Source organism: Vipera berus (genome assembly GCF_964194415.1).
Source record: "Vipera berus genome assembly, chromosome: 1".
NCBI lineage: Eukaryota > Metazoa > Chordata > Lepidosauria > Squamata > Viperidae > Vipera > Vipera berus.
The window spans coordinates 252,139,383-252,283,561 of record NC_138202.1 but is presented as its reverse complement, the minus strand read 5'-3'; the positions used below and the strand labels follow the sequence as shown (position 1 = coordinate 252,283,561).

Genomic DNA, 144,179 nt, shown 5'->3' with positions numbered 1-144,179 from the left:
CTTTACAATACCTTGGTAAGAACATCCAGTTTTGGTCACCACAATATAAAAAAGATGTTGAGACTCTAGAAAGAGTGCAGAGAAGAGCAACAAAGTTGATTAGGGGACTGGAGGCTGAAACATAGAAAGAATGCTGGAATGGAATATGACTAATTTAATGAAAAGAAGTGTTTCAATATCTCATGAGTTGCCACAAAGAAGAGGGGGTCAAGCTATTCTCCAAAGCGCCTGAAGGCAGGACAAGAAGCAATGGATGGAAACTAATCAAGGAGAGAAGCAACCTAGAACTAAGGAGAAATTTTCTGTTAGAACAATTAATCAGTGGAACAGCTTGCCTCCAGAAGTTGTGAATGCTCCAACACTGGAAGTTTTTAAGAAGAGATTGGACACCCATTTGTCTGAAATGGTATAGGGTTTCCTGCCTGAGCATGGGGTTGGACTAGAAGACCTCCAAGGTCCCTTCCAACTCTGTTATTCTGTTATTACATAGGATAATTGTGAGGATAAGAGAAGGGGGGGAGAAAAAGATGAATATTGTTCATTGCCTTGAACTTTTTGAAGGTCAAAATATATTTTTATATGTAAATTTTCCTGTGGCCCTTTTATGAATTTCTTTCCTATCCCTATTATCAAGTGTTCACTGCATTTTGATGCCGCAATGGAGGACTATATCAGAATGGTAAAGTAATTATATGTCACATCAATTTCATTAAAAAAATCATATCCAGCCAAAGAAGAAGCTTTTACATTACAATGAAAAAATCAGTTCGTGCAGTTGGAAACATAAATATTTGAAAGGTCAGAAGTGCACCAAAACTGAACGTAGTAATATTCTATTTTAATATCTGTCTTGGCAGGCAAGTATAATGTCTTTCTTACACAATATGCTTCCAAATTAGAAGGAAGTAGGTCATAAATAGATTATTCAGGAAGTTCACGAAGTGAGGAATGAGTATGAGAATTGGAATCAGTTGATTTATAGGATAATGATGTTTATTATTTTGTAGGAGACTAACCTAGCAGTTCGAAAGCACGTAAAAATGCAAGTAGAAAAATAGGGACCACTACGGCGGGAAGGTAACAGCGTTCCGTGCGCCTTTGGCATCTAGTCATGCCGGCCACATGACTACAGAGACGTCCTCGGACAAGCGCTGGCTCTTCGGCTTTGAAACGGAGATGAGCACCGGCCCCTAGAGTTGGAAATGACTAGCACACATGTGCAGGGGAACCTTTACCTTTACTAAAAGCAGATTATGACAGATATTTGTGATTTTGTGAAATATTCAGTCTCTATGATGGATGAATAGTCAATCTCCTTGTTTGTTTTCTACTATTCTCAATTTTTTGTAAGCACAAACACATTCTGCCTCATTTTTAAATTGGTCTGCAGGCTTTCTGTTTTGTTTTGCTTTATATACATTTCTCTTAATGCACATGTTCTATTCAAGTTTCACTAATGAAGATACATTCTACAAATAATTTCCTTTAATTTTTCCTAATGTGTGCATTTTTCTATATATTTTTTGATGGGTAATTGTTGAACATAATTTGGAGGGGTGTAAAACTCAAAAGATAAGTTTTTATTGTATTGCTTTGTATTGATGTTGCTTTGTATTGATCTGTGACATAAGCATCTTCTCTATCCTGAACATACTCAAATCAAATCAAATCAAATCATTACTAGTACCAGCATAGCTGAACACACTTCTCTAGGTACTTCCAGGTAAACATAGATGGGGTTACTCTGGTAATTACTGAAACATGATTTTTCAAAAATCATTTCATTGACAGATTTCCTCTGAAAATAGGGCTGGCCTTTTGAGTGTGATTCGTTTTATCCATATCCCCGGAGCGGATGGGGAAAGAGATACTGGAGTCTTTCTGGTGATGGCAGGAAAAGCAAAGAATAGGAGAAAGAAAGTTGATGAAGGATATGCACCAGAGACAGAATGGAGCACAAGACAAAATGGGGAGACCAGCCTAAAGAGATGAAGGAACCTGGAAATGACTGTTATTTTAAGAGATGGGTCTGATAGGCATAGAAAAGGCCAGAAGGTTGACCTTTAGCCCTACTCATATTACATGAACTGTCGATCCAAAACAACTTCCTCCACCAAGACACAGATTTGCAAAATGCATCTTTGACATGTTATTACCAATCAAACTTGGAGCTGAAGAATGAATTGAAAAATGTTTCCCATGCCACAGGCTTACACCATTCTGTCCTTATTGGTGTCTTGTGGCTCTCTGCATTTCAAAGACAATATCTGACACCAATAGTGTCAAATGGAGGAAAGAATTTCTTACAGGAGCCCCAGTCTAAAATAGAGAGATATGTGGAAACCGCCAAAGAATTATTGCCGCCTATATTTTTCTCACTTTGTCCAGCTTGGTTGGACAAAAGTAAAGTATTTTCCTCTTTTTTTTCATTTTAGGAGGAAAATGGAAAAATTGTCCTGCAGCCACATCCATCACCGCTACCCTACAAAAACTCCTCCTATGTCTAGCATGAGGTCACCGAGCCTTGGTAAGGTCAGATAAAATGCAGCAATTCAGAAGAACGAAAAACATAACCTAAATAGCAACATCACATTCTGGGAATATCTGGTCAATATACTGTCTATTTATCAACTGTTAAAATTATAAAAATAAGTTGTTATATTTCTAAGTGGAAATTCATCTGTATTAAGATCTAGATGCAGGAGTGTGAAGGGGTGTATCTCGTTGGTAGGCACAAGCCGGAGATGTACTATCAGAATTATTTTTTTGGATGGGGACGTGCAGGGGGAGGGGACTATGAAAGATACCAGTTTAAAAAGTAGGGCTTTGCTTTTAGCAGAAGTAGAAATTTGGGGAGTAAGGGTGCTTCTATGCCTTTAATACTTTGATCATAAGAAGAAATCCAGCAAGGAATAATCCCTGAAAAAGCATTGTGTGCTAGATTTCTGCTTGCTATGAGGCTGGATAAGCCCCAACAGTGAAAAACAAGTTAGGAGAGTTTTCCTGAAAATTCTTTCCCCTAATGCCAAGACAGATTTCTCTTTACATCAATCCTGCCGTCAATCAACTGCCCAGCCAGTCAATTACAGAGAGCTGCATCAAACTAGGAGCCCTGCATTCCCTCAGATACATTAAAGAATTGGCCTAAACTGCAGCCTACAAAAACAAGATTTTTTTCTTGCAGTTTGTTTTTCCTGTAACTCCTCTTAGCTGGGGATGCAAATTTAGAAGTGCACCATTGGTTATTCCTGACATAGGGACATTTTTCCAGTATGATTTCTAACCTATTCTTTAGTAGAATTGGATGTTAATTATGGTTAAAGCCCTATGAGGTCTGTAACATTCTGGTAGACAATCTCTTCCAGTATCCAATTAACATAACTGGTTATGTTATTCTGAAGCTATCTGGAAAATGATGCATTAAGGAAATATTAAGATTAAACTACCTTACACGATTGTAGCTGTGGTCTGCTTCAACCCCACTCCCCTCTCCCTGTGTGTATAAAATACTAAGGAGTGCTACTGAACGATCTGAGCTGGATTCATTTTCACTGGCCTCATTCCAAGCACTATAATTCAACTAATTTCTGGATTAAAGCCAATGAGAGAAAGTGGGTAGCTATATAATTGTCACTGGATGAGAAAAAGTACATGATGAAGTAGGAAGATAATGATTTATTAACATACTTTATGTACATTAGATAACATTTTCAAAAGGCAGCGAAACTTTTCTAGGCAGTAAAGCTAAAAATTCTCCTCTGCATGGAACTGAACTATGGTAATGTAAACTTTTCAGAAGCCTTTTAAAATATTTGATCTCATTGACTGCAGTTCCTCTATTATGCTTGCTATGGGTTCCCCCTGCCCCATCAAGGCAGCAATATATGCAGTTTCCACTTCATTTCTTCAGGCATGACTGCATAGTTTTCACTAATATATATCTGACCAATTTTATTGTTAGCATTCTGACAACAGTATTTTGCCCTTGTGCACGATACTATTTTGCAAAAATAGCCGCTATATATGAACATGCAGTCACAAGGCATTAAAAAAAATAGATGGCTCTTGGAATTGTCTGTTGTGGTGAGTTGCTTTGCTAGTTACCTAACCTGCAATTACTAGTTTCAGCAGAGTTGTTGCCTGGATCTTAAGCAGAAAAGATAAAAACTCTGCTTTGTGGTCCCGTATTTCAAAAATAGTTGGAGTTTAGCATGATTTGTGGCTTGTGGGAAAACTATGAGCAACGATAGTTATGCTTTGGGCACCAGTAGTTACGCTTTGACAACTTATGCGAATCATTTTATGACACAGCAAGTATAGGAAAGTACAGTTAAGCAAGTATTGCAGAAAGATTTTTTTAAAAGAATCTTAAAGTGTTTCAGTGTATTGTTAAACCTGCATGCAGAGCCTGCTTCAGGTAATGTATGAAGATTTAAGCAAGAAAACAGAATTGTATACATTGGATCAGGAAGTTGTTAATTTAATCTGAGTTGAATACAGCAACTCTGTATTTATGGTGAATATAAACATAAGGCCCTTGCATGTTAATCTTATCTTGCTGAAAAAGGAGCACATGGATTCATTAAAAATATTAGCTATTTCATTACATTGCAAAGTCAGAGTCACTGTTTATATTAATTAATCTGTATTGAAATAGATAGTTCAGACAAATTTCCTTTAAAAAAAAGAAGTTATAACTTTAATATCATTTCTCCCCCCTCCCCCCATTTTCTTGTTGCCATGAATTGATTTTTTGCATAGACCTTCGTACGCTGACTAAAATTCTGTGAAAGGAGTCGCAATATGTTAAATACAGATGTGCCTTCTGTTTGTTTTGGGGGCCACTTTGATCAATCTCCTGTGTCGGAACTGTCTTCTGAGCTATGTGATAAGGTATAGACTCCCAGTAACTCTCTTTTTGTGAGAGTAAGACAGGTTAATTGGGCCTGATGATACTGATGACCCTTTCAAGTCAGGTAAAATGAGACTGTAGGGCTTATCACAGGTAGCTAACCATTAATATTCCTTGTGCAGTCCTATGGGAAAAGAAAGGGAATTGTTTGTTTTAAGTGTTCCCAAAGCTATCCAACAAAGGACACAATAAGAAACCATCTGCACTTAGAGGACAGAGCAGCCTTACAAATAGTTTACATGGAATGAAAAGACAGCTTCCTTCTCTCCTAACTGATCATTTGGATGAAAGATTGGGAATCGGCACCTTGCTCCACAATAGGATGAAACTGTTCCACTGATGCACAATGGGAAGTGGGTTTTTTTAAAAAAAAAATAAATTTAAAAAAATAGAGAACTTCGGAGTCTATTTCTTGGCAAGAGGATCTTCTTGGGGGGAAAAGAAAAAAAAGGCAAAAGTTCCTTTCTGCTGCCTCACAGGGTTTATTTAGTCAAGGAGTCCAAACTGGAATGGATGTGCTATATTACAATTACATTAAGATTTTTCTTCAGTTAATCCCAAATATGAAAAAAGGTAACTAAAACTATTTAGGATATGCCTGTCATTCCATTGCATTTTTTTCTTATACAGTATAAGTCCCAAGAAATACTCTTGTCTAAGTATAGAAGACAAGTAGGAGCTATCAATACTTTCAAACTAAAATTGCCAATATCATTTCAACAGAGCAAACACAATGCGAATCTGTAATGCAAATATGCTGCATGAGCAATCTCCCCCTGGCTAATTCTTGATTGTTGAATGGCTTCCCTGTTACACCATTAGGTAATCGGAAACCTTCCAGATATTTTAGAAAACAACTCTCACCATCTCTTTGTGTGTATTATGCTATTTGAGCACTCATCAGAACTGAGCACTAAAACATCTAGGGCAGCGGTCCCCAACCTTTACAACTTGGTGGCTCAACCGGGGTGGGGGGGGAAAGAGAGAGAGGAAAACTGTATGCACATGCTGGCTCTCCACTCATGCATGTGCCAGCCAGCCACTCATGCAGCCCAGTTCCAAATGGGCCACAGCCCGGGGGGGGGTTGGGGACCCCTGATCTAGGGGTTATCAGTTTGCCCAATCCTGTTGCTTTATGTGATAAATATTTTCTTACTTTTTTATTTGTAAGATTAGTATGGCTGCTTGTATTAACATAAAGCAACTCTGGGCAGCTACTGTATCAACATATAAACAAACCAAAATACAAAAAGAAATGAAAAACTCTGCCATTCCACCAAATGTCATAACAGTCCAATCCCAAAACTACAACTGCAGGGCTCACTTTTTTGCCTGACCCAGTGCTTTGGGGAAAAGACAGGTATAATAATAATAATAATAATAATAATAATAATAATAATAATAATAATAATAATAATAATAATAATGATGATGATGATGATGATGATGATGATGATGATGATGATGATGATGATGTTGGAAGGGACCTTGGAGGTCATCTAGTTCAACCCCCTGCTCAGGCAGGAAACCCTATACCAGGGGTAGGCAACCTCGGCTCTTTTATGACTCATGGACTTCAACTCCCAGAATTCCTGAGTCAGCATAGCTGACTCAGGAATTCTGGGAGTTGAAGTCCATGTGTCATAAAAGAGCCGAGGTTGCCTACCCTTGCCCTATACCATTTCAAACAAATGGCTGTCCAGTCTCTTCTTAAAAACTTCCAGCGTTGGAGCATTCACCATTTCTGGAGGCAAGTTGTTCCACTGGTTAATTGTTCTAACTGTCAGGAAGTTTCTCCTTAGTTCTAGGTTGCTTCTCTCCTTGATTAGTTTCCATCCATTGCTTCTTCACGGCCTTCTTGAAAGCAAGGAGGATAAGTGCCTTCCAATGTGCTCATGAGTATTTTGAAACACATGCATAGATTGTGAAAATAGAACCAGAAAAAAAACAAACACACGAGAAAATATTTTGCGTGCTCTAGAAGAAAAGCTGTTGCACAGCCCATCCAGTGATCCCATTCAATAAAAAAAGTTTTAGACAGTTAAATTGATGTATAAGTTACAGCAAACTGATTTATGAGAAACCTAACCACACATTTAACAAGAAAGGCAAATTTGTTATGTTCTGGTCAACAAATTATACCCAATGTTGTCTCCAGTTCCCTATCACACAAGGTAATTTTCCTCCATGAATATCACTTATGGGCAAAAAACCCACACATATATCGTAATATGATAAATGTGCATTGTCTTTTTACTTAATACATTTGTGGTTGGAAGCCACAATTAGTGGTGGGTTTGGTTGTCGTAATTCTCCCCCTATCTGTTCCACCCCTCAAATTCTCGGCATTTTTTAAAACATATTATTTCCTGCTGAAGAATTATAAAGTATATCCAGATAGCCCTTAACTTAGAACCATCTATTAAAGATCATTCAAAGTTACAACAGCACTGAAAAAAGTTATGAGTTATGACCAGTTCTTACATTTATAAACATTGCGGCATCCCACAGCCCCATGATCAAACTTTTAATGCTTGGCAATCAGCATGTATTTACAATGGCTGGAGATTCCTGACGTCCTGGGAGCTTCTGACAAGCTAAGTCAACGGGAGAAGCCAGATTTGCTTAATGACTGCACGATTCACTTAATAACTGTAGCAATTCACTTAACAACCATGATAAAAAAAGGTTGTAAATTGGGGGACAACTTACTTAACAAATGCCTTGCTTAGCAATGGAAATTTTGGACTTAGATGTGGGTGTAAGTCTAGGACTATTGGTATACTGTAAATGTTTTTTGAATGAGAGAGAGAATTGTTTGAAGGCCTAATTCTGTACTTTTAACCAATATGTAAACTGAAATGACAGTTGTCTTTCAAAACCTGTACTTCTCTGCATGTTTATTGAACTTCCACAAACAAACAAAAAATGCAATAAAAACATGGCAGCTGAAGGTGTTGAGGTTGTCAAATGGAAAGCTGGCAGCCTGGGTTCAAGAACTGAGAGCTGTGTGACAGAATGAGCTCCCATTTACTTGGCCCAGCTCCTGCCCACCTAGCAGTTCGAAAACATGCAAATGCAAATAGATAAATAGGTACCACTTTGGTGGGAAGTTAAAAGCAGTCCATGCACCTTTGGCATATATTCATGCTGGCCACAGTAGTCTCTTCAGACAACACTGGTTCCCTTGGCTGAGAAACGGAGATGAGCATCGCCCCTTAGAGTCGGACACAACTGGACGGAGGAAAGCTTTACTTTATATGAGCAAAAATACACACAGGCACACACACACTCATAACACGCACAAAGATATCACATTAGGTGAAACCTGCCTGGAAAAAAAACATTAAAAACATTGTATACCACCCTTAGTCAAGGCAGTATACAAAATACATATTTTGGGGAAAAACATTCATGTCAGTATGAAGGGGTTTGGGTGAACTTTTAAAAGTGATGAAACTGATGCATACTGAATATTTAATAGAGGATATTGGAAAATAAAGAGCAGAAAATCATAACTGATGTATTCATCTCTATTTTATTATGTAAGCATGTGCAAAGCTTTTCAGCTTCACTTTGATGAGGCGTTTTGCTCTAGGGAGACACAATGATGACATGATTTGTCTCTCTGAAGCTTCTCTGGCTTCTTCTAGTTCTGAGCAGATGCAGAAATCTCTTCTATTTAATGTACATACTGGGACAAAAAAACTTCAGATGCAATGTGAACTATAGCAATCAGAAAGTTAGGGTGAAAGTAGATTGCTTCATGAAATGTCTTCATCAGGCCATTTTAAAGCATTTTCAAAACAAAACATTCCTTTCAGCTTTATATTATGTATGCTCTTCTTTAGCAGAATACATGACATTTTTATTTAAATAGAATTTTTATATTTTAATAACATGTAGAGGTTTCCGGTTTAATGTTTGGAATGTTAATACTATCTTAATTTGATGTTATTATTGGAAGGCCCCCAAGTGCCATGAGCTGGGTGGAGACTGTATGATCTCGAGCAGTAATGAGGGAGACGATGGCTTCAGTTCAAACGTTTATTTCGCTCAGCCTGGACAGCTGAAACAGTACAACGAGCCTTTATATAGGCAACTGTCAAACTAATCAACAAATCAGGGACGAGTGTTTTCCCGCCGATGGGACCGTGCCCAATGATCAGCTGGCAGCTTTTGGCATTCCCCTAGTGATAGCGCATGCGCCGCTGAGCCGGGGGACCCCGTCAGCTGGCTGGCGCTTCAGCTGGGAACCCGGGTAATCCTAGCCGGTGTTTGACAGCAAGCGGCTGTCAGTTGGCTGGTGGATCTGCGCTTGCGCGACTTTGACAGCTCGCGGCTGCTGCCACTTTGACAGCTCGCGGCTGCTACTACGCATGCGCGGCTTTTGACAGCTGTCAGTGTCAACGGCGGGGTGCGCATGCGTGATGGGGCTAACGGCCGTCTGACAGCTGTCAGTGCGGCCCCGTGGAGCGGCCTTTGACAGCTGTCATTCCTGCGAGGAATACACTACACCCCTTTCCCCCCCCTTGATGGAACAGTGGAACTGGAACATGTTTAACTACGACTGTTTGTTTGACGGCGTGCCTCCGGCCCACTCGAAGTCCGTCAGGTATGCAGGGGGTCGTCGGGTCCTTTTGGAGCGACGGAGTGGTGGCTCTTCGTCTGCCGCGAAAGTTTCCTCTGGGGGCAGGTTTTGTGGATCGGGGGGTGTTTGGGGGTTAACGGGGTGATCACTTCCAGGTTGGTCGGGTTCTTCTGATATTGGCTTTGGAGGGGTGTTGAGAGGTGCCCTGGGTCGCAGCTGATCTGTGTGTCTGCGAAGGGTGAGTCCCCCCACCGATATTTATGGTGTATGAGAGAGGGCCGGTTTGTTCTAGGATAACCCCCTGAGTCCATTTGTCCCTTCCCCCATAGTTGCGGGCCCAGACATTTTGTCCCTGAGTGAAAGTCCTTGAAGGTGGATTGAAGGTTTTTTTGGCTGCAGGTCTGTCAGGGTGGAGCCTGTCGAGTCGTGTCACCAGCCGGCGACCCCAGCGGAGTTCGGTGGGGGATTTACCAGTGGAAGATACGGCTGTGGTGTGGTGGGCGAGGAGAAAATGGGAGAGTCGGTGGTGCCAGTCTCCGGAGATGAGTCTTCGGAGGGAGTCCTTGGTGGTCTTCACCATGACCTCTGCAAGGCCATTGGTCGACGGGTGGAAGGGGGCCGACGTGGCGTGTCTAATACAATTGTTCATCGTGAAGATCTGAAATTCACGGGAGGTAAATTGAGGCCCGTTGTCAGTGATTATCACGTCGGGAAGACCGTGTGTAGTGAAAAACCCCCTTAGAGCCTGGATGGTGGCACTTGTTGTGGTGCTAGAAATCGGGAGAACCTCCAACCACTTAGAGAAACTGTCTACAATAATGAGAAAGACTTGCCCCTGGAAGGGGCCAGCGAAGTCGACGTGGATGCGGGACCAGGGGTTTTTTGTAGTTTCCTATTTATGAATAGGGGCATGGGGAGGCACTGGTTTGGTTTGCTGGCACAGGTAGCAGCCAGCTACGTGTGACTCGATGTCTTTGTCAATTGATGGCCACCAAACGTAGCTACATGCTAAGGCTTTCATTTTTATGATGCCAGGGTGTACGTCGTGCAACGTTTGGAGGACCTTGGGTCTGTGACATGGAGGCACTATCACCCTGCAGCCCCATAGTATACAGCCTAAATGGGTGGTAAGTTCGTGACGTTTTACGAAATAAGGTTGGAAGGTGGACCCGGGGCACAGATTGCCAGCCTGACGATGCCCACGCTAGAATTCTGCTGAGTATCGGGTCCCTGCCAGTGGCGGACGCGATGTCCTTAGCTGTCACTGGGCATTCTGCGAGTTCCTGAATGGCTAGGATTTGACCTGCTGGGGCTGGGTCTGGGTCTATTTGGGGCAGGGGCAGTCTGCTGAGGCCGTCTGCATTGCACATCTCCTTGCCCAGTTTGTAGATCAATTGGTAGGAGTATGCGGAGAGGAAGGTCGTCCATCGCAGCATGCAAGGGGACAAAATTTGGGGAGTTTGGCGGTCCTACGTGAACAGCCCGAGGAGAGGCTTGTGGTCCGTGTATATGGTGAAAGGTCTGCCATAGAGATAATCATGGAATTTTTTAATTCCGGCTACTATGGCCAGTGCCTCTTTATGTATTTGGGCATAGTTGCGTTCTGCCTTCGAGAGGGTCCTTGAGTAATATGCTACTGGGGCTTGTGTACCGTCATTAAATATGTGGCTTAGAACCACTCCGATTCCGTATGGGGATGCATCGCAAGCGATGCATAGGGGTTTGTCCTCATTGTAGTGCGAAATGGTGGTGTTGCTTGACAGTAACTGTTTAAGTTTTGTAAAGCTGTCATTGTGAGCAGCGGTCCACTGCCAGGGTGCTCCCTTATCCAGCAATCTATGGAGGGGCTCAGTGATCGTCGCTTTTCCGGGCAGGAAAGCGTGATAAAGGTTCAGGAGCCCCAGGAATGCCTGGAGCTCTGTTTTATTCTTGGGTGCGGGGGCGGCCCTGATGGCTTGGATTTTCGAATTTGTAGGGTGAATGCCTTTGCAGTCTATCCTATATCCTAAAAATTCAGTAGAGGGGACCCCAATAGAGCATTTTTCCCGTTTTAGCTTTAATCCGGCTGCACGGAACCTACTCAGAACTTCGTGCAGCCTGGCTGACAGCATACATTCGGAGTCTCCTGCGATGAGCACGTCATTGAAGTATGGGCATACTCCGGGAATCCCTTTTAAGGTTCGTTCCATGACCTCCTGGAAAATTCCAGGTGCCACAGATATACCAAATTGGAGGCGGTTCACTCTGAACGCCCCACGATGGGTGACTATAGTTTGGGCGTCTGCAGTCTCTCTGCTGACAGGGAGCTGCAGGAATGCATGCGCTAGGTCTAATTTCGCGAAAATGGAGCCCGATCCAATTTCTGACAGGACGTCCCTGACAGCAGGGACAGGGTACGCGTGGGGGTTCAGTGCGCGGTTGAGGGTAGCCTTATAATCCGCGCAAATCCTCACATCCCCGTTTGGCTTGACAGGCGTCACTATGGGAGTCTCCCAAGTTCCGCTGTCAGTGGGTTCTAGGACTCCTAGGGCGACTAAGCGATCTAATTCTTTATCTATTTTTTGCTTTAGCACGAAGGGGACCCTTCTAGCCTTAATTCTGATTGGTCCGACCTCTGGTTTGAGTTTGAGGTCGACAGGCGGGCCAGTGTATCTGCCTAAAGTTCCATCAAAAACATCTGCAAAGATTTTGCAGACGCTCTCTAACGACTGGGGTTGAATGCGGTTTGTCCCCTCTAGGCGGATGTCTAATGCTTCAAACCAGTCCAAACCGATAAGGCTGGTCCGGGGGTGCTCGGTTATCTGGGCTAAAAGGTTGCCTTTGAATTTCTTGAATTCAATTTTTAGGTTGGCCTGTCCCTTTAATTCTATAGGAGCGCCCTGGAAATCTGCTAGCAGGACCTTGGATGGTCGCAAGGGAATGCGGCGTTTGCTTTTAGATGCTATTTTTTGGAGCGTGTCCCATGACAGGATGGAGACGGAAGACCCTGAGTCGACCTCCATCTCGCAGGGGACCCCCTGAATTTTGACCCAGGCCCTGACCTTGGCACGAATGAGGTGTGTGGCAGTGGGTTTGGTTTGGGAAAGTACGGACCCTACAAATCCTTGGGGATGGCGGGGGGACTTGGTCCTACCTGCGGGGATCTCGTCAAGCTCGTGGAGGGTCTCCCGGTTTTGACTGCGGCATGCTGAACGGATGTGGCCGGTCTTCCCACAGCCATGGCACTTCGCGTTCCTGAACCGACAGGTGGCTCTCGCGTGGCTCCCGCCACAGCTTGCGCATCTGGCCTTGTTGCCTGCCGGGGGGTTTTTCGTGCTGGGACCCACTGGTCTGTTCTGCCCGTGGTTTCCTTCCCGACCGGTGGCCATCCGATTGAATCGGGATAGGATTGCGTCTATTCCGGAGCTGGTCTCTGGGGGTTCTTGGTCAGCTTCCCAGGCTTGAAGGACCGAGGCGCCGGGGTTGTCGCTGAAGGCCGGGGGGTCTTCTCGGTGGCTGTCCTCATAGGCCATTATCTCGAGCGTGAGCTCCGCGAGGTCCATTGTGGGTCTTGCCACAGGTTTCCTCTGGAGGCATTCGTTCTGGAGGCCGGCGATGACCTGATCCTGGATGCGGTCCTCCAGGTCCGGAAAATGGCATTTTCGAGCGGCGTGCCAGACCCCAGCGATGAACGCAGTGGAAGGTTCACCCGGTTGCTGGCGACGGCGGGCGAAATGGAGTCGCCAATACAGCTCTGATCGCCTGGGCATGAAATGTTTGCTGAGGCGATCTGTGAGCTCGGCGTACGGCACTGTGGCGATTGAGTCCGGGCTGCAGAGTCCCACAGCGATATCATACACTGCCGGCCCGCTGAGGCATAGGAGCGCGGCGGCCTTGTGGTGGTCCTCGGTGATTTTATTCACAACGAGGTACCCCTCAACTTGGCCCCAATGCGACTCCCAGCCTTCAGGGTGGCGGACGTCGAATTCTCTAACATGCCCGAGATTTGCCATGTTGGATCAGCGGTACCGTGGCCCAAAGAAAGTTGTCCAGCCCTCAGCCAGTGACTTAGCCAGTGACTTCAGCGATATCGAGCGGCTGGGACGGAGTTCCTTCTTGGCCGTGACTTCAGCTCAGTTGTACCGCGATCCCATCCTCATCGCCAGGTGTATGATCTCGAGCAGTAATGAGGGAGACGATGGCTTCAGTTCAAACGTTTATTTCGCTCAGCCTGGACAGCTGAAACGGTACAACGAGCCTTTATATAGGCAACTGTCAAACTAATCAACAAATCAGGGACGAGTGTTTTCCTGGCGATGGGACCGTGCCCAATGATCAGCTGGCAGGTTTTGGCATTCCCCTAGTGATAGCGCATGCGCCGCTGAGCCGGGGGACCCCGTCAGCTGGCTGGCGCTTCAGCTGGGAACCCGGGTAATCCTAGCCGGTGTTTGACAGCAAGCAGCTGTCAGTTGGCTGGTGGATCTGCGCTTGCGCAACTTTGACAGCTCACGGCTGCTGCCGCTTTGACAGCTCGCAGCTGCTGCCGCTTTGACAGCTCGCGGCTGCTACTATGCATGTGCGGCTTTTGACAGCTGTCAGTGTCAACGGCAGGGTGTGCATGCGTGATGGGGCTAACGGCCGTCTGACAGCTGTCAGTGCGGCCACGTGGAGCGGCCTTTGACAGCTGTCATTGCTGCGAGGAATACACTACAACTGGGACAAAAAAACTTCAGATGCAATGTGAACTATAGCAATCGGAAACTTAGGGTGAAAGTAGATTGCTTCATGAAATGTCTTCATCAGGCCATTTTAAAGCATTTTCAAAACAAAACATTCCTTTCAGCTTTATATTATGTATGCTCTTCTTTAGCAGAATACATGACATTTTTATTTAAATAGAATTTTTATATTTTAATAACATGTAGAGGTTTCCGGTTTAATGTTTGGAATGTTAATACTATCTTAATTTGATGTTATTATTGGAAGGCCCCCAAGTGCCATGAGCTGGGTGGAGACGGTCCAGATTTAAATTCAAGCAATTAGTGAATATGTGATGAAAGAGGTATAAACTATGGTAGTAACTTTCCCTTCAGCCCCATTTTGAACCAGAAGGAAAATACCCCCATAGCTGCAGTGTATTCTGCTTTGATTGTCAAAAATAAGGATTGTGACTGATGCTGGAAGCAGCAGTATAATTCAAGTATCTAATGGGAATCAGGGTGAGTGTGATGAGCAATTCATCTTTAAAAGTTTCCTGAAGTCTGGAAAAGGAAAAACATCTTATTCCTTTAAACTTTAATTTTTTAAAAACTCTCATAGGTTGCATCTTACCCTATTTGGTACTCTGTTCTGTTATGACTGTGGGCACACTGCTGCATGCTGGCATTTTTGACATCCTTGGGAGATAGACTTGCAACTTACCATCCGTTGCAAGCATTATGAAACAGCACTTCACACGTGTTTGGCTGCTACCATGCTCCCTAGTGGATATTTGTGTCATATAAATCAAGGGTTGTGTCTTTTTTTAGCCTCTGCAGTCATAAAGGACAAAGGTTTAAGAGATAGATGATCAGGTGCCTTTCAGGCTGCCTGCCTCACCTGACTTTTTAATTTATTTTAAAGCTGAAATAGATAAAAATGGGAAGCTGAGACATCTTCAGCTGCGACCTCTTTATTTACTGGAAAGCTTCTGAGCCCACATGCACCTTGGTGACCTTATTAGAAAATGAAAAGAGTGGGTGACTGCAGCCTAGTGCTTTATTAGTTTATTTGCCCAGAATAAGAGGCTGATGAACCAGAGCAGTACAGAGCAACCTGCTATGCAAAAGGAAAGAACAGGAAGTGAATTGTTTAGTCTTTCTTGTGATCTGTGGGCAGCCATTTTGTTTTAAGAAGAACATTTCTGAGTACTTATAACTTATAACTGCATCCCCTTTTCAAAAAACAAGGCATCACTCTGGTTTATGAGTATCTATGATAAAATAAATTTCTCCTCCAGCCCTGCTGAAGATATGGAAGATTCCCTTGGATAACTTTCTTGGATAACGTGAAGAAAAGTATACTAATGTAAGGTGAATATCTCTTAAGAAAAAACTGAATGTGGTGGAGACTTCAACAGACTCAGAACAAACAATGAGCAATAAATACAGGTAGACCTTAACTTACAACATTTCATTTAGTGACTATTGAAAATTACAACGGCAGTGAAAAAAGTGACTTGTGACCATTTTTCACACATATGATGATTGCAGCATCCCCATGGTCACATAGTCCATTCGGATGCTTGACAACTGGGTTCATATTTATGATGACTGCAGTGTCCCGGGGTCATGTGATCACCTTTTGTGATTTTCTTACAAGCAAAGTCAATGGGGAAACCAGATTCACTTAACAACCAGGTTACTAATTTAACAACTGCAGTGATTTGCTTAACAAATGTGGCAAGAAAAGTTGTAAAATGGGGCAAACCTCATTTACCAAATTTCTCACTTAGCAACAAAAATTCTGGGCTCAGTTGTGGTCAATTAAGTCGAGGACTACCTATAATAGAACAAATGTCAAAAAAACTGGGGAGAGCCACATAGGACACGGTCTGCTATTATGTCTGCATGGTTACTATGTGGCAGAAGATTTGTAGATTAGTGGGTTAAAGGTAGAAGAGAACAAGCAGTGTCAATTAGAATGTTTCCACTGTTTGCTAAAAGATAAGGAGTCTGTGGTCAGAGTCAAAGGCTCTTGATTTCAACAGATTTTTTTCCCTTAGTTTTTGTAATATCAGGTTGTGAACTCTTGATGGGGAAAGAAATATCCCATTTTCTCCCAAATCTTTCAAGGCATGCAAGGAGGTATAAAATGATCTAGATGAAGCACTCAAGACTGAAGCAGCAGGAAGAAATTTCAAAATCTAATTGCTTCTTCATTTATCTCTGGATTTCTGCCAGACCTTTTCTCATGTGGATCTCACTGCTGCTAATATTAGGCCTGTGCTGAGCAGTGGAAACCATTACACGTTTTGCAGGCTTGCACAGCTGCTTCGAGAGTTTCAAGGTTTTTCAGATGCCTGATCCAAAGAATTAAGTTTTCCTTGCCTGTTTCCAGAGCTGCCAGATTTCTAACAGCTCACCTCTGCACACAGTAAAAATTACTTGTTTTTGTTTTTGGTTTCTGGTATCAAGGAACAGGAATTCAACATATACTTTTCTTGATCCCTGGCTGCATTTTCAGGGTGGTTGTTGATCACACATCAAACTCTGGTGGCAGAGATAGATACAAGTGACACCTCATTAGGAAGCAATGCATGCTGGGACCAGAACCAAAAGAAAACTGAAGCCACCAATCAAAATGGAGGAAGCTTCTGTGGCTTCCGTTTAGTCACTCCTCCCACAAGGTGACCGACATAACTATTAGGTTCATTACAGTCATAACTCAGTCACCATGCCAAATTCCTCTGCTCAAGCACTGCTCAATCAACCTGACCATTCTCTTCCCTTGACTTAGCTTGCTGTGTTTTATCAATATATGAACCAACACATTAGGACTTATTAAACTATCTAAGGATAAAAACAATATGCATACTGGCATTATGTGTAACTTTAGCCATGTTTATCATAGAAGAATAAACCAGATAGCTCTATGAAAGCAGAAAAGGAGCCTGAATGTGGTAAAAAAAATCCTTTCAGGATGTCAGATTGCTAAAATTAAGGGAGAGGAAGATTGTCCATATGGGATTTTTTTTTCTGAAATGGAAAAACACTAAAGAGATGTTTATCAAATGTAAAAGATAAAAATACTCTTGTTTACTTTGAAGTAAATCTCATGGCAATAGCCAGGGCCACTTTAAATTAAAATGAGTTCAAGATACATACTCTCACTAGGTATTCTTACTAGGGCTGCACAAATATAAATGACTGGCAACAAAGAAATAGAAGTCACCTGCAAGTCTTTGCTGCAGTCTAGTGGTTGTCCAGACTTTGCATCCCACACTTTTTTTTTGAAGTGGCAAAGCTTTATCAGTTAAAATGAACAAAACGGCCTCTACAACGGTCATGTCACACAGTCCACAAAAATGTAAAGTGATTCAAATTAAAACTGGCTAATGACACATATTGCAACCAGAGTTGGGGGCAAGGATTATCACTTTTGAATAGCTTCCATTTATATAGCACTTCTCAGTGTAATTCATTGTTATCAGTGATATTAAGAATGAGTAATAACCAGAAACCTAGGCTGTAGTTGAAAACATGTTTGTGCTTGTTTGTCCTATAGTATAGTATTTGCATCTACTACAATACCACCCAAAGCTGCATGCTTATACAAAATTTCCTTTCTTTATGTAGCTTAGGTCTGACAAGATCAGATTGCAATTTATCATTAGCTAAACTTGACTTTTTGACAGTTCACTGTTAGCCTGCTTAAATCAAGTTTTGAAAACTTTTCAAGAGACAAAACAGGTCAAAATAAGACTAATAAACAAAGCAATCATCAAGATGTTCTGATCTTGATCTAAAATCCTGCAATCCAGCATTTACACAAGCACTAAAGTTCCCTTGACTTTTGAGAGAATCACAGTCACAATCAAAAAGCAAGCTTTGTATGAATACTTAATATTCATTGCCAAAATAAGGAAATGAAAAGAGGAATGGAGAAACAGGATGCATTATACTGCTGATCTTTTTGGCAATTTCAGCTTTCTGTATTTTTTTTTTAAAAATACCAAAGAAATAATGGGGGGAAAGGAATTCTTTAAAGCCTAATCCACCCATTTTCAGTCTGATGTCAGTCAGATATATTGGCTTGCTTGCACCCCAGTACAATGTTAGACCAAACACATCAGAGAGCCAGTGTAACAATCAAGGAGAGAAGCGACCTGGAACTAAGGAGAAACTTCCTGACTGTTAGAACAATTAATCAGTGGAACAACCTGCCTCCAGAATCGGTGAATGCTCCAACACTGGAAGTTTTTAAGAGACTGGACAGCCATTTGTCTGAAATGGTATAGGGTTTCTTACCTGAGCAGGGGGTTGGACTAGATGACCTCCAAGGTCCCTTCCAACTTATTATTTATTATTAATAATAATACACTAACCAAATGTTACACTATCTCTGTACTTAATGTCTTTAATATTTTTACGTTTATGGTTTTAATTGTAAGCGGCCCAGAGTTCCTTTACAGAGTGGGATAGGCAGGATATAAATTAAAAAAACAAGTAAGTAGGTCCTTATGCAATTACAGAACTCACTGGGTGACATTGGGCCACCTAATCCTTACAAGCCACCCTATATTTAGAAGAATGTTTGCGGGGCAATAAAAGAAGGTAAGGGACCCCAGGTATGTCATTTTGAATTCCCAAAGGAAAAAGACAGGATATAAATGCAATGTAAAAATAAACACATTCATCAGTTAAGAAATAATAGGAATCAATGGAAGCACTGTTAAGCTGGTGGAAGTTATATTACATGCATCTGACAGAAATAGCAATAAATTATCCACTGGATCAAGTTGCTGTCAGAAGATGTCTGTAGCTATCCTTGAGTTTCCCTGAATAGGACTTCACTCCTGGAAATACAGTTGCAAGAAAAAGTTTGTGAACCCTTTGGGATTACGTGGAGTTTTGCATGAATTGGCCATAAAATGCGCTCTAAACGTCATGTAAGTCACAACAATAGAAAAACACAGTCTGCTTAAAATAATACTACACAAACATTAGCTGTTGTCATGTTTTAATTAAACATAAGATGGAAACATTCACAGTGCAGGGTGGAAAAAGTATGTGAACCTTTGGACTTAATAACTGGTTGACCCTCCTTTGGCAGCAATAACCTCAACCAAACGTTTCCTGTAGTTGCAGATCAGACCTGCACAACGATCTGGAGTAATTTTGGACTACTCCTCTTCACAAAGTGTAGCAATATTCTTGGGATGTCTGGTGTGAATCACTCTCTTAAGGTCATGCCACAGCATTTCAATCAGGTTGAGGTCAGGACTCTGACTGGGCCACTCCAGAAGGCGTATTCTGTTCTGTTGAAGCCTTTGTTTTGTTGAATTACTTGTATGCTTTGGGTCATTGTCCTGCTGCATCACCCATCCTCTGCGGAGCTTCAGTTGGCAGACAGATGGTCGTACGTTTTCCTGCAAAATGTCCTGATAAACTCTGGAATTCATTTTCCCATCAATGACAATCCGGCCAGGCCGAGGCAGCAAAGCAGCCCCAAACCATGATGCTCCCTCCGCCATGTTTTACAGTGGGGATGAGGTTTTGATGTTGGTGTGCTGTGCCTTTTTTTCTCCACACAGAGTGTTGTGTGTTTTTCCCAAACAACTCAATTTTGGTTTCATCTGTCCACAGTATATTTTGCCAGTAGTGCTGTGGAACATCCAGGTGCTCTTTTGCAAACTTCAAACGTGCTGCAATATTTTTTTTGGACAGCAATGGCTTCCTCCATGGTGTCTTCCCATGTACTCCATTCTTGTTTAATGTTTTCCTTATTGTAGATGTGTCAACAAAAATGTTAGCATGTGCCAGAGATTTCTGTAGGTCTTTAGCTGACACTCTAGGATTCTTCTTTACCTCATTAAGCATTATGTGCTGTGCTCTTGCAGTCGTTTTTACAGGACGACCACACTTAGGGAGAGTAGCAACAGTGCTAAACTTTCTCCATTTGTAGACAGTCTGTCTTACCGTGGACACATGAACATCAAGGCTTTTGGAGATACTTTTGTAACCCTTTCCAGCTTCATGCAAGTCAACAATTCTTGATCGTAGGTCTTCTGAGAGCTCTTTTCTGCGAGGCATGGTTCACATCAGACAGTGCTTCTTGAGACCAGTAAACCCAAAACAGGTGTGTGTTTTTAAAGGGCAGGACAGCTGTCAGCAACACATCCAATATCATCACACTGATTGGAGTCAAGGTTGGCTCACTCCTGGCTCCAATTAGCTCTTGAAGAAGTCATTAGGCTAGGGGTTCACATACTTGTTCCACCCTGCACTGTGAATGTTTACATGTTATGTTCAATTAAAACATGACAACAGCTAATGTTTGTGTAGTATTATTTTAAGCAGACTGTGTTTTTCTATTGTTGTGACTTACATGACATTTAGAGCGCATTTTATGGCCAATTCATGCAAAACTCCATGTAATCCCAAAGGGTTCACATACTTTTTCTTGCAACTGTAGATGTTCTACTCTTCTTTCCCTTTTGAGTGTAGAGCTCATAACCCTGTGATTATAAAAAGCAAAAAGATAACTCTTTGCACAGTGGGTACAAAAACAGGCAATATTGTGCTTTATTAAAAGTGCTCTGATAATTTTAAATTCTAATAAAAATTAAATTATAGTAGGTAATGCAGGCAGTTCTATATGATCCTAAAGTCAGAATACAAACAACAATAATAATAATAAAAAAATAGATGAGAAAACTCCATGCAATAAAAATGCTTTGATTGCCTTTGGTGAAATGAAACATGAATGTGATTTTGCTGCCACCTAGTGATATATTTGAGAAGCACAGGTTTCAATCTTAAAATAATAAAGCAACATAAAATGAAGAAATGAGAAAATGGTTAAAAGTACATTTCTATCTGGTGCCATATCTCCCCCTCCCCAAAAAATCAGATTAAAGGAATATTACCTTCATACATCATGCTAAGTTATGGTTTCTTTTATCTTGGTTCAATTAATTGTGTTGACTGAGATCATGCATAAGTCATAAGTAATGGTTACCATTTACAATTCTGAGATTTACACAAGATGCTAAGCTACAAATCAAAACAATATTATGGATTGCCACTTTGGGTTACTATGACAATGACAGCTCTTTTTTAGAACTACTGTAATGAAACATGTATCATTAATTCCGTGATTATATTTTTACAGGATACGAACATTTTTCCTCCTTTTCCTCCTAGTCCCCATATATATTTAATTTAAAAAGTTACAAGAAGTATAATAGTAGAATTACTATCACTATGCATTGTGCCTCAATATGAAGAGGAAAAGGTGATTTGAATTGCATGTGCACATCATGCCTTTTGGCATCTTCTAAGATGCAACCCAACTTTCTTCTTCCTGGTATCTTGTAGCAGCAACTGTATAAGCCCTAGAAAAAGATATAACTTTTTAAATAAAAAGCCTTGTGTGAGCACATCTATATGCTTCAAATTACCATTTTTCTTTAAAGTTGGATGGCTGCACAACCATATTGCTGCAAAATATCTTTGCAAGGTTTATTTTTAAAAAAATAGATTATGACATATGAGCTAGTATGGTTAAAAACAAAGCAGCCTACTACTAGATCTGGCTATTACTAAACAAGTAACAGAGAAAAAGTGAGCGTTACTTCTAAACTTCTAAATAGACTGCGCAAGAAAAAGAAGCCCATTCTTTTGTAATGGCTTCCCAACTTTTTTTACAACAAAGAAAATATTTGTATTCCAGTGGGTGCCTGTTTAGACGTTCCAGTCGTTTGATAGGGGAAAGCCTGATAGATTAAGAAAAGCAATGCTAATGCACCAGCCTTAGGCGGAAGTTGACTATACACCAACCATACACTATCTAATCCAGAGCCGGTCCTACCATTAGGCACGGTGAAACAATCAATTTAGGCAGCTCACCCACAATTCTCCAATGAGGTTGAAGATAGCGGCCCATGACCAATGTTAAAATTAGATTCAACTGCCAATCTCGGTTGGCTTTTGTGGGTGGGATTTCAGGAAAGGACAATCTTATCCTTCATCTGAGGCAGCAAATACCTTGAGCTGGCTGGCCCTGGTCCAATTGAAATAACTAAACTGTGGTTAAAAGATAAAAGTGGTTGTTTCCTTTCCCCTCCTTCTAAATTTAAGATTGGTATAATCTTTTGCTGGGTACAGAAAAGGAAGTAAATAACAATTTGCTTAATTTGACCCAAGGCTCAACAATGCCTCCCAGGAAACTGCTGTCATTATAATTACTTTTATTACCAACACAAGTAATACTATTGTTTTTTCTGCTATGAAGAAATCCAATATGGGTATTATTCCACATGCTGTTTACATCTGCATTTAACTCGGATTAATTTTGGTCTATTGTACACCTAGGAAAGGTAAAAAAAAACCTATAATAACTGAAGGAAATGAAACCACTTCTTCCATATGTTACAGACATAACAAAACAGACCCTGCTTTGTGCGTACACAAAGTTTTACATTAAGTACACCCATCCACCCCACTTCCCTACCAAAAATGCCATTTCACTATTGTTATATTTATTGTCAGCTTTATTTAAAAAGGAAAAATATGTTACAGCAGGCCAAAATAAAATGGATTCGTACATGCAGAAACAGCCCTTATACAGTTATGGAAAACTACACAGATTTCTGTAGCATAATGAATGTAAGTTTATTTATGGCATAAGCTCTCTTGGGCATCATCAAATTAATAGGTTGGCGAAAGAAAAATAAATTACATAAGCAGTTGTTGGTAGACTCAGTTACACCCAGAATTCTACAAAGAAAAAAATCGCATCACTTTGCCCAGATAGAGCAGAGGGAGGTAATCTGATAATGTTCTGGATTTTACTTCCATATTTTCCACTGCCATGCTGTGATTTTTTCAAGATGATGTTGGGAAAAAAAAATCCTGATGGCACCATGTCAACATTCCCTGTTGTAAACCTTTGGAGGTTTAATTAATTTATTAGTAGGGCTTATAGGCTGCTGCAATCATTCTGTACACAGCGCACCACACAGGGATTGATAACAGCAGTCATATTAGATATACCACCCTATGCAAAATACTCCAGGCGTCAGTCAGCTCTTCCATAAAGTTACAAAAAATTTCATACTTGTAAAGGGCAATCTATTTTCAGAGAAGAGGGGAGGGGAGTGGGCCCTGCAGAACCGTAAAAGAAAGGACACTGCAAGTCTTCTCTTCTTGATCTTAACTGATAGACCAAAATCACGTGAAGGCAGTCCTGAAGATGCCTACCTCCTAAGCCACGAGAGACTTTGAGAGACAACCAGTCTCTAGAATTAAACTTGGAACCCAGCTGTCAACAAGCACAACTCTTTCAGCAGTGGTATTGCATGGTACCGTAAGCTGACTGGTAGCCATACCTGCCCAAACCCCAGCGTTCTGGGCTAGGCAATGTTTATGAGTGCTCTTCATGAGCAGAGGGCATAGTTCTAATTCAAATGAGAGATAGCATCACACTAATCCAGGTGTGAGTGGCATTGGGCAGGGCCTCCCAAATCCAGGAAAGGTAGTTTCTGACACAAGATAGACCTGGGCAGGGGATCTCCTTAGCCATACCTGCAAAGGCTCGGCAAGGAGGGGGTAAAACAGTGTTTCTCAACTTTTAAGATTTGTGGACTTCAACTTTCATGCTGGCTAGGCAATTCTGGGAGTTGAAATCTTAAATCTGCTAAAGTTGAGAAACACTGCTCTAGAAGAACCCCTAGCTGATGAACTGATTCTGCCTGAGGAAACTGTCCAGAATTAAAGCTAGAATGCTGTAGCTTTACTTTGATGTTAAATGGGAAGGAAAAAAGAAGTGAAACTTGTGACACCTCACAGTGGAAGTTTACCTAGACACTTCTCTCTCTGACAGGAATCACCTATTCAGAAAGGAGGGAAATCACTGAAGTGGGAATCTACCAATAATTTGATTGCTGCTGGCCAAAGGCCCTTGCATCACAGTAGACTTTACGCAGCATAGCTGAATGCTGAATTGTGCTGGAACATCTATGTTCCCCCTATGAAAAGTAAAGTCAAACAACCCCCCCCCCAAATTATTTACAATGTGCCCTCTAAATGCCACCTGACCACAATTTAACAATAAAAAACAAAACAGAGTTAAAATTGCCCCAAAGCTATAAAATCAATATACACTATTGTATATCATACTACCAGTGGTGGGATTCAAATATGTGAACCAACCGGTTCTCTGTGTGGATGCCGCTTCTGGAAGCCAATCTGAGCCTGGGCAACAAAAAATTAGCTACTGGTTCTGCTGAAGTGGTGCGAACTGACTGAATCCCACCACTGCATACTACATAGTAAAACAAAAAAATGACACTTTATACAATTATGAAATCCTGAACCAGGCCAACCTCCTGTTTAAAAAGGAATATTGCAGATGACAGAGCACAACAGCCTTTTTAGTCTATTCTTGGCACCTGACTAGAAATCAGGAGATTAATGAATTTCAGTTCTGTCTTGGGCATGAAAGCCAGTTGAGTAACTTTGGCCCAGTCCTTCATGTTAGTCCATGAAGCTCAGTCGGTCAATTCTTGATCCAAACACTCATCCGAAAATTGAGCGACCTTGCCTGGCCGAAGTGGTGGAAAAACACCACCACAAAAAAAACAACCCTGGGATTGCTGCAGCATTCCACTGCAAGTGTAGAAAGGGCAAACCGAGCCCGACTTCATAGTTAATGACAGTTTATTTTGCTAACCCAATTTTCCGGCTTCACTAGTCACACCAAAGCTTAAACCACAGGGGCTGGTTTGTGTAAGTAACACCCGCAGCTAACATCTAGTAAAGTACTGGGTGGATCAGGGACGGCGCGAGCCCAGCCTCGATGCAAACCCACGCATACGGCAAAGCATAACCCGGTGCAACCTGTCCAAACAAGCTTCTTTCGCCTTTGGGCCGTTTGCGGGGCTCTCCTTCGTCCTTGGCTGGGCAAATTCCTTCCCCGGCCGAGGCAGAGAGAGAGAGAGAGAGAGAGAGAGAGAGCTAAGCCTGGCTGGTGGCTTGCTGTAGGGGGAGCCATGCGGCGGCTTGAGTCTCCTCGCCTCGCTTCTCTTGCCATTTGCCGGAGGTGGAAACTCCTCGTTGGGGATGGGAGGGATCTAGCGGCTGTGGAGAGCTTGCACGCCTGTCTCCGGCTGAAGAAGCGCGGCGCTTTCCTCTGCCCTGATCTGCCTGGGTCCACCTCTTCCTTCTTCCCGCCCCTTTGCAATCACCCACCGCCGAGGCGCTTGTCGGCTTCTCCTGCTTTCCCTCAACAGCATGCAGGTTTTCCAGTATCCCGAGGTGTTTCGCGACGAGACCACCGTGAGTAGCGGCACTTCGTTTCTTTTTGCCCGGTTTTCTCTCATCTGAGCCTCTCTAACGCTCCCGGCTTCCTGCTCTTAGCGCGGCTCTCTCTCTCACTCTCTCTCGAAAGGCACATTACCGGAGGGACTGTTTGTACAGGTAGTCCTCAATTTAAGACCACAATTGAGCCCCAAATTTATGTTGCGAAGTGAGAAATTTATGAAGAGAGTTTTGCCCCGTTTTACGACTTCGATTCAGTGAATTGCTTCATATTTGTTAGGTGAACCACCAGCGCAGTTGTTGAATTACTAACACAGTTGTCAAATGAATCTTGTTTTTCCCCCATTGACCCTGCTTGTCAGAAGGTTGCTTGTCCCAGAATCACATGATCCTGGGACCCCCCTGCAAGTGTCACAAATGTGAGTCGGTTGTCAAGCATCCAAATGTAAATCACGTGACCATAGGGGATAATGCAGTGGTCATGAGTGTGAAAAATGGTTCATCAGTCACTATTTTCAGTGCCGGTGTGACTTCAAGTGGTCACTAAGTGAACTGTTGCAAGTTGGGGACTATCTGTAGTTCAAAACCGTCTGCCCCCTCCGCATTTGGATACTTGAGATCTTAAAAGAACAATTTACATTTGACCAACACCCAGACCAGTTGTGCACTTCAATAGACACCTAGATCAATTGTACACTTGAACAAACACCTAGACCAGTTGTGCAATCCTATAAAGGTTTCTGAGTTTTGGGGGACAGGGATATTTAGATAGTGGGGTCTCTATATTCTCTGGCCACACTGATTACTGAAAGCAACTAGCGCTTACTTTGATCTGGTTACTTGTTTATTGTAATTTGGAGACTGCTTATATGGGGGGGAGGTGAATTCTGTGCATGAACTTGGAAGTTTAGTGTTGGCGCATTTTCGCCAAAAGCAAGCTTAAAATTAACACAAAACCTGTTATTCAAGTAGAGAAACGTGTGTGCCAAATTAGATGGCAACTATAACCATGGGGTTGTTACTAGCAAGTGGGTTGATTTGCTTGAGGCTGTTCCTCAGGTACTTTTTCTGCGACGTGTTAGTTCTCTCTACATCATGACATACTAAGTGTAAGTGAAGATGGCTGACATTGTTTTCCAGCAGAGAGACAAATCTACACTATCTTTTGTTTCCTCCACACAACAGATGTATTCAAGGTTGATCCCTATTGGCACCTCTGTGTAAGTTTCATGGGTGAATTCTTAATTGAAAGCTGAAAAATTAAATTTGAGAATGGGGGAAATGGGCAGCTTTTTGCACCTGAGTAGGTGAGGTTAATACTAATGTATTAACCTCTGTGTTCCTGAGCAGATCTCTAACGTTTGTAATGTGACAAAAGAAATTCTGCATGAGTAACATATCCCAAGCATTAAATAAACTCTATTCTGATAAAGTGGTTGAAATAGCTTTGGAGCTTCCTCTTTCTGGTATGTTGTGAAACTATCTTTTTTTCTTCTTATGCTTTTTATACCATCTGACACGGAAGTAAATCTATTCATGCTTTAAAAATCAATTTTATATCTTCATTTTATTAACTAATGATTGGCAAAACTTCAGCTATTGGTCTTAGTTGACCCTCTCATTCATTCATTCTGTGTTGACCCATTCATTCATTCATTCATTCATTCAAAGCCATACAATATTCATATCTATGTAATATCAGGCCTATAACCAGGCCTTTACAAATGATTTGAAATAGCTGTTGATACCCCAATAATTTTAGAGATATGCAAGTTTGACACCACAAGGAAAGTCATTGGTTTCTTGAATCTATCCTCATCAGGACCTCCCTTTTCCAAGTTATCTAATTTGCTTTGCTTATTTTCTGGGATAAAGTTCTAATAGCTTCTTTGGTGCCAGTTGCATTTTTGAAGAGGGGGATGATTGTGCTAAATATGGGATGGGATGACAATTTGAAGAAGCCTGTTTAAAGAAGAAGTTGGCCTAGCCCAGGGGTCGGCAACCTGAAAAAGCAAAAGAGCCACTGGGAACCGGTTCCATCACACATAAAAAAAAGTGGGAGCCGCATGCGTGCATCCACACACGCGCATGCACAAAAAAATGTTTTGCACATGCGCAAAACATTTTGTTTCTTGCATGTGCGCAGATGCACGCGCGCGGTTGCCACTTTATGTGTGATGGAACCGGTTGCGCGGCGGCGACGGCCCGTTTACAGAGCCGACATTAATCTGGCACCCAGTCAAACGGTCAAAGCGGGACGAGATCGGGCTTTTGCCCTTCGGCTGAAGGCGCCGCTTGGAGAGGTGCACGCGCACCACTGCCCGTTCGAAGAGGTGCGCGCGCACCGGGCGGCTGGGAGCCACAGGAGCCGCGGGTTGCCGACCCGTGGCCTAGCCTTTACTTCTAGTTTCTGGCAACCCCTCCTCCCCACCCATTGTGGCAATGGGTTTGTTTAATGACTGCGGATATGCTTAGTGACCATGGTGATTCACTTAATGTTTGCTGCAAAAAATGTTGTAAAAAGAGGTTGGTCACGTGATGATCTGCTTAATGACCAGCATGACTTACAGCCGTAATGCTGGGCTTAATTGCAGTCATAAGTCAAGGACTACCTATAGTGATCATAGGTTCTCAAGGTGAGAACAGAAATCTTGGTTGTCTTTTTTTGTTAATACGCTAGTATTAACCTCACAAATCAATTAATGATCAACAATGGATCTCTGGTAGTGCCTTCCTTCATAAGTTGCTGAATGTATATGTGAGTTTGTGTCTGTGTGCAGATATACTAAGTGTCTGCGATTCAGTGCTGACTAATGTAAATGTGTTTTCCATTGAACTACATAGGCTTCCTTTCTGAATAAAATTGCTCTGAATTGAGTAGGAAAGACTGCAATCTGGTGTACCCATTGTCAGGAGACCAGCAGGTTATCTTCAATAAAGAGATGATAAGCAGAGAAAGGATAGAACCACTGATGTCATGGAAATGAATTCCAAGTCTTTGTAATTAGGTTTATTCTCTGGTCAAACAATTACTTTCACTGAGAGATCATCTTGATAAAGAGACCTGAATTCCATTGCTGAATATGTGCTAATCCTGTTTTTCTTCTTTTGGGATTACTGTGAAGGATGGCATATTCAGTCCTTCAGAAGGATGTAAATGACTTATGTAGTCTAACTTTAAATGCAAGCCAGTGAACCTGCCAGCCAGCTCTCTGCCATAATAAACTAGATTTCAGAGTATCTATTGATTGAGTGCATATATATTCATTGTACCATTTTTTTTGAAGGAAACAATGTTATGGGGAAACAGAAAAAGAGTTAAAACTGTAATCTCTCCAAAAAAAAGTAAAGATATAAAATAAAGTCGGGGGGAGGGTGGGAGAGAGAAAAACAAAGAGGCCTAGCTAAAACTACATCATCTCCTTTCGTGATATCACTTGAGGTCTTTCGATGGTTGCAAGCAATCCTTGCCTACTATGTGCTCATGCACTGCTTCATACATTATTCTTTCTCACCAATCTCTTTTTCAGAATCTCATCAAGCATGATTTTCTCCAATTTCTTCTTCATCCATTCACTCTTTCTTCATATATTTGTTTCTCAATTTTGTATTTATTCGCTGAATATGACCTCAATATACTGTACAGTGCATTCGGAAAGTATTCAGACCTCTTTCACTTTTGTCAATTTTGTTATGCTGCAGCCTGATTCTACAGTTATTGAAATTCATTTTTTTCTCATTAATCTACACTCAGTACCCCATAATGACAAAGTGAAAACAGAATTTTAGAAATGTCTGTAAATTTATTAAAAAGAAAAAAACTGAAATATCACATTGGCATAAATATTCAGACCCTTCAACTCAATACTTTGCTGAAGCACCTTTGGCAGCAGTTACAGCCTTGAGTCTTTTGGGGCATGGTGCGACAAGCTGTGCACACCTGGATCGGGAGATTTTCTGCCGTTCTTCCTTGCAAATCCTCTCAAGCTCAGTCAGGTTGGATGGCGACTGTTGGTGGACAGCCATTTTCAAATCCCTCCAGAGATGTTCAATAGAGTTCAAGTCAGGGTTCTGGCTGGGCCACTCTAGGACATTCACAGAGTTGTCCCTAAGCCACTCCTGTATTGTCTTGGCTGTTTTGCTTAGGATCGTTGTCATGTTAGAAAGTGAACCTTTGGCCCAGTCTGAGATCCTGAGCACTGTTGAACAGGTTTTCATTGAGGATATTCCTGTACTTTGCTCCATTCAGCTTTCCATCAACCCTGACAAGTCTCCCAGTCCCTACTGCTGAAAAACACCCCCAAAGCATGATGCTGCCACCACCAGGTGATGAGTGGTGCCTAGTTTCCTCCAGGCATAATGTTTAGAATTGAGGTCAAACCATTCAATCTTGGTTTCATCAAACCACAGAATCTTGTTCCTCATAGTCTGAGTGTCCTTCGGGTGCTTTTTTGCAAATTCCAAGCGGGCTTTCATGTGTTTTGCTGTGAGGAGAGGCTTCCGTCTAGCCACTCTGCCATAAAGCCCAGATCGGTGGAAAGCTGCAGTGATGGTTGTCCTTCTAGAACTCTTCCCGATGTCCACCTAGGATCTCTGGAGCTCGGTCACAGTGACCATCAGGTTCTTGGTCACCTGCTTGTCTTTATTTATTCATTTATTTTTATTATGGCTGCCCACTCCAAGAGATTTTACTTACCGGTAGTTTTGTTTCCCCCAGCCAAACACTTCTCACTTCCATATAAGAAACAAGCATGCATTTTTCCACACCCAGATTTACTTTTTTTGACAAACATTCCTTGTAGCAAACTACATGCAACTCAATATTAGCATTGGCACCATTTAAAACTTCTCTGACCATTCTCCAGCCAATATACAGGTAAATCTTGCTTTAGTCTTTTGCCATTTTTCCTATGGAATACAACTATCTGCCTCAGTGTATTAGTTCCCAGTCCATAATCCTTGTTGCATCATACTGCCTATCTATCTCTTGGTGCAAATGATTTGGGTTTTCATCCAACACAATACTATAAAATAAAAGTAAATTCATATCTCCAAGCAACATACATCCAACATCATTGGAAGCATTCCTTATTCATTTATCCATAAATAGACCAACAATAAGGGGGAAAATCACACATCCTTTATTTTCTCCCTGCTCAATATTGAATCATTAGTGAAGCTTCCGGTAGCGCTGCCGTGCCGAATGGCGGCGTTTCGAAGCCGCCCGATCCTGGGAAGCGTCAAAGCGCCCGGAGGCAGCGAAAATCAGCTGTTCCGTGGCGCTGGAGCTTCTTCCTTGGGAGAAGAGGGAGAGGCGAGCCTGCCTGGGTAGAGGTAGAGCTCCCCTGTGATTCTCCCAAGTAGTTTGGGGGATAACAGGGTGAGCCCCCTCGGAGCCCAGGCTTTCTCCGCTCTCAGGACGTTTTCGCTCCAAAAGGAGCGGAACCAGACGCGACAACTGCACCTGCTGCTTAGATGGGACTGTGAGTATTTTGTTCTTTGAGAAGCAGGCAGAGCAAAGCAGGAAGATCTGAATTTTTAAGTTGGATTATAACTTTAACTCAGCTTCATTATCTTCTTCAAGTTCCAAGTTTGAAATGGAGTAAAAATGGCGCTGGAATGTTTCTTTCCTGTTTGAAGTGAAAACTGTTATATTTTGCTATAATGCAAGAGATACAATTTGCAATTGACTTTACCCAGTATCGGATTTTGATTATTTGGAAGCCTGTTATCGAAGGTTAAGAACTTTGCGAGAATTTTTATTTTTTCTTCCCTTTTTCTTTTTTTTTTCCTTTTTCTTTCTTTTTTTTCTGAACTTTGAAAGAGGAAATCGAAACTTAAGAGATGGCTGCGAGACATGGGGGAGGGTTTCCACTCTCTAAACCTACAGTACAACCATCCTCCCCCCCACCTCCTGCATTTACACTGACAGATATTCAGCGAGTTGTGATGCAGTTTACACAAGTTTTGCAGCAGGAACTTGTTAACCAAAATAATCAGATGAGGGAAGATATAGTGCTCGCACTTCAGGGTCTGGCTGTACATATAGACCGCCTGGATGTTCGTGTGGATTCAGCTATGGAGTATGTGGAGAATTTGGAAAATAAAATCATTGATGCTGAACATAAGATTGACAGAGCAGAGGCTAAGATTGACAGAAGACGAGCTTACTATATTAGAATATAAGAATATGGAGTTTGCTTTGCGTATCAGAGGCCTCAAAGAGAATCCTAAAGAAGACTTGGAATGGGAAGTGGCACGAGCAGCGGCTCCTGTTTTGAAATGTGAACCTGAAGAATTACTTAAGGAAATGGATAAGACATTTAGGGTTAACTCCTGGATTGCTAGACAAAAAAATTTACCTAGAGATGTAGTGATTTATTTTTCCAGGAGATTGACCAGAAATTCTATTATCCAGGCTTTTTATCGGGAAAAATTTCAAATTGCAGGCCAAGATATTATGATTTTAAAGGAGATACCTCCAAAAATTCTTAGAAAACAGAAAGATTTTGCCTTTCTGTCTGATGAGCTTAAGAAGCGACAAATCCAGTTCAGATGGGAAATACCTATTGGAATTGTGGCAAATTATGCAGGGACCAGATACAGATTGGATACAATTTTAAAAGCAAAAGATTTTTATACTAAGGTCCTGAAAGCAGGCTTACCACCGTCTCCTCGAATCAAAAGAATAGAAGTAAGACAAGAAGACAAACAATTGAGTGAAGGGGCAATGTCATTGCCTCTTGAGGAGATGCGGCAGGCGGAGTCTACGGAGCAGAGTTTGGCATTAAAGAAAGACCCAAAAGAACAGAGGATGACAAGAGCTGCATATAAGCGTATGGAAAAAGAGCAAAAACAAAAGTCTCTAACTGGTCCAGTTATGCGAGATGTGGCTGTCTCAGAGCTTGTGGGGGGAGTACGTCCGAAGAGAGCAATAGCTGATTTTTAGGTCATGTTCCAAAGGCTCATGGTCATCAGAGATGGTGAAGTTCCTGACAAATTCACCACAGAAAAGAAAGAAAGTCTGAAACAACATAAAAATGACGTTGTTTGTTTATAAGAGACACATATTGTATTAAGTTCTTTTTATTGGATTATATGCTCCAAGTCAACAATAGTAAAAATTCTTTAAATTTTTACATTAGAGACTAATCGAACTGGATTATAAATTTGTTATTATGATGAGGGACTGGAATGGAGTTTTGGTGTCGTTTGAAGACAAGAAGGAATCCTCTAAAAACTTTTTTAATTTGAAATTGCCTAAAGTTTTTTTTGATTTGAAGGAAGATCTGGAATTATGGCGGTAAAGAAATAGGAGAGACAGACTTGTTTTTACAGAAAATATATGAAAGAATCTTTTGTTATAAATATGTATAGGTACCTTGATAGAAAAGGTTTGGGATGCTAGTCTTATTTTGAATCCATTGGATAATGGGGTATTATTGTAGATTGTGATGTTAAAGAAACTAATTTGAAGTTGAATACAAGATGCTCTAAATCAATAATAGCAAAAATTCTTTAAATTTTTACATCAGAGACTAATCGAACTGGATTAAAAACTTTTTTAGTTCGAAAGTGCTTAAAGCTTTTTTTGATTCGAAGGAAGATTTGTAATTATGGCGTGAAAGGAATATGAGAGATAGACTTGTTCTTACAGAAAACATATGAAAGAATTTTGTTATAAATATGCATAGGTACCTTGATAGAAAATATTTGGGATGCTAGTCTTATTCTGAATCCATTGGATAATGGGGTATTATTGTAGATTGTGATGTTAAAGAAACTAATTTGAATATAAAAAGGATAGTTTGTTTATTATAGAAGAATGGGTGTCTAAAGTTTAGAATCTTGCAGAGATGTCTAAGATTTTTTGTGTATTTGAAGGATCATTCACAGGAAAGATATATTTCAGTTTGGAGGAGATGGATAGATTATATTTAGAACAAATATGGGATTAAAAAGTTCCATTTAGCTTATGAGCAGATTTTAGTGGGATATTGTTATTGGTACTTTGATTGTAGTTATGTTAAAGGGGAGTTAAAGCACATTATGAATTTGGTTAAGTGTATACTTGCATAATTTTTATTTAGAATATGATTATTATAACTATAATCCTGTATTTAGCTCTGGGAAGTGGGGGGGGAAGTGGGTGGTTTTGGGGTGGGGGGGATTTGGGGGTAAAACTTTGTTTTTGTAAAACTTTTCAATAAAAAAAATATTGAATCATTAGTGAAGGAATCTATTTTTTTCTCCTGCATGCTTTGCTTTCATTATATAATGTTCTTGCCACTTTCAGCAACCAACTCGGGATTTGCATAAAATATATAGTTCAAAATGACTGAATTTATTATACACTTTTTCTAAATCAACAAATGTATAATAAATTACTTTTTTTTACATTTGTGTGGGTCTTAGTGACGAGCTGAAGAGCAAAAATCTGGTCCATACACACCGACTGGCATAAAGCTGCAGCAGCACTTCACAAATTTTGTTTATTGTCATTTTTCATTCACTTCTGGTTAAAATTCTGTCAATAATCTTCCAGACATATCTAACACCTTGTAGCTTTTGCACTCTCTCTTGCTACTTTTCCATTTGAAAGAATGCGGTCATCATTTCCCTATACAGTAAGGCACAGTTGAAGTCTTCAGACATATTTTAAACAAGTCACACCATCATTTCCTAGATGAACCCCATCTATATTTTAATATATCCATAGTTGAGCAAAACTGCCATATTTCAACATTTTCATAGCATTTATGACTTCCTTTTCATTTTTTTCTGGGATGCTTACATTGAGAACAGTTTCAATTCAATGTAATTTCAATTCCACAACATATCACCACTATTTTCACACAGATCTTTAAAATACCCCCCCCCAGTTTTCCCGCATTTAAGTTTCATCCTAAACCATTTCATCAGTTTTATTGTTAATTCAATTCTGTCTGCTAGAGTCTCCCTGCATAGCCAACCCTCTTTATCCACTTCCGAGACAGCTTCTAATCTGTATAGAAATTGTTCCTCATTTTCTTTTCCTATTTTAATGTCAACCTTTCCTTGCTCTCTTTGATTACATTTTTGTTATTTCTGTATATATATATATATATATATATATATATATATATATATATATATATATATATATATATATATATATATATATATATATATATATATATATATATATATATATATATATATATATATATATATATATATATATATATATATATATATATATATTTTACATGATACGTTTAATCAGTGTTGGAGGAAAAATTCTCATCTACAGCTTCTTTCACTTCCTGCACCAAGCTTCTTTTTTTTTTCAATTCACATTTTCTCATTTCATTTGAGAAATTGTAATTTCATGCCTGTTTTTACACTATTGAAAATAATATACATTTTCAGTATGATATATCCACCTCAAAATACAATGCAGTTTTAATTAGATTAGTTGAATAGGTAGGACTACAATCTAAATGTCATATACTGTATGTACAATTAAACATGGAACCAGTGCTATCTCTGAATAGACTTGTGAACATGCTGTTGAAATACCGTTCCCAAGGCATGGATATAAATTTTTCTCTAGGCATTCAGATCTTGCACTCAGGAACTAGCATCAAACAGTGAAAATAAGGTTTAGATAAGCTGCTTTTATTGCAGACAACAACAGAGATCAGCTATTGCAGGGTCTTGGAATTAAGTTGTATTTATATCCAAGCATGGGTTTAAATCCTACCTTTACTTCTTCCTTATTTGGTCATGGATTTTATTTAAATTCTGAACTTGGTTATAGAATGCGTGAGGTCTATCTAGTCTCAGTGACTTGCCAGCTTCAGCATTCTTACCTAAAGGTAAAGGTAAAGGTTCCCCCGCACATGCGTGCTAGTCGTTTCCAACTCTAGGGGCCGGTGCTCATCTCCGTTTCAAAGCCGAAGAGCCAGCGCTTGTCTGAGGACGTCTCCGTGGTCATGTGGCCGGCATGACTAGACGCCAAAGGCGCACGGAGCGCTGTTACCTTCCCACCGTAGTGGTCCCTATTTTTCTACTTGCATTTTTACGTGCTCTCGAACTGCTAGGTTGGCAGAAGCTGGGATGAGTAACAGGCGCTCACTCTGTTACATGGCACTCGGGATTCGACCTGCCAAAGTGCCGACCTTCTGATCGACAAGCTCAGCGTCCTAACCCACTTACCTACCTTGGTTAAAAAGGGAGTGTGAATAAGAAACATGTATTTCCTCTCCATTTCTTTAGAAATGTGCAATTTTGTGATGCTACTGATCCATTATAAAAAATACCGTACATATCTTATCTACGCGTTATTTATTAGTAGTAATAAATTACTAAAATAAATTATATCCACTGTACACTAGTATCAGAGTCTGCAAGGTACTTTCTTGCAATGATGTTGTAGCTTTTTATTGAAAAGTCTTTCTTGAAATTTTACACAGAACAAGTTATATAAATGGAATTCCTATTACAATTTAGGCAACTTACTATTAGAACATTGCTAGCCTTTTGGTTTCTATGTGTGTGAACTGATATTGATCCTATGAAAAATTGGTTATATTCCTGGCCACTGAAATGAGTAGGATTAAGAATCTTAAACTATAGAATCATGCAATTAAAGTAATAAATGATTCTATCTTTTGATAATAGGCATGTCAGCACATCCCAAGTCAGTATTTCATATGGAGAACATAGTCACTGTTAGGCAGGTGGAGAAAGAAGTCCCTGCATGTAACCATCTTATTGAATGCAGGAATTGCAAAAGTTATATCTTTGGTAATAAAACATAATGACCTATATTTTTGGAGGACATCCATCCTGTATGTCATTTCTTCCTATCACTGTGCAGTTGAGACAGATGGCATTATATCCACACATTTCTGTGATAGGGTTACAAATGGCTACATGTGATCCTTAATATTGGACCATAAGTTATAATTAATTGTTTAATCAATTCTTTGGAAGAAGCTATTGCTTTGCAATCAGATAAAATTATTTACCTTCTCCACCTGCATTAATTGCTTTCCAGAAAAAAAATTTTTTAATTCTGTATAAGAAATTCTAATATTAGAGAACTGTGTTTTTTTTTAACCTATCTCTGTTTGTTTTTTTTAAAGGTAGATGACTATCATGGCTGCAAGATACATGATCCTTATAATTGGCTTGAAGATCCTGACAGTGAACAAACAAAAGTAAGCATGAACAATAACTTTGGACATCTGGAAGTTCTACGTAAACCAAAGCAATGTGTGTTTTCTATATCAAAAGCCATTTCAAAAGGTATTCTAGTCCAATCACCTGCTCAAGCAGGAGACCCTATACCAGGGGTAGGCAACCTTGGCCCTTTTATGACTTAGTGGACTTCTAACTCCCAGAATTCCTGAGTCAGCATGGCTGGCTCAGGAATTCTGGGAGTTGAAGTCCACGAGTCATAAAAGAGCCAAGGTTGCCTACTCTAGTCCTATACCATTTCAGACAAATGGCTGTCCAGTCTCTTCTTAAAAACCTCCAGTGATAAAGCACCCACAACTTCTGGAGGCAAGCTGTTCCACTGGTTAATTTTTCTCACAGTTAGGAAGTTTCTCCTTAATTCTAGGTTGCTTCTCTCCTTGATTAAATCTCCAATTTATTGTATGAAGGACCTCCCCTGTCAGGAATTGAAGGTACACACTACTTGAAGACTGATAAAAGAAATGGGAAGAACAAGCTAAATAATACACTGTTTGAGTTTCTTACAAAACCCAGCCAATATGATCAGTGGAAAGAATGGCAGAAATAGAATCCAAAATATGCGGAAGTCACTAAATTGCCTAGTTGCTGGATGTGGTTCCTTTTCTTTTCCTTTCTAGTATTTGCTGAAATAACAAAAGAAGGAAGATTTCAATATTACACTTGCCTTTTCTTTCCCAGTTGGCTGCTTTTCATTAAAGAAGCACCAAGCAGTGTTTCTTTTCCCATATTCATGTCTAGTTTCACCTTTAAACTAGCATCCAGCACAACTTCATTTGTTACTAGGCCCTTTTAAACTCAGTGAGTCTTCTCAGTAAATATTCATAGGACTCTGCTTGGAAACTCCATTGGATGCAACAAAACTTACTTTGAAATGAATTAGGCTGTCCAAAAGTTAATACATGGTTTTGCTGTCGTCATCTTCTGTATTTTTTCCTCTATAAAGAACACCTGGGTGAGATGATGCACAAAGCTTTATATGTATACATCTCTTCACAAAACCAGTAATTAATTTTTGTATTAAAAGCACTCTACGTTGCAATTAAAGTGAATTAAATTTCTCTTCTTACACAAATATGCTTAACATAGGTCAAGTATGTTGCAGCTGTTAAAGTTCAATAAAAAAAGGTATAATAAAGCTATTTGAACTCATATTTGTATTATGTCCTGTTCCAGGTTAGACATAATGTATGCAGAGAGAAAAGTAGTTTGCAAGAAGCTTTACATAAGATTAAACAAATGCAAGCAGTGGTAGGCAGTTGGTGTGTACAAGTGCACACAGGATACAGAAAAAGCCCCCAATACCTGGAGAGTTTGCATGCAATTCCTTTCAAGTGGCCAGAATCAAATGCAGCAGGTGGAGGTATAATCAGGTTGTAATCCTAAGGTCTAAGTGCCATAGGAAAATTGGCAGATGACCCATGATCAGAACTGCAGAGTTTCAAGATATCAAAGGATTATAGTTTCAAGTGTAGAGCAGGGGTAGGCAACCTTGGCTCTTTTATGAGTCGTGGACTTCAACTCCCAGAATTCCTGAGCCAGCACAGCTCAGGAATTCTGGGAGTTGAAGTCCATGACTCATAAAAGAGCCAAGGTTGCCTACCCCTGGTATAGAGTCAAGAGGTAGGTGAGGCTTGTGGTGGGTCTTACGTACACATAGTCCTCACTTAATGATTGTAATTGGGACTGGAATTTTTTTACTGCTAAGTGATGCATTCAGTATATCTCCAACAGTGAGAAAGGCAGCATATAGATTTAATAAATAAATAAAGTGTGACATCACATGACCACCCTACTCAGCAACAGAAATTCCAGACTTTCAGTTGCTTTTCTTAAGTGAATCATCACAAATTCTTAGTTGAAGATATCACATAGACACCATTTGTGACCTCCTTCTGGTTTCCCATAAAGTTAGTTTGTTGGAACCCTGCAAAGACCACAGTTGGTGATTATGTGACTGTGGGATGCTGCATTGCTATAATTGTAACACGGACGCTCATGCGAACATTGCAACAGATGTAAGTATGAGGAGTACAAGTAGCTATCACTTGTTCAGCACCCTTGTCAGTTCGAAAGGTTGCTGAATGAGTGATTGTTAAGTGAGGACCACCCCTGGAGTCAACCCACTGAAGACTAGGAATGCTCTTGCATCATTGTTCTGCTCATTGCAGCACATGGCACGTTCACACCTGGGTGGATACCCAGCTCCTGTTCTCAATCCTCTGAGTGCAGGTGCAGCTGCTACTGATGGCTGCTAGTCATATCATACTCAGGTGCTTGCATGCTCACAACTTCCTTGGGCTAAACCTGTCTGGCACTGCCAAAGCAGGCTCTTTGGTGTCAGCATTTTCTGAGTCAGGGCTGGCTTCAACCTATTAAGTTACTAATACCACTTAACACTAATTTGCTCACTCTGGGTGTGTTGATCAGCACACCCAGAAAATATAAAAGTAAATATATAAATGTAAAAATACAACCTCTTTCAAATAAAAATATGCTTGGACTCCTTTCATTGAGTCCCTTGGTGTTTAAGAAAGTTGTATGGTGTGGCACTTGAAAAAGGAACAAAATGTAGAATTGTCAGTGAAAAATAATGGGATAGTTTTTGCAATGGTCTATTCATCTTACAGCAAAAAACAGTGCCACCTTATTTTTATGCTGGAAAAAAAGCATGATAGATAATGAGAAAACTGGGTAAGTTGTTCCTGTGTACAAAAAACTAGGTGCCCAATTTAGTTTGGGTATTTAGTTTGGATACTATTAGGCTTTATGACTAGTGGAGAATGTTTGCTTTTTGATAACCTGAAATACAGTCTTCCTCAAATAATGTATGAGTTGCATTCTATTCTAGTTTTGAAGTGAAATTATACACAATCGGCACATAAAATTTCTTTCGCTATTCAAATTGACGTATATGCTTGTCTAATTGGATATATTGTGTTACTTTTTCCTTAGGCATTTGTAGAAGCCCAAAATAAAATAACGGTGCCCTTCCTTGAACAATGTAGTGTCCGAGGGTTATTTAAAGAGCGAATGACTGAACTGTATGACTATCCCAAGTATAGTTGTCACTTCAAGAAAGGGAAAAGGTATGTCAAGACTATAGGTCAGCAACCAATTGATTTGATTCATAGTCAGAATTGTTGCTGTAATGCTGAGGATTGTGGTTGAAGTGACATATGTTCACTGAGTCTCAATACAGTAATACCGTGTTCCCCAAAAATAAGACCTGGTCTTTTTTTTTGCCTCCAAAAGTGGCGCCAAGTCTTATTTTCGGGGGGGGGATGTCTTTTCTACTCACCGACAGCCCCGCTCAGCCGACCCACTTCTTCTGCAGCGTTCCCCAGCCAGCATATCGCAGTCAGAGAGAGGCCTTTCCAGAAGGCCTCTGCAGCTGAGAACTGAGCTATGGATTCAATTCATAGCTCTGTTGTTGGCTGCAGAGGCCTTCAGAAAAGGCCTCTGACTGTGAAATGCAGGCTGGGGGAGGCCACAGAAGAATTGGGCCGGCAAAGAGAGGCAGGCTGCAACGGTAAGTGGTTGCGGGGCGGGTGGGGCAGCCCCACCCCTCCATTCCCGCTCTAGCTTGATTTTTAGCTATGCGCCTTGCCCCAAAACTAGAGGTTGTTTTGGAGGTAGGGCTTATATTAGGCCCACCCCCAAAAATCAAGCCAGAGCTTATTTTCGGGATAGGTCTTACTTTCGGGAAAACACGGTAGTTATATCAATGGTGTGCTTGCTTTTGAAATTATTTACTGGGATAATGTTGGCATCTAGATTTGGCTGTATTTAAAATTAAGAACAGCATCACATGTGTCTTCTAGGTATTTTCACTTTTATAATTCTGGACTTCAGAACCAACGAGTATTATATGTGCAAGATTCTTTGGATACTGATGGCAGAGTGTTTCTTGATCCTAATAAGCTTTCAGATGATGGCACTGTGGCTTTACGAGGTTGGTATAACAGGTTTTCTGGAATGCTTCAATTGGGACATTTGTGAAAGTTCATCTCCTTTGAGTTACGAATAAAATTGTCACAAATCACAACACATACGTCTGTGGACATTCTCAAAAATGTAACTTCTGTGCATCTGAAGAACATCCAGCTTTGAGAACTTTTATCTGTTGCTTATGTATTAATGAAATAGTGTAGGTTTTAACTATGATTGTTAAGAATTCTGAGACTTGTATTACCAACACATCTGGAGAGACACCAACTTCGAAAAATTGAAACAGAACAATGATCTAAAAGAAAATATCACTCATACGATGTGTAAATAACTTGCAGGTTTTGCATTCAGTGAAGATGGTGAATATTTTGCATATGGCTTGAGTTCCAGTGGATCAGACTGGGTGACGATTAAATTTATGAAGGTGGACAGTGCTGAAGAACTTCCAGACATCTTGGAAATGGTAAAATTCAGTTGTATGGCTTGGACGCACGATGGCAAAGGCATGTTCTACAATTCCTACCCCAAAAGCGATGGCAAAAGTGATGGTGAGTGGCAGGCATTAAAATTTTTATTGGATTTGAGCTTCACCTTCAGCATCTGTGTTCTGTATCTCAGGGGTTCCCAAACCCCGGGCCACGGACTGGTACCGGTCCGTGGCTTGGTAGGAACCGGTCCGTGCAGCTAGAGGTGGGTGGCGGGTGAGTGAGCAAAGCTTCATAGGTATTTGCAACCACTCCCCAGTGCTAGCCTTAGCTCCACCTCAGATCATCAGACATTAGATTCTCATAGGAGGATGAATCCTTCTGTAAATTGCACATGTAAGGGATCTAGGTTACACACTCCCCCCCCATACACACAGTCTGTGGAAAAATTGTCTTCCATGAAACCAGTCCCTGGTGCCAAAACCTTTGGGGACCTCTGCTGTATCTAGTTCAAGACAAGTTTCTGAACTTTAGGGGTAACCTGCAGAGCCTGCTGCCTCCCTTCTTCCCTGGTCTGTCTTCTCTTCCAGTGCTTCCTTCCTTCCTTCCTTTCTTTCTTTCTTTCTTTCTTTATTTATTTATTTATTTATTTATTTATTTATTTATTTATTTATTTATTTATTTATTTATTTATTTATTTATTTTCTATACCGCCCTTCTCCCGAAGGACTCAGGGCGGTGTACAGGGCAATAAAAATACAATAAAAATACAATATACAAAAGTTAAAAAATAAGATTAAATAAAACTAGCCCATTACAATAAATAATTCAAAATTACTAATTAAAATACCCCAAACCCATTAGACCAGGCCGGCTTGTTCAAATAGGTAAGTTTTCAGATCACGGCGGAAAGAGCGTAGGTCAGGAGCCATCCGGAGCTCAACCAGTAATTGATTCCAAAGGGCTGGTGCACCCACAGAGAATGCTCTCCCCCTGGGGGCCGCCAGCCAGCACTCTCTGACCGGCGGCACCCTAAGGAGGCCCTCCCTGTGGGAGCGCACAGGATGAAGGGAAGTTGACGCCAGCAGCAGGTGCTCCCGTAAGTAATCCGGACCCATGCCATTTAGGGCTTTATAGGTCACCTATAAATCACCTTAGATTCCTTGGCTCCTGTGGTTTTTCATTCTGACTGAATATTTGCTAACACATTCCTGAAACCACTGAGGTTTTAAGTTACAACCAAAATGATGTTTCACTTCCCTAACAAGTAAATACATAAGTAAAAGAAATATGGCAACTCACCTTTAAGTCAAGCAAATAATGTGAAGATATTATACTTAGGTAGTGATATAATTATACAATGATGTAATTATTCTTGTAGACCACAGAAAAACTTTTGGCAAGTAGGGCTGGTATTTCTGGTAATTATTATGAATTACATACATTTGTTACCTTTCAAGTTAAACAGCTTTTACTCTGTAGGAGTTGCAAATTCTTATCACTGATCCTTTTGAAGGATAATTTGAATGCATGTAATCAAATATGCTGTTTCCCCCAGGGACTGAAACATCAACCAATTTGCACCAGAAACTATACTATCACGTCCTGGGAACTGACCAGTCGAAAGATGTTTTATGTGCCGAATTTCCTCATGAACCAAAATGGATGGGTGGAGTTGAGGTATGACGTAGTCTTTTAACAATTTATTTAGAATATTGGTAGATGATAAAGTAAAATAAACTGTGTTTAGAGACACAGCTATTGGGGGTCTGTTTCATCTTTCTCTTGTATTAGTCAAATATGATATGAATAATTCTTTGTTATAAGAGCTGGATGGGAGGTCATTAGTATATAGACCATTTTGATAGATTCTATATATTTTTCCTGCAACTGCCAAGCACCAGGATCTGGATAGTTCTTAAGAGCAATGCACTATCTATAGTCAACCCTCACAAAATTGTACATATTAACATTTTATTCTTGCTACATCCTAATGATGCAAGAATTCCTGGTGGCCTTAACCGACTCCTCAAATGTTTAGTGCAATACTATAGGTAAAATGAACTGTTAGTTTCAGAAGACTAATGTGAAGGCTTGGCCAAAAAAACTCTTTAAGAAGCTGACTTTATGACTTGGTTAAGAGGTCTGCATCAATTCCTTCAAAAATCACATTCAGTATTGAGAACAATCACAAACTTTATTTTATCAAGTTAGCATAATTCTTTTAGTATAATTATAGAATCTAGAGGTCCATTTTTTAAAAAAGTGAAATTGTGTTTTCTAATGAAGCTGTACAAAAGCATCTTATTGCAGCAACTGGATTGTAATGACTTTCCAGGAGAAGACAACCTCATAAATCCTTGATATTGTTGGACCGCAAGTTCCACCATGTCTTATTTTGCTAAATATATTAAATGTGATGTAATAACAGGAGCTTGCCCAGCAAGGTATATATTTATGTGAATGAATTAATAACTTTTGATTATGTATATCTGCAGCAGGTGGTTCCTATGCTTGCAGCCTTAACTGTTAATTAAAGGCACTTGCTTTGCCTTCTGTCAGATCTGATTATTTGTTCTATTCCTGACAAATTTTGACTACCAATATTGGAAAAATGATTGCTAATTCCACATAAGATGTGTGATGTTAAGCACACTCTTAAGACGTTTGAAAACCTTTGCATATTGTGTATAAGATGAGAATAAACGTTGAAATGGATGCCCATATTAATTGAAATAAATAAATTTGCCCCAAGAGCTCCTATTTTATTGGTTACGTTGAATAACACACTAGATGTAAAAGGGAAAACAAACAGAACTATGGATAAATATTATGAATTTAATAAGCATCAGGCTAGAAACCTGGAAACCATACATTTTAGTCCCATCTTGATCTAGTCATTTTGTCTTAGCCCTAGTGAGGGGGCAGTGGCAAACCACTTCTGGAAAACCCTGCCAAGAAAAATGTAGGGACTTGCCCAAGCAGTCTTGGAATCAGGCTCATTTGAAAAGAAGAGGGGGGGAAAATAACATTGCATTTCAGTAATCTCTCCTTCTTTCCAGTCTGTGCCTTTTAGATTCGCATGAAACGTAATGTTTTTTTATGTAAAATGAAAGCTTTAAAGCCATAGTTAGTTGTGAACATCATTGAATGACCCTGTGACTGTCACTGCTTTATGTATCAGCCAGGCCATATTTTGGCTTAACATGCTCCATGATGCTAACCATCATTCCTTAGCTTAGTTAGCCTAACTTCCAGGATTCTTATAGGATAGAAAGAGATTATGTTTAGGAAGAGCCACATTCATTGTCTTGATTTCCTTATAGGAAAGAATAAAATACCCAACACTTACCTTTTGTAATGCCTTTCTGTTTTAAAAAGTTTACAAAAAAGGGCAAAGATTCCTGAACAGCTATTGGCTTAGCAGCTGGGAGCACCAGAACAATCATGTTTAGCTTCAGAAGTTAAGCAGTCAGAAGTTGAATGGAGGACTACAGTATTGGAATTCCAAACGATCTGACTAGATTGGAAAATAGAAAAGAACATCCTGGAACAAGACTTTGTCAAACTATTTATGCTGCAGTCAACAAAACTATGATTAGGTGTTCATGAAGATCAGCCCAGCTGATCTTGACTTACATTTTTAACCGACCTTTTCCTCATCTATAGCAGTTCTAGCTAGAAGCAAGTGTATTTGATTGGAAATAGGAATGAGTTTGAGATACTTCCCAGAAGGTAGCGCTAGAAAATGATATGAATCAAGTGAAGGTGATTTTAAATGGACTTGTCTTATATATGCTATTGTTATAGAGAAAATCAACTTATTGGGCAAATATAATATATAAAATTGGAATAATTAGATTAGTCTATAAATATTTCTTCCTCTACCCTGGTCCCTTTTCAAGTAACTCAAGAAAAGCATCCAACTTTCAATGAGTGTGTTTTTCTTAGAAGTTTTTATTGTAAAACCCTTATTTCTTTATCTAGAAGCACTTATTGTAAAGCGCAAAGGAATAGCTTGGGTGGATCTTTCTTTTAAATACAGTAGCCCAAGACTGAGCTAATGTAATGAAATTATAAAACACTTACAAACAGTGGTGGTTGAAATCTCGAGGATGGCATTGTACAGTAACGATACGTTAGATTTTCATGAATGTTTTGAATTCTGAAGAGTAAAAACAGACAGACTGGTTATCTCCTCAGGCAGTCTTCCAGAAGAGGAAATAGAACAGTTGTGCTGGAACGTAAAACCTCACACATGCGTTCTTGGACCAGTTGAATTGTAACACTGTCAAGATAACAGGATGAATGAGAAATCACCCTAAAGAAGGCATGGAAACTAGACAGGATAGCAGCAGATAAAGGAGGTAGTCAGGATCAGTGGACCAAAATCCTTGGAAGGAAACCAAGTATTGGGAAAATTAAGACTTGAGGAAAACAAGATATGAAATATGTATTTTTAATATTTATAGGCTAACTCCATTTCACTCTCTGGGTAGAGAATAATTAAAACCAACATAATATTACATTTTTTAAAAAAACTAAATAACAGATCAAAATCCTCATTCTGGTCTTACGTTCCACTAAAGAACAATGGTCTTAAGCCCCTTTCAAAATGCCAGAAGACCAGGTGCCAAGTATATTTCTACGGGGAAGATGTTTCACAGAACAATGGCTGTGACAAAAAAAGTCCTGACTTCTGATCTACACTTAGGGCTGGAATTTTTAGCAAGCCCTCTTTAGATGATTGGATAAACCCAATCATATTTAGTAGGACTCTGCACACAGGGCTGTTTGTTTGGCACCTTAATTGTGGTATAGGCTTAAACAAAGAAAATGGGACAGTACTAAGCTTCCTTTGGTTGATCTCAAAACAATGGTAAGCAGGATTAGCTGTAGTTAGTATTTTGATGGAAAATCAATAGAAAAATCCCAGTGTCCTATTTTCCCTCAGTGTTTTTAATTTTAAAAAAATCTTATTTTCTAGAATAGGCCTAGTTTGGAAATTTGAATCTGTCTTGGAAGAAGGGGAAGAGCATTTTAATGAAAAGAACCCTGCAAATCAATAGAATAATTTTGTCTAACCTGGTGCCTCTTATGTACAGAACACTCAGCTCAGTGGTGGGATTCAACCAGTTCGCACCACTTCGGCAGAACCGGTAGCTAATTTTTTGTTGCCCAGGCCCAGAATGGACTTCCGGAAGCAGCATCCGCACAGAGAACCGGTGGTTCACATATCTGAATCCCACCACTGACTCAGCTGCTATCCTCTCTACCTGCATTTCAGAATATATAGAGAGCTGTACTTAGAAGGCATTGATATTGTGATGAGTTCATAGATCTCTGATCCCTAAATCTTGATTTGTCTCCCTCTTGATTCAGGATGATGGAATATCTTGAGGTTCGTTTTTGAGCCTATACCTTATCATCACAGATTTTGCAAAAGGACCCTATTTGCTAATTCCCTGTTTCTTTGCTTCCTCTTGGCATTCAGTGGTGCTTAAAAGTTTGTAAGCCCTTTTTTAATTTTAAATAATTCCGTATAAAAATGATGTAAAGCACAATCTCTTCTCTAAGAGAAGTTTATCTAAAACTAGATAAACTGACCAGAGTCACTCTGTGAGGGAGATGAGCCACTACTAAATATGATATGTTAAATAAATAAATAGAACCAAATGAGTTACAAATATTACATAATAAATAAATAAAACCCATTAAACAAATGAGTCATAAATGTTACATATATTCATTTATTTGCTGGGGGAAATGGTTTAAAACAAAGGGGCTCACAAACTTTTAAGCAACACTTAGACGTGTGTTGATGACAATAGAAAGGAACTTCATTAAAAATGTATCTGGGTTACGAATTTTATAACTTTGGCAGAATATATGTAGCAAGTTAGAAATAGGGAACCTTTTATTTTCCATTTAAAATTTGGCTCTGAAGACTGAAGGATGTTAAATAATGCCCTGGTATTACTGGTGGGGAAAGACTGAATATTTCAGCCTACTTTTGTTTTAACTCTTTTAAAAAAAAATAATAAAAAACAAACCCTGTGCAGTTGGAAATTAATACAGGTAGTCCTCGACTACCTGAGCCCCAAATTTCTATTGCTAAGCAGGATAGTTGTTGAATGAGTTTTGCCCCATTTTACAGTCTGTCTTGCCACAATCCTTAAGTAAAATTAGAAACATGGTTGTAATGTGAATCTGGCTTCCTCATTGACCTTGCTTGTCAGAAGGTCACAAGTGATGATCACATGACCCCGGGATTCTGCAATCGTCATAAATATGACCCCAGTTGCCAAGCGTCCAAATGGCCCATGTGACCAAGGGCATGCTGCAATGGTCATATATGTAAAAAATGGTTGTAAGCCACTTTTTTCAGTGCCATTGTAACTTCGAACAGTCACTAAATGAAAGGTGGTAAGTCAAGGACTACCTGTAATGTGCAGGAAACTTTTGGCAATGCATTCTTGGGAGGACTGCAAAAATGCATCCCATAAATGAAAGTTTTCCAAACCCCATAGGGGGAAGGGGGGAAATGCAAGAATGTGGGACAAATGCCGTTGCTTCTCACTTATTCAAATAAGTGAAGTGGAGGAGGGTATCTGCTAAAGCAGGGGTCCCCAACCCCCGATCCATGGACCAGTACCGGGCCGTGGCATGCCAGCAACCGGGCCGCACAAACGAGCAAAGCCCCATCCACAGGATGCAGGCAACACACAAAACCACACCTCCTCTGGTCCACAGAAAAGCCTCTCTCCACGTAACTGGTCCCTGGTGCCCAAAAGGTTGGGGACCTCTGTGCTAAAGCATGTGTGCATGTGGGCCAATAATGCTCATTCTTTCTTTATCTCACATGAAAAATATCTCCAGATGGGTTTTTCCACATAGAATCAACAATGTTTTCTCTTGATGCTCTTAAATTCCTTAGTACTCTCAAATGAATTGATGAAAAGTTGTCGTGGCGATAAAAAAACTTAATTGTCACTTGACCTATATTATACATTGTAGAATTATATTAAGAGGTGATTTGGGGAATCACATTAAGCAAACTGTTATCAACTCTTCCCCAGTCTAGCAGGGAACAATGAGGAATATGCTACAGGGACCCTTGAACAAAAGTGAAATGTTTCAAAGACCAATTTTGCTTTGATAAACTGAAGGCACTGTGAGCTTAGAATAAATATTCAGTATGAACAGAAAGTGAAGAAGAACTAAAGAGCCTCTTGTTGCAGGTGAAGAAGGAGAGTGCAAAACTTGGGTTGAAACTTAACATTAAGAAAACCAAGATCATGGCATCTGGCCCTCTCAATTCCTGGCAAATAGATGGGGAAGAAATGGAGGTAGTGACAGATTTTATTTTCCTGGGCTCCAAGATCACTGCAGATGGGGACTGTAGCCAAGAAATTAAAAGACGCTTGCTCCTCGGGAGGAAAGCGATGGCAAATCTAGACAGCACACTAAAAAGCAGAGACATCACCCTGTCAACAAAAGTGCGTATAGTCAAGGCTATGGTCTTCCCAGTTGCAATGTATGGCAGTGAAAGTTGGACCATAAGAAAGGCTGAGCGCCAAAGAATTGAGGCCTTTGAACTATGGTGCTGGAGAAGACTCCTGCGAGTCCCTTGGACTGCAAGGCGATCAAACCGGTCAGTCCTAGAGGAGATCAATCCTGACTGCTCTTTAGAAGGCCAGATCCTGAAGCTAAAACTCAAATACTTTGGCCACCTAATGAGAAGGAAGGACTCACTGGAGAAGAGCCTAATGCTGGGAAAGATTGGGCAATAGAAGAAGGGGACGACAGAGAATGAGGTGGCTGGATGGAGTCACTGAAGCAGTAGGCGTGAGCTTAAATGGACTCCAGAAGATGGTAGAGGACAGGAAGGCCTGGAGGAACGTTGTCCATAGGGTCGCGATGGGTCGGACACGACTTCGCAGCTAACAACAACAATGAACTTTACATTGTGGATATTAGATGCTTTCGGTGCTTTTAAAAATACTTGCGGAAGGATCCAAGTTCAGATTAGAAATTCTGGAGAGCCCAAGGCCACACAGGGACAGGAATGACATACTGCATATTATTAATAATAATAATAAAGTTGGAAGGGACCTTGGAGGTCATCTAGTCCAACCCACTACTCAGGCAGGAAACCCTATACCATATCAGACAAATGGCTGTCCAGTCTCTTCTTAAAAACTTCTAGTGTTGGAGCATTCACAGCTTCTGGAGGCAGGTTGTTCCACTGGTTAATTGTTCTAACTGTCAGGAAGTTTCTTCTTAGTTCTAGGTTGCTTCTCTCCTTGACTAGTTTCCATCCGTTGCTTCTTGTCTTGCTTTCAGGTCCTTTGGAGAATAGCTTGACTCCCAATCATATTAAGGTAAAGGTAAAGGTTCCCCCGCACATGTGTGCTAGTCGTTTCCGACTCTAGGGGCCGGTGCTCATCTCCGTTTCAAAGCCGAAGAGCCAGCGCTTGTCCGAGGACGTCTCCGTGGTCATGTGGCCGGCATGACTAGACGCCAAAGGCGCACGGAACGCTGTTACCTTCCCACCGTAGTGGTCCCTATTTTTCTACTTGCATTTTTACGTGCTTTCGAACTGCTAGGTTGGCAGAAGCTGGGACGAGTAACAGGCGCTCACTCTGTTACGCGGCACTCGGGATTCGACCCGCCAAACTGCCGACCTTCTGATCGACAAGCTCAGCGTCCTAACCCACTGAGCCACCGCGTCCCTCTAATCATATTACACATGTTTAATTTGTTGAAGAGATAGCAACTGAGTTCACACAGCACACCAACACAAATTCAGATAAACCACATTTTGGCTTAATGTCATGTGAACTCAGCCAGTCGATTTTGCTAGATTAGCTGAAATAATGGTCTTAGTGTATTTCTTCTAGCTCTCACTAGAGTCTATTTGCTACTTCGAGTCATATTTTATTCAGAGAGATAGAGTCTTATGTGGCATTGACTTCTGCAAATTAAATTGGATGTTGCCAGTTCTAATATCCATTCCCACTGCAAGTGACATTTGTTGTCAAGTATTTGTCCCAGGGCTCCAGTAAATATTGCAACCTTCTGACACAGAACGTTATCAAAGACAGGTATCGTGTTTTGACTTGTTCTTATGTCTGAAACTAGCTAGTGCTTCCAAGACCTTTTTGTTTATTATTATTATTTGCTGCTGGTATTTTTTTCTATTATTGACATTGCTTTAATTTTGGTGATGCTTAGGTATCTGATGACGGGCAATATGCTTTGCTTTCTATACGGGAGGGATGTGATCCAGTGAACCGATTGTGGTACTGTAAACTACTGAAGGAATCAAGTAATATAACAGGTAAGATCACTCCTTTTTACATTCGTCAAACCTTTGCTTAGTTGCTTGATTGCTTGAATCAGTACAAATGTAACTGACCTATAGCAACCAATTATTACATTGCAAATCAGCATTCAAGACATATTAATAACTAGAAAAACATCTTAATAACATAATTATATCTTCGTCCTTTATGTAGTAGGAATTAGAAGTAATAGACAAAGTCCATTTGCTGTTTCACTCATCCATAATGCCAATGTTATGTACTGTATGCAAAAGATCCCTTTCGCATTGAATGGACAATCAGATCTAACCTCTTCCTCCCTTCAGTCTATTAATTTGGGTTTCCTGTACAGGTAGGCCTGAACTTAGCACCGCAACTGAGCCCAAAATTTATGTTGCTAAGTGAGAAATTTGTTAAGTGAGTTTTGCCCCATTTTACAACTTTTCTTGCCACATTTGTTAAGTGAATCACTGCAGTTCTTAAATTAGCAACATGGTTGTTAAGTAAATCTGGCTTCCCCATTGACTTTGCTCATCAGAAAGTTGCAAATGGGGATCATGTGACCCCCTCCTGGGCACTGCAACTGTCATAAATGTGAGTCAGTTGTCAAGTATCCAGATGCAAATCACATGTCCATGGGGATGCTGCAACGGTCATAAGTGTGAAAATGGGCCACAAGTCACTTTTTTCACTGCCGTTGTAATTTTGAGCAGTCACTAAATGCATTGTTGTAAATTGAGGACTATGGTCAAAATTTAAGAAACAGTTTATCTCTCATTTCTTTTCCTTTTTTTAACCAGTAATAAGCTATGTTCTTGAAAATGGGATAGCAGTGGAAAATTTCTTTTGTTATACATGTCCCACCAAATCAAGACTGATGTGATGCCCGGCATTGTGAAAGAAAAAAAAATGTTCTTAGTTGACTACAACTGTGTAGGAAAATCCACACATCTACAATCATAATGCTTTCAAATGAGTTATGATTCCAAAATTGAATTTTAATCTGGATTTAAAAGATAAAAATACTATATTTACTTTCTCGTCATAGAAATTACCTGTTGTCTATTCATGGTGGTAGCATATAGAAAAAGCCTTTTCCCCTGATGACCTTCAAATATCTGTTGGAATGCAGCTTCCTTTTTCAGGCAGCATGTTGGCTGGAGATAATGGAAGAATTGCTTCGTAATTATTATTGCACTGTACTCTGCCATTTCATCTTGAGAACTTAGTTACATTCTTTGTCGAACTGATAAAACCACATGGCGACAAGTGCAGACTAATATTGAAAAGATAGACACAGTCCGTTGGTGTATGATGTTGGTGTATAATGTATGATATATGACCATCGAGCCTTAATTACATACTAGCAGTTTGGGAAGATTAATTTGCTTTCATTCCGAGTATAGTACCAACCTTAACAAATAAACTTCACAAGGGAAACAAGTGGGAAGAGGATGTAGCATAATATTCTTGTCACTTCTCAAGCTGTCTGTTTTTGAAATAGGGCTTTAAAACTCAGGCTAAACATAAGGTTCATTTCTACGTGTCATGCATTTGATTGCTTGCTAGGAAAACAGGCTCTCAAGTTTTAATTTATTTGTCCTCTTTACAGTCTTTTCCGTCTGGTGTGAAGCTGTATTCTCAAGATTCTGAAAATCTTAGTCTTGCCTGTTGTGCATGCAAACTTTGTAGGGTATCTCTTTTTTTCTTCTGGTTTTTTTTTCAAATTAAAAGAGTATAATCTTAATAGGAAGTCATGTGGCTTGGTGGACTGTGGCGAAGGAGTAGAACAGCTTAGTCATCTTTTTGTAATATTTGAATAAAAAAAATCATAGAATAAGCTATATTATAATGTTAGTCCTTAAATTGTGGAGGTTTATAGTATCATTAAAAGGGACGCGGTGGCTCAGTGGGTTAGGACGCTGAGCTTGTCGATCAGAAGGTCGGCAGTTTGGTGGGTCGAATCCCGAGTGCCGCGTAACAGAGTGAGCGCCTGTTACTCGTCCCAGCTTCTGCCAACCTAGCAGTTCGAAAGCACGTAAAAATGCAAGTAGAAAAATAGGGACCACTACAGTGGGAAGGTAACAGCGTTCCGTGCGCCTTTGGCGTCTAGTCATGCCGGCCACATGACCACGGAGATGTCCTCGGACAAGCGCTGGCTCTTCGGCTTTGAAACGGAGATGAGCACCGGCCCCTAGAGTCGGAAACGACTAGCACGCATGTGCAGGGGAACCTTTACCTTTATAGTATCATTAGATACTAAAATGCAACAAAGGATAATATCAAAATATTTGGTGCATTAATGAAGTAAAATAGCTATAATGGTTTATTCATCAGGTTCCAACGAATATTTAGTGCTGCTGTGCAGAATCTAGTTACGTGCACTAAGACTATGATCTGTTCGTCTCTAAGCAGCCACTGAAGATAAAAATGCTGTCGGAACGCCCAGGATAGCTATTAATTGTCAGAAGAGCTCTTAAAGCAAAATTAATAACTTACAGTATATAATTTATGACTTATATTTATATAACTTAATAACTTATATTTTACAAAGTAATTGCACGTTACTAATCTTAGTCTTCCATGGCAATAAATGTCTTTCAAAACCTATCATTTGGACTAAAGAAGATTTTCTTAGGACATTATTTCAAAAAAAATTATATCAGTTGAAGTAAAAAGCCTGACAGGTGATACAGGGAGTGTTTGGGGGCATATTGGTGCCCATATTGCTGCCTGTAAAGTATATCAAACAGCATCTGCTCAAGTTTTTAAAAAGTGGATATCAAGGAGAAGGGGTTGGCTGTATCAGCAGGAGCGTGGAATAATATAGTTGCGCAAATAAAAGAGAAGAGAACTGGAAGGGACCTTGGAGGTCTTCTAGTCCAGTCCCCTGCTGAAGCAGGAGAACCTATACCATCTCAGACAGGTGATTGTCTAGTCTCTTCTTAAAAATTTCCAGTGATGGAGCACCCACAATTTCTGGGGGTAAGCTGTTCCACTCATTGATTGTCCTAACTGTCAGGAAGTTTCTCCTTAATTTCAGGTTGCTTCCTCCTTGATCAGTTTCCAACCATTGTTTCTCGTCCTTCCCTCTGGTGCTCTGGTGAACAACCTGGCCCCCTCTGCCTTGTGGCAGCCCCTCAGATACTGAAACACTGCTATCATGTCTCCCCTGTTTCTTTTTTTTCTTTTAGACTAGCCAAACCCAAGTCCCGCAGCCATTCTTCCTATCTTTTAGCCTCCCGGCCTTTGATCATCTTAGTTGCTTTTCTCTGAATTTTTTCCAAACTCTCAACCTCTTTTTTTGTGACATGGTGACCAAAATTGGCTGCAGTATTCCAGGTGTGGTCTTACTAGGGCTTTACAAAGTGGTACTAGTACTTTGTGTGATCTTGATTCTATGCCAGGATTGTATTAGCTGTTTTGTCTGCTGCTGCACACTGCTGGCTCATAGTCAAGTGATCATCCACTAGGACTTCAAGGTCCTCTCACAGTTACTGTTTTAGGCATTCTGTAAATGCCCCTTTTCTACTTCCTCTGAACAAATCTGATTGCTGTATCATAACTGTTTTTTATGATATATTTTTAATAATACTTGCCTTCCTAGATTGGCAATTTCTACACCTTTGTGTTCATGTTGTATGTTGGGTAATACAATACAAGCTGTTTCCCCTCTTGTTATCCTTCCAGTGAATGCTCATTCCATTTAATTGCTGACAGTGTCTTGGATTTCTGTTCAGTCTCTACTGACACACTGATAGTGTCTTGGGTTTCTTTATCATTACATTGAAACAGAAGTATTTTGGCAAATTTCAATGATACCTGGGAAACAATTTCTGCTGTCTAATAATGCTTAATTCTGTGAAAGATTGTCCTTCTCTTTCTCCAAGATTCCCTATTGTGTTCCTTTTTGCTTAGCAGAAGCAAAAATATGTAAGGCCTATATATTCTAGTACACAAGTTCCAGCATTTTTGACCACCTACTTAACTCAAATAGAGAAGCAACCTAGAACTAAGGAGAAATTTCTTGTCACTGAGAACAATTAACCAGAACAGTTTGCCACCAGAAATTGTGGGAGTTTTAAAGAAGAGACTGGTCAGCTAATCATCTGAAATGCTATAGGGTCTCTTGGCCTGGGTGGCAGGTTGGATTGAAGGACCTCTGGATTCCTTCCAACTCTATTGTTCTGTTCTGTTATTGTTTTATTCTTTCTGTGATCATCTGTATCCATTCCATCAAGCCTAATGAAAGTCCAAAATGGTATAGGATCTCCTGCCATGGCTAGCACGCATGTGCGGGGGAACCTTTACCTTTACCTTTAACTTGCGGAAGTTTCACCACTAGGCCGTCAAGTTGCTCAATATATATTCAATATATAGGTTGAATAAATAAGGGAAGCCTTTACAGCTTTATCTTACTGCTTTGCCAGCCTGGAACCAGGCTCTTTCGCCATTTTCTGCCCATACTTTAGCTTCCTGGCTTGCATATAGGCTTCTCATGAGCACAGTTAGATGTTCTGGGTTTTCCCTTTTTTTAAGCACATGCCACAATTTATTGTGATGACAATCACAAGCCTTTCCATAATCAGAGAAGCTTTTTTCATATTCTGTGATTTTCTGAATTAGCAGTGTGCATCAGAAATAACGTCTCCTGTTCCTCAGTTTTTCTAAAGCCAACTTGAACATCTTGCATATTTTTTTCTATGTAGGGCTCCCATCTGTGTTGGATGATCTTAAGCATTATTTTGCTGGCATGTGAAATTAAGGTTATTGTACAATAACTCTGTCTTAAATCTCCTTTTTTTGTATTGGAATGTAGATTGACCTCTTCCAATCTGTTTGCTACTGTGTTATTTTCCAGATTTGCTGGCATAGCTTAGTTAGACTTTTTACTAAAGATTTTTTTTCTATAGCTTCCAATACTTCTGTAGGTTTTCCATCTAATTTCATCTTCTAGAACAGGGCTTTGCAACCTTTTCACCCATTGTACCACTTTTAGGATATGGCAATATCCAAGTACCACCAGTCACCTAACAAGGTGTCAAAAACTTGATGACAAAAAAAGGAAAAAAGTGATAAAGTATGAAGTCATCAAGTTTTTGACACCTTGCTAGGCAAATGCTGGTACTCGTATATTTTAGGATATTGCCATATCCTAAAAGTGGTACAACTTACAACAGTTCGCTTAGTGACTGTTGTAAGCACCAGGATCAGCGCCAGGCTCCAGCTGATCAGCGATTCTGCGGGGATCAGCAGAAGTGCCAGGATCAGCTGGAGCCCGGTGCTGATCCTGGCGCTTCTGCTGAACCCTGTCAGCCCTGCAGTTCCAGTCATCTCTCACTCAGGCTTGTACGATGCTGCCGCCACTTCAGCTCATTCCCCTCCCCTGCTACCACTTCTCTAAGACGGTCACGTACCACCTGCCAGGTGCCAGTGTACCACCGGTGGTACACGTACCACTGGTTGAAAAGCCCTGTTCTAGAACTAAGTACGAACTTCTTCTAAGTAAGGCTCTAAGATGTTAGATGTTGACATCTCTACTATACAGTGTTTCAGTGTATTCCTTCCTTCCTTGATCAGTCACTAACACTCTTTGGCATCTTTTAGCATACCAGTTCAAAGTTAGAACTTTCTGAGTTCAGTATGATAAACAGGGAGAAGAATATGAAGATTTCTTAATCTTCCCAAGTACAAACAGTTTTAGGGCATATTATGATAACTTTCAAATTGAAACACAAGATTTTAACAAAACTGGGATTGGACTAGGCCTCTAGGAGTTTTTCGAACAATTTTCACTGTATGAATGCTTTTGAAATAGCTCTACCATTATAGTGCAATCCATTATTTTCACATTGCTGTTGCTTTAATTGAATGGCCTGATCATTACAATGTACTGTATTTCACTTCAAATATTTCAGGCTGTCTACATAAGGACATTCTACTTCATCAGTCTAGTAATTTATCTAGGCCAGGATTTTGTTTCTAAAGAGGCTAGTTAGTCAAAAGCCAATATAAAACGAAGATCATTGGATCAGATGATTGTCCCATCTAGTCCAGTATTTTACTTACACAGAGGTTAATCTTTTCCGGAAAGAAAGGATGTGGAAAATATGGACAGGAGAGGGATGATATCCTATAAAAAATTTTCCTTAACAATTGGCCTGCAGTGATATTGCTGTATTCTTCATGAACTTGTCCTCTGTAAAGCCTGTCCAAGATTGTCATAGTCATGGCATCTAATGCGACTGACTTCCCTAGTTTAGCAGTATGCTATGTGAGGGAATACCTTTAAATGTTCTGAATCTTACGTTGTTCAGCTACTTTAAATTATGTTGGAATTAACATTGGAAGAGACAACAGAAATGGTGACATACGAAGCCATTGCTTGAGACAATGAATTATTTCAATTAGCAAACTTTAGTACGATTCTAAAGAAGCAAATAAAACGTACTGATATAAGACATGTTGGAAATCTATCTGCAGCCAAATTACTGCAGATGTAAATTGGAATTGTACTATGGGCTGCACTGGAAGAGTTTGCTAATGTACATAAATAATAATTCTTGAGTGTAGAAGAATGAAGGAAATAATAAACAAGCATATAGTCATTTCTGCTTCACAACATCATTATTTGGATGATTATCTGAGTGCGATCATAATTCTGCAGTTTAAACAGTGGCTTTCTCATCCAAGCAGTTTGAAACAGTTAAGAAATTTGCTGTCATGCATGTCTTGATGAGTTTTGTAAAAGGCTGATTGACAGTTTTAAATGGATTGTTACTTTGACATATTTGCATGTATTTGTACTGATTTACATGTGCCATATTTATTAATTTGCAGTGGAGTATTAGAAAGTGATGAATGGTTGAGTTTTGCTGGGCTCATTCTATCTTTCATACTTGTTTAGGCTTGTGTATATCTGGCTGATTGTAATATTTGCCACACAAGTGAATGATGTAGTGTAATTTTGTAGATATTTGAGTAAATGTAAATGTATTTTACAGTATGAGCATTTGTGTTAACTAGAACGTTCATAGATTTCAATAGTTTTGGGTACAGAAGGAAAAAAATGTCTACATCAGTGTTTTTTAAACCTTGTGTTCCCAGGACCTTTCTCCATTTTTAATGCTGCAACAGTCATAAGTGTAACTTTTTTCAATGCCATTGTAACTGCAAACAATCACTAAACAAATGGCTATAACTGGAAGGTTACCTGTATTATATGCTCTCAGTCTTATTCCCTGAATAGTTTATAGTTGTGCTTCTAGAACTTTGAGAATTAAAAATACATTTTGTGAATTGCAAGGAATGGGCAAAATAGAATTTGAGGTTGAAATGTGTACCTTTTCAGATTACTGAAATACAAGGCAGCTTGAGGGCAGTCTTTCCTTGGAGAAATTTGCATGGGTATCTCTGGACATCTCTACCATGTTAATGCCAAGAAAAGTTCTTTATATTTTTCTCTTGAGTTCTCATTTTTTTATTACTGCCTTGCTACATTTACTGATTCATTTAACAGATATTTTAATTGATTTATTATGTTTCTCCATCAACTTAGTGTTTTTTATCAGTAGTACTGGAGCCAGTTGGGCATATTTTAGAATTTTTTTAAAATCAATCCTCTGATACCTGTCTCTCTCTCTCAAAAAAAAAACACCACAAGTCAATTGTTCTCCTGTGGTTCCCAAGATTAACTTTAGCTTTATTTTAGCTACTTGATTTAGCTTCTTTATATTTTAACTGATGATTATATTTTGACATGCTATTTTATTCTGTTATATGAAGCTAGTTTTTTAGGCAAATATGAGGAATTTTAAATTGAAATGCAGAACCTTAGTCCTTTAAAAAAATTAGCTTGAGCTGTTTAATTTCTATTTTATTAGGAAATCTCTTAATGTCAGTCATAAAATTATATATGTTGAATCTTGCATATATTTGAGGGACGCGGTGGCTCAGTGGGTTAGGACGCTGAGCTTGTCGATCTGAAGGTCAGCAGTTTGGCGGGTTGAATCCCGAGTGCCGCGTAACAGAGTGAGCGCCTGTTACTCGGCCCAGCTTCTGCCAACCTAGCAGTTAGAAAGCACGTAAAAATGCAAGTAGAAAAATAGGGACCACTACGGTGGGAAGGTAACAACGTTCCGTGCGCCTTTGGCGTCTAGTCATGCCGGCCACATGACCACGGAGATGTCCTCGGACAAATGCTGGCTCTTTGGCTTTGAAACGGAGATGAGCACCGGCCCCTAGAGTCGGAAACGACTAGCACGCATCTGCGGGGGAACCTTTACCTTTATTCTTATCTCTTGTATAGGAGAATATGTATATATCTTGACAGTAGTTTCTTAGGATTAAAATGCTGATAGGTAATATTTTTGTTAGCATTACAATAAAATTTATAGTTAATTATAGAAAAATGTGAGTCTGAAAGAAAACCCTTTCTTAGAAACATTCATATCTCTTACAAAACCAGTTTTTAATTCAGAAACAAATGTATATTTTATCCTAATGCAAACTATATCTCTTTTTATATTTACTGTCCAAATGAACAAACTCTGCATTGTAGTGATAAAACATTTTAAAATTCATAACAAACACTGGTTCCGGCTGGTATAATTTTGATCATTAAATCTTAAGTTGTGGTGTAGGTTGAGATCCTAAACCCATTTATAAGAAACAGATAATACTACACCTGGTAAATAAACATAATGTCTAGTCTAGGGAGAAGAAGGACTAGGAGTGACATGACAGCAGTGTTCCAATATTTGAGGGGCTGCCACAAGACGAGGGGGTCAAACTCTTTTCCAAAGCAACAGAAGGCAAGACAAAAAACAATGGATGGAAATTAATCAAGGAGAGAAGCAACCTAGAACTAAAGAGAAACTTCCTAACAATGAGAACAATTAGTGGAACGACTTGCCTTCAAAAGTTGTGTGTGCTCTGTCATTGCAGACTTTTAAGAAGAGACTGGACAGCCGCTTATCTGAAATGGTTTAGGGCCTCCATCTTGAGCAGGGAGTTGGTCTAAAAGACCTCTGTCTGTTATTCTATTAAATTCTGTTCAATAATACTATGGTGCACCACATTAATTTTTATTATATTATATTTTGCTGCAGATTTTGAGGTATAATTGAATTGCATATCATTGATTTTTAGCTGGTAGAGAAAAGGGAAACATAGTTGTGCTTCAAGAACAGTGAAATAGGCATATCCATTATGAACTGGGATTTCCTAAACAACTTAAGTTAGAAGAGCAGAAGGTTTTCCTGGCACAACAAAATTATTTTCCAGAAATGCAAGCTAACTTGTACTCGTGGAAGTCCTGCTCAAATAATTAACTGAAAAGAATTGTAGTTATTCATCCTACTAGCTATTAAGGATGTCCAGGATATCAACAGATATCAAAATATTAGCTAAACTGCTAATTAACTGCCCAACATTACAGTTCAAGGAATCAGAGACATTTTAAGTGGGATTGAAGAAATAAAATTTCTCAATAATATTTAAAGCCTCCGATAGACCCCAAAACAGTTCTACAAACTGTGATTTGATATTCATTTTGGGAGTAAGAAGTATTGATCATAATGGGGCTTACCCTATATAAATCTGTATATAGGTGTATGACTTGAAGATTTGCTGTAACCTTCTTAAAAAATTGAATTGAAAGAAAACCTGCCTATCCAGAGTGGCATGTCTTTTGAAACAATGAGAGGTTCTTCTCTTGACCATAATGGAAATAAAACTTCTAAAATGCTCTGATGTTATTAATATATTAAACTACTCTGATAAAAAAAATATGGCCATATGGAATCCTGATTTTGTAATCAGTAAAATTTTCATAATTCAATTTTATCTTTTCTCAGGAGTAACTTGTAGTTATGGCACTTGTAAATAACTTCATATAGAGTGTAAAAGACATTTTATAATTTACCAGCATTGCATATTTCTCTTAGAGTAAATTTCTTTATTATCTTAATATAGGTCTTTTGCAATGGGTGAAACTGATAGACAACTTTGATGCAGAATATGAGTATGTCACCAATGAGGGAACAATATTCACCTTCAAGACAAACCGACATGCTCCAAACTATCGATTAATTAACATTGATTTTACTGAACCTGAGGAATCCAAATGGAAAGTGCTTATCCCTGAGCATGAAAAAGATGTTCTAGGTAAGATTATTTAAATTATATATTTCAGCAACAACAATAGAATATAATCTGTGATAACAGAAGATAGCACTATTGTGATAACTGTGGAGAGCTATACATTATTCATATTAATTAAAGCAAAGCCTCTGAACTTAAGAAACTTTTGAGAGGCAAATATCATAATTGTGCATTTACATTTTTATGAAGCTGTGATTGCTATATGACTCACAAATGAGTAATACACAATGATAGTATTCTCCCTCCTGATTGTTTTTATCAAGAATATCTGAGGCAGTTTGAGGGATGTAATGGTTTTAAAATTTATCCTTGCAATGTTCAGGAAGATCTATCTGAAGAAATATATTCTAAACATGATGATAGGTATTTATCATGATACATATTGATCTTTTTTAACTTAGAAGTTAACTCTTCTAAATACAATGGGACATTGTCCATTCAGATATTTTTAAACATTATATGTTAAACATATACTGTCGCCATGTACTAGCATCATTAACAAAATGATATAATTTCAAAATTAATCATAATAATAAACATTTGATCGTATTTGAGAAATTATCTTGATATTAAAAGGCCAACCTGCTATTGTGTCACGATACTTTAATCCATTTAGTCATTTCCAAAATTTGATTTGAGAAGGTATAATTATAGCTGAAAGCAGTTAATAATGTATTGCAGTCAAGTGAATTTTTGATTCTGCCTGATATAACAATGACATAGTAATGAAATGCTTTATACAAAATCAAGATATAAGACAGAAAGGTTAAATGATCACTTAGCATAAGTGACTCATTGCTCTGGTAACAAAAATGGGTTTACGCTCAAATTCCTGATAATATTAAAATTCACAATTACTGTTCTTAATCCAGCATAAACTCTGGAAGTGGTTAGCCCATAAAGGATTGTACTAAACCCCCTATATTACATCCTACCTTGCTCCAAAATATTCCAAAACAGGATAGGTAAGAGGTCTTCACTGTGAGTCCAAAGTATTAAATATGGGACTTTCTTCCTTAAAAAAAGGGGTCTGAGACTGATAGAAGTTGTATTTTGCTACGGTCATGTGGCCACTTTTCCATTGCAGGTATTGGTATATCTGTGATTGTGTTCTTGGTGTTTACTGGACTTGTTTTGTTCGGTTTTTTTTCTTATTCCTGCAAAATTGTTGCTGCCAGGCTAGATAATAAAATATACACAATAATGGTGCTGCCTAGCCTGGCAACAAAATGTCTGCAGGAAGACAACCAAGCCTAGAACACAGAAAAATAGACAACAATTCAACCCTGAGTTACATACATTTTCTATTATTGGCATCTGTGATTTCCTGGATTTTATGAGATACAGTCCCTATCTCATTCTTTATCCTTGGGTACGTAAGGATGTTTTGGAAGTGCCTTCCAAATGTCTTCTGTGAATCAGTCCTGTATAAAAGTTAATTTGCTGTTAAGTCCACCTTCCTTCTTTGTATACTATTGGCTGCTCAACAGGCATCATATCAGCAATCAAGAAAGACTTAGTGCGACTTCCGGTGGCTCCGCGGCGACGGAGGGAGCCTTCCCGGGCTGCCCGCGGCTCAGCTGTTGTTTTTTTTCGCCCGAAACAGCGCCGATCAGCTGTTCGGGCGAATCCGAAGCCCCCTCCTCGGGAGAAGAGGAGGGGGCGAGCCCCCAGGTAGGGGTAGAGTTCTCCAGGGCCGCCTGAGCTTATGGCTTGGGCGGCTGAAGGATTGAACTCCCCCGTAGCCTGGGCTGCTCCCAGCTGGCCGTCGCCTCTGCTCCTGATTCTTGGAGCAGAGCCAGCCGTCTGCGACCACCCCTGCCTGAAGGAATGACTATGATTTAAAGGAGCAGGCAGAGCGATACAAGAGGAAATGGTAAAGAGGATTACTATGTTTTACTCTCCAGCTTGATGGACTTTTTTGGATTACAAATTTGAAGTGAAAGTGCGTCATATTTGGTAAAAGATGGCGGCTAAACCACCCCCTAAAACTCTTCGGAGTGCTGGAACTTCTCCTGTGCAACAATCATTATTGCAGGCGCTGCATCCTCCTGATGTATTGACATCAAAGGACTTACAAGATGCTCTTGAAAAACATACCCAGGTAATTTTGGAATCAATTAATATTAGATTTGCACAGATGGAGGAGAAATTGGAGAAATTGGAGGAGAGAATGGAGGAGAGGATGGAACAGAAGCTCAAAGCGATGAGGGTAGACATCTTGACTTCAGTGTGTAAAGTGGCTCGGTGTGTGGAAGAATTGGAGGAAAGACTTGAAGACTTGACTCAAAAGAATGCTATATTAGAAGCAAAAGTATTGGAGAATGAAAATAAAATGGAAAAGGAACTGTGTCTTGCTGAATATTTCCAGATGCAGTTTGCCATTAGAATTAGAGGCTTAAAGGAGAATACTAAGGAAGATCTAAAGCAGCTGGTTTCTGAGGCTTTTGAAATAGTGTTGAAACAGCCAGCATCTGAAATAAAAGGAGGCATGGACAAAGTGTTTCGTGTGAATTCATGGATTGCCAGACAGAGGAAGTTGCCTAGAGATGTGGTGGTATATTTTGCAAAAAGGGAAATTAGAGATGAAGTTATACAAGCTGCTTATGATACTAAAGTTATGATTGCTAATCAAGAAGTTTTGGTCTTAAAAGAAATTCCTCCAAAGATTCTAAGGAGAAGGAAGGATTTTACATTTCTTGTGCAAGAGCTCAAGCAACGAGATATAAGGTTCAGATGGGAGATCCCAGTGGGGTTGATGGTGACGCACGAAGGTAAAAAGTACCGTTTGGTTACTGTGATGCAAGCGCGTGATTTCTACAATAATGTTTTAAATGCAACGCCATTAACACTTTTGGAAGCTGGAAAGGGATCTGGAGAAGGAGTGCATCAAGAGGCCGAAGATGGTCAGATAGAAGACAACGGTGTTGGAGGAGATCAAGATACAACCTCGTTGGATGAATCTATAAAACAGAGGGTGACGCGTGCTGCTGCAAAACGATCTAAGAAGAGAAAGTAGCAGGAATCGCAGAAGTCTTTGGAATTTTTACGATATAGTCAAGTAGTCAAGTAGGGGAGGGGGGAAAAGATTTGGGTGTAGACGCAATATATTTCTATATTTGGTGGTTTTGTGGAGAGGGTGAGCTTTTTTGGATTAAAGTTCAAGTTTTGTTTGCAATTTTTTTTTTTTTTTTTCCTTTTTTGTTGTGTTTGGAATAATTATAGATGTGGTACGGGAAGAGGACCGGTCGATTACAGAAGAGTTGACTTTAAAGTTTTTTGATTTGGGATCCTTGGTTAATTTGGAAAACTATTTGTAAGAATGTTATATCATGGAATGGATAAAATGGATGGAGTTTATTTAGGATAAGTATAGGGTTGAGAAGGGTTTTTTTTTTTTCTTTTTCCTTTTTTTTTTGTTTTTAATATATGTTTAATACTATTAAGGTTTGTTCCATTCTATATAAGCTAGAGAGTGTCCTTTTCTTATTCTAGTTTTTTTTTTTTATATATATATGTTTAATATTGTTAAGGTTTGTTTTATCCTATATAAGCTAGAGAGTGATGGATTTTAGAATTTATAGTTGTTAGTATATGGTTGCTTAGGTTTGCTTTTTTTTATATATATATACCTTGTATTCAGCTCTGGGAAGTAGGGGGGGGGGAGGGGGGGAGGTAGGGGGGGGAGGAGGGAGGGGGGAGGAGGGGAGGTAGGGGGGGAGGAGGGAGGGGGAAGGGGGGTTTTCAAGGGAAAATTGTATTTTAAAACTTTTCAATAAAAAAAAAAAAAAAAATAAAAAAAAAAAAAAAAAAAAGAAAGACTTAGTGCTGAGATATGTTTGTGACTCAGTTCTGTGAGTTTCAGTAGCAGTAAACCAAAGACCTGAAGGGCAAAAATTCCAAGACAATAACAGTTAGCAAGAGCCGAATGTCATTTCTTTTAAAGATTGCTTGTAAGTTGTTGATTTTTACTTTAAAAAAAAAAGTCAAGGTATATATGATGGAACCGTTCTTTGCAATTTTATTGCTTCCCTATGTTATTTCTTATTCCATTCCATTCTATACATATATATGAAAAATTGACATAAGACTTTCCTTCTCACTTGAATTCCCAACTACCAATTCCAGTTGTCACCAAAACATTATCCCTCCCATGCCTTCTCTGATTTAATCAAGGGATGGAGCTTCCCTCCTGGCAGCTGTCATTTTGAGATGATTTTGATACCGAGGGAAAGAAGGGTGTATCTACTAACCTGCTCACTTGTTGCAAGAAGTATAAGAATTCAGGAAGAGCAGCATTTCCTTCTTTGATTTCCCTTCCCAGCTATTTTGTTTAGTTCTGTCCATTGAAAGAGCTAGGAAGAATTCATCTGTGGTTAGCATCGGGAAGCAGGTTGGAGGCCCAGGATGCTTTGGGGCCAGAAGGCCTTGATTGGACAGTTTTGTTAAGAACAACGCAAAGGGCCAATGTTTCATATTTTGGTTTGAAAGCAAACACTAAGCAAATTCTTAAATGTGCTTGCTGGCATAAAGCTAAAATATATTTCGGAATCTGATCATCTTTCAGGACCCTAATGACACACAGAGGAGTTTTAAGTTCTTTCTAAAGCACAGGTTTCTCTAGAAAATAATATATTTTCTTGCAATCACATCCTGAAAATACTGTAGCTGTTTTTCCTTCGTATTTATAGAATGGGTGGCATGTGTTAGATCCAACTTCCTAGTCTTGTGTTACCTGCATGATGTGAAGAATGTCCTGCAACTTCATGACCTGGCAACTGGTGCCCATCTCAAGACATTTCCATTAGATGTTGGCAGCATTGTTGGATATAGTGGACAAAAGAAGGATAGTGAAATATTTTATCAGTTTACTTCCTTCTTATCACCAGGTATGTGTGGCTTCTTTTGCATATTGCATGTTTTCTTTGCACAGGTATGAATATAAAGTAATATAAAATATAAAGTATTAGCACACCTATCAACTATTATGATTAGTGTTTTCATATTTTGCAATGTTACATTGTCTGGAAAGAATTAAAAAAATACGTCTTTCTGCATATATATAAGTAGCATGTCATGGAGAAGCACTTCCCCAGATCTGCTACACAAAATGTGCTGTAAAAATAAATGAATTAGTCTTTCCCCACTGTCTTCTACATGAGGAGCAAGTGTAAATTTGCATTGGCTAGCAATTACCATATTCTTAGCTACGTAATAAGCAGAAAGATATGACTTTATGGATCTAGCTTTTATAACATAGGTTTTTTTTGTTTTGTTTTTAATCCCACTTATATCCCGCCCTTCTCTGAAGACTCAGGGCGGCTTACAATCCAAGAAGCACAAATCAACGTGCTTAGTCATTACCAAAACTATGTCTTGGCTTTCAAAGCCCAGTAGTTACCAATAACTACATCTACAGCAGGATTAGTGAGTTTACTTTATTCCTTTTTACTATAATTTGCAAATTAATTATTATGTTGAAGGAGTTATGATGAACCTCACAGCATGAAAATTACATGCCTGCCTGTTTTTGTGTAGCAGTTGGACAATAAATTTGTTTCCTGTTGATAGTCTTCCACTCTACCTTCCTTCTTGTCTGCATAAATGACAGAAAGGGGTGGCAAAAAAACTGAATATGGTGGGGAGGCAATATTTTTAATGTAGAATTTTCCTCCTTCTCTAAAGCTAAGTGTTGCACTGTTTCATTTCAGCATTTGAAGAAGTTATTACTGAATGTTTTGTGTTAGAGAATTAAGGTTTATGCTTCTACTCCTGCATTTTTAAAAACTGAATTATATTTATGAAGGGTTTTACCTGAGAGATCCTTTTTTTACAGTCTGGTTTTCTTGATGGAAAGGGAGGATTATTAATTTCATTGATTGCTTGATTATGTGCCATCAAGTCATTTTCGACTCCTAGCAATGGCACAGATATTCTCTGTGCTTAACCTGTTCTCCATTTCTTCTGTAACTGAGTTTATTTACCTTACTTCTGGTCATCCTCTTCTTCTCTTTCCTTCTACTTTTCCCAGCATAAGTCTCTTCCAGAGAACTGGATCTTTGTATAATGTGTCCAAAGCGTGTTAATTTGAGCCTGTTCATTTCTGCCTTGAATGAGAACTTTAGGTTGACTGGTTCAGTGATCCAATGGTTTGTTTTCTTGGCTGTCTACAATATTCTCAGCAGCTTTCTTCAACACCAAAGATTGAAAGCATCAATGTTTTTCCAATCCAGCTTCTTTAAAGTTCAACTTTTTCTTCTGTAGTGTCAGTGGCTTCCATGATTCTGATCTTTTTATCACAAGATAACAGTAATTATTTTCCAGGGAAATGACTGAGGTTCTGCGGAAGCTACTACACAATGCCAGCTGGACGACCATGGGCATATCCCATTCTGTCAGCCAAGAAAAACTGCAGGGATTAGTCCATAGTAGTCACCAGAAGTAAAAACAAAACCAGAGTTACATTGTTTGAGTTGGATGAATATACAAATGGTACAAGTTATTAAGCAATACTAAGTAAATATGAAGTAATTCCTAATCTTTTCTTTTCTCAATGGTATTAAAACTGCTGAGAGACCAAGAAAAATTAATCACCTCATACTCTTTCTATAAATTCCCATACAAAAAAAATCCATTAAGCTAACCAAGAGAGTCTCAACCCAATCGTTTATAATGGATCCAGAAACAGATCTGGAAACAGGTCAAGATAATTGTGTTCCTTCGGAATAGCCTGAAGCTCAGAAATGAAGTGCTCTCTCTCTCTCTCTCTCTCTCTCTCTCTCTCTCTCTCTCTCTCTCTCTCTCTCTCTCTCCCTTTATTTTTTCTCTCTCTATTTACTGCCTATATCAGCTTTACAAATAACTCAAGGCAATGAACATATCAAACGCATCGTCCTCCTCCTATATCTTGTGTGGTGGACTGAGCTGACAGACAATCACCCAGCTGGCGTTCGTGGCTAAGGTGGGACTTAAACTCATAGTTTCCTGCCTTTAAGCTTGGTGCCTTAACCATTAGACCAGACTGGCTCTCGACCAAAGGAACAAAGCATGAACTTGAAGTTGTGATCTGCATTGTATGGTCCAGTAATGAGGAACACATCCTCAATAAGAATGGATTCTCCTACAATAAGGTTAAAAATCAGAAAGAAGCTGGTAGCACCTTTTCTGATTAACAATTTCATTAAGACTCTAAGCTTTTGTTAGCTGCAAATTGTTTCCTCACATTCATAGAAATCTCCATATTCATCAAAAGCCACACAACTAATCTGTCTTCCCTCCCAGTTTAAATCCTACCTTAGACTAGGCCTAGACACTCTATACAGCTGTTGGAAAAGGTGTTACTAGCCTCCTCCTGAGGTTAGCTCCTGAGCTACCGTAAACTAACATGGCTCCCCTCTTAGAATACCTGGTATGGTTATTGTTCTTGTTTTTATAATTCACAGTCCCCCTTTTTCCTTGCTCATTACTTCTTGTTTATTCTGTTACACTGCTGTTTGCCCTCATGGTTAAAAATTTATGTGAGGCAATAATTAACAAAAGCTACTTTCCTTAAGTTATAGCCTTAGATTCTTCTAAAATGTCATAGGCCCTTTTTAAAAATTCTGCATTTTGTGGCCTCCATCATGTAACATTATTGATTGGAGGGGGATCTTTTTGTTTTCTGTAACAATGTATAAAAGAACTACTATTTTATAAATTACTAGAAAAAAGAGTAATTTACGTCTTCTTGGGGGAAAATATATATATTATGAATGTGCTTCATCCTGATTCAATTATTTTATACTGAATTATCTTTCTACAGAAAGAAAATAAGCTTCCCTGAGCCCTGAAAAGCTTCATGCTGTTCTTTAGTCTGACTTGTATTATATCCTGAAAAACAACATACCAATTTTTATTAATTGTGGCAATTAAGCTAACCAATCTGAGGCCTTATTATGTCTCTGTGATTATCAGAGGAGAAATTAACATATATCTACATTTCTGAATTGGAATTAAAATTGCTTTTGTTTGGACTGCATAAAACTATATATAATTGATGTCAGCATTTCAGTAATAACTGGAAGGAAGTGCTCTTAGAATAATGCTGTTTCTTCTTTCTCCCTAGAAGAAACCTAAGGTAGATTTTTTTTTATTGTACTATAGCAATGTAACAAGTCACTATCTTCTTATATTTTGCACCCTCCCTTCTGTCCTCAGCTAGGTAGGTATCCAACTGCAAGCCTGAAATAAAATTTCAAAACAGGACAAACCATAAAACATAATTATCAAATTTTCCTCTTTTGTTTTTTCAAGCTCATAGCAGCAAAGAAGATGAAATTAAGTTAAGAGGGCAAGATAATCAATATTTTTCCCAGTCTAGAGATGTTTCTCCCACAGATCTAGAGCAATTCGCCACAGCCAACTTCCTGCCAGACAACTCAACATGGGACAAGTGTTACACTATTATTGAAGAGATGGTGGGATAAAATCATTAAAGGATGAAAATGGAGGGGGAAAATGAAATACAGATGAGAAAAATAAAATAATTTAATTATTTGAAATAATTAAATTGATTTGTTGAATTGTCCCGAGGCAATTTGTCTCACATGGCAAGGCGGCCGCGGCCACCTTGGTAAGTTGGCTATAGCAAGTTGGCTGTGGCAAGTTGTCCCATTCTGTCTTCTACCAATCTCCAATCTTATTCCAAGGGTAGTTTTAAAATAGGCAAATAGAGCAGATGGCAGAAACGCAGTTAGCAAAAAATTACATCCAAAAATTTATACTCAGAAGAAAGGTAGCTGGATTTGTTTCCACTGTGTAGACAGAATTCACATACAAGAATTCTACTGCTCCCAAATGTGTCCTAAGAGAGGTGAGGATACTTCCTGCTGTATTTAGCTACATATGTAGTGATGTTTAACATTAATGAAAATAATTTTTGTTGCTGTTATTCTTAACACAAAATTAAAGAAAATGTAACTTCTTATGATAGAATCACTCATCTAAGTATGATAGGAGCAACAGAGAACAAAAATCTGACATTTATTTCCTAAACAGTCATATCATTTGGTAGGGTTTTTTTTTTGTTTTTTTTAAAGCAAAATGCAAAAATGTATTAAAATTTATAAAATGTTAGTGCTGTTAAATCACCATTGAGCTCAGGATGTGAGCTCATTTTTTTCACATTGACATTAAATTAAACACCTATTTGAAGATGGCATGGGTTATGCATACTTAAAATAGTACTGGTAACCAAAAATAAACTCTCCCAAACACTTAACCTTGAAGCAGTAATTCACTACTTAAGAATTCCATAAGATTTAGCAGGTTCAACTTCTATAGAAGTTTACATCTGTGTTCTGCCTGCATCTTTCTTCTCTTTCACTGACTTACCACTTGCTCAGATTGATCAATAAGACCTTGGATAAACAATACCATATCTTGTTTTTCTTATCTGCTCAATGGTCATCTTATTTCAGTTTGCTTTGCTTCCTCTGACTGATAACTAGTGCATTTTTTAAAAAATTCCATTGCTGGTGTGTATTATACTACAATAGAAGTAACTTTATTGTCGCTTTGAATGTACACATCGGCATACATTAAAATGAAATTTTTTGTTGCATACAGCTCTCAAAGGGTCACCACCTCCAATATACATATACGTGACACAAATAAATAAATAAAGTATTGTTAATATACCCACAAATATTATATGACACAGAGAAACAACACAGTCTAGTTGAGATTATGTATATATGTGCATGGCGAGAAAAACGAACCTTGCGAATTTACCAGACGGGTAACATAGGGAACAAAGCTAATTTGTACATGAATTATGTAATATTTTTGTTTGTCGACATACTGTTGGAACTGTTTTGCTTGTAATATGAAATAACATTAACAAATATTTCTGTACAGTATAAAGAGAAAAATATTGTGCCATCTAACTTCATTGAGTCAATAGGATTTCTTTAAGAAAATGTGAGTTTATGAGTGCAGATCCATTCTGAAATTCATTGTATCCCCTCTATGCCTCTCCCCCGCCCTCCAGTACAAATGCTTCCTTGGGTTATTGGCTTGAGTTGTTCGATTTAAATGCAGCAATAACAGTGCAATAATAATAATTAAATTTAGGTTTTTTTATTTGTTCTATCCAAAAGGAACTGGAGATTAGCTCCATAATTTGGAGGGACTAAGGGGACATTCAGATATAAATAATGAGAGAGAAGCTATAGACTGGTCTAAAAGAGAATTACATGGAAATAGGGATTGTTTTCTCGTTACGTCTTTAAGGGAAGTATTGCTACAGTGCAAAAACAAGTCATCCATAAGGGGAAGGAGTATACATTAATGGTAAACATGTCAAGGCATGTAATTTCATTTGGGATGTTTGGTTCCATTTTTGCGCAGGGCATTCCATATGAAACATTGCATATAAATAAGACAATAGATATATGAAGTCCAGCTGTGATTCTACTTGTTATTAAAGGAAAACTGGCTATAAATATTGTCTATGTGTTGTTTTAATGAAAAAAAATAAGACGGTGTACTACTTTAACATATTAATTACAACAAGCTTGAAAATTCAAGTATATCATGGTGAAGAGGTTTTACATTGACTAAAATTCTTGATAAATTACTATTGTGTTATTTCGTATTTTCTAAGCTTTCTACATATTTAACTTAATAAGCACTATTGAATGAGGGTTTGGGAGTATGCAGTTTTTGTTAAGAGGTTTTTTTTAAAAAAATCTGTTTCTTTGGGATAAAAGATATTTACTTGTGTGATTTTGTCAATAAAACATATTAAATTAATCAACATCTTTGAATCATATGTTTAGGGATTATTTACCATTGTGATCTGACCAAAGAAGAATTAGAGCCAAGAGTTTTCCGAGAAATTACTGTAAAAGGATTTGATCCTTCAGCTTATCAAACTGTGCAGGTAAGTAAAGGAAAAAGAAATTGTCCTTAGTACATGTTTATGTTCTTGTATAAAGGTTAACAAAATGATACTAGTTCAAATCATTTCACTTTGGTATCTTGTTTAATTGAATAACATAAAAACTACAATTTTAAAATGGAATTAAAAAATAATTAAAAAATAGAATTAAATGGAATTAAAAAAATAGATTAGCTCTAACCTTTAGTAACAATTCCTATAAACGTTAAGGCCTTTTGCAAAGATACATATACAATTACTAGCCGGCCTTTGCTATCCGTCATGTCCTATAATGGTCAGATCCTACTTTCAGATGTCTCAACTGAACTAATATCAAAGAGAGGGGATCATATACATGTGCATCTACATATACATATACACCCACACACATGCATACAGACACACACAAACACACACGCATATAAAACATCTAGATGCCATGTTAGGAAAAATCTATAAATATCATGTGAATGGAAACAATGTCCAATATATACAAGCAGAAATCCATACTTACAGTATTCCAATATTTGCTTTCAACATTCTCTTATTAATTTTCACTTGTTTATTTTAGATTGTCATCTGCTTTGTTTCACAATCTTATTCTTTCTTATCATGTTTGTAATAGAGCAGAATGTCTGTACATTTCAGAAGTGAAAGAAAACTCAAAGCCATTATTAAATATTAGCACAACTGCTGGTAAATTAAAGTTAGAATGACTCAGAAATTAATATAATTGACAGACTTAGAGAATAAATCATTTTAAAATCTCTTCCCATGCTATTACAGATGTTGCTATTGTTACTCTTTGTGAGCAACAAATACACCAAAGGGTTTTTTTAAGTAAAAAAAAAAGTGATCAGGTGATCAGGTCTATTAATCACCTGAAATAAGCAGGTGATTCAGATGATATTGTTAAAAGGGAGACCAATACAGATTATTGTTTGTCATATTATTGTTTCTCATATTTTCTCAAGCGTAATTCAGTGGGCTTAATATTGCTGGCTTTGTCATTCACTGTACCTTCCTTAAAGTCATTCAAAGGGTTACTTCTTGCTCATTTTTGGAGAAAATTAAAAGAAATGCTTAAGAATAAGCAAACATTGTTTAGTTTACTTCTTAAAAACACATTCTGCATTGTCTTTCAGTCAAATGATCTGGTTTATCTTAGAACAGGCATGTCAAACTCACAACGTCACATGAAGTCACACAACATATCAGAACTTTTTCCCCATTGCCGGCAATGGGCTGGGTGCGATTTCAGCATGATGCATCCAGCCCGCGGGCCGGCAGTTTGACACGCCTGTCTTAGTGCATCAAGCTTCAGTAATAGTTGCTGAGACTGCAAATTTTGTAAGATTTACAAACATAGACAAACACCAATTTGCCATGTCCCTGTATGCTAAATATCTTCTCCAGTTCTGGTCTGAGTACCCGAGACCCTTTGTGTCTTTATCCTGAAGAATATTATAATTGCACTGACATCACTTTCTTTTGAGAATGCCATTGTTTATCCTGCCAGCTGCTTCTTCAAAACATTTTCTTTAATCCCATTATTGCTGCTTTCTCCCTTGGTGATTCTTATAAATTATCCCATTCATAATTATTCAGTGAAGAGAATGTTACCTGTATCATGTAGCAATTCTTATTCAGGTATTTTCTGAGAGACTCTAAGCTATCTCTCTGAAGCCGTGAATATTTTTTGAAAGAAATCCCTACAGATAAAAGAAACTTTTTTTTGGTAAAGAATTGAATTAGGTTCAGCTGTGTTCTTCCTTTACTTATTTCTTCATGGCTGCAATTCAATCTCATTTTCATCTTCTAATTAGCCTTGGAAACTACAGTTGGTCTTTATAAGACATTTTATACCTCATCTTTGGATAGCAAAATTTAAATAATATTAAACGTAATAATAAAAATACCTTATTTCCCTGTATTATTAGTCTGAGGACAGGAAATAAGCATTGTATGGGAGATAACAGTTGAGGCGACCCAATGTTTCTTAAATTACTTTTTCATTTTTTCCTTCCTTTTGGCTCTAAAGCTTGTAACTATAGCTCATCTGGTAGGTTCTGCTGTGATTTTAATTTCACATATTAAAGATTCCTGTATCTTCAAAATCAGTTTTATTGTTTTTAGACTATACGAAAATGAACTTCTTCAGTTGGCTGTGAAATTAAATATTATCATGTCCCAGCACAGTATAAATGAGATACATCAAATCACAGATCCCTTTCCCTTTCCATTAATGCAGGCAAGAAGTTAAAACCTTCGATAGGTATAATTAGTTAAACATACAGTCTGAAACTCCTTCTCCCTGGAGGTTTGCCAGTTAGGGAATGTGGTCTTCAGAATTGCAAAAGATTCCTCTTAGTTTATTGTGTAATTCTTAAAACAAATACAAATGGAATATTTGTATGAAACACAAGGTGAATGCCTTATTATTGCACAGTTTTTGTCATTGCAACAAGAGAAGCTTTATCTATCAAACTTTATTTGTTTATAGTTGTGCCTGACAAGATGAGATAACTATTATGTTAATTTTACATACCCCTCATATGTGCAAAACATCACATATAGTTTGAATAGAGTTTTCTAACAAATGTTCACCTAGAAAAAAAAATCCAGTGGAAAGTTTCAATGATGCTGATAGAACCTAACACTTAAAGTTCAAGGCTTCTCGTTCCAAATGTGAATTCAGATGCTTTTTTAACAAATGGTTCTAATCCATAAGCCATTTATTTGACTGCACCCAAATTGTTCACAATATTAAAAATGAAAAAGATACAAGGCACTGAAGGATATGCAGTAGCAATTTAAAAGAAAGCTTGCTAATACTGTAAGTCACTGAGGACCAGGCAACAATGAAGTCCATTTGCAGTGCTCTGAATCAGAACATTGGAAAAGAGTTCATGGGACTATAATTATATAGTAGTATAGTCTGGTCTACTTTTTTTCCAACTATCTTGGCAGTATTAAATAGCACAATAGACAGGACCTCTCTAAAAAATATTTATTTGGATACCACCTTTATTGTTTTTACAAATAACGTATCCAACACTTTCCCCCTCCTATTTTCCCAGCAATAATCCTGTGAGGTAGGTTGGGCTGAGAGAGAGAGTGACTGACCCAGTTGGCTTTGTTGCCTAAGGAAGGACTTGAATTCAGAGTCTTCAGCTTTCTAGCTTGGTGCCTTAACCAGTAGACCAAAGTGACTCAAAATGTTTCTGTAGTAATCCTGGCTTAGCTTCAGAGAATGTTAGATGAGGATCTCTGTGTTTAGTGAGGTCCTGTTCTATTGCTTTCTCCAGTAACGTTGATGTGGCTGGTATCATGTCATTCCCTCAAGACAAACTAAAATGGCCATAGAGGAAAAAGAGATTGATCAGAGAGATGAGGATGTACCTTCCACAGCTGAAAGAAGCACTCTAGAAATGAGATGATTCCTTTCCTGTTACAGTCACTACTGCAGCGACACAACTGCCGCCTATGTCAAGGACTATGTTGGGAGATACCATTTCCACATGGACTGGGGTTGACAGGAAGTTTCTTAAGCAGGAAATTATAATGCTTAATGCACATTTTCAGCAACCACATCACTGATTTTGGTTTTACGGTGGTTCTCCTCCTATCTCCTGGGCCGTTCGCAGTCGGTGTTGACGGGAGGGCAGAGATCCACCCCGAGGCCTCTCATTTGTGGAATTCCTCAGGGGTCGGTTCTCTCGCCCCTCCTGTTCAACATCTATATGAAGCCGCTGGGTGAGATCATTCGTGGTTTCGGGGTGGGGTATCATCGTACTGATGATACCCAAATTTTTCTTTCCACCCCGAACCAACCCAGCGATGCCCTCGCCGTGATGTCCCGTTGCCTGGAGGCAGTCCAGGTCTGGATGGGGAGAAACAGGCTTCGTCTCAATCCCGCCAAGACTGAGTGGCTGTGCATATCGGCATCTCGGGTTAACCAGACTATTCCATCTCTAACGATGGGGGGTGAGGTGTTACACCCCCCCCGTTGATAGGGCTCGCAACTTGGGCGTCCTCCTGGATTCACAACTCAATTTTGAAGACCATATAGGAGCCGTGACCAGGGGGGCTTTTGCCCAGGTTCGCCTGGTGTGCCAGTTGCGACCCTATCTGGACCGAGATGCCCTACGCACAGTCACTCATGCGCTCGTGACCTCCCGTTTAGACTACTGCAACGCTCTCTACATGGGGCTGCCCTTGAGGACCACCCGGAGGCTTCAGCTGGTGCAGAATGTGGCCGCGCGAGTTGTGATGGGGGTTTCCCGATACTCCCATGTAACACCTCTACTCCGCGAGCTGCATTGGCTCCCGGTTGCCCTCCGGGTGAGATTCAAGGTGCTGGTGATGACCTATAAAGCCCTAAATGGCTTGGGTCCGGGATATCTGAGGGAACATCTGCTGCCGGCATCAAGCTCCCTTCGTCCAGTGCGCTCCCACAGGGAGGGTCTTCTCAGGGTCCCACCGGTAAGAGATTGCCGGCAGACGACACCCAGGGATAGGGCCTTCTCAGTGGGTGCGCCTGCCCTTTGGAACCAGCTGCCAGTGGAGCTGAGGACTGCCCCCGACCTCCATTCATTCCGCCGGGACCTGAAGACCTGGCTCTTCGAGCTCTCTGGCCCAGGCTGAGAATTTTAATTTTAGTTTTAATTTTAATTTTAACTGGGGTTTTACTTATGCAGGGACGAATATAATTTTTTAAATCTGTTTTTAACTTTTGTATCTTTGTTTTTAATTACCCTGTAAACCGCCCTGAGTCCTTCGGGAAAGGGCGGTATATAAATGTAATAAAATAAATAAAATAAATAGCAAGAGAGTGATTCGGGGAGGCACAAAAAACAGGAGCTATTTGCATTCCTAAGGGACTAGGGTGCTACTATTGCAGATGTGGTAAAAGTCACGTATGTGGTGGGTTCTTTGAGGGAGAGATGTGAATATTCAGAACAAATCACATTTCTCAAACTCACTGCTTTTTAAGTTCATAAAAAAGTAATAAATCTTTAATGTTCTCAACGTAACATTTTTCCATTGCTAGAATGAACGATCACCAGTCATGGATGGTCTCCATTGTCTAAAACAGTATTCCATTGTTCTCGTTGGCAGCAAATACTTCAAAATCTGCTAAATAGACTGACAAGAAACCACTTCTCAGGGAAGAGCAACCAAACACGCATTAGTTTTTGAAAGTAGGAAAGACAGGTTTAAAGAAATTTATGGAAAGCTTAATTGCTTCAACGTGCATATCAGAGAATGTTTCTAAAATTGCGTGACAAATCTAACCACTGATCTGAAACTGTTAAGCATTGCTATGGAAGCCTTGCACTAAGCACAAAGAAAAGTTGGGGGGGAGCTGGGAGGGCTAGGGTCTAAAATGGGCATTAATAGTTCCCCTTTTTCCCTTTTTTTCTGAGATTATTTATTCTTTCTCAACCTTCAGGGAAGGGACAGTTAGCTCTTACCCAAGGTCTGATCTGATTTCACATATAGTTTTAAAATTAAAGTGAGGACCAGTTGTGACCCAAGGGCTGCAAATATATTTTCAGAAGTTGATTTTAGGAATCTGAGCATGCATTTCAATAGAATTTTACTCTATTTCAGTATGTTGAGACTTCTAAATAGAAAGTAATTATCAGTGGGATCATTTTATGGATGGAACAGCATCTATGAATACAATACATTATTTCTCTTAAACCCACATTCTGTGCACATACCAAAGTTGCAATAGATTGATTTTAATTTATTAAATTTATATGCCTCTCATCTTACAGTTCAAGGCGACTCTGAGCGGCTTACAGCATAATAAAGCATACACTTATAAAAACAGTTATAAATATAAAAAAACAGATTGAAATTACAAAAGATAAAAGCAAACCCAAAAAAGCATGAATTTGGAGCTGAGAATTGGTAGCCCCTTCTATGTTATAGCACCAACCACCTCCAGTCAACAGCTTCTCCTTCAGGGCGCCTTGCAACCAGCATAGCCAAGTTTTAAGGCTTTTCATAAAGGCCAGAAGACAGGGGGAAGATCTCACCTCCAGTGGCAAGATGATTTAAAGACCTTCCAGAAAAACGTTAGTTCATGAGGGAAAGGGGAGGATGGGGGTGGGGGGAGAGAAAAAGCAAATCCCCTCATTTGATTGAAAGAATCGAGCATACTTTAAATGTGTTCAGATTCCATTTTTAAGTAAAAATATTAGAAGTGAACTGTTCTTGACATATTTATTGCTTGTATATTTATGAAAGTGTTGGGAAATATCACAAATATTTTTTTTCTATTATCCAACAAAATCAGAGGTTCAACAAAAACAAAATATTTAAATTTAGTTTGTTGTGGTTTTTTTTTAAAAAAAATCTGCAGATACCTAATATTTCTGACTTGAGTTTCATGCTGTTTAAAACTAGCTCAGTGGGCAAATGATAATGGTTGCTTCTAGTGCAACCTGCTAAAAACTCTTTAAGCAGGCATTCATTACAAATCAGACCAATTGATTTTGTTTAGCTAATTTTATATTGGCATATAACTCTTCCCTCTATTTATTTATTTTTTTGCTATCTTTAAGATGAGGGGAAAAGAGAAATTAATCAAATCCTAACTGCAGTTTTAATTTTTCATTGGAACAATTAGGTTCAAAATATAGAGAGAAACCATGAACAGACCACCAAAAGCTGGTGTCATGGTTCCGATAGATGAAACCCTTCAAAAGAACTTCTAGGCGTTGTTTACCTTAAAGAATCTTTTTATTCGGGAAACAAAGTATTGCCACTACATAGGTGAACCCAAAAACTAAATTCCCTTCCCGATAGAAGGTAACAAAGTGCAATTCCCACCTCCATTAAACTCTCATAAATCACATTCCCCAATTAGCTTAAAGCACGGGCTTTCCCCTTAGCTCCACAGCCTGCCAAAATGTTATCAGCTTGTCCTTGGGTTCCCACTACAGCGTTATGTTATGGCTAGCTGAGCTTACATTCCAATCCCCGCCCCCCCCCCCTCTGCTGCACCTAATTTCTAAAGTAAGAAAAAGCATGTTAAAGGAATAGAGAAATTGGCTGCATTTTCATCAGTTGTCAAAGTGGGAACATCCAATGCTAGCAGCGTTGACATCTGGTTTGTATTTTATCCCATTTCTTAGAATCTTTAATCCCCTCTAGTGTCCAGTTTCTAAAATCAGTTATCTTTGTTATAAATGAAGATAGCCAAAATAATTCTGGTTCCTATGAAAAACTATTTTTTACAGTTAATTCGAAAATCTTACAGAAAAAAATCAATATTCCCAATTTAACTGGACCCTTAATCTATTTCTAACTTTCTCAGATCAAAATCTTATTTAGTTTTTTGCTGTTTATTTCAAATCTCTTTAAGTTCTTAAGCTTGTAATGAATTTTTCTGTTGTTCAGAGTTGAAGCTGAACTAACCTGGCGACTTTTCAAATGTGTTAGATAATTCACAATTTCCAAAAATGAGACTTGCAAAATTAGTAGCCTTCAGAAGGCTCCACAACAATTGTGAACAAAATAGCTAATCCCTCCATCTCCTGACCTCTAACCCACAGAAGACCTCTGTCCTGTGGAACACATATGGGCAATCTCCTGTCCTCTCCTTATCCAAAGAGTTTTAAAGAACCAGCCTATTCACCAGTTATTTGACCCTTCCTATAGTCTTTGGTTCTGCTTTTACAGGGACATCTTCAGTTCACCATGCCTCCCCCGGAAGTCCCCATGCAAGATTGTTAATAATTCCATCTGTTCAGAAGTCAGTCCATTATTGCCATTTCATATGATTGGCAATCAAACTAGGATTTGAAGCTGTATAAGAATCAACTCATAAGTTTAAGAACTGTCTGTATTTAGAGTGGACAATGGGAACTCATGAGTGGTGCATAAGTATCTAAAAAAAACTAAGCATGGTTCACAGAAAAACTTCTGTCACTGTGATAGTCTTGGGACAAATGAACTTTCTTTGGTTGTAGTATAAACAAGTTGTTGCTATTCAATGGCAAAAGAGGCTTATTCTGTATGTCAAATATGAGAAAATGTTGAAGTAGACCAAACATTGAAGTAGAAGAAAAGGCTTGGGACCACATGCTTCAGTTCCAATTCTATCATTATTTTAATATTGCAAAGACTCTTATGTTGGTTTTATTTCTTCCCTCTAACTCTAGTCTCTATTAACTGTCATTTCAATAATTGTTAGGTGCAATAATCAGGCTTTAATAACTACCTTAATGAAAGAATTTTGCTTTAGCAATATCTTAAATGAGAGAGAATACTGCTTTATTTTATATTAAATGCTCCTTCAACTTCCTATCATATATAAGTAGAATTAAATGACTTCATAATTGTTTGAGTGATTATTTTATATCAAACTTTTTTTTACATTTAGTATTTTTTTCAGGTTGAATAAAACTATTTGTTCAACCTGATCAAGTAAGGAGAATAAGAAGAAGAATAAAAGCTCACTAATCCTTTGCCTTCACTGCTGGATTTCTGTTTGAACTTTTTTGAAAATTGTCTTTGCTCTTCCATTTCTCTCTACCCCACCCCACCTTTCCTGCCACCTGGTGAGCTTATTTGCTACCAGGCTGCCAAATTCACTAACAAGGGATTTTTCTAAATGACTGGCTTCTGGCACTTGACCTCAGTCAGCATGACACTGCTTCTTGTCTCATGAATGGGAAATAGAAAAATAAACTTTTCTGAAGGGCTTCCTTGATTATTTATCCTGAGTCTTCTATTTTTCATAACAGCCTTTTTTGGCATAGCTATGATAGGACCCGTCATTATATTACTCTGAAAGTTTAACAAGCCTGACATCATTATCATAGCCTGTCTTTTACTGAACAAATCAGCCCTAGGACCACCATGGCGATTCAGGAAAAAAAATTAGTTGGCCCCCAATCTAATCTTGAGTCTCACAGAATAGATGTAAAAGCATTGGTTTATGCTGAACCTCCATTTTTCCCTCAGAAAAATTCCCTTCATCCAGTCAAATTAATCAGTATATGTTGTTTGAAGAATTCGTTATTTTGATTTGTTAGTATTCTCTTCTTACAATTTGAGATATGTTCATTTGCTCTTAGATATTTGTGACTTTCTAAAATGTTCGGTGCCATTATATTTAAGATTAATTAGCAGGTTGCTTAAAAAATAGGATCCCATTATCCAGGGGTAACTTTTCCCCAGCTGAGAACCTTTGGCTTCTATGCTGGGGCCACGCTTCAGAAAGTAGTGTTTACACTCAAGACCAAGGGTAGGGAACCTTGGTTCTTTTATGACTTGTGGACTTCAATTCCCAGAATTCCTGAGTCAGCATGGCTGATTCAGGAATTCTGGGTATTGAAGTCCACAAGTCATAAAAGAGCCAAGGTTCCCTATCCCTGCTCAAGGCCAATGCTAAAAGGGTTAATATGTGTTGAAAGGTAATTACGAAGTAAGGGTGTATATATATATAGCAATATAAAACATTATTTAATCTTTAAACAATTTATTCTCCCATTTTGTAACACTAAAAGTTATAATTTTAAAATTGTCGGGCTACAGTCAAGACACATGAGGTCCTATGGCAGTGTTTCTCAATCATGGTAACTTTAAGACATTGTAGACTTCAACTCACAGAATTCCATAGCTCAGGGGTAGGCAAACTTGGCTCTTTTATGACACATGGACTTCAACTCCCAGAATTCCTGAGTCAGCTATTCAGGAATTCTGGGAGTTGAAGTCCATGAGTCATAAAAGAGCCGAGGTTGCCTACCCCTGCCCTAGCCAGAATGAGTGGAATTAACATTTAGTTGCAAAAAATAGTTCTTGCTTTATTTCATTGCTTTATTCCAGGAAATAAGGAATAAAGTACGGGTCCCCAGCCCCACCCCCACCCCGGTCTGTGAGCCAGCACCGGTCTACAGCATGCCAGGAACCGGTCCGTGCAAACCAGTGAAGCCCCATCCACACAAAAACATGCCCCATCCGGTCCGCAGAAAAACCTTTCTCCATGGAGTAGATCCCTGGTGCCCAAAAGATTGGGGCCCGCCACTTTAAAAAATATTTTTTTCATACTAAAAAAACCAGGAAAAACATTCTACTGATTATTAAAGCTTTAAATCATCTTTCACTTACCCTCATATTATTAGGGCTACAACTCCTTGAATTCCCACTCAGGTTAGCCATTGATTATGCTGGCTGGGAATTCTAGAAGAGGTAATCACAACACTTCTGGGACTTGTCTAGTTGGGGAAAGTTCTCCATATGTAGGATCTGTATGTCATTAGATATCTCCTGGTTAGGTCCTAGATACTAAATCTTCATAAAGTAATGCCTCAGAAATGCGGAGCACGTTCTTCACTGGGTAAAGAGGAACATTGTACCTAGGGAGAGCTATTTGTGAAAAACAGTGATTAATTTCAGAATGCAGCCAAGAATTTTTGCCCAAGAACTATATAGGACAGCTTTTCTCAATCTGAAACTCATGATATATGAATTTCAATTACCAGAATTCATATGACAATTCTAGGAGTTGGAAGCTCACATCTGGAAATTACCTCATTTGGGGAAGAAATCTAATCTTAACACTGGAAATAAATGCTACTCATTCATTCCTTCTATTGAATTTTATAGACATCTTTTTGACTATATTGACCAGATTCAGGAATTCCACTAAAAGCCTTACAATGTAAAATTATTTTTAAAGGGGACTATGAAAAGGTTGGAAAGAAAAGAAAAATTCCATCTGAAACTAGACTGTTCCAATATTCAAAATGGCAGCAAAATCAGAAATGGCAAATAAATCTGTTCTCTGTAGAGGTTTAACAGCTGGCAAGATTACAAAAAGATTTAAAAAGAGCCTAAGTGTGATTTATAACATTATCGAACGTAAACTCATTTAACATTTTGACTGTCTTCATGCTTGCAGTTATAAATTTCCTTTGTGTTCCATTTTATTCGTTTTCTATAAATCCATTGTTAATTAAGTCTGTATGAATATCAGTATCAAAACCTTGTGCTGTTTTTCAACATATATTATGTGAGTCAGCAGTTCCATCATAGAGGTTCTAGACATCTTAACAGTAACAATCTCTGTATAGTGATTGATTTCTATCTTCTTGGGGCATCTTCCTTTTCACTTCCATGAATGCATTTGATGTAAACATTGTTTTGTTTCCAAATTATCTATAAATATTATAAAAGCCTTGCTGCATCAGCTAAGAGATGACAAGTTCAGTACTCAATACTAGTAAAATGCCAATCAGATATTTTCAAGAAGGCCCCAAATCACTTTTTCCATTGCACTTCCCAGCAAATAGTATTTAAATGAGTCAGGAGGTAGTATAAAGTCAGCAAGCTCTTTATAAACTGATTCTTCATGAATTTGTTCATTTCCATGTTAAGATGCTATCAATTCTTTGTCCACTGTTACATTTTATGGCAACACATTTCATATTTATAATCACCATATGTGATTATAAAAAACAAGTCATTGCCTGGGTAGTGTACACAATTCATTGTAGACCAGGCCTGAATAGCTGTGGCTTTTCAGATGTTGTTGAACTACCATTCCCTGCGGTCTTAGGATGCATGGCCAATACTAAAATATACTGGTATTTTTAATCCACTGGTTCTCCACTTCTCTTCTAGGATTATGTATCAGCAGCATGTAAAACATTTTTCTGGGATGCTCATCTCAAGTAAGGATAATTGGCAACTTCTCTTCAGTGCTGATCTAGAATTTCCATAGGCATTTAAAAGTGTGTTCTATAGACTGGTCTAGGAAGGAAATTCTTACTATTAAGTTAAATTAGCAATCCAAATTTTCTTCATTCCCCCTTCTGTTTTGTTCAGGTAAAAGAGTATCTGGGACCGATACAACTACAAGAATACTCCTAAGCATTCTCATCATTCATAGTTCTACTCTTCCTTTCCTTTTTGTCTCAGGTCTTTTATCCAAGCAAAGATGGCATCAAGATACCAATGTTTATTATCCACAAAAAAGGAATCAAATTGGACGGGTCTCATCCTGCCTTCCTTTATGGTTATGGTGGCTTCAACATATCTATCACACCAAGCTATAGGTAAGTAGGAAGTCGGGAGTTTTTGTGAAAAAACTATTGAAACTTGAAAATAGGGATGCAACTGTTGCACCAGCTGAAGCTGAGCAAAGGTCCTTTAGCCCTGGCTTTCACCTGCTGATCCAGTAGGAGCCATGAGTTTAGGATGACCCCAAATCAGAGGCTGTGTAGTCTTCTCCCAAGACAAAACATGGGAATATAGAACATCACTGATACATGAACAATCATTGTATCTTGCTACAATTTAGTTTTAGGTGGCATTGATCACACTCTTGGATGACGTCTGCCTGAAGGTGAATGGAGGTAGTGCATTCATTCTTGATCTTCTTGATCTCTGAGTAGCTTTCGATGCCATTTATCATGGCATCGTTCTGGACCGGATATGGGAGTTAGCACTGTATTAAGCTGGCTTTCCTCTTTCTTCCAGGGTCAGTTCCAGTCAGTGTTGATGTGGGGGGGGGGGGGGGAGAGAGCTCCTTTCACCCCTCTTATTTAACAACTACATAAGGCCTTTCTGTGAGGTAGTCCAACAGTTTGGAGTCAGGGTTAGGGTTTATACCTCGCTCTATATCTCCTCCCCCCCCTCCACAGTGATATTTTCCCTCAGCGGGCGGCCTCAGTCTGGAGGCTGTGGGGCTCTTGATGGAGCGCAATGGGCTTTGGTTCAACCTAAGCAAGACTGAGTGACTTTGTATGCTTGGGCTTGGGCCTTCTAATGTCAAGGTTTTTCCACCTGTGATCTTAGATGGCATTGCCTGAGATGTACTCAGTATGCAATCTGAGGATCTTCTTGGACTCATGGCTCCTGCTGAAAAAGCAGTTGGTAACCATGGCTAAAGAGACCTTTGCACACTTTTACATTATACATCCACTCCTGGACAAGGAGGCTCTGTTTACTGTCACTTATGGCCTTGTGACCTCCAGTTTAGATTGCTACAACACATGGGGCTACCCAGAAAGAGTATTTAGAAGCTTCAGCTGGTGCAAAATGCAGTTGCGCAGGTAATGCAGCGGCACAGATTATAAAGGGTGTTTGTTTATTTATTCAATTTGTATAGCTACCCATCTCATTTATGCACATGTAACACTACTACAGGGACGCGGTGGCTCAGTGGGTTAGGACACTGAGCTTCTCGATCAGATGGTCGACAGTTTGGCGGGTCGAATCCCGAGTGCCGCGTAACAGAGTGAGCGCCTGTTACTCGTCCCAGCTTCTGCCAACCTAGCAGTTCGAAAGCACGTAAAAATGCAAGTAGAAAAATAGGGACCACTACGGTGGGAAGGTAACAGCGTTCCGTGCGCCTTTGGCGTCTAGTCATGCCGGCCACATGACCACGGAGACGTCCTCGGACAAGCGCTGGCTCTTTGGCTTTGAAACGGAGATGGGCACCGGCCCCTAGAGTCGGAAACGACTAGCACGTATGTGCAGGGGAACCTTTACCTTTACCTTTTTAACACTACTACTATGAGGCTGCGATGGTTGCTCTTGTATCTACGGGAGGGAGGGAGGGAGGGAGGAAGGAAGGAAGGAAGGAAGGAAGGAAGGAAGGAAGGAAGGAAGGAAGGAAGGAAGGAAGGAAGGAAGGAAGGAAAGGAAGGAAGGAAGGAAGGAAGGAAGGAAGTTCCCCATACACACAATTCCAAAACAGATGACCTGGAAAATACTTATACTCCACCAGCATTCCATGTGTTTTCTTTCTACATGATGTTTGTCCTCATTTTTTTTCTTGTTGTTCTATGTCTTTTATACAGTACCAATCACTCAACCAGAAATATATAGATACAGCCTGACAGTAAACACTAAATAAATTAGTCATACACCCAGAAGTAAGGAACACGTTTTTTGTTCTAGGTGGACTTCAAAACACTTTCATAATCTTCAAGCTCCAGATCTTTCAAGCCTTCAAACTCTGAGCTCAGCAGGGGGATAAGAATATATTTTTGTGTCAGTTTATTATTTATTATATAAAGCATATAGAATATGTCACATCAGTGTACATATCTCTTATGATGTCTGGAGGTTCTTTCTCTAAGCACTCTGTTCTACTTCAGGCATGCATAAAAGGAGTATTGGCTCTGTAGGAGAGCCTTGAACAGAGAACTAATTAGAATAAAAGAATACTCAAGGAAAATACATCACATATATAAAACGTCTAAGGTAGGCATGGTGGAAGTAGATACAGTAGGTACTGTATCATAATTTAACAAAAACCATCTATGGCAGCTGGCTTTCTGTATAAAGTAATATGTAGATAACATTATTTGGGGAAAATATGGAATGTTTTCCAGGATGATTCATATTTTTCTAGTATGTTATTTTTACTTTCAATTTGAAATTCCATTAATTTTCAATAGCATTTGACAGCAGGCTTTTTTCCTATCCTTTTTCCTTTTGTGATCACTAATTGTAACATGGTTAATAGTGTTTAGGCTTGATTAATGACTCTGACATCTTTGTAATTAGTTGCAGTACTCTTGTTTTATGCGCTAACATTAAAAGAGTGTTGAGCTTTCCCTCCACTTTCAGAGGTAGCAGTTTTGCTGCAGGGGTTTCTTATGCAGATATCCCAAGACCCCATTAGAAAGCTTAACCTGCAAACGCAGTCCTTTCTTTGAAATGGAGAATAATCTAAAAATAAATAACCACTTATGCCAAGTCAGCAAAGCTTTGGAAGTGGCAGGTCATCCACAGTTCAAGTCAGCTCTCTATTCAATCCATTTAAGATTGCTCTCAAAATCATTAATAGATTTCATTCACAGATTAAAACCAATAAAACATGCTACTGTCAAAACTAGCTAATATAAACATGCAGGATGACAAAGAGGTAAGGAGAAGAAAAGGAATTTTAAATTCTGATTAATTAATTCTCTCATAGAAAGATGGCATTAACTTTTACTTCAAGGATGCTGTTTTGCACATTTTCTAAAAGCTGTATTCCTTTAATACTTGATATGTCCAATTTATTTTTATAATCTGACAGAGCTTCTTTTTTAAAAAAATTTGTGGCATTCCAAGCTGTAAAATAAACTGTCCTAGGCAGCTTTTGTCCACATGTGCTCAGGAAGTGTGCCTTCAAAATGATTATACAGATATAAAAATGGAATTCAGATTGCTAGGCTGGAATATCTAAATATATTCCAAGTCAGCATGTCTAAATATTCCTTAAAGGTAAAGGTTACCCCACACTTGCGTGCTAGTCGTTTCCAACTCTAGGGGCCGGTGCCCATCTCCATTTCAAAGCCAAAGAACCAGTGCTTGTCCGAGGACGTCTCCGTGGTCATGTGGCCGGCATGACTAGATGCCAAAGGCGCACGGAATGCTGTTCCCACCGTAGTGGTCCCTATTTTTCTACTTGCATTTTTACGTGCTTTCGAACTGCTAGGTTGGCAGAAGCTGGGACGAGTAACAGGCGCTCACTCTGTTACACGGCACTCGGGATTTAGGACTACTAAATTATAGTAAATAACATAGGAGCTGCAGTAGTATTATGGGTTCTCCCTGTCTAGCATTGTTGCAAAGATATGAATTATGTAATACTGAAGTGGCCTTCAATAGAGTTGAATTAATTCAGCATAAGCAGGTACTATGTTTCCCCGAAAATAAGAACTATCCCGAAAATAAGACCTAGTTAAGACCCCACCCAGTCCGTCCCGTCTGGTTGTATGAGGTGGGGCAAGGTGGATGCGTAAAAATCAAGCTAGGGCAGGGGTGGGGTATGGAGCTGCCCCACACCCGCTTACCTCAGGGCCCTGCAGCCAGGCAGCACCGGTGCAACCCACCACGCGGCATCCAGCTGCAGAAGTCGAGCTACGGCGCAACAGGTGTTGGTGCATGGGCTATGGCGGTCCTGAGGTAAGTGGATAAGACATTCCCCGAAAATAAGACCTAGTGCCTCTTTTGAAGGCAAAAAATATATAAGAACGGGTCTTATTTTCGGGGAAACACAGTAGGTAGATAGGTAGGTAAGTAGGTAGATAAAGATACAGATGCTTTCTCCTAAATTGAACATACAGAGATGCTTCTCCTTTCTAACATCTAAGCTCAAAAGGAAAGTTGCATAAATGAATTACAGGTAGTGCTTGACTTACAGTCATTCAACAACCATTATAACAGTACTGAAAAACGGTTCCTGACACTTACAACTGTTGAACCATCCCCATCACATGAGCAGAATTCGGCTGCCGGCATGTATTTACAATGGTTGCAGCATCCCAGGGTCACATTGATCGTCATTTGTGACCTGCTTGGTGACTGCATGATTTGTTAAAAAACCATGGCAAAAAAGGTCAGGAACAACTCACCTAACAATCGCCTTGCTTAGTGATGTTAGTTGTGGTTGCAATTTTGGTTAGAAGCCGAGGACTACTTGTATTTCCATAAATGAAGTATAACTTGAATAAGCTACTGTGGATTTTTTTTATTGACTCTATTTCTTTCATTGACTTTAGGTCAGTGCTATGAAAGGCAGAATTGAAATTTTTGGTCAGTGAGTTAGGTTTGCTGAATGAACCATGGAAAGATTTTTTTCATTACAATATGTATGGTATCAGTAAAACATTTTCTCCTTCATAGTAACGCTTCAGGAAAATCCATACTCTTGCTACTGCTATATTTTAGCTCCAGCTGATTCAAAAGGCCATAACTTACAGATATTTAATTGAAACTGCTTTTATTATTTTGCAGTGTATCAAGACTTATTTTTATAAGGCACCTAGGCGGTATTCTAGCTGTGGCTAATATCAGGGGAGGTGGTGAATATGGCGAGACCTGGCACAAAGGTAAAATTTCATATTGCAAAAACATGTTGTTCAGTGGCACAAGCTGATTTTATTATAAATATGAAATGATGGGTCTGACTGCTGAGTGATTACAGCTATCTTTTTGATTTCAGCTTTAATTTGTTTGCCTTACTATTCATTACATTATAAGCATCACAGTCACAAATTTATTAAAATCTCTCATACTTCTTAATTCTTTCAAAAAAAAATCTTATTTTCAGTTGCATTTTTTTCAAAAGCTCTTTCAAAGAATGCTTGAAAAAATATCCATGTTTCCCTCTTGCTTTTCACGTTAGCATTTTATGACTTTTAGTATTCACTGTTTTCCTAATTTAATGAGTTTACCAATAATTTGGAAAAGGAACACAATGGTTTCAGGAACTATAAATCATTCATTCAGGCAAAAGTATTTTGCAATAACTGGAAATCAACTGAAGAACTTTAATGTGTGTTTTTAATAATGGTTACACTGTCCTGAATGGTCTTTATTTCCACATTTCCTGGCATAATAGGCATTGCAGACTGCATATTGGTAGTAACTAGAGATCTTTTTGTTAATTTTAATGCAGGGGTCTTAGATCGCATGGAAAGATAGGTGACGTTTGTTTTTGTTTTATAGTTTTTATATGATTTTTACAATATTTTAATTCTTAATTGAGAGGTGTCCGGCATTTGGTATAAGATGGGTGGCTATACAAATGTGGAATTCCTAGATGAACTTCCGTTCAAATATTAGCCAGGTCCAATCCTGTTGGTTTACTTTTTTTTAAGATCATTTAAGATCATTTCTGCTATAGCTTTTTCACAGCCATATGCATTATATGTTTGTTTCAACCTTGGTTTTTATTTTATTTTGAATGTTTCATATATTACTATATGATGGCAAGAGAATCACCAGGCACTTCTAGAGTTATTTTTTTTATTCGCCAAAGTTTTGAAATTGTATAAAGGATACAGTGAATTTTTTAAAGAATTTGAAATGGTCACTTTTTCTACGGCCACTGAGATTTCATATGATCAGTAAGTTTTGTGCAAACCAAAAATAGTAGCACCTTAAAAAGAAACGTGATGCAACTTAACACTAAATGTTATGCCCAAGGTCTTGAACCCAAATACTCTTGTGCAAACAGAATGCCTGTCGTTCACAAAAGGATCTGATCCCCCCCCCTCCACTTTATATTCAATCAGTCTGCCAGTAATAAATTTATCCTCACCCCTGATTTAATCTTGGTTGAGAGAGCAAACCTAGTGCATGTCATTTTGATCCGAATGGGAAAATGGCAGAGAGTTTCCCTCTTGGAAATGTACCCATCTGGGTTTGAAGTGTCACAGCAGTCACAATGCCAAAGTAAGGGAGGCGGAATGAAGATTGTCATCCAGGAGTCTCTGCAAGTGACCAGAAGCAAAGTAGCAATAGCAACAGCAATTGTACTTAGGCTGATATACCGCTTCACCGTGCTTTACAGCCCTTTCTAAGTGGTTTACAGAGTCAGCCTATTGCCCCCAAGAATCTGGCTCCTCATTTTACCAACCTCAGAAGGCTGAGTCAACCTTGAGAATCAGTGAGAGTCAAACTCCCAGCAGTTGGCAGAATTAGCCTGCAATACTGCATTTTAATCACTGTGCCATCACGGCTCATCACAGTATTACAGATAAATAAATGTGAGCCACTATTTGTAAGGTGAGGCTTAAGAGACAAGTTAACGTTGGCCCCCTTGCTGCACAACTTAATTACTTAGTACTTGAATCCATTGTATTTTCTTCAGTTTCATTCTTTTGAGTTGATTACTGAGATAAAAGTCTGGTGGCTTAGTGGTTAAGGCACCATGCTAGAAAGCAGGAGACCATGAATTCAAGTCCCACTTTAGCCACGAAAGCCAGCTGGGTAACTTTGGAGCCAGTCACTCAGCCCAACCAATCTCACAGGGTTGTTGTTGTGGGGAAAATAGGAGGAGGAAAATGTGTTAGATATGTTCGCCCCCTTGAGTTATGTTCTGTACCAGCCTGCTACCGGCCCTGCAGAAAAGGCAGGGACAACCCCTTTACAAACGGCAAGAGGCTGGAATTACGCCTGCCAAATTTATAGCTACAAAAACAAACAAGACACGAATCAAGAAACAGGAGCTTTAAGAAACACGAACTATCCGAGCGGTTGCCTTCAGCAAACCAGCCCTCCCCACACATTCCCTTTATATAGAGCTCAGGGCGTGGCTTCTCTCTGCCTCCTTCCGAGAAGCCCCATTGCCTTCCTCTGTTTACTCCTAATTGACTGCCTCCTGCGTCGGGCGTCCTTGAACAGGGCCAGCTGTGGGTCATCTTCATCCACGCTGTCAGGCTCACACAGCTGGGTCTCCGTGGTGACCAAGTGGGAGGGGCCTGGCTGAGGGCTCTCAGCAGCAAGATCTTCAACCCCCTCAGCAAGGTCTTCAACACCCCCCTCCTCCTCCTCTGAGTCGTCCGACCCAACTGCCGAACCCACAGGCTGACCCTGAATCACAACAAGTTATTTGTAAGAATAATGAATCAGAATTGCAATAGAGCTGGAAGGGACCTTGGAGGTCTTCTAGTCCAACCTCGTGCTCAAGCAGGAGAACCTATACCATTTCAGACAAGTGACTGTCCAGTTTCTTCTTAAAAACCTCCAGTGATGAAGCAGCCACAACATCTGAAGGCAAGCTGTTCCACTGGTTGATTGTCCTCACTATTAGGAAGTTTCTCCTTACTTCCAGCTTGCTTCTCTCCTTGATTAGTTTAGCTTCTCTCCTTTACTAGTTAATAAAGGCAGGATACAAATAAAAAAAAATAAAAATACCTGATCTCATAATGAAGATTCATGTGTTCGATACCAAGTTTCATGCTTGTTTAAAAAACATTCTCATCTGTTTTTCATACATTTGTGCATTTTAAAATGCTATGAAAAAAGGAAGATCATTGTTTCCATTAAAAGTCTAGGTAAACTTTTTCCAGGGCTACTCATAGTCATATTTCTCCATTGTAAGCCTTTTAGATGGGATGCGTTATTAGGAACATTACCTAAAATAGTAGTGGAGCTTTATTTTGTACTTTCCAGTCTTCAGCATATTTATGCATTATTCAAAGCTTTTGAAAGCATTAAAAGTTATTGGCAGAACCATCTTCTGATTCTTTTGCTGAAAGAGATCTCTATTGTCTGGTGTATTCCCAACTGCATAAATTATTTAAAATACTCATGGAACTGAAAAGTCATCCCAAAATGTGCTTTGTGCACCTCCCTGTCTTGAGAGCGTTATGCTGGAATCCAAAGTCGGTACGAGTTCTGAAGGAGTTAATCGGTTTGTTTTTCTCTGTGCTTAGGTGGAATCTTGGCCAATAAACAAAACTGCTTTGATGACTTCCAACATGCAGCTGAGTATCTTGCCCAAGAGGGATATACATCTCATAAAAAGCTGACTATTAATGGAGGTTCAAATGGAGGCCTCTTAGTTGGTAAGATCAGGCTCTATATTTCTCTGTTATTGGATTACCTTGGAAGGATTTAATGCAAAGCAACTTGGGAGTATGCAAAGGAGAGATCTTAAAAGGCCATTTTTTAACATTCACCAATGTACTACTTAATAGAATCACAAAATTTGCTCCACATCTAGACATCATATAGAGATGCAAAGTACCCTTTTGCACATCTGTTTCTATATAACCTATATACATAATGTGTTGGCTAGGACTAGCTACACAAAGAATTCAGTACATAAAAAGATGGTTTTCAAACCTGGTTTTCTCCAACTATGTTAAACTATAAGATCTTCAATTTCTAGACAGAAAGTGCCTAAAGCAGGGGTGTCAAACTGGGGCCTGCAGGCCGGATGCATCATAGTGAAACTGCGCCCACCCCATTGCCGGCAATGGCAAAAAAGTCGTGATATGTCATGACACGTCACGTGACGTTGCGAGTTGGACACCCCTGGCCTAAAGGATAATGAGATCTATAGCCCAGGACATCTGAGCTGAGCTGAAAAAATATTCTACTGGGAAGACACAATTCAAATTTGTATCCAACTAAAGTGATTAGTAAACATTGACTTATGTCCATTTTTAATTGCCAGTTACTATTTTTGCTCCATGTTCCCTTCTTGTGTACCTGCTAATTGATCATCCAGAACAACATTTTTGGGAGGCTGGGAATTGCACTTACAGTGTTCTAGAAAAATAAGCATCTGTAATAGGCGGGATAATGGCATAAATTGGATTGTAGGTGCATAATGCATAAAGCGGGATTTGGGGGGAGTTCCCCCTTTTCCTTTTGAGTGGGTGGAGTGCTTTTTTCAAAATTTGAGAAGCTAGTTGGTCTTGCCTAGGCCTCGAAAGAGGGAGAAAATGATAGGCATTTCATCAGAAAGGGCTTTGGGAGTACAAGTTGCCTACCTGTGTTCAAAACATGGAGCTTTGTTTTTTATAGTTATATTAAACATTAGACACAAAATGTTTTAATCTCACGGTGGAAGTGTTCCAGTATCATCTGCTGTTAATTTTTAAAGATAATTATTGCTTAACAGAATAGCTAGAGTTGGAAGGGCCTTGGAGTTCTTCTAGTCCAATCCCCTGCTCAAACAGGAGACCCTATACCATTTCAGACAAATGGCAAAAATCTTAAAAGCCTCCAGTGTTGGAGCACCCACGACCTCTGCAGGCAAGTCATTCCACTGATTAATTGTTCTAACTGTCAGGAAATTTCTTCTTAGTTCTAGGTTGCTTCTCTCCTCTGCTTTGATGCTGAAGTAACATTTGGTACCTCAAGTTTTCAAACACTATCTCTTATGCACTGTATTTGAAACCATCCTCTAGTAGGTATTCAGCAATGCTAATAGGTGAGCATCTTTCCAACTTTTTCAGCTGCCTGTGCCAACCAGCGCCCAGATCTATTTGCCTGTGTGATTGCTCAGGTAGGAGTGATGGACATGCTAAAGTTCCATAAATTCACCATTGGTCATGCATGGACTACAGATTTTGGCTGCTCGGATTATAAAGAACAGTTTGACTGGCTGATCAAGTAAGTAAAGAATATCTCTCTGTTTACATACAGTATACTCCACTAGACTGCTGAATAACAATAATAAAGATGCTGCTTATTTTTCTATTTTGTTGCACAAAAGCTGAGTAATATAAAGTATTTTAATGTGATTTAGTAGTATAAATTAAATGTGGATATATTCTACAAATTAATAATGAACTAGACCAGCCTTCCCCCACCATGTATCCTAGTCTCCCCAAATTGCAAGTCATCTTTGGGCATAATAACTCCAACATATCTGGAAGTTGCCAGGTTGACAGATGCTCATTTATTGCATAAGTATGTTTTCTATATTCCCATTTTAGAAACTTTTCTTAATGAACTCAGAACCCCTAGAATTTTTTGTATGTTCCAATAGTAGCTTGATATTGTGGTTTGATTGCATTTTTTCATTTTCTTCTTCTTTTTAAGATTTGGTGACCAGAAAAAGGTAGTATTCCACAACAAAAAGAAAATCTTATAGAGAACTGTATAAATCAGTTAAAGTGCCTGCAGCTGGCTTTATTTTTGATCCATACCCTAATAACCTCTAGCACTGAATTTTCTATTTTTTAACCTTTGTTGATCATACCAAGCTATCTGCCAATGAATAAGTTTTCTAGCTCTGTTCAGGCTTCAAATCCATGCTGGAAGATTTGAAATAATGCAGGGTATAGAAAGGATGGGATTCAGTGGGAATAATTTTTCAGGAGCAGATGCCTTCTTTGCATGATATGGATTGGGGTATATTGCATATTATGGATGGCTGTATCCAGTTGTTTTTCCAGCTGCAATTATCCTGCTCCTCCCCCATTCCCTAGATCTTTTGAAGTAGAAGGCAGTATTGTTTGTCCATTTATCTGGCTATTGATGGCCATAAAGCACAAATGACATGTATCTCTTCTGCAGATATTCTCCTCTTCACAATATCAAAGTACCAGAAGGTGATGGAGTCCAGTATCCTGCAGTGTTACTTCTTACAGCTGATCATGATGACCGAGTGGTGCCTCTTCATTCCTTGAAGTTTATTGCTTCTCTGCAGTATACTGTAGGTCGAAGCCCCAAACAAATCAATCCGTTACTAATTCATGTTGACACCAAGGCTGGTCACGGTGCAGGCAAGCCAACAGCCAAAGTTATAGAGGAAGCATCCGACATGTATGCCTTTATAGCAAGGTGCCTAAATCTTGAATGGATAGAATAGATTGTTACTGTTTCAGTTAGAAATCAAGGGCTTTTAACAACATTTTAAAACACTACACTCGGTGTAGTACTTACATTTAAGGACTGCCACTCCTGGCTTCCCGTGAACCTTGATATCCATTCTGCTTCTGTTTGGTGTTTACTTTGCCGCCTCATTTTTAAGTTCAGTCGTACATTTTAAATAGCATGTTATGATAAATAGACAGATTGCAGATGATGCCGTTATGTGGATTCTTAAAGAGTCAAAATGTTGGTGATAATTATTCATACACAACAGTTTTAATGTAATTTTTCTCCTTGTCAACCTATCTGGCTCACTTTGTAATTAAATGTAAGTACTGTTCCAGTATAAGCTGTCAAGTTGTATTTTCTTTGCAACCCCAGTAGTTCCCAAACGTTGAGATTGTTGCCAGTGTTCCTCTATTAAAACAGCTGTACTACAAAGACTGAATAATTTTAGGTTTTGTGCGGGTTCTCTTTTCATTAGTACAGAGTAAAGAAATATTGTAGATATTATCTCATCCATATATGCACATACACACTCCTTGACTCTTTAACTACAAATTATTTACTTATGTTATGCATGCCTAATTCACAAAATCATGAATGTTAATTTTTTTTAAAAAAAAATAGAAACTGACCCCAAAGATTAAAAATACAAACTGAAAGAGAAATGAAAAAACTACCATTTATTTTATACTTACCAATAGTTACTGGTTTACTTATGAATTAGTATAATAATGATCATATAAATAAAATATTCTTGTAAAATATCACATTTTTTTTTGCCATGTGACATATATTGCTGTTTCCTTTGATTAGGAGACAACGTTGTCTTTTCCAAAACAAAGGGATCACAAATGTATGACAACTACTCTTTGACAACTGGAATAATACCAGTTTTAAATTTCTCAGTTTGCTTCTTTTAGCCACCCTGTATTTTTTTACACAACTATAATTCCTGGTGGAAAGTCAAATTCCACATTTTTGTATCATTTAATATTATATTAACATATTCAGTATTAAAGATTCTACCATAAATCTGTTTACGTACATTAATAGACCATCCCCAAAAGTTACCAGTGATGACATGACCATATCATATGGGTCCATGAACCCTCAAATTCTTTACACCTCCACCATATAAAATCCAATATTTATTCTTTTAAATGTATTCTTTGGGATGTCCAATATACCCTAAATTTCACCCTTTGATGAATCAACTTTAATCTCAGTTCTGTTGTTACCGTTTTAACATTTTAAACAATATTGCATACATTGATAGGACTCTATCAAAGATATCAGTTCTTTAATCCAAGTTTGAAATATTCCAGAAATTACCATATTAAAAATATTCTTCAGCTTTTTATAGAGATGCTATAGGTTTTAATTCTGTCATTGATTCCATCAAGTGAGCAACTCCAGAGCCTTTGAAGCAGCTGAAATTTATGGTCTGTATGACTTTGTTAAAATACACTTAAGCTGAAGATACCTCTACTTTTAATGTACATTTTACACTAAGCATAAAGAAAAAGGACTAGCTCTTGTCTTTATTTTCTTTTCCTTTACGGACTATATATACAATAATGTTGTTAAAATAACAATTAATTAATAAGATTCAGTAGTAGCTGAATCTTTCATTAAACTGGTAGTCACCAGATGTTTTGGATTATGTTTCTCATAAAAATAGTATGGGCATTGATGAAGCATTGATAGAGTATAAACAATCTGTGTTTTTACTTTATTATGTCCCTTCCTTATCTATCTTGTCCAAAGGTTATATTTTTCAGTTGAGAAAATGCGATGGTTCTGAATATTGTTTCTTACACACACACATGCTTTTATACTATATCCTTTTGGTCACTAGATACGATAGGATCAGTAAGTGCAGACTACAGAGTTGAGTCTGATGATTTCCCTTGCATGTCAGCAATCTCCCTCAGCTTCAAATTCCATTCATTTCTTTTATCAATATTTTATTTAATGTAACAACTTTCTTTTGCTTACTATTTTTTTTACATTATGCATAATGCTGCATACTTTGAAAGGAAATAGCCCAATAGGATTGTATTTATGAATATCATGGCTATTTTGGCAGGATAAGGGTGGTAGCCTTCTGTTTCAGAAATTCTAGTCAATGGGAATAACTTAAATTGCTTAAATTGTGTAGTTCCTAAGGAAATCTGCTACCTTATGACTTCATAATGAGCTGGGGTTGCAGTTTTGAATCAGGAACAAATTTGATATAATTATCTTCCTTTATTGTATGCAATTCCTCCTACGGAAGTTCTCCTTCTAATAAATTGTTCTTCCCCAAGATCCCAGAAGCTTTCTAATAGTTGGCCTCTGCTACCTGCTTGGAATCTCCTGACAAAATCAAAACAGATTCAGCTACTAAGTCCAGTCGTGAAATCTACTTGCAGATGGGTTCTGAGACTGGAAGACTGCGGCATCTGAATTCGGAGATACGATTAATTATACAAGTAGTACAAATAACACCTCTTAAGAACAATGCTATAAAATTTCCTTTCTTTTAAATTATTGTTATGTAGTTAAAAAAAATTAAATAGGATTCAATAAGAAGAGAAATAGTCAAATAGATATAGATAGATGGTATATAAATTGTGTACAATAAAACAGCTGTGGGGGGAACTACAGGGTCTTTTATATACATATGCTGTACCAGATGATGGCTCTATAAATTTGATTCATATGTATTAAGAAAAAAACCTAACAGGTTGCTAAACAGGTCTTTAAGCAAGAACTACCTTGTATTATCCAACTTTTAATTCAAATTTCCCATTTTTAAAAAACTACTTCCTTAAAAAGTAGAAAACAGGAGAAGATTGATGCTTTTGCTTTCTGCATCTAAGTATCTTAATGGCCAATTTCGTAAACAGAATGATGGGACATTACTCTGACCTGTGTATATAATTTAAAAATCTGATATAAGCAATGGCAATGCAGTCCTTACCTCTGAATCTGTGGGCTACAGAGATTAAGATAGGATAGAGTTACTCTTTTTTCTCTGAACACAAAGATACTCTGACACTGAGTGTACCTATGGTTTTAGAACTATGGATGATTCATCATCACTTTCTCCCCACCACACATCAAATTGTTTTACTAATTTGTTGTTGATTGCATTATTTGCTATTGTGTTTTTCAACCCAGCTGCCTGATGGTTTTGTTCAAAGAAAACCTAACTACTGTATAGAATGCAAATGGCAAAGAATTGTTAAGACTGTCATATCATTTATCTGTTTCCTGATGAATGACCCAGGAGAGCAGATTTTAAGTTGATGTTCCTGAGACTACTCAAAACCACATTATAGTCTCGCATATTTTCTAACTGTTTCAGCACCTCAGTTTTTATTTAATGTTGTGTCTCACATTCTCTCATTAACCTTTCCTGATTGCTCACGGTGACCTGTAGGAAAACAACTGACAAGTGCATTGTTGTATGCTATTTTTGAGCTTGACAAATTGCCCTCTTTTTCTCATTCATTTTAACCGTATCACCTACTCCAATTTTCTGCCCATTATAGTAGTTCTTTTGCTGTTTTCATTTTGTCCATACCATAAATTATTTGGATCATTAGCACTCAGAATTTTAGAATACCTAATACCTACAGAGATAAACTAGCTGCCTTCACAAATTTATAATCTATTTATCAGCCTTTCTTCTATCTAATCATAAACCGTGCATTTTTATGACAGTTTTATAAGAGGAAGATCATATCCAGTATTTACCTGTAATATTCCTCTGGTGGGTTCATAGGATTTAGGCCTCATACTTGATTTGGCACAATTTATCAGGTAACCATTTTGTTCTATTTGTCTCTCCTATAACTTTAAGTACAGATTATGCTGACTGACCATGTTCAGAAGTGCCTTTATGTGACTAGAAGACCCTTAACTATCAGTAAGGCCATTTTGTTAACAGTGCAAGATTTTTGTGTGACAAAAAAAAAAGTAAAATGGAAATATGGCTTCCACATGTCTTACGTGTTGTAGAGTCTCTTGTAGAAATTAAACTTGCACAGTTTACACATGATCTCTTGTATGGGGTCACAGCAAATGATGTCATTGTCAGAACTTTTTTTAACAGCACTTCTGGATTCAGCCCAATGTGGAAAAAAGAGTCTGAAAGCATCATTACAGTAAAAATACTTAATTTGGAAAGCCTTATCTCGAACAGAGTCTGACCAATATATAGAGTAAATAAACAGGTATTTCATTAACTATTGATTAAAGAAAATGACTGTTGGCTAATATTTTCCATAGGATTCAGAAATGTTTTCTGGATATGCTTAATTAAAATTTGCTGGACTATACAATCATCTAATATTTATGAGCAGTGAGTTCACTGAACCCCTCCTGGCTTGTTTTATTCTTTTGCTCATTTAATTTGAATGGATACTGTTTTAACTTTTTCAATTTGCCACTGTAATTATTTTGGTCTACTTTATTAACACCACCACTGAACTATCAGGATTTGTTTGTTTGTTTGTTTAAAAATTTATATGGCCACCCATTTCAATCAACTCTGGGCGGCTCAGAAAACAACAATAAAACCTATAAATAAAAAAGAACAATCATAAAGCAAAGAAAACAGTAAAATGGTAAAATACCTGTGCCATAATACGGTATAACTTGAGCTTTGGGTTTTTTTCTTCATAACAACCAATTTATCTTGATTTTCTTTCAGAAGTATGCAGCTTCTATAGTCTTGCGCGTTTCTCCGCTATGCACATCTTTCTCTCTAGACTTCATTAGCACTTCCTTTGCAGCTGCGAAATACAATCAATTGGTCTGATTTGTCCATGTTCTTTTCCTCCATCCCCCAAAAGTGAATGTTTTGATCATTATATAAAGTTTTGTCAGTTAAACCAAAAGTCATACTGTATTGCCAGGTAACTGCTAGGAAAAAATGGTTACATATACACTTACCATAAAGGAAACAAATGCTAGCCAACAGCTGCTGTTAAAGACTACTTAGCACATCCAAATGAACATTTCAACATGACAGGGTTACTGAATCAGTGGCCCTAAAACTGGCAGTACTTTTGAAAGCAGTCTTGATCCCTGCTAGATTACAAACTGATGGGAACAGGTGGGAAGATCAAATACAGCAGTTGCAACACAATCCTGGACTAATGCAGAGGTTGCCCTATCAGTAGGCAGAGAAGTAGCTACTGAAACTAGATTTATTCATTTATTTATTTAGAGAACTTATATAGCTACCTATTTGCTCACAGCAACTTTAGGTAGCTTACAAACAATAAAAACACAGTATAGAAAAAAATAAAAGTCAAAAAACAATCACCATTCCCCCCCCCCCGGCAACAATACCAAGTCAAAAACCCCATTTGATCGGCTCCATCCTACTCTGGGTTCCTCATGCCTGCTGGCAAAACCAAGTCTTGCAAAAGAGTATCAAAGTGGGGTCCAGTCAGATTTCTGGAGGATGATATTCCAAAGAGAGGGAGCCACCACCATGGAGAAGGCCTTTCTTCTAGGTCCCGTCAGATATACCACCTTAGGGGACGTGACCCACAACATTCCTTGCCTCCCCGCTCTAGTGGGTTGGGTGGATGTGATGGTCCCTCAGATAACCTGGTCCCTCATCAATGATCTTGATTATCAACAACTGGTAAGGCAAATTATTTACCTTACTTTGCATTATTATTATTATTATTATTATTATTATTATTATTATTATTATTATTATTATTAATTTTACAGTAAGCTTTTTATTGTTTTTTTCTCTACATACATATGTTAATTTTTCAATTAGCGTGTGAGCTGGGTTCATAAAACGCTAATACATACTCAAGTCCTACTCTTTGGTTCTCTCCTCTAACCATTTGTAGAATAAATTTCAGCTTTGGTAATATTCTGTTTCTTCTTTGCCTTTCAACCTCATAGTTAGTCTGTCCATCTCAGCGCAATCCAGTATTTTTTTAATTACTTCTTCCTCTGATGGTATTCGTTCATTCTTCCAACATTGCGCATAGATTATTCTTGCTGCCGTTATAATATGTAGAACCAAATATAAATTTTGCTTATTAATCTCTTCTGGTATTATACCTAATAAAAAAATTCAGGATTAAATACTACATGTTCTCCTAATATTTTTTCTAACCAAGCATGTATTTTTTCCCAATAGGCTTTTACTTTGTCACATGACCACCAGATATGATAGTACGTACCTGAATTATGTTTACATTTCCAACATTTATCTGACACATTTTTAAACATTTTTGCTAATCTTGCTGGTGGCAAGTGCCATCTATAAAACATTTTATATAAATTTTCTTTATACGCAGTTGACATTGTCAATTTATAATTTTTCTCCCATAATTTTTGCCATTTTTCTAATTGTATATTATAACCAAAGTTTTTCGCCCACCTTGTCATTGTCTCTTTAGTTTGTTCACTTTCCATCTCTAAAATTAACAAAAAATTATACATTTTCTTAATTAATTTCTCATCAGAAGTTAACAATATCTTATCAAATACAGTTTGTTCTTTATAAAATCCGTACAGTTTCACATCTTTTTCATATCTATTTTGTATTTGTAACAATGCCCACCATGACATGTTGATGCTCTGTTTTTCCAGCTCTTGTTTCAATTTTAATGTCCCATCAGTATTCAAAATTTCTCTATATGCCCAAGTTTTTTCAAAATCTAACAAATTTGGGTGTGAGAAAGCTTCTGTCGTTGATAACCACCCTGGAATTTTTACATATATTTTAGTTTTAATTTTTTCCCATACTGTTATCAAAGCATTTCTAATACAGTGATTTTGAAAATACTTATGAATTCTGTTTTTCCCGTACCACAAAAAAGCGTGCCACCCCATTTGTAAGTCATGTCCCTCCAAATATAACAACCTTTTATTCCTAAGCATTATGCATTCTTTCACCCATGTTAATACAGATGCTTGATAATACAAAGCCCACTCGGGTAGGCCAATAATACTTTGTATTATTTTTATTCTATGCAGTTGGGAGAGATACTGAAAAGCTTATTGGCTAACTAGCTACACTGCGTGCTGTTTGACTAAATGAGGTCATTATTTGTTGCAAAGTACCTTGGAATCATTGGCGGAATCTCTTTTCAAAGCCATTGGAGGAAGGAACCTCTAATGGGAATTATGGAAGATGCAGTGGATCAGAAAGATTTCATACAAATCTATACAGTATTGCTCTAAAGATTCTGTATTGGACATGCATTTTGGGTACAAAAGAGATGCAGTTAAAAATCATTTAGGAGAAAGAGCCGTATGTAAAACCTCAGAAGTGCTTCTTGATCCTAAGTTGGTTCATATTCCTAAGCCAGTCAAGGTTGGTGATGGTTATCAATATTACGATCATGTACCGTCTTGATTATTACAAAGCACTGTATGTGGCATTATCTTTGAAGAGCATCTAGTTCAGACATGTCAAACTCATGACGTCATGTGACATCACGCAATGTATCGGGACGGTTTTGCCATTGCTGGCAATGGGGGAGGCGTGGCTCTTGCGTGACATGTCCGGCCCGTGGGCCAGCAGTTTAACACCCCTGATCTAGATGTTACATCTGCTGCAAAATACGGCTTCGAGCCTGCTGATCAGTGTAAGACAAGTATAATATGCCTCCTGTGGTGAAATCAGCACTGGTTTTCAGACTGTATTTCTAGACTGGTATTAACTTTTAAATCCCTAATCAGCTTAAGGCTTGACTGACAGGAAGCCATTTTAGACTGTTGAAATTTACAGGATTAGGCCTTACTATCAGTCTAATGTCATGGTGCCAATAGATGAGTCCAATAAATACAGAACTCCAAGGCAAGAGGTTTCCTTAAAGAACATATTTATTGGCTACAAAGTATCGGTAGGATCAAAAGTGAAACCAAGATTGACGTTCCCTCCCAAAAGTTACAAAGTTGAACTTCCCACCCCAGTAATATGTCATTAATCACATTCCCCAATAAACTACTTTGGCGGGCTTTCTAATGGAAGGCTCAGCCCACCAAAACCCAAGAAGCAGTGACCTTGGTTCCCACAGGACAATTTATTGTTTTGTCTAACCTTAAAAGCACACATCCCGCCTCCCAACTATTGTTCCATGCCAGGAGTGGGCAACTTTGGAGGATGGGGTTTGCACTGAAGTTTTGATTCTTGACTTTCAGGAGAGTACCTTGAAACTATCTAGTAATGCTATGATCTCACCATAATGAATGTGTTGGGGAGGGGCAGTCAAAATGGGAATAGGAGGAAAGCTACTTCCCTTCCCATCTTTAAAAAAAAAACAACTCTCCCCACCGCCACCAAATTTGGCCACATTGCCACTGAATTTTGGTGATACAACTTGGAATGCTGGGGAGTTGTAAATACACTGCTGTGGGGATGGCAGGCAGCATCTGAGCCGCTGATTGCCTATACCATAAGAAATATTAATTGCAGCAATAATACAATAGATGTATAAGAAGATTCACCAATAACACATACTTCATCCATCTAGCCCAGCTTTGATTGTCGTGGGTGCCAATGTCCTCATGATGTCTGAAGAGAGTTTTCCTGCTGTGATAACTATAGATACACAGCATTTTAACCTAGATGTTTTGCAATGAGCTTTAGAATTTGAGCATTTTGGACTTTTGAGTGTGTGTGAGATCTCAGTACATACAATGTTTTGTAAGGATAAGTGATTTAATCTTACGTTCTGAATGATTGTTCCACATATTTAATCAATGCCACTTAAAAGATTCTTACCAGAACTTTTTCACTGAAGATGGAAGGCATTCTCCTAAACTTCATCCATAATAAATGAAAGTCCATTAACAAGGAGAGTAAGATGACAGATTTGGAGATAGGAGACTTTCCCATCCAGCTATCTTGAATTCAACTATCACTTTTATGAATCCTTGAAACAAAGGACAATTGAAAAATTCAGGACCTTCAACTTTATGAAATCAAACTCTGAGTAAATGTATCAGCTAATTCTGCTTGTATCCATTCAAAATGGTTGATGCTCAAATTTCTTTCTTAATTGTGTTATCCATACTCCATGTACTGTACTACTACTGAGAGACTTCTAGCTGTTGCTCCCTGAATACCTGACTCTCCATGGATCAGGATGTGTATTTAGATTTAGGCTTTTACTGACATAGGAGAATAATAGAAATTCAAAGTATGGAGTTCGAAACAGAATCACGAATAACAGGGTAACGAAACTATGTCACTGCTGCAAATATATATTTCTATTTATGCTGGCAAAACAATGCTAACACCAATAATTATAAACAAAGTTCCTTACAGTGCTCAGGGCACCCATCACAAACACCTTGTTCATTGTATGCTTTCAAATGTAAGATGTACATGTACCCCTGAGTTGGCAGGAATATAAATTAAAGCACCTATAACTGATGGCTGTCTCATCTTCCCTTAATCCATGTAGCAAAAGGGAGTTCACCTTTGAGTAATTAAATGATACCAGATATCTTAATTTAGGAGGGGTTTTTTTCTAACTTTAAACCAGAATCTGCCTTCTTGCAATTAGTTGCATTAATTTGGGTCCTGCAGTTCTGAATAACGGAATTTGGTCTTGGGCTGCTTCTCTCTGATATCCTCTTAGAGTTATTAAGAGTGCAGTCCTATCCACCTCAGCCTTCTCAAAGATAAACATTTCTAATTCTTCCAATCTCTCTTAGTAGGACTTAGTTTCTAATCATGAGTATCCTCTCTGCTCTTATCTGGCCAATTTCTGTCAGTCTGAAAAGTATAAAGCCTAAAAGAAGGAGCCATTGGTGAATCTCACCAGAACAGAATGCAATAGAAGTTCATGATTTTGAACTTTGTTGACATGGTCTAAAATTACCTTATCCTTTTTTCTTTTTCTTTTGCAGCAATTTCATAGTTACTAAACCATGTATTCACTATCCTATACCTGTGCATTTGACTTCTGTTTCCAAAATGAAGAATTTTGCTTTTTTTCAGGTTCAGCTCATTTTTCTAATGGTTAGCCTGGCAAAGCCTTATGTTACCACTTACTTACTTATTTCCTGCCTTTATTATTTTTACAAATAACTCAAGGCAGTAAACATATCCAGCATACCTTCCTCTTTTCCCACAACAACCTTGTGAGGTGAATGGGGCTGAGGAGAATGACTGACCCAAGGTCATCCAGCCAGCTTTCATGGCTAAGGAGGGACTAGAACTCAGGTCTCCCACCTTCTAGCCAGGTACATTAACCACTAGACCAAACTATTGTCAAGGTATTTACAAATAATTTCTTTATGATATATTGCCTTTCCAGGTGTTGATGTCAGACTGATCTGTACATTCTGTGATTGTTTGGGGGCGGGGGGGAGAGAAATGAAGATAGGGAAAAGATTAATCCTGATGGTCTCTATGATATTGCCAAATTATTGGATTTCTGAGCAAGAATAAATATTTTTAGTATGCACTGTATTTCCTTTTCCAGTTGTATTGCTTCTAGAAGTTGCTTTTAAAAAAAGTATCATTCCACTGTTATATTCCTATCAAAGGAATCACCCCACCAGCTCTCTGTTATACTATTTTTTTTTACCATAATTGCTTTCTGTATTAAGAGTTGCCATATAACCCATATTCTGAGAATACGTATATAGAAAACAAAAGCTATAAACTTTATGAGCCAATGTTCCTTGTGATTTCTTATATGGTAGTTTAATAACCCCATTATAGCAAAAATTCCACATCCTTCTCCAATGGATAAGACTTTAGCTCATAACCTAAAGCAATCTTCTTGGTTTCATTGATTTGTCTCCCGTCAGAATTCCCCATCTACAATATAGAAAGGTATTCCAGATAGTTAGCACAAATAATTGTACCTACCTTTCTTTCTGGGGGTGGGTTATTCCTGAATTACGTGTACCTTGGGCTTCCCAGAATGAAATAGTCATGTGACCCCCACATTGACCCAAATAAGCTACCGTATTTTCCGGCGTATAAGATGACTTTTTAACCCATGAAAATCACCTCAAAAGTTGGGGGTTCGTCTTATACGCCCAGTCGTCTTATACGCCGGAAAATCAGCGGGTGGCGTCTGGCGGGAGCCGCCTGGGCAGTCCTGCAAAGTACTTTCCTTCCCTGCCGGCTCCCATCCGACGCTCTTCCCTCTTGAGGCAGCATCCCCGAGGACTCCTTAGGAGCCGGGGAGCGATGCTGCCTCAAGAGGGAAGAGCGTCGGGCGGGAGCCGGCAGGGCAGTCCTGCACATGTGCGCACTCCCCAGCTGCTAAGGAGCAGCCGGGGAGTGCACGCGTGCGCAGGACTGTCCTGCGGGCTCCCGCCAGACGTCAGCCTGCCCTGCTTCCTCCACAGTGAGAGAGGAGGGCGTGCCTTCCCGGGCTCGCTGATTTTCCGGCGTATAAGACGAAAAATCTTGAAAATCATCTCAAAAGTTGGGGGGTCATCTTATACGCCCAGTCGTCTTATACGCCGGAAAATACGGTAACTGGTTTAGGCCAATTTCTTGAGTCTAGATTTCTTGATGAATCAGGACTTCCTCTTCCAGGGATAGCAATTTATCTGAGCATGGTGTTAGCAAGAACCATTCTTTGTATCCCAGCCTTGTCTCATATCAATGGTAGACACTGATGAAAATGGGGCAATTAATATCCACACAACATCCAAAGCAGGAAATAGATCAGGGTATCGATGAAATAAAAACATAAAGCAAGTTATATCATGTAGTTTCAACAACTTAACTAACGTTATTCTCTTTCGTGCTGTTCTACAGCTCATTCAAAAATCATACAAAACTCTAATGTTTTCCTACAAGGACTATTATTATTATTTTTATTATTATTTTTTATTTTAATCCCATTTATATCCCGCCGTTCTCCGAAGACTCAGGGCGGCTTACAATTTAAGCACAAACCAATGTGCTTAGCAATAGCTTTCATTCTATGTATATGCCTGCTTATTAGGGCTTTCGCCCGCCCCCAAGCGGCATTATTACAAAGTCAGCTTATTGCCCCCAACAATCTGGGTCCTCATTTTACCTACCTCGGAAGGATGGAAGGCTGAGTCAACCTTGAGCCTGGTGGGATGCGAACCTGCACTAATTGCAGGCAGCTGGTGTTACTTAAGGAGGCATTAGCCTACTGCTCCACCAAGGCTCCTATTTTGAGGCATTAGCCTACTGCTACTCCTATTTTGAGGCATTAGCCTACTGCTCCACCAAGGCTCCTATTTTGAAACACATTTTGTATGTAATACATATGCATAAATATGCATGAGCAAAAGAGTGCAAATAACATTAAACAAGGAAAACAAATATTATAATATTTATATTTTGCACAACAGAAGATGTAACTTCTGATTTCCAGAAATGGGCTGTTCACATGCATACATCTCACTTACCTCATTTATTTTTTTCTTACTTTCTTAAAAATGCATCACATGGTAACTTGCATACGTGGGTGAACCATCACAATTAAATGACACATTACCTCAGAAACATTCCTCATTGTGAGTACTTGTCATCAGGTATTGAAGGAGGAAGTGAATTATATCCAGGTATAGAGGCCAAATGTACATCCTTGACATTCTATCAAGCAAAGATCAACAACTTTTAGTTATAACAATGTGTTTCTCTAAGAACTTGCTACCGTGTTATATTGAAAATTAATTTTAAAATGTCATCACATAGTTGATTTCAAATAACTGATTGCAATCATGACATTGTGTATACTTCCAACAGTTTTCCATGTGGGGTTTTTATTGCTAAGCAAATTAGTGTCCTGAAAATCTTATAATCTCAGCTTCTTTGTGACTTTCTGCCAAGTTGCAACTGAGACTGTTTTGAATTATCCTAGAACTGATACAATCTAACAGGAACTAGGTAATTCTGCAATTAGCAGAAGGTCATTTTTGCCATTTTCTTTTTTTCTCTGCCCCCCTTCCCCCATTCAAAAATCACTTCCACATACTGCAACTTTGAAAGGCTCTCTGGAATTGTATAAGAAAATGAAACAGGGATTGCAAGAGCAAGAACCAGCAAAATTAAACACATTTCCTTCTATTTTGAATTAATTTTCATTTCTGCCTGCTCATCATGATCTAGCAATAATTTCCTGCTTAACACTGCCTGGATAGTAAAAACAATGAAGGAAACCCCTTCAAGAGCCTTAGACTTTCTTGATACTCCAGGAATTAAAAGAAAACATCATGGACGTGAGAAGATTCATCCTTACTAGGTAAAAGCAATTTTCTTGTGTACAAGGGTGGGGGTGGGATCGGAGAACTGAAAAGGCAGAAGTCCATGGAAAATGAAGTTTAAATTCCCTCCTGTGTTCGGTTGAAAAACTCAGCTCAACTGTTTCTACCTGATTTATAAACTGTCATTCTCTGTCACAGGGAATTGTCACATACTGTATTAGTGCAGAAAAGGGACAGACTGATGAGCCTGTAAAATATACTTGTACGGTCCGAAATGTACTGCTCTAAAATCTTTTGTAAGAAAGTATTGTGGAATTTCTCCTGTACGTGTGTTTCTGTTCTGCAGTAGTCCTCTATTACTTGCAGTATGTTTCCCAATGCAGGTTTCTTTAAAAGCCCACACATTCTACAGTATTATATGCTGATCTGACTTAAAGATGCCAGACTAATCTCCTCAATAAACCATGTCTCGCTTTCATATACAAAGATTTGTCCACATAATATTGAGAGAAAAATGCATGGGAAGGAAACTGTTCTTAACTACTATTTGAGGGAACACCTGCTGCCGGCATCAAACGCCCTTCGCCCAGTGCGCTCCCACAGGGAGGGTCTGCTCAGGGTTCCGCCGGTGAGAGATTGCCGGCGGGTGACACCCAGGGATAGGGCCTTCTCAGTGGGAGCGCCTGCCCTCTGGAACCAGCTGCCGGTAGAACTGAGGACTGCTCCCGACCTCCGATCATTCCGCCGGGGCCTGAAGACCTGGCTCTTTGAGCTCTCGGGCCCAGGCTGAGGAGAAAATTTTAACTGGGGTTTTAATGTACAGGGTGAATTTAATGCTTTTTAATTGGTTTTAACTTTTGTATGTTTTGATTTTTAAATTCCCTGTAAACCGCCCTGAGTCCTCAGGGAAAGGGCGGTATACAAATGCAACTATTAAATTAAATTAAATTAAATTACATAGTTTCTCACAAATGGTAAAAAGAAGCCATTCCTGTTCCAGTTCCTGTCTGGTATGTGTTTAGCATCATGATCCTTCAACTTTTTTTTCCAGTGAACCTGGGATATTTTTAATTTATTTTTTTTTTTGGGGGGGAGAAGAAATAATGACTTATAACAGCCTTTTTTAAACTACCACGTTAGAAGCAACTGGAAACGAAATAATTTTTTTTGAAACAAATTCTCTCATTTATATAAATCCATACAAGGTATTTTGTTTGAAACCTATTAGCAAATTCATATACATTTGCAATTTTAGGTAATTCAAAGAATAAAAGAGCTTCTTGATGGGTGAGTTGGTAGCTATGAAAAATTGTTGTTCTTTTAAGGTTTTTCCATGTTGCTTTTACTGACGTCCTGAACAGATTAAATAAAGATAATTTGTTATTTCCAAGCAAAATGCCTTATTGGCTATATATAGTTGGCATTGAGAGCTATTTCCCTATAATCCTTTTTTTAATAACCATTGTCCTACAAGTATTAACATGCCAATATATTTATGCTCTATACATTTTACAGCACTGACTTATCATGAATATAAATTAAAATGTTTGTTGTTCAACTACATCCTTATGCCTCCAGATGCTCACACATAGATAATGATCATGCAGCTTGATACACTCTCTGGCAAAACATAATTACATTGATAGATTTTTTTTAATAAAAAAATGACTTGGCAAAGATCTAGCAAAACAGTGTGATGATGAGCAGATGGTAATTATAGATATAGGTAGATATATAGACATTTTAAATCTCCAATAATGGAGTTTATAGAGAATAGGAAATCACTTTGAACAATAACAGTGCAAGCTTGCTTGTGATTTTTATGAATGGGTCTGTTACCAGTTTTGCTTAAAATGATGCTTGATTATAGTTTCAGATTTAATCCCCAAAATGTTAATACATAATTCCCAAATTTGTAATTCACTATAGTGAATTACTATAGGGGTCTCAAGGCAAGCTTTTGCTGACTTGGGAGTAGTTTAGAAAAAAAAAAACCTGTGCAGTCTGGATAGAAACAAACTACACTAACTACAACAATAGATTAACATACATTACTTTGTTTCTTCCCTTTAAACAATTCCAGAGGACATGTCGGACTGCAATCATATTTAATCTTGTGTGTGTGTGTCAAAGGAAACAAATGGCTTACGCCTCTACAGCTAGCCGAACTAAATACTGCAGGCATTTGCCATGGGCAATTGTGGGGAAGGGGGCCATTTTCCTCTCACTCTTGATTACTTTTAGCAAAACAGCAAACTCATCAGAATCTCCAACATCAAATTTAATTTGACTGTGAGATATTAGGGTCCTAGCAAGCTAGACAGTGAACTCATTTAGCCCAATTGGGCAGAAGAAGTGGGGAGGCACCTTGTTATTTCAAATACCTACAACCCATCAGGATGTTCTCTGGAAATCAGATTCAGCCTCTGCTGTCTGCTTAAAGCCCTGCATTTCCCAATCCACTTACATATTTGGGAGAAGGAAAAATCAACCAGCAATTATTAAAAAGTGACTATAAACCTGTAATGATCTTTAAGTACAAGGACTCTGAAATCTGGACTTTATTCAAAGAATTTCACATTGTTGGAGGATGTAAATGGATATACTGTATCCCTGACAATTATTAGAATTACTCTCCATTCACTATCTCTGGGTAATTTTTCTATCAAATTGAATTTGTAAACATGTTGCAGTATTTAGGGTATGAACATTATCCTAATTTTTCAGTATACTGACTGTGATGCTGTGATTACATTCCTGATGTTAAACTTTTTTTTTTCCTCTTCAGTTCTCTTTGTCCCTTGAAAATGTAGTTTGGATCATTAATAACAGTGGATAAAAAAGCAAGGACAACAGGTCATAATTTATTTCTTCTCTCCAACTTTTCCAAGATGGAAAATATTCTGCTTCTCATCTTCCAGTAGAATCCTCCCATAGAATGCAACACCACCCGTTTGTTTGTTTGTGTTTGTTTGTTTAAGAAAATTTATATGGTCACCCAACTCATTCTCAATGACTCTAGACTGCATTTAACAATAAAAACCCAAGATAAAAACAATAAAAAATAACCCTCTTCACTCCGCTGGTGGCAACGATCAAATTTAAGTTGTATTATGTTGCCGTATTAGAAATCATTGTTATCATGTTGGCCTACACCTTGAGTTCTTTCCCTTTGACCATATTCTAATAATCTAAATGTTTATCTTAAGCAGATATGTCAGGCAATACTTCTGAGAAAAAAAAACATTCTATGAGATGTAGATATGTGGATATGTAGCTATGGAAATATTTTTTCTGTTTGGCTTTGCTTAGGATTGGCAATTTTGACAACTATTTCATTCTTAGAGAATTAAGTAAAAGAAATGTATTAAAGGAAGTGTGAAAGTTGACAAAATGTACCGTGGTGCTGATTGGCATTAAACTATGTAATATAATGGCATAGTAGAATTGAGTAAATTGTTTTAGAACAAAACTAAGTAGGGTTTGGTCACAAGTTATGACTAAGATTTTATTAGATTTTACTTTAAGTACAAGAACTTTGAAATCATTTATCTTGGACACTTTATGTGATTCATATAAGATATTTTTATTCTTTTAAAATTCGGTGCTTGAGGACTTTCGGTTAGGCATTGTGGCATGACAGGCATAGGAAGATAGGGGTCCGTCTTCCACGTTTGATTTTGCCCCGCTGGGGACCCTAAAAAGAAACAAAAGTTGCCTCAGAGAGGTGATGGAGGGGACCCTCATCAATCGTGGAGGGGCGGTGGCCCTTCTGCTGGATCCGAGGAAGACCTCCAAACTGTCAGTCTACGAATGTAGACTGACTACATTCGTGTGGCCAGTCAAAAGCTGCTGACCACCAAAGATAAGCACTAACTAGCAATTTTTGAGCAACATGGATGGAACTGGATGAGATTTTATCCTCTTTTTATGACCTTAATAATACTTTCCTGGAAAAAAAGAATGCCCAAAGCAAAGATTCCTCCCCAATGAAAGAGGGAAGGGAAGTTTTTGCCTCTCTCCCTCAGGAAAAGAAAAGCGGCAAATTAATTGCTTTGGGGGAAATAGACAAAACTACAAGATTAATTTGGAATTAATACAGATATATAGCTTTGAAATTTGGGGAGTAAAAGTACCTTTGAGACTTTTTTTTTAGAAAAGATATTTGAAAGTCTGTAAAATAGGCTTGGATTTGGAAAACTGGAAGACAGTATCAATGACATCTAGTGGTGAATCACGGCACTACAATTTATTATGCTTAAAGGAAACTTGGCTTGAACCCGGACTTAGATAAGACTCTTTGTTGTTCCAGGAAACTCACTTTTGCAGACTGCAGCTGGGAAAAGGGGGGAAAAAACCTCTTGGGCTGCTTATCTGTATTGGGGACCCTATTGGACTATAAAGTCTGCATACAAAAACAAAATGAGTGTTCCATACTTAGACTCAAATGGTTAAAAAAAAAACAAAAAAACCAAAGCCCCCAGCCTGATATACCAACAAGAAAATGTTAATGAATTTCAGAAAGAAATTCTTTCTATGTTGAAATCAATCCAAGAGACAATTGTTTTATTTCATGATGAGACTAAAAATAACGCAAATGAGATAAAAACAATTTTCTAACCTAAACTTACAAATTCAGACAATGACTACAAAAAAGGAACTAGTAACCCAGAAAGCAGAAGGAAAATTAGAAGAGACGGGTCCAAAGATGGAGGACCTAAAGGAAGGAATTAACAGACAGATACAGACAAATGAAAAATTAGAAGATGAAATGGTAACACCAGAAATGGAAAAGATGTCTTACTTGTCAAGATCTCAGAACACATTTGAGGATAAGGAAGAAGAGCTGATCGAACAGATGACAAAGCTGTTATGAGAAATACTGAATATTGACAAACAAGAAATGAAAAGAAAAACTGAAGGAGAAGGATGTAGGCTGTTTAATGAATATAAATGGGTTGAGCATTCTTTCAAAAATACTTCAATCAAATTCTCTTCCTCATTCCAAACAATATACACAAAAAACAGAGGAAGAATTACTTGATGATTCAAATGCACTGACTTGGAAAATTATTTGGCAAAGGAAGAAAGTTAGAGTAAGACTGAGGAAAATAGAGGTTTTGACATATTAGATGGGATATTATACTATTAAACAGATGTTTGAATATGGTTAAGAAAATAGATAACTTTTAGAAATAAAAGTGTTATAATTAGGAGGATAGGATTTGTAACTAGAATATTATACTTTGTTATGAGATGGGAAATATGAAAATTATAAAAGGGTTTGAAGGAAAGCTTTTGGTTCCCCAAATATAACCAAAAGGAAAGCTTTTGGTTCCCCAAATATAATTTATTATGAGAAAATTATAAGGGATAGAGATATTTTGAACATTTATAGGAAATTAAAATATTACAAAAGCGGGGAAAACAGTATGTTGATTGAACAAATGGATTTTAAGTGCAAATGAAATTGAAATATGTTCTGGCTAAAAAAGATATTATAAACTCACACTATCGATATTATGTATAATACCAGAAAAATGTGATGAAGATGTCTATATTTAATTGTAGATGTAACAAGAATTGTATTTGCCCGGTGTGGAAAAATGCATACCACTAGAAGAAGAGAGGATCAAGGAAGCACTAGATGGTGTAGTATTGGAACTAGATTGAGAAAGTTAATATGTACCACTGAATTATTACCAGTGGACCCAGACAACACATTGTTTATTCAGTACTTATGATTGTAAAATTAGAAAATTAATAAAATATTTATTAAAAAAAATAAAATTCATAGTGAAAGTCTTGGTGTTACTATACACTATTTTAAGTATGTACAATCCATTCAGGGTGTGAGGGCCACCATTTTCATTTTTCCCTGAAACAAGGTAATCATAATTATCATCTCTATTTCTCTCATCTTCCTAATCCTTTTTTTTCTTATTCTTATTTGGCAATATTTGGCCCTAATTATGCTATTTCCCAAATTTTATACAAAGTCGATTAGAAACATCAATGTTTTTCAACCCTGGCACCTTTAAAATGTGTGGAATTCCCATAATTCTGGGAGTTGAAGCTGGTCTATATTATATCAACTGAGCTGTTTTTCACCTGTGCAATCCATATCAAGCTATAAGCATCAATGTATTTTAACCCATTATTCTCTGGATTTAAAATGGCTAATCCGATTTTGTTGTAATATATATTGGCTGTGCTGTGGATATATATTGATTGTGTGCATGTATACATTTTTAACAAGAGTTCCTGCATCTATCACTGTGCATATGAGTTTAAATAAACATGATAATAAGACATCTTGCAGTAAACTCAGATTATTATTACTATTAGAAAACTCCCAACCTGATTTGTGTTTTAAGGGCTCTAAATGTGTGTGTACACCAATGAATGAAGCAACATCTGGCTATCTAGTTCATGCTGTTGCAATGAATCTCTTCCACAGAGAAAAATCTAATACAATTCAACTCCTCACATTCTTAGGAAGCTTTTATAATCTAAATGCAAAGACTTATTTTTCCTCAAATATATCATCTCTTTTCCTAGCATAGGATGGAACAAGTGAATTTGCTTTCTTGATTCTGTAGAATTTTATTAGCACCTGATTATCATCTAATCATTTAAACTCCTTCTGAGAATTTCTGCATTCAGAAAATGTGGTCCTCTAGTAACATATGGCCTTTTCTTTTTCTTATCATTCCTGATATGTAAAGATTTTGTAGACTCTGTTGAGATAAAATTAATTGTTTTTCAACTGTTATTCATATCTTCTACCTATCATGCAATTGAATAATAGGACCCACTGGCACAATAACCCTTAAATTTGCAGAATGGAGTATACTGCATATAAGATATCAAAAATGCTATTTGTACATAGCTCAGCTCTTGGAATACACCCCTCTGCCCAATTTTGGGCTATGCATCAAATTAATGTTATATTATGACAAATGTTATTAGGCCACTGTACTATAAGGCAACCTTTGTATTTATCTCAGAGAGTCAGAATGTGTGAATCATAGATATTGTCAACATTTTCCAACAGTATAGCTTGGGCTACTTCATTATAACATAACTCAATGAGGTTGCCTGTTGTCTCTCAGAAAGAAAGCAAAGCAGAAAATTAATCTGAAACATAATGGCTCTTTGTCTAAAAGCAATTCATTAGAAAGCAACTTCAAAGCCATTCATTGTTTGACGTTAATCAATTGTATCTTTCATTAGCAACATAACAATCCTAGTCAGCTTTTAAATGGGTTGTGTTCCTATTTTCACATCATTAAATTAAATGTAGCAATGCCTATGCTACCTATGGTTTTGTTTCCAAACAAATTTGGGACATCAGTTGAAAAGGTATTTCAAATACATTGAAATAACAGAGGATGTCATCAACATTTGCAGCAATGGTGCCATGTTCATACATTCCAGCCAGGTATAGAAAACTGAAAAGAAAGCACATAAATAGATGCTACAATTTCAGTTGTCAATAATGAATCTTTGACTCACCTACTTACTGCTTTTGTGCAACTGGATGCAGATGAAAGGCTTTTAATAATTCCATTGCCTGAAATTGAGGATATGTAGACAAAAACTTCCACATGAATAAAAAATAACATGCTGGGAAAGATTGAGGGCAATAGAAGAAGGGGACGACAGAGAATGAGGTGGCTGGATGGAGTCACTGAAGTAGTAGGCCTGAGCTTAAATGGACTCCAGAAGATGGTAGAGGACAGGAAGGCCTGGAGGAACATTGTCCATAGGGTCGCAATGGGTCAGACACGACTTCGCAACTAACAACAACAAGACGAAAACTTCCACATGAATAAAAAACAACACAATACAGCAGCTTTCTAGAATCGCCAATTAACACAGCCCCTCAAAGGCATCTAGAAGGCACCAATGAAAGTACTTACGTATTAACTGCATTTAACATCCATACTGAAAGACAACTTCTAAAGTCCTATTATCAAGCAGATTGGAACTGAAACATTTTTTTAAAAAACTATTATTTTAGTGAAATGCTCATTTTATAGCAATTGTACCAAGTATTACAATTAAAAAACACTAATGCAAACTAAAAAAAATAGAAAGTATAGAAAAGAAAAACTAAAAAGGAAATTATAAAGAAAAAAATAGTAAAGGAAAAGCAAAGAAATATAATTTTGGCTATAAACAAGGCCTCGTTTGGTTCGGTTCAGCAAAAGTCCATTAAGGGTTGCTAGAGGTAATAACATATCTATTTTAACCTTGATCAAATGCTAGAGCTTGATTTCTTTTCATTTTTGTCTTTTCTCACAAAATTCTTCCAAACTTTAACAAGTCTCTTTTGTATATCCAATATAGGAATGTTATTCAGGTCACTCTTTTCATTTACCTGTATATTTCTTTTAATTATTAAGACATCAGCTGGTTTCATCTGTATGTCCAATATAACATCTTTTTCATGTAGCCTGTCATTTTATCCACTTTCAGATCAGTCTGTCTTGTCCAACAGAACGTGTTCCTTTTCCATAACTTATTTTAGGTACAGTTTATCTACAGAGGAAGGCACTCTTAAAATTAACTTATTTTTTATCCTGCCCTTATTAATTTTCTAAATAACTCATGGTGGTGAATAAACTTCTTCCTCCTCCTGTTTTCCACACAACAACGCTGTGAGGTGAATTGAGCTGAGTGACTGGCCCAAAGTCACCCAGCCAGCTTTCATGTTTAAGCTGGGCCTAGAAATCATATATGCCTGATTTCTAGGCCAGCAGTTTATCCACTATACCAAACTGGCTCTATGTTTTGGGGTCCATTGTTCAAAAATATCCTTCAAAATGACTAAAGATAAAATATATTTCTTCATTCTGTATTAGCAAGTTGTTCTTCTTTAATTGTAATCTTTCATTCCTTGTGACTCTAGTGTCTGACCTTCAAAGTCTCATCCTGTTTTTTCTTTAAAGAATTCAATACAAAAGCATTTTCCATGGGAAAGATTCTTATAATTGATTCCAAAACCTTAGTTCAAATCTAATTGGACACTTAGTCCATTTGTAACTTTCCGGAATCAAAGCTCTAACCACCCTTTTGCTCTTTATTCCAAAATAATTTTTAAATTCTTAAGCTTGTATTTAAAATTTTTACTCCCAGTGCTGTAAAACCTGTCAATCTAAATGCTTCTAATAGCTGAAAAGCACTTAACAATTTACAAAAGTGATTAGAAAAGGAAGTACATACAGTTCTTGACTTATCACTAGTTACTTAGTGACCAATTGAAGTTACGACAGACACCCCTCCCCCGCAAAACTTACTTATAACCCAATTTCACAATTCCGATGTTGCCCTCCCTCCCACTACGATCACATGGCCACATTTTGGGCTGTCAGCAACTAGTCCTCATTTACAGCTGTTGGCAATGCCCCATGGTTGGCAAAGGACTTTGGATATAATGTAATTCTTGAACACTGGGTGAATATGTGGACAAGAGGTCTAAAATTCACATTAAATTATAATTTAAAAGAAAACTTTTATAAGATGATATACCATTGGTATCTAACACCGGACAAATTGTCAAGAACGTATAAATGCATTTCAGATGAATGTTGGAAATGTAAACGTAAAGAAGAAACTTTTCATCATTTATGGTGGACACGTGACAAAGCAAAGGAATACTGGAGTAGGATTTATATATTAATAAAAAAATGCTTAAAGTAATTATAAAGATAAAACCAAAGAATTTTCTTCTAGGTTTAATAGATAAAGAATTTGGGGGAGAATGGAGTTTTGATGTTATATATGTTGAGAGCAGCAAGATTATGCACAAAAAGGAAAAGATACTTTGATTCCCACAAAGGACGAATGGCTGTAAAAGTTGATGGAGTTTGCAGAGGTGGCTAAATTGACTGCTTTGATTAGAGAAAAGAACACAATTAGTTTTGTTTCTACTTGGAAATGGCTTTTGGACGTTGAGCTTGAGGTGGAAAAAAATTAAACATTCATTTTGGGTTTTGCTGATTACATAGGGCTTTGTTATAGAAATAGCTAGTATATATTGTCATATAGAGATAAGAAGTTGAGGTTTTATGGTACTACCTAATTCTTCTGCACTTAAAGGAGTCAAAAGTCAACGTTTTTATTTTTCTCCTTTACCCTGCACTTTTCTCTCTTCCCCTTTTCCTCCCTTATTTTCCCATTATCATTTTTCTTTGTATTTCTGTATTTATATTTTGATAAACTAATATTTGAATCCCGCAATGCTCAATAGTTCACATAACTGTGATTTATGATGGTTTTGCCCGAAACCCATGTTTATTTCTAGTTTACGTAAAAAACTGCCCATAGGGAACAATGAGTTTGCTTAATGACCACAGCATTCACTAAATATCCTCCATAAAAAGGTCATCAAATCAAGTCTGTTCACATGGTGACCCGCTTTATATAGGACATAGGATAGAGGACCATAATTAACAGGGCCAATCATGGTTTTAACTCAAGGACTAACTGTATGCAAACTCAGTGTCCTTTGGAAGGTATTCACGACAGGTGGAGCAAAAAGATGGTTTCTGGCTGTGGCTTGTTCTCCAAGCTTGTTTTAATATAATTTCTGAACGTTTCATTACAAAACTAGGTAACATCATCAGCAGGATTTTTTTATCCTATTCTCCTTAGCTCATAAATGCCTTGAGTGCCAGTGTGGTCAGTTGGTGGTACAATTATATTAAAATAACCTTGGAGAACAAACCACAGCCAAAATCTAAAACCTGAGCTACAAGTATTTTCTATTATTTGAAAATGATTTGATTATTCCTTCATTCCTTAGACTGCTTTCTTGCAACATCCTTGCAAGGAACAACTCTGTGGAGCACTTATGGGCAAGCTCAATCCCTCTCTTTATTCAGAAAGGAATTATGAAGAGCCGATCTAGTTGCCAGCTAGTCCAACCCCCTGCTCAGGCAGGAAACCCTATACCATTTCGGACAAATGGCTGTTTTTAAGAAGAGACTGGGGAAAAAAGGAAAAAAAAAACTTCCAGTATTGGAGCATGCACAGCTTCTGGAGGCAGGTTGTTCCACTGATTAATTGTTCTAACTGTCAGGAAGTTTCTCCTTAGTTCTAGGTTGCTTCTCTTCTTGACTAGTTTCCACCCATTGCTTCTTGTCCTGCCTTTGGGTGCTTTGGAGAACAGCTTGAGTCCCTCCTCTTTGTGGCAGCCCCTGAGATATTGGAACACTGCTATCATGTCCCCCCTCATCCTTCTCTTCATTAAACTACACATACCCAATTCCAGCAACCGTTCCCTATATGTTTTAGCCTCCAGTCCCCCAATCATCTTTGTTGCTCTTCTCTGTACTCTTTCTAGAATCTCAACATCTTTTTTACATCGTGGTGACCAAAACTGGATGCAGTATTCCAAATGTGGCCTTACCAAGGCATTGTAAAGTGGTATTAATACTTCACGTGATCTTGATTTTATTCCTCTGTTAATGCAGCCTAGCACTGTGTTGGCTTTTTTGGCAGCTGCAGCACACTGCTGGCTCATATTTAAGTGATTGTTCACTAGGACTCCGAGTGATTGTTCACTAGGACTTACTACTACTTACTACTATTGAGCAAGGTACCCGCTACATTATACCTGTACATTTGGTTTTTCTTGCCTAAATGTAGAACCTTACTTTTTTCATCATTGAATTTCATTTTGTTAGATAGCGCCCAGTGTTCAAGTCTGTCCAGATCCTCCTGTATCTTAAGCCTGTCTTCTGGAGTACTGGCTATTCCTGCCAGCTTGGTGTCGTCTGCAAATTTGATGAGTTCCCCATTTATCCCTTTGTCCAAATCGTTGATGAAGGAGGTTTCCAGTTTCTGGAACATTTTTAAATGATCCATGGGAAAAGTTTAGATTATTGCACTGACTTTGGGAACGATAGATAGGGGAATCTTTTCTCTTTCTCTCTTAGAACTTTAGAATTCTGTATTGTCCATGAAACTAATTGAAAGAAATCTAGGTAGACAAAAAAAATGTTCCTTTTCCTATAACATGAATTTCCCTCTGAGTGTCAGATGCTGGTGAATAATGGAAAGAAAAGGCTATTGCCTTCATGTGCTGCCTGCAGGTTTTACAAAGGCATCTGATTGGCCAGTGTGCTTCATTCACACAACAGGCTTAGGAACAATGCTTTATTCAATTCAATTGTCTGAATGTGCTTGTTAGTGTGAATTAAGGAATGTGTTGGGTTCTTACAGTGCAGAAGGCGTGTTTGGCCAGTTATGGATTGGTATATAACAAAAACCCAGCTTAAGGGAAATAAGATGCTGGGCAAGATATTCTCTTTGATCTTATCCAGAAGAGCCTTTTCTTCTGTTTAAAGGTTGCTAACATGCTTCTGTCTCTGAAATCCCCTTTTGTGACTACTTCAAACTGGTTTAAAATTTCTTTCCTTAGTGCTGAAAGTAGAAACTGAAAGCTTTCCAAAATGTCTTTGTTAAAGATCTGCAGAAACCTAACAGCCAAGCAACCCCCCCAACTGGGGGGGGAGCTATTCTGTATATATTTTCCAAGGATAAAAAGTAACATTACAAAGGATGATGTAGACGCCAATAAGCAACTGCCAACCTTCAACACAGCTGCCTTAAGAAATATTTTCATTCTACATGAAAGCTGACATTCAGCTTTCTGTCTCCAAAATCGCATTTCCAAAACCATTGAGGTGGGGGGGGGGGTGTTCAAACAGCAGAGAGATTTTCCTTTTTTGTAAAGTAGAAACGCTTTTCAAAAGTAAAACACAAAAATGCCTACTGGAAGAGAACGATGTGTCTTAAGTGAGTGGGAACTTGAGGGGAAAAGAGAGGAAAAGAGAAGAATTTGGCTTTCTTTAAGTTCGGGGGGAAAAAAGAACGGTGACTCCAAGTGTTTGTCAAGGTTATGCCTACTCCTATAAACATATTTATTTAATTCAAGCTAAGTTCAAATGCTGCTCCGAGTACTGTATGCCTGACTATGCGCACAGCAAGAAGGTTAAGAACTAAAAACACAGCAACAAAGACAAGAGCATTCTGCACATGCCTAAAGTTGTTCTCGCTCCACATTTTCCCACATATATCCCAAAGCAGAACCCGGAGCTGAAAATAGCCTTCGAGTTGCAAGACTCGAAGGGAAGCCCGGATCCTTCCAAGCTCAGATAACCCCAGCGGCCGCAACCTCCTCCTCCCTCTTGAGTTTGCAGCCATTTCGTTTCCACAATAACGAGCAGGAGCAGCTGCTAAAGAAAATGTAATTCGTGAGGCGCAAGACACAGGCACAAAAGGGGGCCGTGCGGCTTTCGACGCACACCTTGCCACCAACGCGAATATTCTGAGCTTAAAAGCTTTGGGGCACCGAAGCGGCAAATGTTTCAGCGGCGGGCTCGCTCTTCCCCCGGGACCCGCTCCTCATCCACCGCTTTGCCAGGGCTCGAACCCGGCTCAGGGCCGCCCAACCGAACAACCTTGAGGGCAGCGGCGGCCGGAGTCGCTAGGGGGCGCCTGCGCGCTGGGGGTGTGGGCGGGGGGGGGGTCGTCGCCCTTTTCCCACCCTGTCTCTGCCGGCGCCGTTGACCCCGCAGCTGACGCCGCCCGCAGTTCGCCCGCTCCCTATTTTTAGGAAAAGCTTCGGCGTCTCCGCCCGAGCGGCGGTGGGGAAACTAGAGCGCCTCCCGGGGCATTCGGCCGGCAAACTTCGCGCAAAGGAAAGCTGGCGAAGGTAAGGGGAGCGGCAAAAGCCAAAGGGGGGGGGCGCTTCTTTCCTTTTCGGGGCCGTGGTGAGGAATTAACTTCAGTGGGGACGCGCGCGGTGGCTGCCGAGTTGTCCTTTTTCTCTCTCTGGGGACCCTGCTCAGCTTCGGGCTTCCCAGGGCTCGCCAGGCGCCAGACTCTGCAGAAGCCCCCTCCTTCCAAACTTTGCAGTGAGAGAAGCCCGACGGCTCGACGCGATGTCTTTCACGGCGAGGGGAAAAAAGGAGAGAGAGAGAGAGAGAGAGAGAGAGAGAGAGAGAGGGAGGGAGGGAGGGAGGGAGGGAGAGAGAGAGAGAGAGAGAGAGAGAGAGAGAGAGAGAGAGAAACCCGGGGTGTCAGGCTTGGTCCGAGGCGGGGGTCGATGGGCTCTGGAGCCTTCCCGGTGACGACGTGGCCCGCATCTTTTCTGTTCCGCCGCTTCGTTTTTGTTTTGTTTTTTTTCTTCGCGCCAGTTGGGGAAACCGCTCGGCATAGAGCTTGTGCCCCGAATTACCCCGGTCTTCTGCCACGGCGCCGGAATGAAAGTGGGGCAGTAGGAAATGGCTCGCGTTTTTTCCCCCCGTCTGTTGAGAGAGATAAAAAAGAGGCCGGTAGTACAAGGAAAGAAAGGGAACTGTGGCATGAAAGAGAAAAAGCAAATGAATCTTAGTGGCTATTTTATTTAATCCACGTGGTAGCTAATAAACATAATTTTAATATGTTTATTAAATGATGCGTTTATATATACATAGGGTTAGCTGGCCTTGACTAATCTTGAAAAGTCACTCAATGAGCGGTGGGTGGGATGTATGTATGTGTGTTCTATCTATCTATCTATCTATCTATCTATCTATCTATCTATCTATCTATCTATCTATCATCTATCTCTATCTATCATCTATCTATCTATCTATCTATCTATCTATCTATCTATCTATCTATCTATCTATCTATCTATCTATCTATCTATCTATCTATCTATCTACCTACCTATCTACCTACCTATCTATCTTACACATACATGTGTGTGTGTGTTGTTGTTGTTGTTGTTTTTGTATTTGGATGGGAGACCATCAAGAATTTCCAGAACTATTGGCTTACTAGGAAACTGTAACACCATCCCAGAAAAAGGCAATGCCAAGCTTCTTAGGTATTCAAGAAAACCAGTCACCAGTGGAGGAGCTTCACCTGAAGACATCATTACCTTATAGAAGAAAAGTAATTCAAATTCATGTTAAACATGTTATTAATGTTTGAGTTAACACAGAATCTTTTTCTTTTCAAATGAAAAGTTTGGGGAAAAAAATCGCATCCAGGTTGGACTTTGCGTCGTCTCTTTCTATGTGCTTTAAAGTTTCTATTTAGTAATCTTTTGATCTAAAATCTGTATTGTACTACTTTATTGACTTTTCTCTTTACAAATTTCAGAGGTATCAGTGTGAAAAAACCCCAGTTTAAAGAAAGAATGAAGCAAAAGAAGATTAAGAATTTGAGAATGTGAATTTAAGTACAAAAGAAAAGCTATACTGCATCAGGCCAGAGTCCAGTCAGGTCCCTCGAATCTTTCCTACAGTAGCTGACCAGATGTCCTGGAATGACACAAGGCAGGACAGTTCTCATGTATAGCTTGGGCACTTCATATCTGGACCACAGCAATGTGCTTTACAAAGAACAGTCTTTTGAAGACACCTTGGAAGTGTCACCTGATCCAGAATATAGTATCATAAGCAGTTACTCCTACCATGGGTGTACCACGGTAGGCCAATGTAGCACCTCTGCTGTGTAGGATACATCGGTAGCATGGGCCTCGTTCTTCGGAGGGTGATATTTCTCCTGATATTTATGCCTATGCTGCAATATAGAGTCCAAGTCTCTTATATAATACCCAGGTTCTGGTGTCTGCCCTCTGGAACAGCCTTCCTCCAGAAATTCTAAGAGTCTCTATTTTAACCATGCCTTCCTCCCGGTTAAAATGTGAAGGATTTTGCATGGGTTTTGTAGGATATTGTTCCATCAAAATAATCTCCCTTTTCTGTTGTGTTGGGTGCTATCTGTAGGTTTGGTTTGGTTTGGTTTGGTTAGGTTAGGTTAGGTTAGGTTAGGTTAGGTTAGGTTAGGTTAGGTTAGGTTAGGTTAGGATAGGATAGGATAGGTTAGGATAGATAGATAGATGGATGGATGGATAGATAGATAGATAGATAGATAGATAGATAGATAGATAGATAGATAGATAGATAGATATCCACTCCATGACGGTTCCTCGTTTGACCATGAAATGACAAGGCTGTGACATGGTGGTGTAACGCTCTGGTTTATGTCTTTCTGTATATTTTCATTTATTTATATTTCACATTTCTGAACTACCCATCTCCCTGAAAGAGGCATTCTTAATGGTGCTACAGTAGTAACTCCAGTTGTAATTCTTATTCTAAAGCAGAGGTAGCAACCTCTTCATAGTCAAGGGCTATATACTTAACAAAGTAAGTATAACTTTTGGGAAGTTATGGTCCTTACTGTGAGTTGGCCATATGACATATATGGCTTAGGTTGGGAGTTTGGGGGGAAAATTGAGGTTCAACCAATCTTTGTTTTTAAATCTGATCTGTCTGTTTTAGGGCTTTTATTTATATTTATTGTCTACCTCAAAATGGCAGGACAACATGGCCTCATTTTTCAGTAATTATGCTCCAAGAGAGTTCTGAGTGCTACGAAAGAGGGACTTGAGGGCTACAGATTGTCTGTCTGTTCTTCTAAGGGATGATTGGGCACATTTTTGCTATGTATATTTTATAACATTCTATTGGGTAACTGAAACAATGTTAATAGATTTTCTTTTTATATTCTCCCTTTAAAATTATTTCATTTTGTGTGGGGTTTTTTATTAAATACCTTATTTTTTAATTTGGTACAGCATTTCTACCTGTTTCTGTGTCATTGATTACTAAAAGAAAAACAAAACAGCTCTTAATATGTCCAAGAGGAAGGTTTTATTGATAATGAGGATCTTTTGTCAAGGAATAATATGAATAAAAGTAAAAAGAAACCTATACTGATAATACATTTTGTCAATTGTACTGATATGCACAATTGGACGGGACTAAACTTCTTTATTGTATAGGGGTTTATACTGCACTGGGATGCTAACACTTCCTCAAATCCCACTTTTAACTATTGCTTTGAGAAACCAATAATAGAATTTGAACCTATCACCTGAGAAATGTGAATTTGACATTTTCCATGTTCTTTGAATTTCTGTTCCTATGAACTCTGGCGATAAGACCTCTGAAGTGGTAAAACCTCTCAGCATTTGGATAACAATATTGGCATGAGTGGCTGTGAGAAAATAAGCCTCATGGGATACCAATGACATGCATTAGCTAGATGTTTTTTAAAAAAGAAATGCAAAAAAACAAGAGACATCCAGATCTGCTCTCTTTCTGAGGGATTTAAAATGGTAATTGTTCCAAGAGCAAATTGGAAATTTTCTTCCCTGGTGTGCCTTATGTCATTTTGCATACACCTTTTTTACTGTCAGAATTGAGATATAATGATAAGCTAGTGGGTTGTTGCATTTTTCATGGCATAAGGATAAAACCTGACATTCAGCAATTATTTCTGGGAATACAGTCCGAAAGACCTAGATAAACATTTCACGTGGGGGAGGGGAATTGTACATTTGGAGAGCTCTATAATACTCAAGTATTGTTTTGACTTGAAAGTGATCTTGGATAGATTTGTCCCAGCTGATTTAATTTCATTTATATAACAGAGAAGTTTTAAAAGCTTCTGTTAATTTATCTTATTACTGTAACCTTTTCAGTATGATGTATTTTATTATTTTATATTTTATTATCACATAATGTTCTGTTATATATAATAAGAATGCAAGAATGATTAGCACTCAGTGAAAATCAAGCCAAGTTTCTCTACTCTGCCATCAATCTGATTGAGGACCTGATTGTCAGAGTTTCGACAAATGCATAATTCTGCCTTTGGCTAGATAAATCATCTATCCAGAAAGATGGAAAACATAAAGCTTCTTTTTATTTACATTATGTAAATAACTCGGAAGAATCTATCAGCAGGATAATTTTCCAAAACCTGGGAGAACAAGACCAACTTTGGTACAGGAGAAGCCAATAAATTTCCCTCCGCCCAGTACGCTCCCACAGAGAGGGCCTCCTCAGGGTGCCACCGGTCAAAGAATGCCGACTGGTGGCCCCCAGGGGGAGGGTGTTCTCTGTGGGCGCGCCGGATTTATGGAACCATCTTCCGGTCGAGCTCCGGATAGTGCCTGATCTCCGCTCCTTCCGGCGCGATCTTAAAACCTACCTTTTTGAACAAGCTGGCCTGGCCTGATGGGATGGGGTTGGGTTTTATTAATTGATCTTAACTTTTTAATCTGTATTAATTTATTACAGGCATTGCTGTTTAATTACTTTTTAATTTTTGTATCTTGTTTTTTATTATGTATTGCCCTGTTCACCGCCCTGAGTACTTCGGGAGAAGGGCGGTATACAAATTAAATTAATAAATAAATAAATAAATAAATGAAAAATGAGTTTTAAAATTAAAAAAAAAAACCAATTTATCCCAGATGGAGACAGAGTGGGCTATGAATGGCTTAGATAGATTGTTGCTCCCCACTCCATTCTAAACACACTTCCTTCTGGTCACATGACTCAGAGTGGTGCTCCTATTGTGGAGGTGCAGACTATTCCAGAAGCCATACTTTGCATACTCTCCCTACTTAAATTATTCTAGAATGTTTACTAACAGAATGGTTACTGATTGATCCAGTGTCTTAGGAGGCACTTTGCCAAATTATCTCACACCAGCTTTTAGCTGCATATCCTGCAGATTTTTCTAATTGTCCTTGTCATTGCAAGTTAGAAACTGATCACTTGTTTGTATAAAATATTGATTTTGATGGGTTAGAAATAAAAGTAACATCCAGAAAGACCTCAGTGGCTGGTCTAATGCTCTGCCCTTTTGTCATTTCTGGTCTCTGTTTTCACTATAGTTCAAGATTCTATTTTCTTATTGTAATAATTTGAAGGAACTCAAGATATCTAATATTGAACTTGCCCCTAATCGAGATCCACATAACATGTAGTGGCAAATTTGAGTAGCTCATTCTAAATTTAATCTTTTTTAAAAAAATGCATATAGGGATCACCAGATATAACATAAAGCTGACATTCAGGGAAGCTAGTTTAGGATTATTTTTAAAAATAACATACACAGTAGATTATTTATAATTAGAGCAGTTGTACTTATTTTGAATGCTAAACTGCAATATCACAAATTGTACTTGAAATTCTACTCAGATTCAAAAAATGTTTTGCTATTCAATTAGAGGAATCTGAATAATTCATTTAGCTATAGTACTATTTTGCATTTATATCCACGTCCATGTTTATTTGAAAGAGTGATTCAGCTTGACATACTTTACTTATGGGTAATCATATTTAGGGCAGAACTGTGAAAATATTAGAAGCATGAACCATAATATAAATATAAATTAAACTGCTATTAAAACTCTAATTTGCTTAGTCCTTGAAAATAGGAGGTTAGATCTACAAATTGTTACCTAGAACAGAGATGATATTTTGGTATATACGAGGTCCTGATCTAATGGAGGATTCTTTCAAGCCAGATGCCACAGTACTTATCAGTTCCTCTTTTCCTTGCAATATTTTATGCTCTTCAAAATATTTTTTAGATAGTTGGGACAGTGGGTGTGTAGGGTGTGTAGCTCTAGGAGGAGGTGAAGATTAGGGGGAAAAATAGTATTCACCCCTTTTTCCATTATCAGCATTGTTTGAGTAGAAAACTCCACAGAAGAATTCTGTGAATACTAAAAACCTGGATTTAAGCCTTTCACTTTAAGCAAGCATTTGACAACTAGTTTGGTCTAGAGTGGTTAAGGCATCAGGACAGAAACCAGGAGACTGAGAGTTCTAGTTCTACCTTAGGCATGAAAGCCACCCAGGTGGCTTTGAGCCATTCACTCTCTCTCAGCCCATGATCTCAGGCACAGGTGACAAACTGGTTGGTCAACTTCGGTCACCACCAATGAATCATCATTCATTTGGTCTGAAAAGTGGATCCTGCACTTGTGGGAAAATACTAGGAAAATGCCTTTAAGTAAGCAAATATATGGTTGGTATTAACTCCTCCTCTCCCCCATCTTAATGGCCTTGTACTTCTCTCACCCTCCTCTTTCTTTCCCCTAGGCAGACAAAGAAGGTGTTAAAGTAACAAGAATCAATGTGGAAGAGTATGGATTTCTAAAGAGACAAACTACCCTAGTGCCTGAATGTTTGCTATAGCAGCTCTTCAAGACAGAACATGCAATACCCTAACTACAGACACAGCGATTAATCTGATATTGCAGCCATGGAAGACAACTCAAGCTTTTGGGACAGCTTGATATTTTCACACCCAATCTGCATGAACTGGAAGTCGGAAGCTGAAGGATCGATCTATCATTTAGCTAGCATTTTGTTTGTGGTTGGCTTTATGGGCGGAAGTGGCTTCTTTGGCTTGCTCTACATTTTCTTTCTGCTAGGGCTGGGCTTTCTCTGCTCATCTGTGTGGTCATGGCTGGATGTCTGTGCAGCTGACATTTTCTCATGGAATTTTATCCTGTTTGTGATCTGCTTCGTACAGTTTATTTATGTAACCTACCAAGTACGGAGTGTTGTTTTTGACAAAGAATTTCAGGAGCTTTACAATGCTTTGTTCCAGCCTTTGGGAATCTCCTTGCCTGTTTTTAGAAAAATTGTCCTCTGCTGTGGTGGAGAAGTTATTACATTAGAGAAGGAACATTGTTATGCAGTGCAAGGCAAAACTCCAATTGACAAGCTCTCCTTGCTTTTGTCAGGAAGGTTTGTATTATGCTTATCTCTCCTCCTTTCTTTAGAAACAAAAGGTCCAAGAATACCAGATCTTTGGCTTCCTTGGCATTGTTTGGACCTGTTTAAAATGAACAGACTGGGTTTAATGTTTTGACAGTTTATTGCTAAGTGTAAACAATATTCCTAGATCAACAAGCTACTGTAGTGGTTTAAAACAAATCAGGCCATGGAGGTATGAGGAAGCATTAATTGTGGCAAGATTTATCTTCTTGAGAAAAACTGCATTTTCCTTTAGCATTGGAAAAGTTTAAGGATACTAAAAACAGAAAACTGAAAGAAAAAAGTTGGGATAGGTTTCCTAGGACTTAGAATATTGTATTTTCAGTATTTTTCATTTTTCTGTGGCTAATCCCTTTTAAAATTGTTGTGCTGTATCTGCCCCACCAGCCCCTAGTTCTGCTATGTTTTGTGTTGTGTTACAACTTTTGTTTAATTTGCATAATTCTGAAAACAAAAAACAAAAAAAGAATGCCTTCTCAAAGTATACCTGGGACTTTGAGACCTGCACTTATCCTTGGAACATATTCAATATGTTTCATGTGAGGGCTATATTCATTTTAATGTCCTAATTTTCATTAAATAGTGCTACATTGTCAAATCAGTTATTACAACATTTCATTTATCCCAGTTTCCCTTCTTTCTTCTGTCTGTGTTCTGGAACATTGGAGAAACTACAGTTGAACATAAAAGCTATATCCATGCCCCCTTGTTTTGTACCAAACTCAGAGTGCAGAACATCTTTGGACTGAGTATGGAAGTCTTTTCAAATAATTGATTAGTATTTTTTTGTTTTTAATTTGTTCATAAAAGAGACAAAATAGTATAGGACAGAGGTCTCCAACCCTTCTAGGTTAGCGGACATGCGCAACCACGCACCCACACAAACGGGTCCGCAAGCATACACGATGCAAACGGCGATGCTAGTGCCCATGTGACTAGCACCGCCCCATTTTCACCACCCAGTGCCCCGTTTTTGCCGTGCAGCACCCCATTTGCACAGCGGCACCCCATTTGCATAGCGGTGCCCCATTTCTGTAGTGGCAGCAGTGTTAGCGTTAATGGCCAGCCTGTTCCGCAGACCGGTGGCCAGGAGGCTACGGCCTGGTAATGGGCTGTGGCCCACAAGTTGGGAACCCCTGGTATAGAAGATAGACCAATAGATTGCTGGTTGATCTGAAATACATCTGCAAGGTTTTTTTTATTCTGAATTTCTGAATCACGGCAATTATTTTTTTTAAAAAACTCTCACCTTTCCAAATTACATCATTAAAAGAAAAAAGTGAGATGGCAAAAGGTATTAATTAGTTCACATATTCAGTGCAATTGATATTCCTAACTTCACATTTTTTTGTATCCAAGTGGTGAACCTGGTAATATTAAGCACAGGTCAGTTTATATGTCATAAATCCTGAAGGCTTACTCTGCCCGTGCCTAGGCTAAAGGAACATTGAAACCTATAACTGAAGTGATTTATGTAAGACTGAAGAAGCTAAAGTTCTTAATTTTTAAAATAGGTTCAAGTTTGATGGGACACAACTCAATCCTATGTACAGCTTATCAGTTTCATTTTACAGAGTGACCTGTATGCATGAACAAACAGGACCAGGGTGCAGTCCTGAAAGATCCATAGTCCAGCCATCCATTTCCATAGTGGTCAGATAGAAACGTTTAGCAATTCCACAAGTATAACAAAAGGAACTTGACTTATTTCCAATGTACAGGTATTTGGTTGCCAAACATTAATAATTTTATTTAGGATAATATCTAAAACCCTTAATAAGATTATGTGAATTTGAATTATTGTAATCTCCTGTTTCCTATTCTCAGAAATTCTGCAAATTCCGGATAATGGATATATTATAATCCATGTAGCACATTTAGATTAAAAAAAATCCTTGACAGCTTCCAGCCATTTTCATTGTTCCTCTATGGTATTTTTGTCTTTCTGGCACTGCAGCTACAAGCCAGGCTTATCTTGCAGAATGAATGTCTTTGAAAACTGCCTACTTATTTTTCTTTTCTTTTTTTGTGTGCAGGATCTCTGTTTTATACCTTTGTTATTGTTGTTTCTTTCTGAGTTTATGCGTTTCTTGAATACTTACTGGACTATTGCCAAGGAGATTCAAGAATATTAAGACTTGGATTTTTTTTCTCCATTTGACTGTTTTTGCTCATATGGGCTGAAAAAAATCTGTAAATAAATATATGTAGTTTATTAGTAATGCATATAGATATTAGACCTAAAATGATAATCCTGAAACCTAAGACATTATTTAATGCCACTGACATGGCATAAATTACTTAAAATTTAAACATTCTGAGCCTTGGTGGAGCAGTGGGCTAATGCCTCCTTAAGTAACACCAGCTGCCTGCAATTAGTGCAGGTTCGCATCCTACCAGGCTCAAGGTTGACTCAGCCTTCCATCCTTCCGATGTAGGTAAAATGAGGACCCAGATTGTTGGGGGCAATTAAGCTGACTTTGTAATAATGCCGCTTGGGGGGGTGAAAGCCCTAATAAGCAGGCATATACATAGAATGAAGGCTACTGCTAAGCTTGTAAGCCGCCCTGAGTCTTCGGAGAAGGGCGGGATATAAATGGAATTAAAATAAAATAAAATAAATAAATTCTTCACCCTGGTCATAAACCTAGGCATTTTTTTCCTTTTCCTACACTGGCAGTTATTAACACAAATTGATCTGTTTTGTTAAGAGTTAGAGTGACGGTGGATGGGGAATTTCTGCATTATATTTTCCCTCTTCAATTTCTGGATTCACCTGAATGGGATTCACTAAGACCCACAGAAGATGGCATTTTTCAGGTAGGGAACTTCTGTGAATCTATCAGATAAAATAGTCCTTTTCCAGAACTGTACCACAGATACTCCAGGAAATATCCAATTTAGGATTAAGAGCTATCTCTCTAAGAATTTGTATTGACAGCACTTTTTGTTGTTGTTGAAGAAAACGGATCCAAATACTAGGATAATTAATGAAAATGCTGCTGGAGTAAAGTATTTGAAAGTTTAAGTAAAGTTCAGTGATTTTGAAAAAGAAATTCTTTCTATAGGCTTTTCCATGCACCACACATTTTCTTTTCTACTTGCTACTTGAATTAATAGCTAATTCTGACAATCGAACTCATGGCTTTGTAATTAATGGAATATCCAGAGTCTAGAGTGGTTTCAACAACAGCAAAACTAGTTTTCTGGCATTAGGGCTGCTTCGAGTTAGATCATTCATTTAGAAACCTTTTGAAGTTACCACAGCACTGAATGGACTTATGACTAGTGCCCAAAATTATGCTATTGCAATGTCCCTGCATTCACATGATCAAAATTTGGTGCTTGTTGGCCCACCCATACTTCAACTCCCCACTTATTTACTCCCCCAACCATCTATGCCCTTTTGGCCCCTGCACTACACACCAGCTGATGCTTGCCATCTTGTTTCTTCTGTTGCTGACCAAGCATTCCTGGTTTGACCCTTTGTCAGGCATCTGCTGGCCACAAAGGTTTTCTTCCCAATGTTACCTATGACAGCTTCCTCACAAGCAGAATGGGCCAACTTGCTGCGACCAACTTGCCACGGCACAATTCCACACAGGGTAACTCAACATGATAAATGTTATCCGCCACTGTTTCCTCTACATTATTTCCATTTTTGTCAGTGGAAATAATGTCAAAGAAACTGGTGGATAACATTGATTGCACTGAGTTATCCTGAAGGATTGTCTGATGGCGACTTGTCCCATGGCAAGATGGCCACAGAGAGATGGCTGCTGCACTGTGTTGGCTGTGGTGAGATGGCCGTGGTAGTTGGCTGCTGCAAGATGGCCATGGTGAGTTGGCTGCGGTGAGTTGTCCTAGAGCCCTCACAAGACCTGGGGAAGATGAGTTCACATGGTTTCCTTGTAAAAGGCCAGGGTGGGCACACCTCAGCAGCAGAAGGAGCATGAAGATGGTGAAGGTCAGCTGGAACAGCTGAGGGAGCAGGGGGCTTGAGTCAGGGTGATGAGGGCAACTACAATTGCTACCCAGGCTTTGAGCCATACTGTTGCAGCTTCTTGGGGCACAGTAGCTTTGTGCCATGCTACTGGACCAAGCTGGGTGGCTGAAGCTTTATGCTGTGGGTCAGGAACTTCTTGTAGCCCTGACCATGCAGCCTGTTGGCTATCTTGTGGCCACTGGCCCCAAAGCCACATGATTTGCGACTTCTGGCTGCTCCAAAGGCAGGGGCAGGGTGGCCAAAAGGATAGAAATGAGGGTGAGGAAGTAGTTGGGAAGAGTTGAAAGGGAGGCAGTACCTTACCTGTAAGAACTGAGGCTGGTAGGGGTCAAACCTAGAATGCCTTGGATTGGGGTAGGCCCTTGAATAACAACCGGTCAATTTTGCTTACTGAAGGCACTGGGATTGCTGTTGCTAAATGATATGGTCATGTTATGATGTTCTTTGCTGTCACAGTATTCAGCAGTGGAAATTCCAGTCCCAATTGTGGTCATAAATACCTACATGTAAATATATTGGATTCCAAAACTTTCCTTATTTATTCTTTTGATGTTATTTCCTAATCTGATATAAATGGAAACAGGTCTATAATTTGCAGCCTCTCTATAACATTCTCCTCATCACTAGCCCATACACAGCATGCTTTAGATTATGGGGATGACTGTCACATTTCAGTTTATAGGACTGCAGGAGAAGATGTGAAATGTATGCATGTCTGATAGTTCCTCATTTGAATTTCTGTCTTTTTCTCTCTCTCTTGTTTCTCTCTCTCTCCCTCTCTCTCTCTCTCTCTCTCTCTCTCTCTCTCTCTCTCTCTCTCTCTCTGTTTGTGTGTGCATGTGTGCGTCACTGTGCAAGTCACTGTTGACTCCTGTCAACTCTCTGGACTCATCTCAAGTTTTTGTGCCATAATTTTCCTTAGTAGTTTGCCTGAGGGAGAGTGACTGGGTTATGGTCACTCAGCTGGCTTCAGGCCTAAGACAGGAATATAATTCACAGTGTCCAGCTGGGTGAATTGACCACTTTATCAGTCCCTGATTTGAATAGCAGTGTCTAATTCAAAAATGAAATGGTGAATCAGCTTCCAAGAGTTTAGAGCATTGGGTCATTGTTTTGTCATGGCTTCTTTCCTATTTGTAGGAATGTTTACAGAAATTTAAAATTGGTGATCATACCTCTCTTCCCTAACACCTATGTTGTGCTGTCATGCAACAGTAGCATTTTGTTCCAGCACCATTCAACAGGTATAATGAAGCCATCTAAGTTGGCCATTAAGTTAACTGGCATTCCTAATACTGATTTGGGAATAGGATAAGACTACAAGAGGAAACCTTATCAGGTGTATCAGACCTGTTGATGGTCATACAGGAATTTCTTGGGTGGCACCTACTCTTCAGAGTTTTCTTCTTCAAATGGTAACTGTGATAATGTTTTCAACTTCAGTCCATTCACCTAGGTTTTGTCTGGGTGAGTTTGAATATATTCTTTCATAAACACATAACCGTACAGTACATATACACAGACGTCCTTCAGGGGAATTAAAATGAATGTTTTTATAAGTTTAATTGCTGATTTTTTTAATGTTTAATTTTCATTTTGTGTATATTTTTTCTTGTCATAGTAAAGAAAGTAGTATATAACTAAAAAGATATATATGTAAAAATTAGTCTTTCACACGAGAGAACCCAGTACTCCTTTTTGCTGCTTAAGTACGGCTCCAGCTGCCCATTGTTGCACCATATGCTTTAATGAAAAGCTTCCTGAGAATGTTCCTTTAGATTCAGACTCAAAAACAACTTGGACTGTGAAGACTTTGGCACCTGGCCTAAGTTCTACATGTATATGCCATTTTGCTGAGGGTGGGCAATGTCCACTGACAGCAGTTGTTATTGGGCATGAGGGAAAAGTAAGGGAGGCAAGGAAAAATTAAAACAATTTACCAATGGAAAAAACAAAGAGAGGAATAAAAATCTACGTAAACAGTGAACATTTTTTTTCAGAATCTAGAGAGTATTTTGCCAATTACTTTCTGTATATGATCATATGGAATTTCTATAATGATTGATTAAGTAACTAAAACTATGTACTGTACATGAAACTGGAAAAATTGAATCTTCCTTCTTTCCTTCCTCTTCCTTGCTTGCATTTCCTTCCCTTTCTCTTTTGTTCTCATGTTTTGAATTTTTAGCTCTTTATGTCAGAGGCTTGTCCTCTGGTAGCATTGTAAGTAGAACAAACAGAATAAGCCTTCATTTTAATGGCTCACTTGAGGGGAAGAGGGCTCTGTAAAATGCAGCATGAATTCTGTGTTTACCAAAACCACTGTTCTTTTAATAGAATGCCCAAATTAAGGATATACCTCTGCTGGATAAACTTGTCTTTCAAAAGAAATACAATGAAGATAGAGAGCTTTTGCACTTGGATAACTTATCCAGGAAGAGAAATATGTTTGTAGCAGAGAATGCTAGTAAATGGAGAAGAGTTAGAATGAAAGTCAGGAATAAACCATTTTGCAATTTTGATTCTTAAGAGTACAATAAAAGAAAAGAAAGAGTCTTGCTTTTGTTTTGTTTTTAATTTTGGTTTTGGTTTTTTTAAGCATAATGATAAAATACCAATTTCTCTTTTTCCCCTTCCCATTCTCGGGAATATGTCTTTCAGGTAACCCTTACTGCTGAAACAGATTGTCATTATGTGGCGTGGAGGAGAAAAAAATTATATTTACTCTTTGCAAAATACCGATTCATCTCACGTCTGTTTTCAGTCCTGATTGGAAATGATATTGCTGATAAACTCTATGCATTGAACGACAGAGTGAGCCAAGGGAAAGGATTTCGATATGATATTCGGTTACCAAATTTCTATCATGTGTCAGCACCTAACACACCAAAAAAAAATCGGCAGACCATTTTCAGAACAATTCAAGACAACAATAAAATTAAAGACAATATACTTCCTACTACAAAATAATGTAATTTTGCCTTCTTACCACCATTACATGATGAAATGTGCTATGGTGGTATCATGTGAAGACTTTAAAAGGCAACTTTTAAAATAAAAATCATTTTCTTTCCTGGCAGACAACCTACGGTAGTGGGACTCTTCACACACTGTTTAGAACCAGCAGACTGTACACATAGATTGTGCATTATGATTCACTTCTGTTGACTTGTTCTGCTCATCTTATTACTTTGGGAGAATAGGGGCAGATATGAATCATTGTTTGATACAACATCTTGTAATTGTACTTGCTTTATTGTGTTTTCAAAAGGATCATTTGCATAGAGCTTTTTTCCTGCTTATTAAGATCTCCTTGTCATCATGAATTATGCAAGCTATTTTATCATAGAGAACAACAACAAGCACGCCATCTTTTCAAAAGAACCTTGGTTCACTTGTGCATAATTATAATGCATAAACTTGGCCTACAGATTTACAGAAGATGACCCATGTGACAAAGAACTGAACAACCTGTAAAGCTGAAAAGACTTGGCACTTTCTTCATTTCTATCATAAAATGATGCTTTGGGATGTACAACAAAAGACATAAATATTACTATTTAGAATTCAGAAAGTGCATCAATCACTGTAAATGTTATTTATGTAGCACAAAAGGTTCCATTATTTAAATAGCACAGAAGGCAGCTACAGTACCTTGATGAATGGGACACTATATATTTTACGAACGGTGGAAATGTTATGGGAAAGGAATTATTTCTTAAAGGGCGAATATTGGGGCGGGGCGGGGATTGTTTCCCCTAGTCAAAAAGAAATGAAGAGTTTCCAAGCACTCTTAAACTAATGCCACTCCAGTGAACTGAAACAAGGACAATAAATGCACCAAATACTGTATATAAAAACTCTAAAACTCACATTTATACAAACAAATCAATCAGTCTCCTTTCCTTTGCTTCAATATATCAGACTAACCTCAGGAACATGGAAAACATGGAATCCCATAAATCACAATATTACTTGTATCAGCAACTACTTTGAGGAAGAGTCTGAGATTTATAGCGGGAATCATAAACATATCTTTCATCTCAGATTTTGAATCTAGGCAACACAGCTGTATTTTTCAACAGGTTATCACATAACAATAAATTCCTGTTATTTTAGAAAGGTCTGGTGCTGCTAATCTCAGGTATTGACAGATAAGCACTAGAATGGAAAGATTATAGTAACTCTTTTAAAATATTCCTCCTCATAACTTAAAATTCTGTATTTATTGAAACCTACTGGTACAACAAGAAAGACCGTAAGAGATAAGAACTTGAAGTGTACATAAGAACATAAGCAATGCCCTGCTTGATTAAACTATTGGCCCATCTAGTCCAACGGTCTATTTTCATGGTGGTCAGCCCACTGCACAAGAAAGTCCAATAGTCTTCTTGTAGATAGTCTGAGTAGCTATCCTGCTACCAAAGCTAGTAGCCATTAATCCCATGAACTTCCAACACATAGCAAATTTCAAATTATGCTTTATATTTTTTTTAAAAAATTTTTTGGTCTGTCCTGATTCTTCTGGGACTCAGTTTCATTGACTGACTAGAATTTGGGGGAAGGGAAAATAGCTTCTCCTTGTCTATTTTATCTGCACCATGCATAATTGTGTATACCTCAATCATGTTGCCTCAGCTGGGACCAAAAATACCAGCTGAGATTTTAGATTCATTCCAAGCTTGGAGAGAATTAAAAAGTCATTCTTCATAACTTGGCCAATGGTGATTTTTTTTTTAGATAAACTAGTTTATTATGCCATTTTACATGCAAAATCAATAAGAAAAATAATACTGTAACAATTGCAAACGTACGGCCATTATATAGAAGATGACCTAATCTTATCCATTTTTCAGGAGTGAATAATGTCTCTGAGCCTGTTTTTTTTTTCTTGCAGATGTTTCATTACCCAAACTAGGTAACATCATCAGTTCTAGTACTGATGATGTTACCTAGTTTGGGTAATGAAATGTATGCAACGAAACACCCAAGCTTAGAGATTACCAAGGACCCCTCATTTCAACTCTGAGCTACAAATATTCTCCTTTCTTAATATCAGCTATATACTGTACAATCTAGGGGGGTTAACATCTCTTTAAAGGAAGAAAAGTATATAAAGCTTCTGTATTTTTAGAAATAGTGTAAGGAAAATGTATACTTCTTTGCTCCTCAAAGTATAACCTATATTATAATAGTTATAGCATATTATAATGTTTCTGTGGAAGAAACAACTAGGACAAATGCCATTATTTTTAAAATCATGTTCAAAAGTCAGAAATATTTGAGCAATAGATTTTGATCGATCTGATTCTTGGCTAACCACACATTGTGTTTTCCATTCATTTTATTTAGTAGATTAGTAATAAAGCTGTACTATTCCATTTTGGATTTATTCTGGTCTGTCACTACATTGTTTCTTTTTAGAAACAGAAATTCTAGGACAATTAATTCAAACCAAACTAAATATATTCAGTTAGGAGTAGTTGCAATATTGATAATAAACAAAACAATGTATTTGGAGTGAAATATTAGTAGACTGTTGTCTTATATTTTTGTTGCTTATACTCAGGGGAAGCTTAGCAAATGATAATGATTTATATATATAAAAAAATAAAAGAATTGAAACAAATTATATTTTCTATGCTAAACGCACTTGTCCAATATTATACAGATGTGTACTTTACAAATATTTAAATTTTAGTAGAAATATTTATTTTCTTAGCATTTTAGAATAGTTTTACTTTATGGAATGGCAGAGGGTTTTAGAAATAGTTTTTAGCAATTTGAAAATGCATTAAATATGTTGCTACCAGCAGGCATATTTAGTAGTAAATTTATACATAAAAGCATTTATATGTTCAGCAACCCTATAAATACCTATTCTGCATCCACTCTGTTGCCCAGGCATAAATACATATGTATATGAGATTCAAAAATGTATGCGTTTTAATTTCAAGATAAAACTCATCATTTGTGAAGAATGTCTAATGTACTGACATCTAGCACATGTATATACATCTGTCTATAAATCTATCATGCATGTAGATATGGAGCCATGTAGACAAGGGACTGTTGCTTGTTTAGTTTTCCCCCAAGTGTAGCAATTGTGCCTGTAAATACACAGGGCAGATGGGAGAGAGACATTCAGACACATTAGTGAGGCAAAGGAGTTAAGTGTTATTACAAAATTGGTATTTTGTATAAAGTAAATTAACATTTTCATCTTTTACTAAAGGACAACACAAAAAAGATAGCATGCTCAAAAGAAAACACCCTGTAAACATTTCAGTTTAATGGCTACATGGCTTTGCATTAATGAAATACAGTGATCATTCCTGTAGACAAATTGTTATTTGTGATATGCAATGAATATTGTATTCCCTCTGATGTAGATTACCATTTTAATAGGTTAATTCCCTACTATTATCTTTATAAGCTTTGATAATTAATGGAAAATAGTAATAATTACTAAATGTCTGTAAATAACAGATTACTATTAATGTTTATTCTAATAGATAGATAGATAGATAGATAGATAGATAGATAGATAGATAGATAGATCCTACATTTTTTATAAAATCTTTAAACTTTGTTATTTTAATGCAAAAGGCATGATGGAAAATACAAACCAGCAGCTATGGTAATAGGCATCTACAGGAAGAATATGGAAAATCTAGATTTTGTTATATAACCAAATTGGAGAGATATGGGAAAAATGTATAATAACCAGGAATGAGTCCATCAGCTAATATCTGGTCTGAATTCAAAATATGAAAAGCATGATTCAGTTTGATTCGAATCTATTAGAAGAGAATATATGTAATTCAGAATTGAACTGTGAGTCTTTGCTGCTCTCTGAGCTTTTGTTGTTTGCTTGCAGACGTTTCATTACCCAACTAGATAACAACATCAATGTGAATGAGTGTGGGGTTTTGCACCATGTTTATATACGGCAGTTTGCCCTGCAACTTCTAAGGAGCAGATTTGAATCTATTAGAGTTTCAGTTCAATAAAGATAATCTATAAAGGGTAACACTGAAAGTCTACAGCTGGATCATTCTGAGGCCAGATAGGATTAATGTAGCAGCAAAGTGATGACCAGTTTAAAGAAAAATAACGCTTCAACCAGTGATTGGATTCAAATATGTGAACAACTGGTTCTCTGTGTGGATGCCACTTCGGGAAGTCCATTCTGGGCTTGGGCAACAAAAAATTAGCTACCGGTTCTGCTGAAGTGGTGCAAACCAGTTGAATCCCATCACAGGCTTCAACTAGATAGATTCTGGAATTTCTATGCGCTAATTTTTTTGAAGTATTCTGTAATCTTTCAAGGCAGAGATAGAAGGAATGAAGAATGTTTTTTCAAAAATTTAAGAAGTGGATCACTGCTGTTGTGTGCCTAATATACTATACTAGCATGATTCTGTATCATACTAATATGTTTCACATTCATAATTACTCAGGAGCAAGCACACTACTGCAAACTTGTTTAGGCAATAAGCAAGTAATCTGACCCTAGCTAAAAGGAGATGTGCAAACAGCAGACAACCTTTTTCTCTTAATGCTGTAGTAGTGTTTGCAGAAGTGATGAAAATCATTTCACCAAATGCTAATAAGACCCGATCACACCATTCAACATCTTCATTCAGCTATGTAAATATAGAAAAGCTGCAATCGTGCTTAAGACTGCAGAAAATCTATCAAATCTCTAAGTCACCTTCAAATAACTGAACCGATTCAAATGCGCTCGATTAGATACAGACATCAAATCTATGCAAATAAATAAATTGATTGAATCGCCTTTCAGTTCTGTCTTCTCATCAAAACTTTGTACAGCCATAGAAAAGATATCTGTAGACACTAATATTTGTATGTCATTGAAGACTTCAGAGAAGTGGCAAAAGATTATATATAATTTAAACAGTGTACCCGCGACATACTCTGGGAATCCCAATGTATCTTAGACTAGAAAGTTGCTTAAGCCTTTAATCAGACTTAAGACTTAAATCATGTCCAACTGACATTAAATCTATGTATTTCCAAATATGGAAATTATTCTATTCTATTAACCTGAACTTGTATTTTCCAAAATGAAGGACTTTGAATCTTTCGTTTCTTCTCAATAAGTTTTGAGAAAGCCCCTAGTGTAAATCAAGGTCCCCCAATATCAATAACACTCAACTTGCATTTCTGGAAACTGTGCAGGCTCCAATATTGTAATAGGATGTGGACATACTGTAGTTCAGAGATCAACCACACTTTACCTTCCTTTTTTCCTAACTTAGAGCAGTCTTCTCTGATTTGGAGTTCTAATGAAAACCCAGACACCTGCATTATTACAAAAATTTAGTTGGCGCCACAAAGAAATTCCCTCTATTTTTTAAGGAACTTTTAAAAGTTTTTTTTCTTATGGCCCACATAATTTGGATGCGGTTTATTTGTGGTGTGTGTGTGTGTGTGTGTGTGTTTACATTGGGTTTACATTGGTGAGAATTCATCTCTCCTCATAGTTTAAAACATGGTCAATTAGGTGTATAACTTTCCTTCTTTTGGGAAAATCTAATCTATATATGTGTGATTTGTGCTCTATGGTGCACATACTTTTGTTCCATACAATGGAAAAAAGCAGGATAGTTCATTTAAGTTGGAAGAGAATTTGGAAAGGGAGCACGTGCTTTCTGCAAATGAATTTAAAATAGGAATCTGAAGAAAGGTTTGTAATTCCTCCAGAATAATTATGAAACAGCCTTGCTAGCTTTCTCACTAAAGGGGAAGAATTGAAAATGATAAATGAATTTAATAAATAACCTTACCAGTGGCTTGTCTGGAGCAGAAAATATCCCATTTTAATAGAATAACTCATTTCTCACATCATCAGTGATGACAGCCCATGGATTGTGCCCATTGTTCCTAGCACTGTGACAAGTGGTAACCATTCTTGTTTAAACTGTGAAGTGGATAAAGAGGACTTTAAGTTAGAGGTAAATCAACAGACCAAATTAATATTTATTGCTTGGGGGATGCGTTAAAAATTCTTATGCTTTTGGGAAATAATGAATTTTGTACATTAAAAGCATGGGGCCTTCAGGTTCTGTCACATAAATCTTCATGACAGTCCCCTCCATATGGCCAAACTGAAACATGAAAAGTTTAAATTTGTTTTGGGAAGCCTACTTGCATATAAACGAGTTTTGAAACTTGATTGCATGGATTCTAAACATTCCACATTCTTTTAAATGTACGGCTATAGGTTCTACCACTTTCACTTAACAACAGTTCTTTGAAATAGGCTAAATTGAACGAAAGCCTACACTCCCAAAGTTCTGGAGGCTGAGGCTGCAGGAAATTATATGAAATATTGTGTTTTAAAAAGATAAATGCAAGAGATGATGCAGTTACTTCTTCATGTTTCCCCTTGCTTTACAATACCTGTATTTTTTATATATCAGGTAACTGGAGAAAAAGGGTTACAAGATGCATCCCCTATTTATAATAGATGTGAAACTTGGCCATCAATTGTGTTAAGTCTGATTGATTGGATTTCTGGCTTAGTAGTGGTCTGTACCAAACTATTATATTTTGGCATGACATAACATGTGGCACATATTCACATCAAAACAGCTGAACTACATTAAACAAGCCATGGCTAAGTGAGATATACTACAGGAACCCAGTCAGTGAAAAGGACCTTCTAGAGACCATTAATTAAGGAGAACTTCAACTCTTGTTGCATTAGTAATATTGAGTAAACAGCTTTCTCAGCCAGCAGCTCTGGAGTCATTAAAAAACAATAATTTTAATCTGTTTTTTTAAATCTCTTTGGGTATGAGACGGCTACCAGATCTGGGCTGCAAATATTTGGATAATGGCTAGGTGGCGGCAAAGAGTCAGAAAACTAGCAATCATCTGATCTTTGCACTCCTACACATGAATTCAAGGATAGTATTTTTGTTCCATTTTGAGTCAGATTTGCTTCTTTATCTTTTACTACTGTATCAGTCCTTTTCTTAATCAAGTCTACCTCCTGCATCTTTAATCTTTTGATCAATACAGTATCCTGGTTCTTGGTACACATGTTAATTTTATTCACTCATCTGAAGTGGAGTACCTTAGGCCTGGAATGGGTTCCCTCTGGTGTCCAATTCCAGGCATGTGTCTGTCTGTGTATGCTTGTGCATAGTAAGAGGAAAGATCTCAGTATTGGGACTGTGCACTTAATTGGGAAGAAGTGTTTCAGAACTGCAGGAGCACAGGAAGACACTATTACTCATAAAAGCAGCAGCCACCCTTTTGTTAAACTTTTTTCAGCCAACCTGTCCTAAACCTGCAGCTGATTTCCAAGTCTCATTCATTTAAATGAATGACACTTTAAAGTAGTTACAAGATTTATTTATTTTTTCTCTTTCGGGGCTGGATTTAGACATGGGAAGGCATGGGAATCTGTGAAGGCTCTATTTGGAAAATGTTCATAAACCATCAGACTATTAGAATGCCACTGAGATGCATGACAAACCTATGACCGGATTAAGAAAAACCTTTTTGAACAAAAGATGTGAATGCAAACAAAAACAACCTACATGTAAAATTAGTGAAGGTCATATGAGGGATAATAATAATAATAATAATAATAATAATAATAATAATAATAATAATAATAATAATAATAATAATAATAATAATAATAATAACGGCCTGTGTCTGAAAAGTTGTGGGAACATAGGGTGGAAAAAGTTGTTGAGAATGAGAGGGTGAAGAACTTGTGGGACTTCCAAATACAGACAGTTCGCCATTTGGAACACAACACACCAGATATCACAGTTGTAGAGAACCGAAGCGTACAGTTGATTGATATTGCTGTACCAGGAGATGCCAGAGTCGAAGAAAAAGAACTGGAAAAAATTACGAAATACCACAACCTGGCCATCGAAACTGCATGATTATGGATGAAACATGTAACAGTGATAACCATTGTCATCGGAGCACTGGGAACTATGTCCAAAAACTTTGCAAAACACATCAAGAAATTGCAGCTTCCTGCAATAACTCCAGCAAAGCTACAAAAAACTGTGCTACTTGGAACATCTTACATTTTAAGGAGATACCTGGTTGATACCTAGGATGCTGGCAGCAACCCGTGTCAACCATTAGTGCCAGTTAATTTGAGTGTTCAGTTGACTGAGTTTCATGTTTTATGAATAAAAGTTTTATAATAATAAGTTAGAAGGGACTTTGGAGGTCTTCTAGTCCAACCCCCTGCTCAGGCAGGAAACCTTACAGTAAGGGGGAAAAATATTTGATCCCCTGCTGATTTTGTACATTTGCCCACTGACAAAGAAATGACCAGTCTATAATTTTAATGGTAGATTTATTTTAAGAGTGAGAGACAGAATAACAAAAATGTCCAGAAAATGCATTTTAAAAAAGTTATAAATTGATTTGCATTTTAATGAGTGAAGTAAATATTTGACCCCTTGGCAAAACATCTTAGTACTTGGTGGCAAAACCTTTATTGGCAATAACAGAGGTCAGGGCACCAGGTTTGCACACATCTCAGAAGGGATTTTGTCCCACTCCTCCTTGCAGATCCTCTCCAAGTCATTAAGGTTTCAAGGCTGACATTTGGCAGGTCGAACCTTCAGCTCCCTCCACAGATTTTCTATGGGATTAAGGTCTGGAGACTGGCTAGGCCACTC

The 144,179-nt window shown here is 38.4% G+C and overlaps 2 protein-coding genes and 1 long non-coding RNA gene across 6 annotated transcripts; 2 read left to right on the top strand and 1 right to left on the bottom strand.

Moving 5' to 3' along the window:
- The first annotated feature begins 25,332 nt into the window (after window positions 1-25,332).
- PREP (prolyl endopeptidase) lies at window positions 25,333-94,694 on the top strand. The gene is made up of 15 exons (XM_081318249.1): window positions 25,333-25,522; window positions 36,637-36,711; window positions 39,704-39,837; window positions 40,573-40,703; window positions 41,038-41,247; window positions 42,683-42,804; window positions 50,362-50,467; window positions 60,426-60,617; window positions 65,306-65,503; window positions 71,435-71,538; window positions 83,479-83,615; window positions 88,297-88,391; window positions 91,725-91,856; window positions 93,258-93,414; window positions 94,324-94,694. The coding sequence occupies exons 1-15, from the start codon at window positions 25,478-25,480 to the stop codon at window positions 94,616-94,618; spliced, it is 2,133 nt and encodes a 710-aa protein (XP_081174375.1). The 5' UTR covers window positions 25,333-25,477; the 3' UTR covers window positions 94,619-94,694.
- LOC308662448 lies at window positions 76,590-105,646 on the bottom strand. The gene is made up of 5 exons (XR_014025199.1): window positions 103,385-105,646; window positions 100,453-100,710; window positions 99,252-99,410; window positions 98,626-98,763; window positions 76,590-76,683 (listed from the first exon to the last, which is right to left on the bottom strand). It is a non-coding gene; the product is annotated as an uncharacterized lncRNA (long non-coding RNA).
- A 15,081-nt stretch (window positions 105,647-120,727) lies between these two features.
- POPDC3 (popeye domain cAMP effector 3) lies at window positions 120,728-140,478 on the top strand. 4 transcript variants are annotated; one of them, XM_081312681.1, is made up of 4 exons: window positions 120,728-121,546; window positions 127,797-128,450; window positions 131,192-131,300; window positions 135,148-140,478. In XM_081312681.1, the coding sequence occupies exons 2-4, from the start codon at window positions 127,960-127,962 to the stop codon at window positions 135,454-135,456; spliced, it is 909 nt and encodes a 302-aa protein (XP_081168807.1). In that variant the 5' UTR covers window positions 120,728-121,546; window positions 127,797-127,959; the 3' UTR covers window positions 135,457-140,478. The 4 variants fall into 4 exon arrangements, with proteins under 4 accessions (XP_081168807.1, XP_081168808.1, XP_081168809.1 ...); XM_081312682.1 differs by having other exon boundaries at window positions 120,728-121,748; XM_081312683.1 differs by lacking the exon at window positions 120,728-121,546 and adding an exon at window positions 123,248-123,313.
- Window positions 140,479-144,179: the final 3,701 nt, after the last annotated feature.

Bases quoted from the DNA above. Each gene is read 5' to 3' on its own strand.
- PREP (XM_081318249.1), top strand. From the start codon at position 25,478: ATGCAGGTTTTCCAGTATCCCGAGGTGTTTCGCGACGAGACCACC. The intron at 50,468-60,425 runs GTAAGATCACTC...ATCTTAATATAG, and splicing joins GGAATCAAGTAATATAACAG to GTCTTTTGCAATGGGTGAAA. The intron at 83,616-88,296 runs GTAAGTAGGAAG...ATTATTTTGCAG, and splicing joins TCTATCACACCAAGCTATAG to TGTATCAAGACTTATTTTTA.
- POPDC3 (XM_081312681.1), top strand. From the start codon at position 127,960: ATGGAAGACAACTCAAGCTTTTGGGACAGCTTGATATTTTCACACCCA. The intron at 128,451-131,191 runs GTTTGTATTATG...TGTTTTGTTAAG, and splicing joins TCCTTGCTTTTGTCAGGAAG to AGTTAGAGTGACGGTGGATG. The intron at 131,301-135,147 runs GTAGGGAACTTC...TATGTCTTTCAG, and splicing joins CAGAAGATGGCATTTTTCAG to GTAACCCTTACTGCTGAAAC.